The following is a 138,868-nucleotide window of genomic DNA, read 5'->3' as shown; positions in this document are numbered from 1 at the left end:
GAATTTATTAGTACACAAACTGCTTTTAACAAATCATTGAAGAAAATCTTGGGAAAATTGATATACTTGCTTCTAAAGTCGATAGTCTTGCTGCTGATGTTGATCTTTTGAAATTGAAAGTTATGCCTAATGAGAATCATCATAATAAAATTGTTACTACAGCAAATGCCATCCAAGTTAGAATTAATGAGAATATAAGATTAATGGCTGAACCGCGTGCTAGGTGGGATAGAGAAGAAAATGAAAAACTAGCTAAAGAGAAGAATGTAGCTAAAGTTTGGACTATTACCACCACTAGTAATGCTAATGATACACATGTTGCTGCACTTCCTACTATTAATAATAAAAGAATTGGTGTTAGCAATGTTTCCACTTCTAATGCAAAGCGCGAGAAACTGCACTGAAACTGCTAAAACGCTGAAACTGCTCGTGATAAAGCTGCTGAAATTTTTTCCAACATTGGGGATGATGATCCCATTGCTTTAGATTATAATGGTTTGAATTTTGATGATTGCCACATCTCTGAAGTTATAAAGTTCTTGCAAAAACTTGCTAAAAGTCCTAATGCTAGTGCTATAAATTTGGCTTTCACGCAACATATTACAAATGCTCTCATAAAAGCTAGAGAAGAGAAACTAGAGCGCGAAGCCTCTATTCCTAAAAAACTAGAGGATGGTTGGAAGCCCATCATTAAGATGAAGGTTAAAGATTTTGATTGTAATGCTTTATGTGATCTTGGTGCAAGTATTTCTGTTATGCCTAAGAAAATTTATAATATGCTTGACTTGCCACCGTCGAAAAATTGTTATTTGGATGTTAATCTTGCTGATCATTCTACAAAGAAACCTTTGGGAAAAGTTGATAATGTTCGCATTACCGTTAACAATAACCTTGTCCCCGTTGATTTTGTTGTCTTGGATATTGAATGCAATGCATCTTGTCCCATTATATTGGGAAGACCTTTTCTTCGAACCGTTGGTGCTACTATTGATATGAAGGAAGGTAATATAAAATATCAATTTCCTCTCAAGAAAGGTATGGAACACTTCCCTAGAAAGAGAATGAAGTTACCTTTTGATTCTATTATTAGAACAAATTATGATGTTGACACATCGTCTCTTGATAATACTTGATACACACTTTCTGCGCCTAGCTGAAAGGCGTTAAAGAAAAGCGCTTATGGGAGACAACCCATGTTTTTACCTACAGTACTTTGTTTTTATTTTGTGTCTTGAAAGTTGTTTACTACTGTAGCAACCTCTCCTTATCTTAGTTTTGTGTTTTGTTGTGCCAAGTAAAGTCTTTGATAGTAAAGTTCATACTAGATTTGGATTACTGCACAGTTTCAGATTTCTTTGCTGTCACGAATTCCGACCTGCCTCTCTGTAGGTAGCTCAGAAAAATATACCAATTTAGGTGCGTGATCCTCAGATATGTACGCAACTTTCATTCAATTTGGGCATTTTCATTTGAGCAAGTCTGGTGCCATTTTAAAATTCGTCAATACGAACTGTTCTGTATTGACAGATTCTGCCTTTTATTTCGTATTGCCTCTTTTGCTATGTTGGATGAATTTCTTTGATCCACTAATGTCCAGTAGCTTTATGCAATGTCCAGAAGTGTTAAGAATGATTGTGTCACCTCTGAACATGTTAATTTTTATTGTGCACTAACCCTCTAATGAGTTGTTTCGAGTTTGGTGTGGAGGAAGTTTTCAAGGATCAAGAGAGGAGTATGATGCAACATGATCAAGGAGAGTGAAAGCTCTAAGCTTGGGGATGCCCCGGTGGTTCACCCTGCATATATCAAGAAGACTCAAGCGTCTAAGCTTGGGGATGCCCAAGGCATCCCCTTCTTCATCGACAACATTATCAGGTTCCTCCCCTGAAACTATATTTTTATTCCATCACATCTTATGTGCTTTGCTTGGAGCGTCGGTTTTTTTTGTTTGTTTTTGTTTTGTTTGAATAAAATGGATCCTAGCATTCACTTTATGGGAGAGAGACACGCTCCGCTGTAGCATATGGACAAGTTATGTCCTTAGGCTCTACTCATAGTATTCATGGCGAAGTTTCTTCTTCGTTAAATTGTTATATGGTTGGAATTGGAAAATGATACATGTAGTAATTGCTATAAATGTCTTGGGTAATGTGATACTTGGCAATTGTTGTGCTCATGTTTAAGCTCTTGCATCATATACTTTGCACCCATTAATGAAGAAATACATAGAGCATGCTAAAATTTGGTTTGCATATTTGGTCTCTCTAAGGTCTAGATAATTTCTAGTATTGAGTTTGAACAACAAGGAAGATGGTGTAGAGTCTTATAATGTTTACAATTTGTCTTTTATGTGAGTTTTGCTGCACCGGTTCATCCTTGTGTTTGTTTCAAATAAGCCTTGCCAGCCTAAACCTTGTATCGAGAGGGAATACTTCTCATGCATCCAAAATACTTGAGCCAACCACTATGCCATTTGTGTCCACCATACCTACCTACTACATGGTATTTCTCCGCCATTCCAAAGTAAATTGCTTGAGTGCTACCTTTAAAATTCCATCATTCACCTTACAATATATAGCTCATGGGACAAATAGCTTAAAAACTATTGTGGTATTGAATATGTACTTATGCACTTTATCTCTTATTAAGTTGCTTGTTGTGCGATAACCATGTTTACGGGGACGCCATCAACTATTCTTTGTTGAATTTCATGTGAGTTGCTATGCATGTTCGTCTTGTCTGAAGCAAGAGAGATCTACCACCTTATGGTTAAGCATGCATATTGTTAGAGAAGAACATTGGGCCGCTAACTAAAGCAATGATCCATGGTGGAAGTTTCAGTTTTGGACAAAATCCTCAATCTCATATGAGAAAATTATTAATTGTTGTTACATGCTTATGCATAAAAGAGGAGTCCATTATCTCGTTGTCTATGTTGTCCCGGTATGGATGTCTAAGTTGAGAATAATCAATAGCGAGAAATCCAATGTGAGCTTTCTCCTTAGACCTTTGTACGAGGCGGCATAGAGGTACCCCATTGTGACACTTGGTTAAAACATGTGCATTGTGATGATCCAGGTAGTCCAAGCTAATTAGGACAAGGTGCGGGCACTATTAGTATACTATGCATGAGGCTTGCAACTTGTAAGATATAATTTACATGATACATATGCTTTATTACTACCGTTGACAAAATTGTTTCATGTTTTCAAAATCAAAGCTCTAGCACAAATATAGCAATCGATGCTTTTCCTCTATGGAGGACCATTCTTTTACTTTCATTGTTGAGTCAGTTCACCTATTTCTCTCTACCTCAAGAAGCAAACACTTGTGTGAACTGTGCATTGATTCCTACATATTTGCATATTGCACTTATTATATTACTCTATGTTGACAATATTCATGAGATATACATGTTACAAGTTGAAAGCAACCGCTGAAACTTAATCTTCTTTTGTGTTGCTTCAATGCCTTTACTATGAATTATTGCTTTATGAGTTAACTCTTATGCAAGACTTATTGATGCTTGTCTTGAAGTGCTATTCATGAAAAGTCTTTGCTATATGATTCACTTGTTTACTCATGTCATATACATTGTTTTGATCGCTGCATTCACTACATATGCTTTACAAATAGTATGATCAAGGTTATGATGGCATGTCACTCCGAAATTATCCGTGTTATCGTTTTACTCGCTCGGGACGAGCAGAACTAAGCTTGGGGATGCTGATACGTCTCCGACGTATCGATAATTTCTTATGTTCCATGCCACATTATTGATGTTACCTACATGTTTTATGCACACTTTATGTCATATTCGTGCATTTTCTGGAACTAACCTATTAACAAGATGCCGAAGTGCCGATTGTTCGTTTTCTGCTGTTTTTGGTTTCAGAAATCCTAGTAACGAAATATTCTCGGAATTGGACGAAATCAACGCCCAGGGTCCTATTTTGCCACGAAGCTTCCAGAAGACCGAAGAGGAGACGAAGTGGGGCCACGAGGTGGCCAAACCCTAGGGCGGCGCCCCCCCCCTTGGCCGCACGGCCCTATGGTGTGGGCCCCTCGTGCCGCCTCCTGACTTGCCCTTCCGCCTACTTAAAGCCTCCGTCGCGAAACCCCCAGTACAGAGAGCCACGATACGGAAAACCTTACTGAGACGCCGCCGCCACCAATCCCATCTCGGGGATTCAGGAGATCGCCTCCGGCACCCTGCCGGAGAGGGGATTCATCTCCCGGAGGACTCTACGCCGCCATGGTCGCCTCCGGAGTGATGAGTGAGTAGTCTACCCCTGGACTATGGGTCCATAGCTGTAGCTAGATGGTTGTCTTCTCCCCATTGTGCTTCATTGTCGGATCTTGTGAGCTGCCTAACATGATCAAGATCATCTATCTGTAATTCTATATGTTGCGTTTGTTGGGATCCGATGAATAGAGAATACTTGTTATGTTTATTATCAAAGTTATGTCTATGTGTTGTTTATGATCTTGCATGCTCTCCGTTACTAGTAGATGCTCTGGCCAAGTAGATGCTTGTAACTCCAAGAGGGAGTATTTATGCTCGATAGTGGGTTCATGCCTCCATTGATATCTGGGACAGTGACAGAAATTTCTAAGGTTGTGGATGTGCTGTTGCCACCAGAGATAAAACATTGGTGCTATGTTCAAGGATGTCGTTACTGATTACATTACGCGCAATACTTAATGCAATTGTCTGTTGTTAGCAACTTAATACTGGAGGGGGTTCGGATGATAACCTCGAAGGTGGACTTTTTAGGCATAGATGCATGCTGGATGGCGGTCTATGTACTTTGTCATAATGCCGAATTAAATCTCACTATACTCATCATAATATGTATGTGCATGGTCATGCCCTCTTTATTTGTCAATTGCCCAACTGTAATTTGTTCACCCAACATGCTATTTATCTTATGGGAGAGACACCTCTAGTGAATTGTGGACCCCGGTCCAATTCTCTATACTGAAATACAATCTCATTGCAATACTTGTTCTACTGTTTTCTACGCAAACAATCATCTTCCACACAATACGGTTAATCCTTTGTTACAGCAAGCCGGTGAGATTGACAACCTCACTGTTTCGTTGGGGCAAAGTACTTTGGTTGTGTTGTGCGGGTTCCACGTTGGCGCCGGAATCTCTCGGTGTTGCGCCGCACTACATCCCGCCGCCATCAACCTTCAACGTGCTTCTTGACTCCTACTGGTTCGATTAAACCTTGGTTTCTTACTGAGGGAAACTTACCGCTGTGCGCATCACACCTTCCTCTTGGGGTTCCCAACGGACGTGTCAACCACACGCATCAACGAGTAGGAACTAAGCTTGGGGATGCTGATACGTCTCCAACGTATCTATAATTTCTGATGTTCCATGCTTGTTTTATGACAATACCTACATGTTTTGTTCACACTTTATGATGATTTTATGCGTTTTCCGGAACTAACCTATTGACGAGATGCCGAAGTGCCAGTTCCTGTTTCCTGCTGTTTTTGGTTTCAGAAATCCTAGTAAGGAAATATTCTCGGAATTGGATGAAATCAACGCCCACAATCTTATATTTCAAGGAAGCTTCCAGAGCACCGAAGAGGGACCAGAGGGGAGGCCCAGGGCCACCACACATGGTGGCGGCGCGACCAAGAGGGGGGCCGCGCCCCCCTGGTGTGTGGAGCCCCCGTGGCCCTTCCGACTCCGAATCTTCGCCTATATAAGCCTCCCTGACCTAAATCTTCGATACGAATAAGCCACGGTACGAGAAACCTTCCAGAGCCGCCGCCATCGCGAAGCCAAGATTCGGGGGACAGAAGTCTCTGTTCCGGCACGCCGCCGGGACGGGGAAGTGCCCCCGGAAGGCATCTCCATCGACACCACCGCTATCATCTTCACCGCCATCGCTGTCTCCATGATGAGGAGGGAGTAGTTCTCCCCCGAGGCTGAGGGCTCTCCCGTAGCTATGTGGTTCATCTCTCTCTTTGTGATCTAGTTGAATATCATCTATGTGTTACTCTGGTGATGTTATTAAAGTAGTCTATTCCTCCTGCATGATGTAATGTTGACAGTGTGTGCATCATGTAGTACTTGGTATAAGCTATGATTGTGATCTCTTGTAGATTATGAAGTTAACTATTACTATGATAGTATTGATGTGATCTATTCCCCCTTTCATAGTCTGTCGGTGACGGTGTGCATGCTATGTTAGTACTCGGTATAATTGCGTTGGTCTATCATGAACTCTAAGGTTATTTAAATATGAACATCGAATGTTGTGGAGCTTGTTAACTCCGGCATTGAGGTGCTCTTGTAGCCCTACACAATTAATGGTGTTTGTCATCCAACAAGAGAGTGTAGAGTAGTTTCAGTTATGTGATCAATGTTGAGAGTGTCCACTAGTGAAAGTATGATCCCTAGGCCTTGTTTCCGAATATCGAATCTCCGTTTATTTACACGTTCATTTGCATGTTTACTCGCTGCCATATTTTATTCAGATTGCTATTACCACTCATATACATCCATACTACTTGTATTTCACTATCTCTTCGCCGAACTAGTGCACCTATACATCTGACAAGTGTATTAGGTATGTTGGGGACACAAGAGACTTCTTGTATTGTGATTGCAGGGTTGCTTGAGAGGGATATCTTTGACCTCTTCCTCCCTGAGTTCGATAAACCTTGGGTGATCCACTTAAGGGAAAACTTGCTGTTGTTCTACAAACCTCTGCTCTTGGAGGTCCAACACTGTCTACAGGAAAAGAAGCGTGAGTAGACATCACCGTCCTGCCTACCCGTGCATCGGAAGGATGTGCGAGTGCCCCGTGGTAGAGGACATCCAGTACGAGGGGGGCGAGGTGAAAGTGCATGGAGCCCCTATGTGTGGTTTTGGTAATTAATGACAATCCCTATGGACTAATGTTTGCATTGAGTTATATTTGTAGGAGTTGTCTATAGGCAATGCTTGAACCATATGTTGGCTTCAAGATTGCAATACGAAGCAAATGAATACGATCAAGTGTCAAGTATGTCTTGAAGATGAAGACGAAGTGAACCCTCAAGTTACTTCAAGACATCAACGATGAAGAATGAAGAAATGTGAAGATGCAAGTTCAAGCCGAGCCATCCCGAGATATCATTTTATTAAAGCTTGTCATCCATATGGTGATCATGGATATGTGAAGATGCACCGAAGAAGAAAGCTCTCCCATAGTGGAGTATGGGGGAGCATTTTCACATGACTTCATCAAACAAGCTGAAAGGACGAGATGTCGCCTAGAGGGGGGGGTGAATAGGCGTTTAAAAACTCTTGCGGATTTGGCTTGTAAGAATGCGGAATTAAACTAACGTTTAGTTTACAAGCACAACTCCTAAATATGCTAGTCTCAACTAAGTGCAACAATAACAACTAGAGCTAAGCAAGATAGGCACAAGATATATGAAGCACAAGTGATAGCAAGATATATGTACTTCAAGCACGATGGCTATCACAAGGAAATTAAGCTCGGGTATAGAAATAACCGAGGCACGTGAAGATGAGGATGTATTCCCGTGTTCCATTCCTTTGCAAGAAGGTACGTCGCGTTTGGAGGAGTGGATGTCCCATGAAGGATTCCCCAATGCCACGAAGTCTCACCCTATTCTCCGAGCCACACCCACGAAGGATAATGGCACTTTTCTTATGGTTAGCTTTTCCTCCACTCCGGAGATGGAAAGCTCCACAACCACTTCACAAGCTCCACGAAGGAGAAGCCCGGGCCTCTTCACAATCTTACTTGAAGAGATCACCGGAGCACCAACCACCAAGCCAACTAGGAGGTCTCCCTGAAAGAGTAACAAGCTCACGGTCTCTCACTCGAACTAATCGTGGTGGAGAGCTCAACACTATGCAAAGCAAGAACACTAGAGGTGTTCAAATCCTTCACACTCAAATCCCACCAAAGCAACAAATGCTAGGACGAGATTAGAGAGGAAGAACAAAGAGGAAATCAACAAATGACTCCAAGATCTAGATCTAAAGAGTTCCCCTCACTTAGAGGAGATATGGATTGGTGGGGATTGTAGATCTAGATCTCCTCTCTTAGATCCCTCAAGAATGAGCAAGAATCATGGGGGGAATCAAGAGAGAGGGCAAGTTCTTCAAAGTCAACAATGGAGGAGAGAGAGTGGAAGAACTTATCCAGCCCAAGGTAGAAGAAGGCCTATTTATAGTATAGGGAGAAATATAACCGTTGGGTGAGTTTCAACTCAGCACAGTCGAGGAGGCCGGTCAACCGGGCCAGGGGCCGGTCAGACCAGGCCACCGGCCGGCCCAAACCGGACCACAGGCCGGACCAGCACCGAGCGAAGCTGGAAGACTTACTGGATAGTGCCCGGTTGGCACCAGTCCAGGGGACGGTTTAAATCGGGCCATCCGGTGGGACGGCCGGTCACGCCGGGCGAGAAACCGGGCCAGCAGGAAAACATGTTATATAAAAACTGTGATAAGTTTTGTGTCCGGACCCCGATTGACATGAAACCAATTTTGTTGGAAAGATAACGACGAATAGAACCCCAACAAAAACTTGTGGTTCGAGGTGGAGCACGATGCGCGTCGGCGCATGTGCTTCACGTCGGTGATGGCGCTGCCTCGCGCGCAGCCGCGCACGCCTGCTAGGCGGGCTGGCTGCCGCCCCGACGGCCTCTACATCGACGAGGCCACGGCGGCGCCACAGCCCCAGCCCCAGCCCCAACCGCAGCCCGAGCCGCAGCCCGAGCCCGAGCCCGAGCCCCAGGAGGAGGATGACCCCAAGCTGCAGGCGGCGCTCGCGGCGTCCCACGAGCTCAGCGACCTCAAGGAGCTGGCCAAATGGCCACACCTCGCCGAGACGATGCGTGCCTCCGCGCTGGAGGAGATGGCCAGGAAGGCCCAGGAGGACGCCCAGGCAGAGGCGTGGGCCTTCCTCGAGATGGCTCGCCGGGAGGAGGAGGCCACGCGCCAGGCGGCGCTCCGGGAGGAGGAGGAGCGCCGGGCCGCGCTCCGGGCGGAGGCGGAGTGTCGGGCCACGCTCCGGCAGGAGGCGGAGCTGCAGGCCGCAGCGGCGGAGCAGCTCCGGAAGGAGTTCGCGCGGAGGGGACAATTGCGCAGACCGACGAGCCCTCCGGACCCGCACTCCGCCTGGGAAAGGGCACCGTGGTCGCCCTGGCCAGAGTCCCCGGCGCCCTCTGGCGTGTCCAGCCGGAACAGCGCAGCGCCGCCGGGGGGCGTCGTCCTCATCGACGGCGACGACGACGACGAGTACTACTGGGAGTAGTACGGCCGGCGGCCACCATGCTCCCAAACCCTGGCTACGGTTTGCTTCTTTTTTGGGCTTTCTTTTGTGTAAAAATTGCCAAAAATGGGGCTAAGTTTAATGAACCACTAGTTTAAATTTACCTTTTTGTTGTTTTCCTTTTTCATTTTCATTTTCTTTTATTTTGTTATATTTGTGCTGCGTCCGCGCGTTGGACGCAGCGTGCGACCCAAACGGACACGCAGACGTGGACCGCTGTCGTGGTGTCCGCGCGGCCACCGAAATAGTCCAAAACGGCCGGCTCAGTGCGTCCGTTTGGATCGCATGGTTGGAGATGCCCTAATATGTCTCCTTTTGCAACTTCCAGCGGATGTTCTAGCACTGCAACCAGAAGGTTGTTGTTATGTCAGTTGATGCCGCGCGCTGGCCATGTGCTGCCACATCATTCCTTCTCTGTGCCATCGTTCGAGTCATTGCCAACGGAATGGCGAGTCGTCATCTGCCTGCACGACACCTCCAGCGGCGCGTGATGTCGTTCGGCCTCGAGGAATCGTTGTCACAGTCTCCTTGATTGCCGATGGTCGGGGCAGTAGCCTAGGTCGACTAGTGATAGGTCAGCACGGCATAGCTCTACCTGCTAGTTCCAAGTTGAGCATAGTGGCGGATCCAGAAATTTTGGTTTGCCGGGGCGAACATTTTTTGGGAAGTTTTTGCCGCACAAATGCATAGAAATTATAGGGTAAATAGTACACAAAATATTCAAATTTCATGATCAATGAAAGACAACTATGAGGAATATGAAAACCCACAAAATACTTAAAACCTAGTAGCATGGACTTTTGCTGCGTGAGACGCCATTGGCAACAAAAAAATAGTATCCCCAAAGTCCAAACTGAGTCATACTACATGTGAATAAAGGAAAAAATATGTGTAAATCGTAACACAATTGTAAAAAGTAGCTATAAGATTGCATTGTAATACTAAATTGTAGTAGTAGAAGCAGCACAAACTTGTCGAGGTGGATGTCCTCGACGATTCTTCAAGGCATAAAAGTAACATATATAATCTGTCTGTGGAAGGTCTGCTTGTAAATCGGGATCCTCATCCGAGTTCATCGGCGGCGGCCAGATCAGAGCTCAGGCGCTCAGCATCTCAAAGCATCGCCCCGGTCGGCGGCATGTGCAGCGGTGCAGAGCGATTTGAGGGCGAACGTGTGTGTACAATACGATTGGAAACGATGGAGCCAAGGTCGACTGGTTGCGTGTGTTTCAGAAGTATTTTTTTTGTAAACGGCCCTTTCAGCCCAATAGTCCAACAGCTAACTAGCCCACCAGTTTCCTTTCTTCTCCTTTGCACCTACCGCTTCGACGGAAAAAAAAAAAATCACAGGGCAGTTAATCTTCGTCAATGGCGGCCGTCATAGACTCATAGTCTATGTGCTGACCAATGGGGCGCCCTGCTCGGCGCCTGGAGACCCGGGGCGGCCGCCCCTGCTCGCCCCCCCTGTAGGTCCGCCACTGGTTGAGCATGGTGGTGGTTGCACGACACAAGTCTCACCCGTCCGCAGATGGTTCCGTTATGCCGATGTAGGCGCGAAAATCGGTTGTCCCCGTCAGCGCGCTGCCCCGCGCGGTGTGCTCAGATTGATTTCCTCCTTTGTTTACATAGGTGGGCTCTACCACGTATTATATGCATGTCGCATCTGTTTGTGCCAAGATAGGAGTACTAGCTAGGAATAGGATTGACGGTACTACTCCGTAGCATGCATTCAACCTTTGATGACCAACTGCAGCTATGTTTATTTTTGGGCGATTTACACAAAAATAACCCAAAACTGAAAGAAAAACACAGACTGACCCTCTGGCGAAACTATTTCACGAATCTAACCCTTTTGTGTGGCGCCCCTCTCAAGGGCGCCACACGTGCCCATGTGGCGCCTCTAGCTCTGGCGTCACACACCCATCCGACGTGGCCCGTCGACGCTGAGCTGGTGACCCCGATCCGACGTGGCAGCACGAGTGGCGCCGCTACAGCCGGCGCCACAGTTTGAAAGTGTGGCGCCCCTGGGAAGGACGCCACACATTGACTTAAGTTTGGGCGCCGCGCGCCCAGTCCGACCCTTCTTCTTTCTTTCTCTTCTTCTCTTCCTCCTCCCCAACCCGGTTCTCTCTCTCCTCCCTCTCCCCCCACCAAATCCACCACCAAATCGTCAGATCTGTCCGTGGAGATCGTTCCCCATCCATTTGTCAAGGTAATCTCCTTCAAATCTTCTCCATTCATCCACTAATTTCATAGATCGGGCTAGATTTGGACATGAACCCTAGACATGTTTTTTTTCTTTTGTGCACTCTATATTGTATTGTTTGTGTTGGAGATGGTAGCCTCATGTATGCATGTGTTTCAACCATAGATGTGTAGAAATCTACATAAGAAATTTCACATGTATGTGTATGAACTCTATGTATGTATGTGTATGTATGTGTATGAACCCACATGTATGCCTAGTATTTGTGATGGAGTAACTCATATTTGTTAGTTGAATGGATCGTAATATGGTTCAAAAATGTAAACATGTAGGATGGCCGGTGCCGGTGGACGGGGAAGGGGCGGCCGCCGCGGTCCTGGGCGCCCCGGGCCGGGGAAGGGGCCGCCGCGGTGGAGCAACAAGGGCCCCACGATCACCGTCACCCGCATCCTCCTCATCTTCGCATGACGAACGCCGCTCCGAGTTCCTCCTCCGCATCGACGACGACCCACTCGGCATCAAGCGGCTACCGGACAAGTTCGCCGAGTTCGTCGACGGCGTCGAGCCGGCGCACTTGCGGCTACGGGAGGCTAGCCGCAACCTCGCCGCTGGCCCGTGGAGGTCCTGTTCGACGGGCGGGGCAAGATGTACCGCACACGGGGTGGGACAAGTTCGCCCGTGACCTCCACCTCGAGCCCGGCCGCCACTCACCTTCCTCTACGAGGGGGACGGCGAGATGATCGTCAAGGTGTTCGACGACACCGCCTGCCGTGTGCACTACCCCCACACCGGCGAATCCGGCTCCGACACCGATAGTTAGAACGTCGAGTGTTGTCAACTCTATCTTCGTTGCTTCGTGTTGTTTGAATTCTATCTTAAATTGTATGAAACTATGTGCTACGATGTTAGGTATGATGATGTTATGTCGATGATGTGTGTACGAAATGGCTGTTGATATGATGTGTGTATGACATAGCTTTTGACATGATGGGAGTTTTGTTGGAATATGGTAGGATTTTCGATGGTTTTAACACATGTCAATGAGTGGCGCCCTTCCCACTGGCGCCACATTGCACAGTGTGGCGCCCGTGGCATCGGCGCCACACATGCATGTCTAATTGCCCAAAACATCTCGTAAGACAAACCGTCGGGACTTAGCCGTTTTGGCGACCCTCTTTGTGTGGCGCCCGTGGCATCGGCGCCACACATGCTTCTGTGGCGCCCGTGCCACGAGCGCCACACAGAGAGGGTCGCCAAAACGGCTAAGTCCCAGACGATTTGTCTTACAGTATGTTTTGGGTCCAATAGGTCACATAAGTTGGCATGTGTGGCGCCGAGGCCACGGGCGCCACACGAGCTTGTGTGGCGCTGATGGCACGGGCGCCACACAAAGAGGGTCGCCAAAACGGCTAAGGACTTATCGTCCGGAGCCCCTGGATGTTTTCGACCAAATAGCTCATATAAGTTGGCATGTGTGGCGCCGATGCCACGGGCGCCACACAAGCACTTGTGGCGCCAGTGGGAAGGGCGCCACACATGGACTTGTGATAAAACCATGAAAAATCCTACCATATTCCAACAGTTTTGACAACAAGAACATTGCACTGAATATGTACCATACATAGACACAGCATAATGGTTCAAATGACAAATAAGGTTCGACGACATCAAGGTTTCAATTACAATAAGGTTCAACGAAATCTAACATCCCTAACATCCAACCAAATCCATCTCCACCCTCAAATCAACCAAATCCACATCTAGGGTTTCACATATAGATTGGAGCAAATACACAAAATCAATGGATGAAAAGAGGGGAAACGGAGGAGATTACCTCAAGCAACGAGTTGGGAACGATCTCCACGGACAGATCTGACGATTTGGTGGTTGATTTGGTGGGAGGGAGATAGGGGGAGAGAGAAAACCGGGCGCCTTTGGAGGAGAGAAGAGGAACAGAGGAAGAAAGAAAGAAGAGGGTCGGGCTGGGCGCGCGCGGCGCCCAAACTTAAGTCAATGTGTGGCGCCCTTCCTAGGGGCGCCACACTTTCAAAGTGTGGCGCCGGCCGGAGCGGCGCCACTCGTGCTGCCACGTCGGATCGGGGTCACCAGCTCGGCGTCGACGGGCCACGTCGGATGGGTGTGTGGCGCGTAGCTAGAGGCGCCACATGGGCACGTGTGGCGCCCTTGAGAGGGGCGCCACACAAAAGGGTTAGATCCGTGAAATAGTTTCGCCAGAGGGTCAGTCTGTGCTTTTCTTTCAGTTTTGGGTTATTTTTGTGTAAATCGCCTTATTTTTGCGGCCGCAACAAAAATAACCATAGAAAACGGCTAAACGGCTAGATTCTAGACTGATCGGTGACTCAACGGCATGTCACCACAGGATTTGGCCCCGCAGCTCTTCAAGATTGCTATCAGGAAAAATAGGATTGTCAATAAAGCCCTATCAAACGGAAGATGGCTGCAGGACTTGCGCTTCTCTCTTGACGAAAGCCATTCCACGGAACTTCTCCGCCTTGAAGAACTCGTCAATGATATTCAACTCTCTGTTGATAGTGATGAGATCGCATGGGCCTTTGGGAGCAAGAACTACTACACCGCAAGATCTGCCTATCAATTGCAGTTCATCGGCGCGGTTGGAACGGACCTTCAGAAGATTGTTTGGAAGGGATGGGCGCCGGCCAGATGCAAATTTTTCATTTGGATTATAATGCTGGATAGTGTCCTCACGGCTGACAAGTTGCTGCTACGACACTGCGAAAACGATTATTTTTGCCCCCTGTGTCGCAGAAATCTTGAAACAATTGATCATCTCCTAATTGAATGCCCCTTCAGCCTGTAGGTCTGGTCACACGTGGCTGCCCGCCTAAATCAACAAGTGCTGTCTCCGGAGGCCTGGCAAATGGAGCAACTCAACATCAAATCTTGGTACAGGAAGGTGGTCGGTAACCAAACCAAAGAAACTAGGAGAATCACATTCCCCTTGGCTAACATGATTTGTTGGGAGATCTGGAACGAGCGAAACCGCCGTATTTTCAACAAAAAGGATCTGCCGGTTCAGGTGTTCATTTCTAAAATTATGGACGAAATAGATGTATGGAGGTTAGCAGGAGCACCACTACCTCTTGTAGCACAGACTAGTGGGGCACCCTTTGACCCAGGCTGATTTTCATGTCTCTTCTTTTACAGAAGTGCCACCTTCTGGCCTTTTTTCCTGTAACTTCCGACTCCTTCTAATGAAATGAACACATCAGCTCTCCTGCTGTTATTCAAAAAAAAAGCTATGTTTATTTTTCTAATTTAATCTGTAATAAATTAATTGTTGCTTGACCACTTTGCATTGTTTTGTAAATACATGGATTTTTGTTGTAATTATTTGTGATTTTTGTAAAAATACATGATGATTTTTGTTGTAATTCAATCTATAGCAGATTAATTGTTGCTTGACCACTTTTGCATTTTTTGGAAACATATTTTTTTTTGTTGTAATTACATTTGATTTTTGTAAAAATAGATGGTTTTTGTTGTAATTCAATCATAACAAATTAATTATTGCTTGACAACTTTTCAATTGTTTGCAAATATATGAATTTTTTGTTGTAATTGGATGTGTCATTTTGTAAAATAGTTTGTGATTTGTGTTGTAATTCAATCTATAGAAAATTATTTATTGATTAACCACCTTGCATTGTTCTTAAACATATGGATTTTTTTGATGTAATAGTCTGCAGTTTTTGTTGTATTCGTTTTCGATTTTTCTATAATTGCAGGCAAAAAATTGTTGTTTACCAACTTTTATTCTTTTGCTTCAAACAATCAATCTCTGGCAAAGGAAAATGTTGTTTAACATTTTTTTTTGTAAAATTAAGAAGTTTTTACTCAGCTGCCACAACAAGTAGCTCATGGACATAGGTAGATATAGTAGCTGTAGAACGATAGAGAGGGAGAGAGATTGGCGGAATATGTTGGATGTATTATTGAGCCTCATGGGCGAGTATATATAGGCGTACAGGGATCATCTTGGAGTGCAAGGCAAGACACGAGAGTCCTATCTCTATCCTAGACTATCCGTTTATACGTACACGGAAGTCTCGCTTATCAAATGTGATTGATGAGTTTGAGGCTGTTGCGGAGATTAGACCCCTGTCTACACATGAGATTGAGCTTAAAAGTCAATCCAATGAACAGATGGCGGGTCTTCTTCGCGAAGAGGAGCTCAAATGGTATCAACGATCCAAAGCTCAATTCATCTTGGAAGGAGACTCGAATACGCGGTATTTCCATGGCTTGGCTAATGGGAGACACCGGAAAAAACGTATTCACTCTCTTATTCAAGAAGAAGGGTTGATTGAAGGCCATGAGCAACTCAAGTCTTACATTACTAATTATTATAAGGGTCTGTTTGGTCCTCCGGAGGAAAGTACTTTCTCTCTTAACGAGGACTTAACGGATGATATACCCCAAGTTTCTTTGGAAGAAAACGGCTTGCTAACCGCACCTTATACCGAGGAAGAGGTTAAGAAGGCGGTTTTCCAAATGTAATGCAACAAAGCGCCGGGTCCGAGATGGGTTTCCAGCAGAGTTTTATCAAACCTTCCGGGATACTATTAAGTCGGACCTTCTAGATTTGTTCGATGATTTACACATTGGACAACTAGAATTATTTCGTCTAAATTTTGGTGAAGTTATCTTGTTACCGAAAATTAATGAGGCGGAAAGGATCCAACAATATAGACCCATTTGCCTATTAAATGTAAGTTTCAAGATTTTCATGAAAGTGGCCACCATTAGACTTAATACGGTTGCGGATCATGTTGTTTTACCATCGCGAGCATAACCTTTATGCAAGGATGGAATATCCTTGATGGAGTAGCGGTTTTGCATGAGACGGTACATGAGATGCATTCTAAGAAATTAAATGGGGTTATTTTAAAGCTTGATTTTGAGAAGGCGTATGATAAAGTTAAATGGTCTTTCCTTCAACAGACACTCAGGATGAAAGGCTTTTCGCCTGAGTGGCGAGCTCTAATTCATGATTTCGTGTATGGAGGTAGTGTTGCAATCCGGGTTAATGATGACACCGGACACTACTTCCAAACACGAAAAGGGTTACGCCAAGGAGATGTGCTATCTCCGATGTTATTTAACATCGTAGCGAATATGTTGGCGGTACTCATAGAGAGAGCCAAGTCTGATGGTCAGATTGAAGGTGTGATTCCACATCTGGTTGATGGTGGCTTATCTATCCTTCAATACGCTGATGACACAATTCTTTTTATGGATCATGATCTTGAAAAAGCTCGAAATCTGAAATTAATTTTAGCAGCTTTTGAGCAATTATCAGGATTGAAAATTAACTTCCATAAAAGTGAATTGTTCTGCTTCGGTGATGCCTAAGACGATGTAGCTCTGTATACAGAGTTATTTGGTTGTGGGCAAGACCAATTTCCGATTCGCTATTTGGGTATTCCGATTCACTATCGGAGACTGACAATTGCGGAATGGAAATTAGTGGAAGAAAGATTACAAAAACGCCTCAGTAGTTGGAAAGGTAAATTGTTGTCCCTGGGTGGAAGATTGGTACTCATTAATTCAGTACTAACTAATATGGTACTGTATATGCTATCATTCTTCATCCTACCAAAAGGAATTCTGCATAACACTACAAGAAATGTGTTGACTCATGACCTTCTCTCCGTGACCCTCGGGAAAATCGTCATGATTCAATGACGATTCCACACTTGATGGTCGTTAGCTATTTGGGGTGGTCAAAACAACAGAAAATTACGACGATTTAAGTAAAAAAACGTCATTATTTCCTAGCCTAAAATCGTCATAGTCAGATCCATGTGATATATAGCGTTATTTTTAGCCTATTACGACGAATTAGGATCATCATAACTGCATATAAGATTTTATTTTATGATTAAAAAAGATGATTGGACTAGCACATAAGAATTTTGCATGGACAAGTGAAAGCTTCCCATGGGACTACATAGATACAAACATGCGGGCTAGGTGGGGCTGCAATGAAGGATACAATATTTTTAACCATGCCATAAATCTTTGCATATATATGTGTGTGTCGTATATGATAATTATTCGTATATACAATGGTACAATTCAACTTATTGTGTCCAAAAATTAGAGACCAAGCTTCAACAAACCTATTGCTATATGGGACCCCGAAACTTAGGGCCCGATGACAGTCACCTCTTTATCCAGTCCAGAGTGAAACTCATGAGCGAAAACATGCGCGCGGAATCGGAAATTGGGCGCGCGCGCCCCCGCCCACTTTCCCGGCACTGCCAAACGAAAAAATAGGGTGATGAAGTACCGTCCGTCCACTGCCACCGCAACACATCTCCTGAACCCTAAACATCTCCTCCTCCTCCTCCTCCGCCGCCACCCCTCTTCTCCCCCCACACCATGTCCGCTCTCCTCACCGAGCCGCACTCAACACCCTCCCATCTCCCATCTGCTCCTCTCGCCCTTGCCATTCCATCACTCTACGCCCCCGATGCCTCGCTGATTCTAGACTGGACACGGATCTGATCTGGCCACTCGGAGCTCGTCCACCACCACAGAAACTAGCAAGACGTGCAACTCATTGAGATTCATCTTGATTCCGTGGTGTGTGCATCTATGGCGTTCTAATGGAAATTTCGGTGTGATTTCAGGACCCATCCCTCTCGACCCAGGCGGCGCGCATCTTGTCCCACGCTGCTCTCGCTTCCACCTCCTTCGCAAGTGAAGCGCCTCCTCCAGCCGAGGAGGAGCACAACGACTGGGTCATCGCAGATCGCCTCTGCCCACTCCCGTGATGGTAATCCCCATCCCATCCCCTTCCGTTCCCTCCCATCCCCAGATCCTCACTCCCTCTGACTATTTGTTCTATCCACCACAGGGACGGCCACTAAGGTATCGACCATGCCTCCTCCGACAAGAACGATCACAAATTGATTTGGTATGGATAAGGATCTAGCTTTACTTCAGATCTTGCATCGCATGTATTCTTGATCATCAGATCTTGGCTCACATGTATTCTTGAACGGACTACATGATTTGTTCTGTCTTTTAGTATTCTTGTAGAATCACAGCTGCATTATATTTGGAGAAATGTTGATTACAACATGCTTGTTAATTTCCTATCTTGTTTGTTGCTGGGGATGATCGAGTATTTGTGCTTTAGCTTGTTCTGTGATCTACAAATGAAAACTTTCGAGATATATTCTCTCCTTTATGAGACAATGATGCTGTGAACAACAAAATGCTATTCTGGTAGTCCAGATTTCGGTGTCTTGCATGCTTAGCTTTGAGAAAATGCTCTTATTTTTTTCACACAATGAAAATGCCCTTATTGGTCCAGTAGTCCTGGGAATATGACCCTCTAGTAGCTAGATTAGGATGAATTATTCAGCAAGATAATAATCATATGCCAATCTGCTTTTTAGATACTTAGCTATATTAGAATGAATTATGTTGAAGACAAGTTTTGATAAATTGCATTGTCTATCATGATAGGGGTGGGCATAATGAACCGAAACCAACACCGAATTAATCGGAACGAAAACCAAATTATTTGAGATTAATTTCGGTGCGTAAGTGTGGTAAACTGATTTATTAATTACTAAATTCGGTTTTAACACTTCGTTAACCGAAATTCAGAGGTTAAATGTAGTACGTCCTTACTAGTTTCTCTGTCTCAAAAGGCAAAATCCCATCAGGCCATCCCCATGAATGCATGGTATACATCATGTTTGCTGATTAGTGACTCATGGCCACCCACACACCCGTACACCACCATGGATTTATTTGCTACACGTCGTTGTCATGTTACTTCAGCTAGACATGTACTACTTAATTAGTGCATGGACGTATAGTTTCAAGATTCCAACACACTAGGTGCATGACTGCGTGATCACTAGTCCTGCTGTGGGAATGGCTGTAGCCTGCAAGCATGCCGTTGTACATACAAGATGTTTACTTGTCAGTCTTGTCACACTTGGTCATATATGTTGCTTAAAAATGAACTCCGAACCGAATTATCACTTAACCGAATTACTGGCTAACAAGAAAACTGATATAATTTCGGTTACCATTTCTTATTACCTAAATTAAGAGTAATCATTATAGGTTTTCCATACTCTGTGATTACCTTTTGATGGTGGTAGACCTGAGCCTTCCAGGACCTAGTGGGTCATATGTAGTTATGCTTCTGCTTTGATGTCTCATTTTATTATGAACTTTCTGTTTGAGTAAAGAAAGAAACACAGTAACTGAGACTTGATGCTTATTGCAAGCTTTTATTTATTTGCAAACAAAGAGACAACATGCTTACCTGTGCGCTGGAGCACATCAACCATGGCCATGCCACTGCATTTGCAGCGTGGAGTTCACTTTGTATGACCTAGCTATTCTATTCATTATTAGGTTGACAGGCCATGTTGTTGTGACATTGTTCTGTGATATGGAAGCTATGTTTAATAGCTTTCTATGAGCACCTGGTCCAGTCTTTGTGATGTTCCTTTATTGTCACCACTGTTCATGTTCCTTTCTGTTTAGAGTCTGATATAAGTGATTATGATCTCTATGTAAAATTAGTAATGTCCACGTCATGCATTCCTGAACTAGTACATGATTATATTTGAGTGAAAGTTTTTAACCAATGCAGTAGACTAGCAGTCCTATGCAATGGATTACGTTTATTCTCGTATTATTTGTTGTATACATTGGGGATGTGATATACATTATATTTTCCTCTAGTAGAAGTAGTATTATTACTGGTTTATGTATAGCCATATAGGTATACCACTTGTATAACAGTTTTCGTTTCTACGATCAATTTGACAGTCCAGTTCATCTAGTACTTATTTTTAATACATCATGAGCTTTTCTAATTGGTTTAAATGCTTACTATCACTACAGACTCCAAAGATTTCTGATGTGTACCTTCTGTCCGGTTCCTCTTCCTCTAGCTCTTCTGAGTGTAGGGCAGAGTTGAGTGTAGGGCAGAGTTCTGCATGGACGGGTACCTGCAACGGCCAGGGTCAACAATGATGCAGAGTTCTGCATGGACAAGTACCTGCAACGGCCAGGGTCAACAATGATGCAGATCAAATGTTCAACTACAGCCCCATCTAGCCAAAGTCAGGTATTTACTTGTCTTGTCGAATAGACGTGGGCTAATGCTTGATGGTCAAGTGCTTTGATGTGTATCGTGTGGCAAACACATTAGTGAACTGATTTGACTTCGACATGGTTGCCCTGTTATAATCATGCACTGGATTAACTTGGTTAATATTTTTGCCATAGTCCCAAGTCTCTGTTGGTTTTTCCAACTGGTTCATTGATATTGTTCTGGTTTTTATGTATGGAACATCTTAAATGACTATCTAAATTTTTTCAAGCTAGTCGGATGTCATTCCTGCTCAGCTTAATAAACCTTTATAGTTTGGGTTTCTAGGAAACACAAAAAGAAAGTAAATCTACTATATCCTAGCGTTACTAGAAGAAGTAATACTATTTTTCCTTTTAATTGCAAGTGCAAACACAACTTTTACTATCTAGGTACAGCTACCCTGATATGGGCATTCTGTTTCCAGGATCTTGCACTAGCACATATTCATTAATTGTTCTACTATTATGTATGTGCCGATGCTTTCTAGAAATTAGCATGTTGTAGTTGCCTTTTATTTTATCCCCAACTAATCTGAATGTTAACTCTCAGATGTCGGTTCCAAGAAGGGGCTCTGTAGGTTGCAAGAGCTTCTGGTGATGCAACAACAAGAATCGACCTGGAGGTCTAGCCGTCTGGAAGTTAACGACTGATATTGTCCTGCTTGGGTTCATTCTGGGCTTGATTTTGCTGTATATATGTGATTTAAGCCGTGGAAGTATTGTAATAGACTTAATTGTTGCTGTTGTGAAAACATGTTCATGCATTCTTCGGTTCTGATTATTTGTTATTCAATTAATGCCAAATCATGGGAAAATAAAATCTGAGAAGAGAAAACGGTAACTGATAACTAAAAGGGCCAAGACCCAAGAAAGAAAATGGTTTTAATAAGCTAAGGCCTAAAAATCAAATGGACCAAGAAAGACTGTTAAAAGGCTGAGGCCCAAGAGGTGAACAGATTAAAAAAAGGCTAGAGCTTAGAATGTAAGTGGACCAAAAAAGGCTGGTATTAATGGGCTTGGCCCATGTAGACCATTAAAGTGGACTGGGCTGATTTTGGGTTATGACAATTTGATTTTGTCACAATTTTGCCACGTCGGACTAGCCACGTCGGATCTGATGTGGCATGGGCTGATTGCCCGTGACGATATTAGATCGTCATTGATGTTATGACGATGAAGTATCGTCATAGACGATCATGACGATTACAAGTAGAAGGTCATGTTGGTTGATTTCTGACGCTCCGTTTTTGACAATTTATTTTTTGTCATAAAAACGTCATAGATTAAAAATAGTGACGATTCTATGACGAAAATGGAGTGTCGCAAGTCAACATATTTCTTGTAGTGTAAACTCGATTATTATCGATCCAGATTCTTTTGGCAAGGGGACAACGAGAAAAAGAAATATCGACTGGTTAAATGGAGTATAGTTTGTAGTCCCAAAGATCAAGGAGGGCTTGGAGTTCATGACCTGGAGGTCAAGAATTCAGCTCTTACCGGGTAAATGGCTTTTTAAGCTACTTACGGAGGATGGGATTTGGCAAACTATACTTCGGAGAAAGTACATCGGCTCGAAAACATTATCTCGGGTGGTTTGAAAACACAGGGATTCACACTTCGGGTCTGGTCTTATGGCGACAAAAAATGTCTTTTTTCGACATGGGACTTTCTCCATTAAGAATGGAGCACGGATACGGTTACGGGAAGATGTTTGGCTCGACAATGCTCCCTAAGTGAACGAGTATCCCGCTTTGTATAGAATTGCGCGTCGCCAAGGTGATACCATTGCAACCGTAATGGCTACTTCACCCCGAATGTGACGTTCGAGACGGGTTTTACTAGGACAAAGGCTTGTGGCATGGAACAATCTAATTCGGCGGCTTGGAGATATTCGGTTATCGCGAGCCGGATGAATTTCGATGGAACCTCCATGTAGATGGTACTTTTTCTGTAAAATCTTTATACAATGCGATCCTGCTTTCTGATTTACCAGTTGATAATAAAAAAAAATTGGAAGATGAAGATACCATTAAAAACTAAATTTTTTGGATGGTATCTTCGTCACGGGGTTATCCTCACCAAAGACAATCTTGTTAAGCGGAATTGGCACGGAAGTACACGATGTGTCTTTTGTCATCATGATGAAACCATCAAACATTTATTCTTCCAAGTGCCGCTTGCGAGATCTATATGGTCGATCATCCAAGTAGCGTCTACCTTGTATCCGCCGACTAGTGTCGGTAATGTCTTTGGCAATTGGCTTCATGGTATTAACTCAAGGTTTAAAATGCTTCTTAGGATGGGAGCGCTAGCAGTTATCCGGGCGCTCGGCTATGTAGAAATGACAAGATCTTTAATGACAAAAATTGCTCTTTGTTGCAAGTCATCTACGGATGCACGGTATTCTCCGTTCGTGGTTACCTCTTCAGCGTGTGGAGAACCGAGACCTATTTACGGAGGTCTCGTACACGGTTGGAGGATACGGCGAGGGATACTTTTTCCCTACATGGGTGGCAGCATAGTCTACGGATAGTAGCTCCTCCCACATCTTAGGCGTCATATGATTCATCGCTCCGATATGTATTTCGCCTTTTTTTTTTGTAACTCTGGACTCTTGAGACAACAAACGGCTGTGTGCATCCTGGTTATGCAGAGGCTGGATGTAATTGCTTCTTGAAGTAATAAAGCATCCTTTATCGAAAAAACGTACACGCAATATATCTCTAACACTCCCCCGCAGTCGTAGCGGGAGCGTCGTGAACAACATGAACGACGTGGACGGTCAGACTGGAGATAAACCGAAGTGGACCCCAGAAGGACCCTAGAAGGCTGACACCCCCCGCAGTCGTAGCGGGAGCGTCGTGGACGATGTCGCGTCGCGGATGCTTGGACCGTAGAGGAAGCCGGTGAGGCGCAGGCGAGGTGGTAGCCCTTGTGCCGATGTCGAGGGAGCCGAGAGCGTGGGTGTTGCAACCTTGGTCGGGGTAGCCGCGCGAGGAGATGCCGTGGTCGATGTCGTGGTCGGGTGCCGGTGTCGAGGTAGCCGCACATGAAGCCGCAAGCGCATAGTGCGCGAGGAGAGTGACGGAGACGCGTCGAGGCGGTCGTGGAGATGGTCGATGCCGAAGTCGATGCGCTCGAGCCGTCGAGGACGAGGTGCTGCCCTAGTTTTGCCGTAACTAGGCGCACGTCGGGGACGAAGGCATACTCCGGTTTTGCCAGAACCGAGTACGCAAAGACGAAGTCGATGAAGGCGAGGCGTCGATCCGAGCTTGCCAGGCTCGGGAACGCGTCGGGGACGAAGGCATGGGCCGGTGTTGCCAATACCGGGCGTGCGAGGGCAGGGACCATCATGGACCATGCGCCAGTGTCAGGGGGACCAGCAGAGGAGGCCTCCAGAGAGGTGGCAAGACGCAGAGCGGCGAAGAGGGAGAGGTGCCGATGCAGTCTGCGGTTGTCGATGACGCTGGCGACGAGGTCACGGAGACGTAGAAGGCGGCGAAACCAGCGGCGGCAAGGAGTGGCCATGCTGGATGCCTAGACTGTAGAGGTGGTCGGCGAGGCCTGCAACGACCAGAAGTGGTCATGCAGGTTACCTGTGGAGGTGCGGTGGCGGTACTCGTAGTAGGCGAGGAAGAACCCGGCGGCTTGACATAGACCTTGCGCTGACGGTGGTGACCTGCGCCGATGGGGCGGCGCGGTAGTAGCCTGGAACGTCGGTGCGCGGGGTAGACTGCGTGCGGCGACGTCTCGGCCCGAGGGGCCGGCGTAGCTACAGGGCGCGAGTCGATGCAGCGGCGGGAGGCCACCGACGAACGTACACGCCTTGGAAGGCGCGTCGGAGGCCGGTAGCATGGACCAAAGGCGGCGGCGCTCGCGGCCCGAAGGGGCGACACGCCGGCAGCCCGTAGCTCGATCGGTGGTAGGTGCGTGCTCGGGGACGTGCTTGGCGGAGACGTGCGCGCGGTCGGCTGATCGCACCGACGGCGGCGTTGTACGCGCCATGGCGTGGACGACGTGCCGCGATTGGAGTCGTTGGCGACGTTCTCGGTGATGTCCCGGCGATGACGGCGAAGACGGACCAGCGATGGAGACCGCGCGGGCGAGACAGCCTGCTGCGTCGCACGTAGGTGTCCCGTGTGTGACGTGTGCGGCCGTGCCGCGCAGTTGATGAAGATGGCCGGTGCAGTCGATGCCGAGGTTGGAGTAGAGGCTCATGATGACGACGGCGGTGGGCGACTCAATCCGATCTATGATCGGCAAAACCAAAAAAGAAAACATCGGTCGAGCGACCGGCGGAGCAAAAAGAAAACCAATCTACAGATTGGAAAAAAAAGGACTCGAGGGCAGCGGATCAACAGATCGGCGAACGAACCCTCCTACGGGTTGCGCGGTCCCCGGAGTAGGCCATGGAGAAACCTCCCGGGGGCGGCGCGGCGCGGAAGCTGTGCGGCGGCTAGGTCAGGAACTTGCGGCTGATACCATGTAGAACGATAGAGAGGAAGAGAGATTGGCGAAATATGTTGGATGTATTATTGAGCCTCACGGACGAAGTATATATAGGCGTACGAGTGATAATCTCGCAGTGCAAGACACAGGCAGCGAAGTCCTATCTCTATCCTAGACTATCCGTTTATACGTACACGGAATATATCTCTAACAGTAGCAAATACAGTCTGTGGCCCAGGAATGAAAGCACGACAAGGACCAAGCCGCATGTGCGCATGGGACACCTACGACCTACAGGCTATAGCTGGCATGCGCGGCGAGGGACGCGAAGACGCACGTTACGCGCCGGACTGCTCGCAGATGACGCATCATACAGCTGCAGAGCGGGGCCCACGACCGATTTTTGCCCCTAAAATCAGGCGACCGACGCGTAGGGCTCACCTTCCGTTATCATGCTCGTGTATGCGGCCCCATGACATGAAGAAATTCCCAGTGCAGCACCTAATGGCCGTGTTGCCCATGGCTCCAGGCTGTACCGAAGCATGATGAATTTTTTCTAAATAATATGATTTTTTTTATAATTTTCAGAAATATCATGCGTTTTGAATCATTTTCGGATATGTGACTTGGTCGGTTTCTAGTCGACCGATCAGCCTATCGGCCGGGTAGTTCTCGTGCGCAGTGTCAGAAATTGGCTAGCTCCGGGCCGATCGGCGAGCAGCATACCCATCGGTCAGCTAGGTGCCGATCGGCCAGCTAGCAGCCGACCACCTCTAATTTGTATTACGGTCCGGGCGTCCGGCTAATTAGCACACATTTACGTCACTACGGGAATGGCGCGATGCGCCGACGGCCGTGGCGTACGCCGACGGCCAAATGTCGGGGCCGTCGGCGTACGTCCGGTCCAGGGCAGCGGCCCAAAGAGCCCCTCGGCGTAGACATCTCCTCGGCGTAGAGAAGGATACGCCGACGACCACCCTCGGCGTACCCAAGGCCGTCGGCGTAGCACGAGCATCTGCTCCGGTCCCGCTCCGGCCGTGACGGCCCGGTCACGGCGTCAGCGAGGCGCCGAGGGCCACCCTCGGCATAGGGCATCACCCGCCTATGCCGACGGCCACCCTCGGCATACATTTTTTTTTATTTTTTTCTTTTTGGTCATTAACTTTATATTATGTTTGTTTTATTTATGTACTAGTATGAATTATGTAAAAATAGTTACTTTTTTAAAGAAAAAAATGGTAGATGGCTTATGTAGATCCCACGAGTGACGCTCTTCGTAGACGGGTCGACGGGATCCAGATGGGCCCAACATCCGCTATCGATGTACATATGTCCTAAAACAAAGGAAAAAAGTCCATTGCTAACCCTAACTCTAACCCTAACCCTAACCCTAGGGGTAGATTTGCGGGGTCCCCGCCCCCTAGGGTTTCCCTAGATACAAACCACCGGAGCGTCCGAATCGCCGGAAACTCCCGCTACGGCTCATCCGGGGCCTATTTCATTCCAAACCTATGGTTTCCATGTGCATATGTCCTAAACAAAGCAAAGAAATTAAAAAAATCCATTGGTGAACCCTCGCACGAAAAAAGCTATAGGGGTAGATCCGCAAGGTCCCCGGCCTAGGGTTTCCCAAGATACGGATCACCGGAGCGTCGGAATCGCTTGAAAACTTGCATTTGTCCCTAACATATGTGTACAAGTGTGATGTAAGGTTTGTCTAACCTTGCATGTACCCCGCGTTGACGATTTCCGCATACATGGGCCGACACTTGGTAAAATCCAGGATTTGTATGTGGAAACTCCTGCTACGGCTCATCCGGGGCCTATTTCATTCCAAACCTATGGTTTCCATGTGCATATGTCCTAAAAAAAGAAAAGCAAATAAAAAAATCCATTGGTAAACCCTCGCACGGAGAAAGCTATAGGGGTAGATCTCGCGGGTCCCCGCCCTAGGGTTTCCCAAGATACAGATCACCGGAGCGTCGGAATCGCTTGAAAACTTGCATTTGTCCCTAACATATGTGTACAAGTGTGATGTAAGGTTTGTCTAACCTTGCATGTACCCGGCGTTGACGATTTCCGCATACATGGGCCCACACTTGGTAAAATTCAGGATATGTATGTGGAAACTCCTGCTACGGCTCATCCGGGGCCTATTTCATTCCAAACCTATGGTTTCCATGTGCATATGTCCTAAACAAAGCAAAGCAAATAAAAAAATCCATTGGTAAACCCTCGCACGGAGAAAGCTATAGGGGTAGATCCGCAGGGTCCCCGCCCTAGGGTTTCCCAAGATACGGATCACCGGAGCGTCGGAATCGCTTGAAAACTTGCATTTGTCCCTAACATATGTGTACAAGTGTGATGTAAGGTTTGTCTAACCTTGCATGTACCCGGCGTTGACGATTTCCGCATACATGGGCTAGCACTTGGTGAAATGCAGGATCTGTATGTGGAAACTCCTGCCACGGCTCAAACAGAGCCTATTTTATGGTGGCCGCTCATCAAGAATATCAGGTGGCCTTCAACCAGCACCAGCAGCACTTCATGGAGTACATGGCATATATACATGTAAGTTCCAACCTTTGTTTTCGCAAATGATGACAAGTCCCACTTTCCCCTAGTTTGATGCTTCATTTCTCGCAAAGACCGACATGTAAACTATCTTGCGAGCGTCGATGGTGGCCAATCAAACCGGACGGACAGCGGATTTAGGGCCGATGCCTCCCTTTCCGGGGCCGGCGCCAAACATGCCATCGAAGGAAAATTTCGCTGCGGAGTACTATGGGAGAACAACGGTAAGTTCTTCGCCAAACCGAATACTACGGCTTTCCTTTGCCTCGCAAATTGCTAACATCTCGAGAACATGTGTGTAGGGAACGGGATGTTCCGGAAATCAGGGTGGTGGGAGGGAGATCACACCGGTTCATCATGGTGGTCCTTCTCCCGGTGCTACACCCGGTACTTCTCCCGGTACTTCTCCCGGTCCTTCTCCCGGTGGTTCTTCCGCAGCTTCTACCGGAAGGAATCGGCCGGTGTTTAGCGGCGACGAGCTCCTCTAGTAGTCCCATGTATCTTATGCACACTATGGCACCATGCATGTATGCACACTATGGCACTATGTATGCATCCCATGTCACTATGACACTATGTATGCAACCTATGGTACTATGACACTATGTATGCACTTGATGTTATATGTATTTGCACTTCATGCCTATGAATTTCATGTGAATTATATGTGCTTGTGTATCCTGTCAAATCTGGAAAACGCGCGAAACAGCAAAAAACGAAAAAAATGAACCAAATGGCACCCTCTACGCCGACGGGTCTACCCTCGGGGTAGCTCCCAGGTTCCACCAGGGCGCGCCACGTGTCCAGAAATGGACCAAATGGTCGCCTCTACCCCGACGGGAAGCCCTCGGCGTAGCGTCCGTCGCCCAGGGACGCCCAGGCCGCGCCACGTGTGGCTGTACCCCGACGGGGAGGCCCTCGGCGTACCGTCGCCCAGGGACGCCCAGGCCGCGCCACGTGTGGAGGTACCCCGACGGGGAGGCCCTCGGCGTACCGTCGCCCAGGGACGCCCAGGCCGCGCCACGTGTGGAGGTACCCCGACGGGGAGGCCCTCGGCGTACCGTCGCCCAGGGACGCCCAGGTCCTGCCACGTGTGGACGTATGCCGACGGTGCGCCCCTCGGCGTAGCTGTAACGGCCGTCACCTTGACGGTGCTCGTTAGCGAGCTGCGCCGACGGCCGCGATGCGCCGACGGGTGGGGCCTGCCGTCGGCCCTCTCCGTCTACGCCGACGGGCGGCGCTACGCCGAGGGCCACGTGGCCTCCGCCGAGGCCCACCTTCCCCGAGGAGCTACGCCGAGGGTCCCCGTCGGCGTATCGTACGCCGAGGGCAAGTCTGTCCTACGCCGAGGGCCGTAGGCCGTCGGCATATTGCCGGATTCCTGTAGTGCGTAGCTAGCGAGACTGGCTCGGAACAGCTGATCCCATTATTTCTACGTGGTGCAGTGCAGCGGCAGCATAGAAGTTACTAATTTCAGCGCTGTATACATGCACATCATTGATCCTATTCTATTTTCTTTTTCCTCAACTAAACCAGCTAGCTAGCTCTACCTAGGTGCATGATCCATGTGAATCTCCATTGTTCCGCTACGGCACTAAGGGCATCTCCAATGGGGGCGACCCAAACCGCGCCCGCGCGTCCGGATGGTTCGAGCCGGACAAAAACGCGGCCCAGCGCGCGGACCCATCCCTAAAACGGATGGCCACGGCGTCCGGGATGACCCAAACCCGGCCCAAATCTAGGGCGAGTTTGCGTGGCCGCGGACACTGAATGCTGGTCGCTCGCGTCCACCCCTTGTCCGCCCCTGGCCCGCCTGTCTATCTCCCAAAACAGAAACACCCCACTCCACTCCCAAAACCTAGAGATGGCCGACGAAGCGACTGCCGCCGCCACCGCCTGCACCGCCACCATCGGAGACGAGGCACTGCTCGAGGACGTTGCCGCTCCTCCCGTGTCGGAGGCTCCTGAACTGGACGCTCCGGTGGTGGTGGAGGCCGGGCAGGCAACGAAGAAGGCGAAGCCCGACCTCACCGCGGAGCAGAGGAAGATCGAGAGCAAGAAGCGGGGCGAGCGCCGCAGGGCGCTCGAGCAACGGAAGAGGGATGTCGCTGCCGCGGAGGAGCGGCAACGGGCGGCGGAGCAGCTCCTCCAACTCAAGACGGAGGCGAAGGCGAACGTCATGCAAGAGCATGCCATGCTCTTTTACGGCCACGCAGCACTCGCTCAGCACTTGATCCTCCCGGGCGCCGGCACGGCCTCGGGGGAGCTCGGCCTCGTCCGTGACCCGGCCCCTTCCTCCAAGGTCGACATCCCCGCCGACCGCCCCGTTTGGGTACACGCCCGTCGCGCAGGAATTGGGGGCGCAGTCGGCGCGGTACGCGTACCCGTCACGGGATGGGTCACCGGAGGTGGGCGAGTCCTTCACGGGGCCGTCTCCTTTGTCCATTGACCTGAACCGTGCGCCGGCGAACTCCAAAGGCCCCAAGCACATGGGATCAGCAGCGATGGCCAGAGCACGCAACCTGCTCGACGATTTGTCGGCCGAGCGCGCGCCGCCTCCGATGCCGGCATCTTCCACCATGCAGGCCCCTCCGTCGTACACGCAGACAATGCCGACGACCATGCCCTATGCTTCAACCGAGCAGGCTCCCCAGCCACCTCCCATTGACACACAGCAGGACAGCACTGCTTGTCCCGGCAGCATTAACATCGAGGACGAGCCGTTGTTCGGCCAGGAGCTCACGCAAGCCGCAGCTGCACAAGCTCGAGGTCGCCGCGTAAGCAAAAGAACCAGCAACTACACGGAGAAGGAGGACAAGGTGCTCGTCGATGGATGGTTGACCGTCGGGTGACAAGGGATTAACTTATCAATGCCTATGGATTGTAGGCTAGGGTTTAGTTAGAAGTAGAGGGCAAGTAGATCTCGAAGGTTTCAGCCGAAAAGTACTCGACGAATATGAAAACTAGGGTTTGCAGACAATGATTCGATGATCTCCTCGTCCCTCGACTCCCCTTTATATAAGAGGTGGAGCCGAGGATTTTGTTTTGTACAAGTTACGTAGTCCGGACGGTTTCTAACTCATCCCGCCGGATTACAAATAACACTTCCTATTACAACTCTATCTTTTCCTTAAATACATCTTGGGCTTCCGAATCTTCTTATTCTTCGGGTAGTGGGCCTTCAATAAACCCCGGGTACTATATTCGGCAGGCCCATTCGGGATGCCTATGTCAGTAGCCCCCGAGATTTTGCTTGAATCACAGAGTCAGGGAAAATCTCCACTGTTTATTTTTACTCGAAAGCTCTAACTTTTATATTTGTTCTCATAAAATTCTATATTGTACAGGGATATTGGTAATTGGGGCTAGTTCATCTGACGGATCGGGTACTAGTTAACCGCTCTAGTGGCAATCCGCAAAAACCTACTTCAAAATCACGTCCCCGGACATGATCTCGGGATACCGGTGTAAACTTCGACAGTGCCGCTTAAGGTCTTACCATTCCGTCGAGTCCCAGCCAAATTTATCGAGTACCTAACGCGTCCGTTAGGATTTTTCTTCGTATCCGTTGATACGGATAAAAGTAGCAGAGCGCAGTCTTTGGCGATGCCACGCCCAGCGGAATGGATCTGGGTCTTACCTTCGCAAATTTGCGGCATTCGAAATTGATCGCAACTTTGGCGTTCGAGAATATATTGTCGAGTGCTTTTCCGGCTGTTGGAATGGCACATTTTATCGAGTCAAATATGACTTATATTGCTCTCCCGATGGGAGTATATGTAGAGTTAATTATAACTCGAAATATACTCTCTTGTCGTTCTATTTTTCCTTTGTTAATTTCATCGGGCACGCGAACAGCGTTCCCGATGGGAGTAGCCCCCGAGGCTACAGCCAAGAACTTGTGCTTGGTTGTAGGCTCAACATTTTAATCCACCTTGTCACTATATTGTCATTACTTCTGAATATGAACTCTTTTCTCTTCTTCTTCTTCTCTCTCTTTTTTTATCTCTCGGGTGCGCGAACAGCGCTCCCGATGGGAGTAGCCCCCGAGGCTACAGCCAAGAACTTGTGCTTGACTGTAGGCTCAACATTTTCTATATTGTCATACTCGAAATTTTGACTTTTTGTAAAAGTAGCCCCCGAGCCTAACTAAGCGAAGATTGCACTATTTTTCCTTCCTTGAAATCTATTTGTTCTGCTGGGATAAAACATCCTTGTTTGTCCTTTGGGTAGATTGCCCATTTTTGAGTATCTTTGATGTCGAAGTTCTATATTTGCATGGCGAGGTTTTTAAACCAAGGCACTTATGTTTTTTGATGTGTACACTATATTTATGATTGCTGTCTCCCGATTTTGTTATATTTGGCGAGGTATTAATGTACCAAGGCGAAATATTTCAGTGAATCTATATTGTATGTATTTTGAGACTTGGGCGTTTGAGCCCCCGAGCGTGTCGAAAAATAAGAAGTATATCTCCACTATCTTTATTATATTGCAGCACCACGAGCCCGCCTCATTAAAAACCTTTCCCGGCCCCACTCGGTGCCCCGAAAAAGGAAAAGAGTGCGTCCGAAAACTCGTGGGCGTTTCAAGTACATTGAAGTTTTTACAAGGACTATATTTTAGCTCTAGGCGTAGAACCGCCCGAGTTGCGCCACGTTCCGTGGGTTTTGCTCCTCCACCCTCGTCTTCTTGTCCTTTATTCTGTATGCTCCTCCTCCAATTACTTCCGTGACGATATAGGGACCAAGCCATGGTGACTCGAGTTTTTCATGACTTTTTTGCGTAAGCCGAAGAACTAAATCCCCCACTTGAAAAGATCTTGGCCGCAAACGTCGACTGTGATAATTTTTCAAGTCCCGTTGATATTTGGTGACCCTTGATAATACTTCGTCTCGAGCTTCGTCGAGTGCATCTACATCGTCTTCCAATGCTGTCTTTGACGCTTCTTCATCATATGCTCGTGACTCTAGGGGAGTCGTGCTCTATTTCTATTGGAAGTATCGCTTCCGCGCCATGGACTAGAAAAAACGGGGTTTCTTGTGTCGCCGTATTTGGTGTTGTTCGGATGCTCCACAAGCACACTTGGTAGTTCTTCAGGCCAGGTATGTCGAGCTTTTTCTAAAGGTCCCAACAGACGTTTCTTGATGCCATTGCAGATGATACCATTGGCTTTCTCGACTTGCCCATTGGTTTGAGGATGTGCGACTGACGCAAAGTTCAGCTTGATACCCACCTCTTTGCAATAGTCTTTGAATTCATTGGATGTGAAATTGCTGCCGTTGTCTGTGACGATGCTGTGGGGCACTCCAAATCTGAAGACGAGGCCTTTTATGAATTTTACTGGCAGATGCTCCGTCCGGTGAATTTATCGGCTTCGCTTCTATCCACTTTGTAAATTTGTCGACAGACTACTAGCATGTATTCCTTTCCTCCCGGCCACGATTTGTGTAACTTGCCCACCATATCGAGTCCCCATTGTGCAAAGGGCCACGACAAAGGTATTGGTGCTAGCTCGCCGTCCGGAGAGTGAGGTTTTGCGGCAAACCTTTGACACGCGTCGCAAGTTCGTACTATGTCCTTAGCATCCTCAATTGCCGTTAACCGAGAGAATCCTGCCCGAAAAACTTTGGCTGCGATAGCTCGACTACTTGCGTGGTGGCCACATATTCCTTCGTGTACATCCTTCGAATTATTCTTCCTTCTTCGAGTGTGACGCACCTTTGCAAGACGCCTGAAATACTTCTCTTATATAATTCTCCCTTAACCACCGTGAAAGCTTTGGAGCGTCGAATTACTCGCCTTGCCTCGACCGGGATCGTCGGGTATTTCTTTCCCGAGTATATATGATATGTATGGCTGCATCCACGGTATCCGTATTACCATGACCAGGTCTTGCTCTTCTTCTTCTTCCTCTTGCTTCTCCTTGGTAGCCCCCGAGGGTTTCTTCTCCTTCTTTTTTGATTTTGTCGACTCGGTGGATCTCTCTCGTTATCTCTTCCCAAAATACACCTGGTGGGACTGCAAGGCACTCGCGACCCGATGTTTGCCGTAACGTCGGCTTCGTCGTTGCTCAATCTACTAATATGATTTACTTCGCATCCATCGAACAACTTCTCGAGCTCATTGTACACCTCCTTGTATGCCATCATGCTATCATTGATCGCGTCACATTGGTTCATAACTTGCCGAGCTACCAACCGTGAATCGCCAAAGATTTTTAATCGAGTTGCTCCGCGAGCTTTCGCCATCTTCATCCCGTGTATGAGAGCCTCATATTCTGCTTCATTGTTAGATGCGTTAGGGAACGTCATCCGAAGGATGTACTTCAACTTGTCGCCTTCGTGTGATATGAGTACTACTCCTGCGCCAGCCCCTTCTAGTCTCTTGGACCCATCAAAGTTCATAGTCCAGGTTCTCGATAAATCTGGGGGTCCTCGTATTTTGCAACTCCATCCACTCGCGATGAAGTCCGGTAGTATTTGCGACTTTATTGCTTTTCTTTTTCGTACGTGATGTCCCGAGGGGAAAGTTCTATTCCCCAAAGGGAGACACGACCCGTAGCTTCCGGGTTGTTCAAGTATATTTGACAAAGGAGCTTCATTGACCACTATGATCGGGTGTGCCGAAAAATAGTGGCGCAATTTTCGTGTCTGTCGTGAACACTCCATATGCTAGCTTTTGGTACTGAGGGTACCTTTGTTTTGAGGGCGACAAGACTTCGCTCACGAAGTATACTGGTCGCTGCACTCCATGGATTTTCCCTTCTTCTTCTCTTTCGACAACTAACACCGTGCTAACCACTTGGGGTGTGGCTGCAATATACAGCAGGAGAGGTTCCTTTTCCTTTGGAGCCACCAGGATTGGTGGTGTCGAGATTTTTCGCTTCCGATCCTCGAAAGCTCTATCGGCTTCTTCGTTCCACTCGGAATTTATCTCCTTGTTTTATCAGCGCATAAAATGGTAACGCTTTTTCTCCTAACCCGGCGACGAATCCGCTCAAAGCTGCGACTCGCCCGGCTAGTCTGCTGTATTTCTTTCAACTTCGTTGGCTTCCTCATTGTTACTATGGCTTGTATTTTGTCGGGATTTGCTTCAATCCCTCTTGCTGAAACTAGAAACCCCGAAGTTCTCCCGCTCGGGACGCCAAAAGAACACTTCGTCGGGTTCAGCTTGAGGCAGAATTTGTCGAGGTTGTCAAAAGTTTCTTTGAGGTCCTCAATCAACGTTGTCCCCTTTTTTGATGTTATGACGACATCATCGATGTATACTTGCACGTTTTTCCCGATCTGTGTTGCTAAACACTTCTGCATCATCCTCTGATATGTTGCTCCCGCATTTTTTAGACCGAAGGGCATTGTCTTGTAACAAAACACGCCGTAAGGTGTAATAAACGCTGTTTTGGCTTCATCATCTTCTTTTAATCTGATCTGGTTATAACCAGAGTATGCATCCAAAAAGGAAAGACGTTCACAACCTGCCGTGGAGTCGATAATTTGATCGATCCTTGGGAGGGGAAAGTGATCCTTAGGGCAATGTTTGTTGAGACACGTGAAGTCGACGCACATGCGAAGGACTCGTCGTGTTTTTCTTCGGCACCATCACCGGGTTAGCTACCCATGTGGCTTCGTAGATATCTCTCCGATAAAACCAGCTTCCTCTAGTCGATTTATTTCGAAAGCATGGCTTTGCGGTTTGGTTCCGAAAACGCCGCAAAGGTTGTCCGATCGGTTTCGCTGTTGGATCCAAATTTAGGTGGTGCTCGGCAAGTTCCCTGGGTACTCCTGGCATGTCGGCCTGGACACCATGCGAAGATTTTCCAGTTCTCACGGAGGAACTCGACGAGCGCGCTTTCCTATGCGATATCCATGTTGTTTGCAATGGATGTCGTCTTTTTTGGATCTGTCGGGTGAATCCGCACCTCCTTAGAATTTTTCTCTCGTGTTGAAAGTTGATTCTTTGTTTGGCCTTCCAACGTCCGGCAATACGTCGTAATCGGTCATGCTTTTCGACGCCAAGTATTCAGCTTGCATCCCGAAGGTTTCTGATAACCGATGGAAATCCTTGTCGCACTTATCAGCTAAGGCGAAACTCCCTTTGACCGTGATTGGTCCCTTGGGTCCAGGCAATCTCCATAACAGGTATGTATAGTGTGGTACTGCCATAAATCTAGCATATGCTGGTCGTCCCAACAAAGCGTGGTATTGCGATGGAAAATCCACGACTTCAAACTCCGGTTTCTCGATTCTATAATTTTCTCGGGTTCCAAACTCGAACGTCGAGGTTGATCTTTCCCAATGGGTAACTTGGTTTTTCCGGTGTGATGCCGTGGAACCTTGTGTCTGTTGGCTTCAGGTTTGCTAAGGATATGTTCATCTTCCTCAATGTATCTGCATACATAAGGTTTAAGCTGCTGCCACCATCTATGAATACTCGAGAAACATCAAAGCCCGCAATAACTGCTGGCAGAATAAGTGCTCGACCGCCCTGGTCGAGGAACTTGCTGCGGATGATCTGCTATTGTGAAGCCGATATCTTGTCCCGACCAATTAAGGTACTCAACTCGTTGGTGGAGGCATTTTCTCTGCCATAAACACCTGTCGTGAGATTACTTTTTGAGCTCTATTGGACGGCCTTCCCTTCGAATCATCGACACTCGCTCCGTTGGAGTTAGGATCAACATAGGGTGGTGGTGCAGATGCTGCCGCTATTCCGAGCTGGTGTCGATTGTCCTCTCGTAATCGCGGGAGGTGGCGGTAGATGAACTTCGCTCCTAGGCTCCCGAGGGTTTCTCCGTGCTGCTCGAGCGTGAGCATTTTCTCGCACATCCGAACATTGCTTGGAAATTTCGACGGTCTTTCTGCAGGTGCCCCGACCGTCTTTTCCCGTTGCTCGTCGAGGAATAAGTGCATTTGGCACGGTCCGTTCAGCATTTCTTCGGGGGACACGAAAGGTCTTGGAAACCTCGGCCCACTATTTTGTCTATTGCGGGAATCGTCTCTATTGTCGCTTCTCTGTTCATTACTTCTCTGATAATCATCTCTATTATTTCCTCCTGCGCTGGCTCGGAATCCAACCGAAATTTGCCCTGGAGCGTCGTAGTTCTGATACTGCCGAGGAAATCGTCGCCTCGATTGATAATTTCGACCACGGTCCTCCTCTGGCGACTCGTGTCGTTTATTGTGGACGGCGTCTTCTCCGTCTGCCCATCTATTTGCTATTTCCATCAACGCGGATACTGTTTTTGGATTGGTCCTTCCCAAATCCTCGACAAAATCTCCACGCCTAATTCCTGCGACAAACGCATCTATTGCTCTCTCGTCAGATATATTTTCTCGCCGAGTTTTTTATGATGTTCCACCTTTGGATATATTTTCTCATTGACTCATCCGGCTTTTGTCGACATGCCCTCAGCTCTTCTAACGACGCGGGTTTTTTGCACGTGGACCTGAAGTTCTTGACGAATACGTCCTCGAAACTTTCCCGAGTTGTCGATGGATCCCGGCGGAAGTTTTTTGATCCAAGATCGTGCGGCTCCACTTAAGTGCACCTGAATACTTTGCATGGCTGTTGCTCTAGTTCCTCCAGTTAGCTTCACCGTCTCGAGGTAATCAATTAGCCAGTCCTCTGGATCTTGCGGGCCGTCGAACTTTTTGAAGTGATCGGGTAACTTGAATCCCGAGGGGACTCGAGTTTTTCGGACTCTTCTCGTGAAGCACGGTAGACCGCACATATCCTCGTCATTAAGCTCCGGGACTGCCGATGATCTCTTCTGCTTTGCCTCGCTCTATCGACCCTTGCTTGTGCTCCTGTATCTCTTGCTCCACTTGGTCCTTCCGGAGCTGCCGCCGTTGCTGCCGCAGGTCGTGGACTATTTTGCCTTGCCGCTCCTTCGGGAGGCGTTGCTACGAATGCTGTCCCCATAGCTCCAACCCCTGCTAACGCCATATTATATAATGTTTCCCTTGGATCTCCTGGGGGTGGCCTGGATGCGAGGATGTAAGCTTGTGTCGCCATATACCCAGCTTACGGTGTCTTAGGGATAATATTTCCTCTTGTATCTATCGACATAAAAGACATGTCGAGGTTTTGAACCAAGTACTCTCTTTCGCTTCGGGTATGTGTTGTAACCTTGATCTTCCTCTCGTTCCGAGCCTCCCCGTGGCTATCACCCGAAACTCTAGATTGTCCACTTAGATCTGCCCTTCTCCCTGCCGGATGCGAAGCTGCCTCCTTTCTCCCGTTCAACTCAGCCGTCTCGTTTTTCTATTTCTCGGGCAGTTCGTGCGAGCCTATATTGATAAGCTTGCGGTTCTTGAGCTGTAGCTGTCGTCGTCATTGGTTCTCGAACCATCTAGGGCTTTTGCCGCTCTATCCCGAGCTGCTCGTGGAAGTTGAACTCGACGCGTGGTGTGGGCCCGACATATTTAGTGCCCATACCTCTCCTTAGATCTGAGGGATCGACAAAAGGATTTCCCAACTCGTCGAAAGCCTCCGATGTTTCCTCTTGATTTTCGATAGCATAAATCTGATGATATTTTGTACTCAGACCTATGTTGGGTTTGGTGACATCATTGTTGAGATTGATGAAGACCTTGCCCACTGTGAGAGATTTGTCGATGAAGTCGTAATCGTCGACATCGCTTGAGCCATCGCTTATATATGAGTCCGCAGATGACTCAAACGATGCGTTGTCGAAGATCTTGGCGAGTTTCTCTCTTGCTCGATGCTGACGTAACGTGTTGCCGAAGTTTCTTCTTCTGACTCAGTTGACGATGCATAGCTTGAAAAATCAGAATCGACCGTCGACGATCCCGACGAAATCGGAATTTCGACACGATACGATCCTTCCTTCTCGACGCGAAAGTGGAACCTTCCGAACGTCATCTCCAAGGGCTCCGCCAGATACGCATATGCATCCAAACGGGAGGGTGGGTGAGGAACAAAATCAACAAGACCAGGCAGCCGATCTGTTTACCTCGATCCATAGTGTTGCTTCCGGTTGATGATGTCGAAGATCTTGAACGTGCCATCGAGATCGGATCCTTACGCCTCTAATTCCCACGGACGGCGCCAATTGACAAGGGATTAACTTATCAATGCCTATGGATTGTAGGCTAGGGTTTAGTTAGAAGTAGAGGGCAAGTAGATCTCGAAGGTTTCAGCCGAAAAGTACTCGACGAATATGAAAACTAGGGTTTGCGGACAATGATTCGATGATCTCCTCGTCCCTCGACTCCCCCTTTATATAAGAGGTGGAGCCGAGGATTTCGTTTTGTACAAGTTACGGAGTCCGGGACGGTTTCTAACTCATCCCGCCGGATTACAAATAACACTTCCTATTACAACTCTATCTTTTCCTTAAATACATCTTGGGCTTCCGAATCTTCTTATTCTTCGGGTAGTGGGCCTTCAATAAACCCCGGGTACTATATTCGGCAGGCCCATTCGGGATGCCTATGTCATCGGGCAAGATGCATTGACGGGTGCCGAGCAGAAGGGGACCGCATTCTGGCGCCGGATCTTCGAGTACTTCCATGAACATCGCAAATACGGACAGGAGCCATTTGAGAGCGACCGCAGCGAGACATCGCTCCAAAGGAGGTGGGGAGCAATTCAAACGGAATGCAACAAGTTCCAGGCGGCGTATGAACACGTGAAGCGGATCCCAGTTAGTGGCATGGGACTTAGTCATCCAATGTTTGCACCTATGTTTATCATTGTTTTCTTGCTTTGCTCTAGGTGTGGCAAGCTTTGGAATGATACAAAGGCAACAATGGCGATAAGACCTTTGCCTTTATCATTGTTTTCTTCGAACTATGTCACATTTCATTTCTTCATCATGCAACACTTTATTTGATATTATTCTATAATTTCAACGTATGATTCTATATTTGTTATAACTATGGGTGGCCAGATGGACTATTTCTCAAAGAAATATGCCAAATGGCCAAATGGGTGGCCGCTGCGTTGGGCGCAGGGCGCGACCCAAACGGACGCGCGGACGTGGGGCTCCGTCCGCGCGTCCGTGCGGCCACCCAAACGGCCCAAAACGGACGGTCCAGCGCGTCCGTTTGGGTCGCGCGGTTGGAGATGCCCTAAGGGAGCGACTTATTTGGACGTTCAAAACTGGATACCGATGGCGACACCCAGACCACCACCTCCTGACTGGGCAGGAGGTTCGTCGTGGCAGCACCACACTCCTTCCATCGACGACTTTCAGTACCAGCACCATGGATCACGGCCACATCTCACACCGACGCCGAGACCACCACCTCCTGACCAGGCAGGAGGTTTTTCGTGGCAACAGCGGCACACTCCTTCCGTCGACGACTTTCAGTACGAGCAGCACGGTTTGTTCGACGACTATCAACAGCAAGCTGCTTTCGACCAGTGGCAGCAGCAGCATGCCCCTTTCATGGAAGGAGCAGGATACACACAGGGTATGTACTATTATATATATTGTGTTCCATATAGACTATACTCCATTTGACATCACTTATGTTTCGTGGCACGGGATACACGCAGCTCACTGCGTCCAATCCTTCATGGGGAGCTAGTGATCAGGATCCTGAGCACATGGAGTATTACAACACGCAACAGAACTATGTCAGTATGCAGACTCCTCCACCAGAGCCCACACAGGAGACACAGTACGACCCCGAGTCTAGGTCCTGGATCCCTGCTCGCATAACCAGGGCCCTGGACAGGTTCGGTTGGACACCTCATGCTACGCCGCCCCCACGAAACACCAGACGCAGTCCATAGTCTCAAACATTTATGTATCTATGTATCAGACATTTATGTATGCATCACATATGTATCAGACATTATGTATGAACTATGTATCAGTATGTTGTACCGTTTAAAAATAGCGCCATAAGTGCCTTCAGCTATACCCCTGCTAACCCTAAGCGTCATGCAAACGAAGCAAAATACATCCATGCAAATAATTGGTATTGTAGCAGGCCAGTTGGTTTGTAGCAGGCTAATTGGTGTAGGTTTGCTGTTGTCCGATCGGCCTACTGCGGGCCGACCGAGTCACACTATTGGAAATTTTTGAAAACGCGTGATAGTCCTAGAATTAAATAATTATTTCGTATTATTTTAAAAAAAATCGCCGGAAGCATGTAGGAAGTGAGAAGGACCAACAATAGAAGCAAAACATGATTGGTAAGGGAAGCATATATGTATGCATGGAGAGAAAAAATTCTGGTAGATACGAGCGAGTTTTCTTATCGAAGCTATTCCCTATTTTATTAGGAGCGCGTTTAGTTGGAGGGAAATCAGACTAGGGAATGGGAATAAAAGTGAACGAGACTTACAGGCCCCTGTTTGTTTGGAGGATATGGGAGTTTAGAAGGGAAGAGGAGAGGGAATTAGAGAGGTGAACTCCCGCATATCTCTTCCCTGGGGTCCCCCTGGTAATTCAACTAGGGAATGGGAATTGATGAAAAAAATTGAAACGTTTAGTTTCACACGCACCATAATCGGTGGAAACATAACGAGATATATCAGCGTTTTTCATTCCCTAGACCAAACCTACGAAGCAAACGAGGGCAAGTGGCTGCCTCCTAAACTACCGCTCCTAATTCCCATCCCCACACCAATCAAGGGAATGGGACTACAAATCAACTTCCCACGTCTAATCCTCCAGTAAACTCCCATAAAAAACTCCCATTCCCCCTCCCTACATCTGCCAAACACGTTGTAGAAGCATATGTTCATATTCATTGTCGAAGGAGATTGAGACAATCCGGACCGTCTAATCTAATCTCACGGTCACGATTTCGCCCGGCCTAATTTCATTCCAAGTTGCCCCTCCTTCCCTCTGTCAGCTCTAACATCATCAATCACGATAGAAGTTAATTTGAAAACAATCTCAATCGCGGTTTGAATCAAGAACTGTAGAACATAAGAGCATCTCCAGTCGCGTCCCCCAAACGGCGTTTGGGGGACGGCGGACAAGAAATGGAGAAAATTGCGTCCCAGTCGCGTCCCCCAAAGCTAAATAGCGCCTCATTTTGTGTCCGGCGTCCCCGGTAGAGACTCTATGTATAGAGTCTCTACCGGGGACGCCGGACACAAAATGAGAGCCCATATGCATGCATGCAGCCCCTAGTCCCCACATGCCATTCTCTTTCCCCACACTTTCTCTCACCTACTTTTCCCACATGGGGTGGTCCCTTCTATTAAAATGCATGCATCCGGACGCTGTTTGAGGGACGCGGCTGGAAAGGGTCTCTTTTCTGTACAGATTTTTGATCTCTTTTTGTCCGGCGCGGTCCTAAACGTGCCCCAAATCATTTGTGCCGGACGCTTTTTGAGGGACGCGACTGGAGATGCTCTAATTAGGAAAGAAGCGCTTCCTTACCCGAAGATGGAAATCTCTAAGGCTGGTGCAGTGGTGCTGCTATCGCTGTAGCACCGCTCTAGGCCGCCCCCGCTTGTGCCCAATCTCGTTCTTGTTTCCTAAAGCTATGAAATCAAATCTTTTTTTACTTCCTGTTGTCAAAGTCGGACCATAATTGCTAGAGCTTTTCTTTTAGCTTGCGCGCGATCTAACAAGACAAATAATCGTTCCACTCCCTCATGCTAATTAGGTATTGTCTTATAGGAAAGCAATCATGCAACATTAGGGAAGCAATCGGTTTTTTTGTTATCCCGCTTGTGTAGCTCCAGATGCCATCACCAACATCTTCAACTCAAATGGTGAGACATGTATAGCAGAAGAGACCTGCGCTCGAGCTCACACCACGCTTCGCTCTGGACGGCGATATGTAGCTAGTCTTGCGCTCCATCAACCAGACAACCAAAGGCTTCTGATGCTCTTCATGAAGATGAAGGATGAGATATGCATGTATGTAAGTCCACGTGACTTCTCCCCTGTGCTCAACGAGCCAATGATCTTTACGGAGACAATTTCTTAATCTTCCTATTAGGTATCTCCAACGTACGTACTATTATTTTTTATTTTACAACACGTCCTGTAATTGTTTTCTCGCTGGGTTGCCGTATTTGGAGTTGTAGATCTCTTTACTATTATATTGGAGTTGGTCGTACGTCATACAACGCGTTTGGTGAAGGAGATTGAGAACATCCTATCCGTCCAATATAATGTCACCTCCTCCGCTCAACATCCGTCCGTCAGATCCACTCCTTGATGTGTTACGATAGGGTCGCTGGAATCACGGCAAAACAAAACGACCAGATCTGAGAACCACCGCACAAACAAGTCAAAATAAGAAAAGAAAAACATACCAAACAGAGTTATAAGATTTAAATGTCAAATTAATTATATTTCCAAAATACTTCCACATGCCACGGGGCATTGAATGTCATCCTCCCTGCTCTCTCTACGCTCATTTCCCTGGTCATCCTCTCCCTTGTTTCTCCAATCGTCGGCGCGGCGGCGACAGGTACCAGACTTGGACGCCTCGTCGGCGAGAACGAGGGCCGGCGGCTGTGGCTCTCATGCGAATAAGCAAGGCCGGGGCGGAGGGGACCAGGGGCGGACGAGCGGGTGCAGCAGCTCGTAGGGTCAGGGGCGGGTGTGGCGGCTCGCAAGCGCGACGGCGCTGGGAAACCGGGGCAGGTGCTGCGGTGACGGCTCGCAGGCCGGCGCGGCGGCGAGAATCAGGAAGGGTGGTGGCGGAAATCAGGTAGCCGGTCCATGTCCACTCCGATTTAGCTTCCTTCCCCATCCGATTTGGCCTCCTTCCTCTCCAATTTTGCAAGGTGAGAAGAACTGTGCTGCATATGCTCATGTTTACTCCAATTTGACCAGGGGATCTGCTGTTCATTTAATATGATTAGAGAAGAGCACACATACACGAGAGATGTACATATATTATCATGAATTAGTAGTTATTACTTTAGGTGAATCATGTCTTGCCTTTTCTGATTCTAGCCTGAATTAAGTGTGATATACGGGTCGCTGTCACCGTCTCCCCATTCCAGGACTGCCGCACCGTCACCCCAAGGCTCAAAGCTGCACTAGCGAGATGGTGTTGGTTGGCTCATCCGCTGCTACCACATCGGCGTCGATACCTACTCCTTCCAATATGGCCGTGGTTTTCGTCTGCATTCTCTCTAATATATCCTACATATATTGTTTAGATTGATTCATGGGTTAATTAAATTCAATCATGCCTTGTTCTGTTCGTTTGCAGGCGATGAGGTGAGCCTACCATTTTCTTCCTGCTGCTCTTCCATACACGAATATTTGGGATGGTATAACATAGCTCCAATTCAATATACAGTAATTTTGATGATATTTATGTCTGACCATATGGGAGTATGAAGACTCTAAAATAGTTTTTCCTGCTGAGCTACTTGAAGACCAAAGCAATTGCACATGGAACATTTCGTATATGTACTTAACCTTGTCTAATTTCATTTGTCACAATAGACTGTACTGTTCTAGAATTTCCATTTTATATCACATGGGTGGGGTTCTTTCAGCAGTATCATGCCCTCTTAAGTGCGTCAGATGTCTGGCTACTGGAATAATGTATATTTTGCCTTACCAGGTTATCCTGTATGTCGGTGATAAGGTGCATCATCATCCTCTCTGGAGAATGGTGCATGAAGATATCTACAAATCTTCCTGCATGATCTGATTCAAATTTATGTTTATTTAAGTTTGCATACTTTATTTTCGAATCTCCCTCAATCGGGTAGCGCATGCTAGCTATTACATATGTTGTTCTTACATTTCTCGGAATAGCTTTGTTTTACTTGCCTTAGATCATTATTTATTATAGTACTTTTATAGTTATTTTTGTGCACGGTCTATAACTTCCTTTATTTTTTAATCAATGCAGCTATGAATTACCATTTTATGTGATCCTGACAAGTTATGACACAGCCTTAATAAATCAAGACTTATCTTTCAGAAATTCTCTGGCTCCATGGTGATTTATGAGGCCAAGGGTCTTAAAAAGCCATCAATTGTATGTAAAACTGCTGCTTTGTTTCTAAAATGACTCACTTCTTAACCGGGGAATAGCATGGCTCTGATTAAAACACTTATTCTGCATTTTTTCAGGTATTATATAGTGTCCTCAAAGGCAATTTTACGATGACAAGGTGTCTACCACTAGAAGGCATTCCTATGCGGAACAAACTTTCTGAACTATGGGTGTAGATGCCCTTCTACATGATATGAGTTTCCGGGCCACTAGATGAGCTTCTTTCTATTTGCAAGGGAGCGGGTGATTTGCGAGCAAGTATGTACCTTCATAATATTATAGATGGATCCATCTATAGCTCTAATCAGTTTCTTGGGTGACATTCTTTTTGTGCCGTCACGAACATATTTAACTTCCACTTGTGAAAACTGCGTATTGTGTGCTTTGTAGGTGGTTGATGTCCCGAGCATAGTTAACTAGAAATTGCCACATATATTTTCATAACCATCTGCTTCTTTGGCTCTTGGGGTCCTATGTTAGCATTCTTATATATTCTTATAGTTTATCTCGTAGATCATGTCCAAACCTAATGGGTGATATTCTAGATGTGTTGTGCATATCATGTATGTTTTACTAACAAAATTCTGAACTTAAAAAATGGTCTTAATTAAAAAATCAATTTCTTGAAATATTGTTTCCTATTTTAAATAAAAGGTTATTATTTTTTGAAGGTAGGTTGTTCAGTGTGGTGATGATTGCGAGCAAAGAGGAAGGGGACGAGGAGGTGAAGATGAGGGTGGTGGGTGCTCGTCGATTGTGCCTACCTGTCACCGGTTGGTCTGAGTGGAACTACTGCTGCAATATGCAAGCAACAAAGGTGTGTCTATGTCCCTCTACATTTTCATTTATGCTCGCCTTGATGTATGCATTGATTCATGTCATTTCTTAGCCATGCATATGATTGAAATCATATTAAGATAAAGCAAGGAAGGCTAGAAGATGCTCTTCGACAACACTGCGCCCTTCTTGGTCACGAGGTGGAGGCGGTGAAGCTGCTCATACGGGGCGCGTTAGAGCCCTGGTTGCGGCCAAGCATGGCGAAGAGGGCCTCGGGCGTAGATGCAGAGCTCATAATGGTTGGCCATGTATAGAGTGCGAGGTAGGCCATGTGCATGCCTTATGTTCGTGTGAAAGACATATATTTGTCACAAATTATTTCAATACATCCCATGTTTAGTGCTTCTGACTTACCTATTTTACACATGTATAAATAATGTACCTCTACAAGTAGGACCTCACTCCTCACTTTACTTATTTCTCCTATTGATAGTACATGAATAGTTTCTTGATGCTAACTAGCTCAAATTGGAATTTGTGACGTACATTTTGAAGGGATGCATAAGTGTTGTCGGGTCTACCCAAGTTAACACCAAACGCAGGCTTTTCACACAACGAATGGAATAGGTTGTTCTAATCCTAGAATTCTTGTCTGCCGATTTCCTGTGATCCTATCCTAAACTTTCTTATTGACATGTTGTATGTTAATTTCTCTTTAATTAAAATTTTAAAACTGGTGTAATGCTATATATGCTATCATATTGCAGGAAAGCTCTTCCGGATGGTGATTTATTCATGTGCCTTCCTCTTGTAATTGGTCAACACATCCAAGATTTTTGTCATGGCAATTCCTACATATGTATGGCATCTTCTAATAAATTATCTAAATTCAGAGCCTAACAAATATCCATACCCTTTGTATGCATGTGTCTAATAGAGTACTACATATTACAAGAATAGGAGGCAGTACACGACTTGTGTAATCATGTTCATGTCTATTGTCTTATTAAATTCGAATTCCAAGGTTTCTTTGTAGTTTCAAAGAACAAGGACCATCGATATGAACTCTCTTTATCTGCATATACTCTTTATTGATGTGTTCTTCCATGAAGGTTATCATGTGAACAAGAGCAATACCAAGAGCTGCTCCATTTGGTATGACTAGAAGTCAAAATTGATCTCTATTAAGTTTTCAAAATTTTCATATGAAGGTAATAATAAAAACTAGAATGATTCAACGCTTGATTGTGGACTTGTAAATCTGCCACATTATGGCTTTTGATATTTTATCTTCTGTACAGCAAACGTACACTATGTAATCTTGGTTGACGGTTAAATGTTTGTAAATCATGTAATATGTTGTTGGACGCATGGAATGTCAGGTGGTCGTACTTCACTTTAAGTCGAGGCTAGCTGAAGAGTAATGCTGTAGAAACACGTCACATTACATGCTTCACTATAAACCCGTCAAGAACGAAGAGCATGACGATTGTTGAAAAAATAAAATAGGTGAAAATGTGTCAGTGTGAGGTTAATGCTTTGATTTTTATTTCCATAGAGAAGTTTAGGATAGTGCCTAGATGAAACCAATGACGCCGCATGCGGTGCAAAGATAACGATGCTACATGTGAAGGAAATGTGTTAAAGGAACACATGCGGCATGCGGTGCAAAGATAACGATGCTACATGTCAACGAAAACTGTTAAACGTAGGAACACACGAGCATTTAGTTTTACTCTTGCTCAACAGCTTCAGATGGGACTGCCAGCATATATAATCTTAGTACTCAGTGATAAATATTGGTCGGTTGTTGCTTTCTATGTATAAGATATCCGATTATACACTTGTTACGGATTACGTCTAACTATTTTTTTTGTTATATAATTTTGGGTATTACATTACATGTGTCACAAGATACTTCTTAAAAAAATCCGTAGCAACGCACGGGCATTCAACTAGTCTTTACTATTATATTCCAGTTGGTCGTACGTCATACAACGCGTTTGGTGAAGGAGATTCGAAGCATCTGAACCAATCAATCTACATCTGATGGTCACGATAGGTCGTAGTAATCTTAGTTTAGCTAATTACGCTTCTCTGCCACCGACAAGTGAAAATACCGGCTGAAACACCACACCCAACGCTCGACCCATCATCCCCCGACGGCCCGACCTCCTTCAATGAAAAAAATCCCCCAACCTCCCTCCCATGAAACCCTAGCACACAATCCCGCCGCCTCTCCCGTCTCCCTAATCCTACCCGCCCCAGCCACCCTCCCTCCGCCATGACGCCGATGCTGGGATCTTCGCCAACTTCTCCTCTACGGTAGTATCGCACTAGGAGGAAGACGATGGCAGAAACAAGAAGGGTCGGCGCGGGCTCAAAGCGCCGCCGATGCGCACCTCTTCCTCTAACCTCCTCCCGTTTCTCCAGCCTTCTCACAGCGCACCACCAGGAGCCTCTCTTCTTCGTTGTCCTTCAGGTCGTGCGATCTCGCAGCGAAGCCACCGGAATCGACGCGTTACCGCCGAAATCGAGCCCGCATTTGTCCGAATTGAGGTCCCAGCCGGTCTCACCCTGGCTGCCGCCTCGAGGGCAAGCCGTACCTCTCTGCCACGAACGGGACCTGCGCAGGAGCTCCTCCCGATACCCTGCGGCCGACTGCGTTCGCAGCCGCCGACTTGACGTCGCGGCATACCCTCCGCCACGAACATGACTTGATGAGCTCATCCCGCAGTAACAAGTTCAGGTTGAGCTTGATTTCTCACATCAAGGGATGTCCCCGCTGTGTACTTTACCATGTCTACATATACAAACTGCGATTTTAATTTTGTTCAGTGTCAATAACTTCAGTGTTCTACACTACTTTTTTGAGTATTAGGTGCTATGTCTACGTGAGGCTTGACAAACAAACCTGTAAGCTTTATGGGATGAGATCACTAATCATGATCATGATGCAGGTGATTCAAGTTGTAGAAAAGGATGCACACCCATTTCCTGAATATATGTGAGCCTCTTGGTTCTTCTATCTATGCTCACTATCTAAGCTTGCATTTTTACCAATTCAGATCAAAGATATCTTGCTAAAAGTACATAGATTTAGTTTAACTACAGGAAAATGTTCTAAAATTGACATGCTATTTAGCTCTTAATGCTGCATGTGTTTTCCAATGGCAGATGACACTTGCTGTGAGCACACTGTAATTACAAACATTGATATTTAATAATTTCAGATGGTGCATGGTTGCAGATTCTGACCATTGTGAACAGCTATAGAAGAATGACTTTACGGAGGTAAAACTTTTATCTGTATCTCCAAAGTGAGACCATATCTTCGGTTTGGTACCCCATAAGAATCGGGTAACTCCTCTTGACTAGCTCAAACAGGGTTTTTAGCTTCCTTTTATCATGGTACGAACTTGGAACTATTGTTCACGAGGCGCAGCAGCTAATGGTGAATCAGTTTGCGAGTCCTTCATGAAGATGGTCCTCCAACAAAAGGGCAGAGATAGATAGATAGCCAAGGACGCAATGAGACTGTATGTATGTCCAACTTTGGAAGAGAAGAAATTGTTCTTGTCAATTAATACAATGGCTTTTCAGGAAATGATTTGATGCAACAAAGTTATGAAAAATTATATTTTCCTCTTTGTAGGGATGACTGATCAGATGACTATGGATACCAACTTTAAAGGGCTTTCATAGTTATTATTATGCATGTTAAGGTGTGCTTCTGAAAGCTGGCCCTGATCAGCAAGCTGATGAGAAAATCATAACGTAAGTATGCTAAGATGCTCTATCAATGTTTGGCTTTCATATTCAATGATTTTCTCATTGTTCATTGTTGTTTGATAAAAACCTCCCATGGCTTGTTATAGTGACAATGTTGTTGAAGAGCCTAGCAAACAGGGGGCCAAGACAAAGTGAAAACAAGCCATAGGCTGATGTTTTCGTTGGGAAAACTAGGCGGTAAAAAGGTTGTCCCTGGGAAAAAGGTAAACAATTTCGAGGTTGTGCCGTTTAGGAGACTTTCTTATGCTCTGATTATATGTACATTTTGGACTGTTACTGAAAACTGAATCCATCCCTTGGTTTCTTATTGATTGATCTGGTTGCACAAATGCATGTGATTATTCAAGTCAGGTCTGCCATGTTCTCTCTTTGATACCAGTGTTAAGTGCCTTTTTTCCCTCAACTTCTAGACCAACCATGAAAATATGCCTTACTATATTTCTCACGATCAATGGAGACGCATGATGGCTCAACCAGGGCAGCACATCTGTTTGCGCGAGGTGTAGAAATATTGGCTCATATTTTAAACCTAATGGTTCTCCTTTTCAATATGTTGTGAGTAATATGTGTTTACTTAATTATGATTATAATAGCGAGAAACGATAAATAATTGGAGGTGGAGGCTAATTTGTGACTTTGATTCACATGTGTGATGTCCCTTCATTCAACATGAATATATATTTTCAGGAGCTAAAAATTTGGCAAAGGATGATGACAATCCCCACAGCAGGTGTTCTGAACTTTTCTTCTTAGAATCAAGAATAGATAACGTGGTCTTGGTTTATGCTTACTACTTGCCAAACTTATTGCTCAATATTCCTTTTAAGAACCTGCCCTTCTGCACATTGTCCAATCTCTAACCTTAGCTGAAAGGAAATGACTACAAGCAGCGCACTTGGGTAACCTGTAGCTGAATGGAAATAAATACAAGAGTAATTGTCGATCCTGATTATTATTTTTTGACCAGGCACCAAATGTTATATCTAAAGGACTCAGTGAGTTCAATACTTGAGATGCTCAAACTTGAACTATGTGAGATTAAAACAAGCAAAAATAGGGAAACAATGATTCATAAATCAATCAGACATGAAATTTCTAAAGTGGTAATCCTTTGCTTGCTTGGTTGATAAAATCTGTGGCATCCTTCATAAGTGGGTTCTTGAATTGGCAGCAACAATAATTAATATAGTGTCATATGGCAAATTATATATAATGTTCATAAGTTCAATATTGTCTTAGGTGAAGTGAATAGATAACATGTCTTTGCTTGATTTGATCTTACTGTTCTTGGAATGCAACTGCAATCTATGCCAGTAGGATAACCAGAAGTGTTGGTACTGAAGAACATCAATTTACCTGTAAGATATATTCAAAATTTTGGAGGGGTATGGCATGTTTTGAAACATTGTTGGAAATAAGGATAAATGTCATAGAGGATCTACAAATTAATGTGTAGAGGATCTTTTTAACATATTATTTCTTTCTAAGGCCGCATCCAAGTGATGAGATGAATTATGGAAGACTGGAGTGGAGATGAATTGCCAGTGTTTGTGTATTGAGTCAGTCTTGGCTAGAGTGAATTGATGAATTGATTCATCGAATCGTTAGTTAATGTTTCCTAATGAGCATTTTCTCGTGTTAACTTGACTCTGTGATTGTGACAATGTAGTATGGCATACATAATTTTCTTTAATGAAGGTGCTCTGTAAGGGTGATTTGGTGCTTGTTTAGTTCCCGCAGTTAGTAGTGTCCTTTTTTCTTCAATTAGGAAAATATCCCAGGAACTATTAGTTCCATGTCACCCTTCCCTGCATTACTCTGACATGAAGTTTCTCTTTTACCTTATCCTGGTGGTCCAGATTTTTGTAGAGTTCGACCATGTTACACTTGCAAGTTCTTCTCTTGCGAAACTTCACGCTGCCACAACACATGATGGGATTTTTTTTTTGTTATGGTAGCAATAGTTATAAGAAAATACTGAAGTTCGTGTCGAATTTACTTATGTTTACTTTGAACTTCTACATTATGACAACACCGTTCATACTCTTTTACTATTTGACCGCTGCCTTGACTTACATGTTCAACATGACCACTTGATAAATACCTCCATATTAGATATCAACACTGTGGATTTTATTTGTGAATGAGTTTTTTTAACATACCACCTCAAAATCATGTTGTCTGATACTCTTGGTCGACTTAGTTACGATAGAGAAACCTTCTCAGAAATCATTTGCTAGGTCAAGCAGCATACTGATGTTTCCATCTTGTTTAATTGCACATGTTTCCTGTGTATACTTAGCACTAAGGAGCTCGACACCGCCATCATAGGGAAAGAAGATTAATAAGAGGAGCTACTTCATCACCCAGTCCGGGTACAAGCAGGAAGACATCGTTGAGATCCTGGCCTTTAGTGAGTGTTAGTTTCATATTTCGGGGTTAGCTTTGATAGGGTTGCATATCGAAGTGCATGTGAAGCGTCCATCGGACACTATTGGAGAATGATTAGAAATGTCATATTACATTGCAAGTTTGTTTAAATTTAGATGTATCTAGAGTTCTAAACACTCTTTAGTGTATTGATAGATCTGAATTTAAACAAATCTATGTATCCTTGTATAAATAGGATAGGATGTCTTTTCCAATATTCTGATGTGGCTGCACCAATCTTAAAGCATTAATGTATGTCCAGGAGGTATGGAGTGTGGGATGCGGTAAAAGATAATGAGGAGCATTTATCTACAGGAATGTGTTTGGTTATTTTTACTTTTTTTACATTATGATCATGTGGAACGGTAAAAAGTGGTTTATCTAATATGCACGGTGGGTATCTACGTTGCACTTCTTCTATTTTTTCCACGAGAAGTAAATGCTGATGACAAGTATTGCACTTTTTCTATTTTTTCCACGAGAAGTAAATGCTGATGACAAGTATTGTTGTGCAAGATGGTTTCGAGCTCAGGATTTTTCCTCTTTTAGTACGCTTGCAGAAAAATATTCCTAATATTGTATGATGGTATCTAAGAAGCATCAAAGAGTAGTCGAGTGCTTATTTCATATTTAAATGTCAATTATAGTGGTTGTCAAAACATTCTCCAGATCAGTAGAATTTGATGAGCTTTTAGAATATCTTGTGGCTATCCTTTTTATGCATATAATTTTCTGCATCTACTGTATTGATATATTGCGTGAAAAAAGTAGAAACCGTAGCAACGCACGGGCATTCAACTAGTATACTATTATATTGAAGTTGGTCGTAGGTCGTACAACACGTTTGGTGAAGGAGATTGAGACAATCTGGACCGCATAATCTAATCTCACGATCACGATTTCGCCCGGCCTAATTTCATTCCAAGTTGCCCCTCCTTCCCTCTGTCAGCTCTGACGACATCAATCACGATAGAAGTTAATTTAAAAACAATCTCAATCGCGGTATGAATCAGGTATGAATCAAGAACTGTAGAATGTAATTAGGAAAGAAGCCCTTCCTTACCCGAAGATGGAAATCTCTGAGGCTGGTGCAGTGGTGCCGCTGTCCAGCTGTAGCACCGCTCTAGCCCGCCCCCGCTTGTGCCCAATCTCGTTGCCTTGTTTCCTAAAGCTATGCAATTAAATCTTCTTTTACTTCCTTGTTGTCTAAGTTGGACCATAATTGCTAGAGCTTTCCTTTTAGCTTGTGCGCGACCTAACAAGACAAATAATCATTCCACTCCCTCACGCTAATTAGGTGTTGTTTATAGGAAAGCAAGCAGGCAACATTAGGGAAGCAATCTGTTTTTTGTTGTCCCGCTTGTGTAGCTCCAGAGATGCCATCACCGACATCTTCAGCTCAAATGGTGAGACATGTATAGCAGAAGACGCCCGCGCTCGAGCTCACACCACGCTCCGCTCTAGACGGCGATATGTAGCTGGTCTCGCGCTCCATCAACCAGACAACCGAAGGCTTCTGATGCTCTTCATAAAGATGACGGACGAGATATGGATGAATGTAAGTCCACGTGACTTCTCCCGTGTTCTCAACGAGCCAATGATCTTTATGGAGAATTGGTTACAGATGGAGCAATTTCTTAATCTTCCTATCAGGTATCTCCAACGTACGTATTATTTTTTATTTTACAACACGTCATGTAATTGTTTTCTCGCTGGGTTGCCGTACTTGGAGTTGTAGATCGATTTAGTCTTGCAATCAAGTTGTAACAGAAAAGATAGAATGTAGTACGTTGATGTGGTGCCAACGTCGGTAGACAAGCGATGAGGCGGCCTCCGATCGCGCGGGCCATTGATGTTGGCGTGACGCTGTGCAGTGTCGCCTCGTCGCGGACACCATAACAGAAGTTCAGTGCTTGGGTGAGCCCGATGCAGCTCTAGCACCTTGTCGCACGTCGATCGGATTGGCTACTACGCCATGACTACCCCCTGACGGAGATCTGGTCCCAACATGGTGACATAATCTTGTGTCTGACATATGTAGTTGTTTCCTAAATCACGTATATAATTTTCTCTTGTTTCATAATTGCCGTAGTGAAAATGGATGGGAGCACTAGAGGCGGGTATTCTGATGACTTGAAAAACTACAATCTGGGCACAATATTAGTGGCACACTTGGAAAAAGGAAGATTGCAGAGCACAAGCGCATACAGGACACAAAGTTGCTATAAATATCCAAATGAGAACTATGGAAATGTAAGAGAAGGGTATGTCTCCTCGTTTCAAATAGATCACACTATTTTCTAAATTTTGCTTTTCATCATTTGCTTGCTCAGACTTGTGAGTGTGTTCCAGATTCCGAACTAATCCATTAGTCGATATAAATAGCATTTAGTCTATGGCACATTCAGTTTTGGTTAAGTAGAAAGTTCACCTTCTTTTGATGCCTTGAGTTGGTAATATTAGCAGCTGGGATTGTATTATAAGCTGATTGGCTAATGTTGTTGTTATTTTCCTATATATTAATTTCAGCAAAGAAAGAAATCAAGATATTGAGGATGTTCATTCACCCCAAAATCATCTGTCTTTATGAAGTCATTTACCCACCTAGAGATATATTACTTGTGATGGAATATTGCAAGTACCGTGAGCTATTCGACAACAGTATTGAGAAAGGCAGGTTACAGGAAGATGATACTCATCTTCCAGCAGGTCCTCCTTATTCTCTTCTTGGCATGTTCCAACACCTTTTTGATGGCATAAGTATAAGTATTCATTAATAAACTTTGCTGCACTGCTTATTTTGACCAATCAAAATGTATGGACATGCCGTCCAATGTTCAAATTTGTCCACGGTCTTCATGTCATTGTCAATTGGCTCTGTTTTCTTTTTATTTTGACTATATTTTAGTTGTTGATGTTTTGAACATCATTTTTTTAGTTGAGTTGGTATTTTTTTTGGCGTCTTCTTGATGCCTTGATTGTCTTAATATCAAAATGCCGTGATTTTCTTGATGCATCGATGGTATTAGTGCCACTACTTAAACCAATCTGCATTATAAATGATGTTCGTCCTCTTGATACCATTGCTGCTTCATCAAAATTTGAATTAAACCATAGCCAGAAATGATATATTCGTTGGAAGACAAATGATTGGTATTGATTCTTTTTTCTGATCTTTTGAATGCATATTCATGATTTGTCTCATTATTTTTTATTAAACATTTCTTGAACAGATTATATCTGGTGTTGAATATTGGCACATAAATATGTTTGTTCATCGCGATCTAAAGCCAGAAAACCTGTTACTTGATTCCAAATATAATGTCAAGCTCGCTGACTTTGGGTTGAGTAATGTCATGCACGATGGAAATTTTTTGAAGCCTAGGTGCGGGAGTCAAAATTATGCTGCTATAGAGCTATTATTGTATTTGTATACCTGAGTCTGTATCACCATGCTTATTTACACACACTTCCTACGTTAATTAATAGCTTAGTGTGATAAGGGGTAGCCCGATCTTCTCAGTAAGCAACAGTGGTGATGATGATCACGGGATGAACACAGCGGATATAACTTGATGAAGAGTGGATGATAACTTGTATGACGCAACGAGATCTCTCGATTGGTCCATGTCGCCACATACTTGCTCACGTAGCCGCCGACCACGAAGTGGTAAGTTGCAACCGTCTAATTCCCAATGGAACATCACACAAGACTTTTTCAGGGTTTACACCAAATCAATGCAATATGGTGTAGGGATTCAATAGAGTTGCAAAGCAATCAACTATGAACTAGGGTTTATCTTAAACGTGGTCTAAACCTAATTTGGGGGCGTCATGGGCACTTATATAGGGGTTCAGGACGACCTCAGGTCGAAAAATTACAAGAATAACCGCCCTAGATCGGGATCTGGTCGAGACAGACTCGGACACGGCCGGTCTGGGGACCGGTCGACCGGGCCTGGGATCGGGTTAGACCGGTTGAAACCGGGCCTGGCGCCGGGTGGTGACCGGGCTACGGTTCCGGGCTTACTGGATGTTGCCCGACTGGCACAAGCATGGTGTCCGGTTTGGACCGGACGGATCCGGCGTGGAAGCCGGTCGAACCGGGGCTGGGACCGGGTGGCCCGGCGGCACGGCCGGTCTGACCGGTCCTGGTGCCGGCCTGAACTGCATCTCCTCCTCTCGCGCATGCCTCCCGCTCCTCCCTCGCGCATCCATGTCATGTCTTCATGTGCAGCTCCACGTCCAGCTTCACATCCAGCTTATGGTCCAACTGCTCCTCTCCTCCGCGTGTGCGATGCTTGTTTCCTCTTCATACCTGATCATACATAAGTAATATGACTTAGGCAGTATAAAGTTCACATCGATCAAAGTATCACATAGGAACAAGTTCACCTGTTGCTTAAGTAGCTTCGCACAAGCTTGTGTCATTGGTCCAATCCTGACTTCATTGGACTTGAGTTTCACAGCAGCATCATCTTCATCTTGCAATGAAGGAGGTAGTAGTGTAGTAGGGATGTCCTCATCATCTCCCCCCCTTCAAAAGGCGTCGACCTCGACGCTCCAAGGTCTTCTCCATCATATGGTGTCAAATCAGCAACATTGAAATAATTACTGACACCAAACTCATCAATTGGAAGATCTATAGAGTATGCATTATCATTGATCTTGGCAAGCACTTTGTATGGACCAACACCACGAGGAAGCAACTTGGACTTCCGCAGCTTCGGGAACCTATCCTTGCGAAAATGTACCCAGACCATATCACCAGGCTTGAACAACATCTTCTTGCGCTTCTTATTCATCCTTGCAGCATTGCTCTTGACTTTCTTCTCTATCAACTCTTTAGTCTTCACATGAATCTTTCGCAAAAAATCTGCCCTCTTGGATGCCTCCATATTGACTCTCTCATTTATGGGTAGAGGCAACAAATCAAGCGGAGTAATGGGTCTGAAACCATACACCACCTCAAAGGACACAACTCTGTGGTAGAATGTACCGCCCTGTTGTAAGCAAACTCCACATGTGGCAAACAATCTTCCCACTCCTTCAGGTTCTTCTTGATCATGGATCTCAACAGTTGTGACAATGTTCTATTCACCACTTCAGTTTGACCATCAGTTTGGGGATGACAAGTGGTACTGAAAAGTAGCTTCGTCCCCAGCTTTCTCCAAAGCGTCTTCCAGAAGTAGCTCATAAAGTTCACGTCACGATCAGAAACAATAGTCTTCGGGACTCCATGAAGACGTACAATCTCGCTGAAAAATAGGTTAGCAATATGCGACGCATTGTCGCTCTTGTGGCAGGAAATAAAATGTGACATCTTAGAGAATCTATCCACTATCACAAATATAGAATCATGGCCTCTCTTAGTATGCGGCAAACCCAACACAAAATTCATACTAATATCTTCCCAAAGTGTAGTAGGTGCCAGTAACGGAGTATACAAACCGTGAGGTTTCAGCTTGGACTTCGACTTGTTGCAAGTAATGCACCTCTTCACATATCTGTCCACATCCCGCCTCATCTTTGGCCAATAGAAGTGGTCATCTAGCATGAGTAGCGTCTTCTAACGCCCAAAGTGACCCATCAAACCTCCAGCATGAGATTCCTGCAATAAGAGCAAACGCACAGATGATTCTGGAACAGATAGTTTGTTAGCTCTAAACAAGAATCCATCATGTATGTGATATTTTTTCCATGCTTTACCAATAGCACACAAGCGACATGGTTCAGAAAAATCATGATCAGTAGCATACAAATCACATAGTATCTCTAAATGTCGTCGCGGCGAACAGACAGATGCCATGGGATGGCTTATCTTGGGACCAAATGGACGCTAGAGGATTCGGGGGAGGGTTTTTGGTTTAGATGGAGAGGTTTCCGGATGGATTCCTCAAGAACTTGGCCTTGGCCGAAGGAAGAAGATGGTGAACTCAAGAACAAGAACAACACTAGATCTCTCTATTTCCTCATCTCAAGTGCTTACAAGTTTCTGTGTACAAGTCTCGTAACCTAGAATCACGTCGTCTCGTCCCCGCGAAGGGTTGTGCCCCCTCTCCTTATATAGGGGAGAGGGTGACTTACAGGGGAAGGAACCCTAGAAACCCTAATGGGATCTTTGACTAGACAAACTACTTTACAAAGCTACTTTAGCTACCGGTATGCCTTTAATCAGAAGCCGTGACATCCTCCGGCACCTTTTACGTCATCCTTTGCCTTTGGCGTCATGGATTCGATTAAAGCTGAAGTGCTTCGCTCATCTTTGTCTTCTAGCTCTGGAGAGCATCTTTGACTGGTCTTTGCCGACGTGCTACAGTTTAGCCTGTTCCGGTATTCCGGTACGCTCTTAGCTAGTTCCGGTATCCCCCTCCTTGGGATACCGGTACGATTCTCTGAATCAACTTTCGATATCCGGAATAACCTTTAAACCGGTACTTTGATGGCCTAAACCATCCGGTTTGGCAATGCCTTTGGCATACCGGGGGTCATCCCCCCAACATTAGTCCCCGAAGCTGGTATAGTCCGGTGGATCCTATCCAACGGACCATGCCAGGTTTTCCCTTCTCAAGGTACCGGTTTAACCCTTCCGGAATCCGGATCAAACTCTTCGGCGTCCTTGCCGAACTTATGTCTCTGTACCGGTTTTCTCCGGCATCTCTTGTCATTAAACCTCTCCTCGACGAAGTCGAGAATATCTCGGGTACCGTGCCTGTCAGTGACATGCGCACTGTGCCTGGCGCGCGACAGTGTCAGTGGTCACTTCGGTTCGTCTTCTATGCAAGCATTTATGGCGCCACACCGGATCCGTGCGTCCGTTCCGGATCCGTATGGCCTTCCTGTGTCTTTGTATTTTTGGCGCGTGTATCTGTGCGCCACGTGGCAGCCCATGAACTGAACCGCCGCGGCCCAACGGTTATCGGCCCATTACCGGCTCTCCCTATTTAAGGGGGGCGGTTCCTTCTTCTTCCTCTTCTCGCATTTTCCCCCTTCTTCTCGCGCTCAGAGCCTCTTGCCCCCTACTTGTAACATCCCAAAAATTCAAAACAAAACAAATGAATTTCCCTTTTTCCAAATTTTGGAACCAACAAAAACTTTTATTAAATTAAGTTTGATACATAGTGATCTTGCTTAATTCTTGTGCTATTGCCATGATTTCTTGTTATAGTAGTTTGAAATAATCTTAAACCCTAAACCTCACCCCCTCTTTTCACCACCCTAGCTAAAATAAAATAAAAGGAAAATAAATAAGAAAAATGCATATGTGCCTATGGCTATGTTTATAAACCTTACCCTAATCTTTTCTACTTTGCTTAGAGGTTTGGAAAACCTTCATACACCTTACCTAGTACTTATCAAACCAAATCCAAGTTGTTTCCAAAGAAAATAAAAAGAAACTAAAAATGCCATAGAGGCATATGAGAGTAAAATAGCAAATTTGTGAATTTAAGAATCTTGACCCTAATACATGTTGTGAATGGAGGGATCAATTCTATATACCATTTCAACACTCAACAACACCAATTGGGTCAAGCCAAGTCAAATTAAAACTCAAATGCAACATATGCATAGGGGCATATGTGACACATAGCCATTTCACCAAACCTTGACCTATGACTTTAAACCTTGACCAAATGATGTGAAACCATCTCTCAACCTAATATAACACTAAATTGACCCTAACCCATGTCCAAGTAAAGCAAGATGAACAATTTACAAGTATAGTGAAATTTGACACATCACCTCTTATGTGTTATGGCCATTTTTGCAAATCTTTGAACAAGACCATTTGAAATGGTTTCAATGGTCTTAAAATGTTTCTAAACTAATAAGAATCACATTAGAGTCAAGAAAAGTCAAATCAAATGGAGAGAAATCAAATGGTGAGATAATTCCATTTTCACTCACATACACATAAGGCCAATTTTGCAAATCTTCATCAAAGGCCACCATTGCTTGATCTATTGCTTGTATAATACTTATATATGATAAAAAAAACACAAATGCATCAAAGAAACAAGAATCAAATCAAAGGAAATCTCAAATTCAACTTACATGTGATAATGGTCATATGTCCCCTTTTTATTTTCTTCACCACTTTGCACCCATTTATCTTCTGATTCCTCAACCAACCTTGGTCAACCAAAGCCATGTCATCCAAGACCAGGTCAAGGTGAGTAACTTTCATGTTGACCACCATGGCTAGAGTTGACTAGGTTGACCAGTATGAATGTGACAAATAGTGTATGTGAAGCAAAGTGAAGATCAACCTCAAATTTGAAACTTTGCAAAACAACTCCAAATTGAACCCAACCACCACCATTCCAACTCTTTAATTATATGATTGAGCTCCACCAAAAAGAATTGCAAAATTTCACAAAAAGTTTCTTGCGGCCATTAATACAAACACCTTGCAGGCACAATTCTAAAAATGCAATACATGCTATTACCCTCTGGATTCTTGCCTAAACCCCTTTTTACTTGTGATCATTAGACTCCCCTGCAACCCCTGCAGCACTACTTGTCCTTGCCCTGGTCGATTAAAGTGAAGAAAAGGGAGAGAAAGCTCATGCCAAGTCCCATGCCGGCCACACATGCACTTGATCGACCTGAGCCCCTCTTCTCCCCTACACCATGTCTACAAGCATCCCTGGAGCACGAGGACGAAGCCCATTCCCTGCCCAAACGCGCCAAGCCACGGCATTGGCCAGCCCAAGCACGCCCAACACCATGCCAGGACGTGCCAGGCACGCGGTGAGCGTGCACCGAGCGCGCCAGAGCGCCACGCGACCCATCGCCCTCGTCCTCCCCCTGCATGCCTACCTCTGCATCGCGCGTCGCCAACATCTCCTCTACGCCGTAGACATGCTCCAGAGCTCGCGCGTGCACCGTCGCCATCGCCATGATCGCAAGTCCGCCGCCCCGTACTGTCCTTGTCGCGGAAGCAACCCGAGCCATCCCGTCGTCCCCTGGATGCGCCAGCTACACCCAGAGCCTCGCCTAGACGTAGCCTATATGATGCGCTCCATAGCTTGCCCCTTCGCAGCTCCAGACGCCATCGCCACCGTCGACCTCCACGGGCATCCGCAGCACCCCTCCATCCGCTATAAATAGGGAAGCCCTGAGCCTCGATTCTTCACAACATCTGCTCCCCTCTCATCCTTGCCCCTTCTCCACCCACCAATTTTACACTACCTCACCGGAGAAGCGTCAATCGCAAGCTCATTCCCGCCGGAGCCCGCAGAGCATCTGCATCGCCTGGAGCCGCCCCGAGCCTCGCCGCTGTACCAGGGGCCTCTACACCGTCGACAACGTCGCCTCGCCCCTCTCCCTCGATCGCCGGCGGCCTGGAACTCCCTCCGACCCCCTACCTCGCCGGCGCAGCAAGCCCTCCTTCCCCGTCGAGGAAGACGAACCACGGCCGTTCGATCCATCGCTAATCCAACGGACGATGTTGCCAGGTACCGTTTCGCTCTTTAAGAGCCACTGACTGGTGGAGCCCACGCCGTTAGGTGGCCCGCGTGTGCAAGTCACACTGCTGGGCCGGCCCAGTCCGTTTTGCCTGTGTAGCCCATCTAGTCTTCCCGCCAAGCCCAATAATTCAAAAACCAAAATTCTGTTTAATTCCAAATTCCCTGCTGATGCTTTATTCAAATTTGAATAACTTTCAAACTACTGAACCATTTTGGACAAAAGTTATATGGTTGGAAATCCTAAGAAATTATCTAGCGAATCCCACTGGTTTCAACCTCGTATCTTGTGTAGTTTTTTAATAGAAAAATAACAAAACAGAGACTTTTCAGTATTCAAATAAATCTTAAAAATCAACCATTTGGAATTTTGAAGTGAATCCAATTGCAATAATTCACATTTAACAAACTCTAATTTACTCTGTAAAAATATGATATGGGTTCTGTACATGATCATGGGCTAGAATCAAAATTTTGGCTATGTAGTCAATACTAGTCCATTTATACTATCTCAAATTTTAGAAATTTAAATCTATGAGGTGTAGCACCTCATTTAAATCATTTTCTCAAGTGATATGAAGTAATGTGTTGACCTTTTATTGCTTAGGCTCATACTTGCTCACTTGTAGAATTTAAATCTAAATAGTATTTAATTTTGGAAATGGTTATTTAAATCACATGAGATGATGAATCTCATTAAAGCACTTTACTCAAATACTAAGTATGAAGTGTTGACCTTGGTCAACATGGGATCATCCCTGGTTATTTGAGAAGATTAAATCTTAAGAAGATTCAATGAGAGGAAATTATTTCTCCAAACCAAAGAGAAACTCTAATTTCAACATTCAATGAGAGGAAATTATTTTCCTAATATTAAATAAGGAAACCCTAGCTTAATTTGTGAATAAATGTTAAGTAGTTATACTAGATCATTTGTGTGAGCCAATAAGGCTAATTAAGAATACTTAAGTTTTGTTTGGTGATTGTATCCTCGTATTCGTTTATAGACGTACCAGAGACTATCAAGAGGAAGAGGTCTTCTACCAAGAGGAAGAGCAAGAAAACTTTGATCACATCACCAATCAAGGCAAGCTATTACCAATGCAAGCTAGACTAATGCAAACTATTTTGGTTGCAAGTTTATATTCTTGCAAAGTGCCAAGCTCTACAAGAGCAAGGCACCATTACATTTTACTTTATGAACCTATCCCAAGTTTTTTACTTTACAAGCTTTACTTGATTTTATTTATCAAAGTTACTTTTTGATTTATGATTCACTTGGTTGAATTATAGAGTAGTACAAGAGAATCACACTTAGCCTAGCAAGCTCCAAGATACTTAGCACCCCTCATAACTAGTGACTAGTGCTCAATATTAAAAGTGACTACTCTAGTTGGGAACTTGTGAATTGAAATGACTTTGAAAACCTTGGAATGATGAGTCATTCTATTGAAAGATTTTGAAGGTGAATATGACTGGTGAATGACTTGGTGAAATTGTACAAAAACACTGATGGTTGGGTTCGGATGCGATACCATTCCAATTTTACAAGTACCCCCACAATACCTGAATCTGGGTAAGGCTTAGCTGGAAACTTATGTATTTTAGTATGGGTTCCCTCTGAACAAGCGTCATCGGGATTATGCTGGAGGCTGCCTCTACAAAAGGAATGATGTGAAATGACGTGAAATGAGGTGAATGTCCGGCCCAAGCCCTGTGCAGTTCCCAGGCTGACCGCGTGTCTTCAGTGGGAGGCCAAGCTCATGGGGAGAGGTGCCTATACTAGAGTATGTAAATGAAAGGTTAGGATTGGTAGTTCGCGTACTGCGTACGATAAATTAGGGCTAGTTACCCCTGACGAACTATTGCAATTGTTGTGGCACAAGTGTACACCCTCTGCAGAGTTAAACCTATTCGAATAGCCGCGTCCGCGGTTAAGGATAGTTCGAAAGGCCATACTGTTCCGTCATCAGAATTTTTCTAAAAATATGAATGGTGACTTGTGATTTGAATTGAAAGGTGACTTTGACTTTGAATCACAACTGAGTTGTGGGAATGACACTAATGTTCCCACTTGAGTTAGTTAAGCAAATGAAGAGTTTTTGATTATTAAAGTGTTTTATGAAATAAAACTTGCTTTATGCAAATGAAACTAGAGCTTAGAATCCCCTTACTATAGTTGATAGTATTTTACCTTAGTATTAGTTTGCGAGTACTTTAAAGTACTCATGGCTATGTCCCTGGCTATTCAAATGGCCAGACTATGAAGACGAGTACCAAAACCCGGAAGAAGGACAGCAGGACGTCTACGACAACTAGGATCACTCCTGACGTCAACGAGTTGCTCGTGGAATAGATGGACTACTACTACGCTACTTTTGCTTCCACTATGTGTTATGTAATGAATAAATAGAACTTCTATTATTGTAATGAGACTGGATCATGTGATCCTTTATTTGTAAGACGATTATGGTATGTAATGAATGATGTGTTGTGATATCAATCTATTATGTCTCGCAAAAACAATATTCCTGGGATTGCGATGAATGGCATAATAGGCATCTGGACTTAAAAATCCGGGTGTTGACACTACTCTCCCGCTGCCGCCGTTCTCCGCCGAAGTGTTACTCCGACGAAGTCCAGCCGTTCCTCACGCTGCACAGGGACTCTCCGCCGCGCAGAGAATCTTCGAAGCTCCTCGTCTGCTGTAGCATCGGGTTCCCGCAGGCACCCTCTGCTCGCCTACGCCGTCGGCCTTCTCCGTCGACCGCAAGCCCGTCGCTCCTCCAGCGACCTTCTTCGTCAGCGCCTCCGCCGCCTCACGTTAGCTTCCATTCCCGTTTGCCTCTTTCCCTTTAGTCTTTCAGTTCTTGGGCCGGTAGGGTATTTATCTCTGCTTTTTTCTTGCTTTTTCCCCCTTTCGTAGATCTTCGTACGAGGCTAGAACTTGGGAAAGTTGTTTGCGGGTAGCATCCGGCATCCTTAATCAGATGTCAACCGAACTCTATCTTACCGAGTCTTCCGGCAGCAGCCGCCACAGTCAGTCTTCCGGTAGGCTTGAAGCTGAGCCGGACCGGATGGTAGCTTCCTCATCCGTTCCGGATTCTAGCTCTAAGAAGGGCCAAGAAGCCAGCAGCTCCCGCCAAGGTTCCGGTGTGGACCTGACCAACATCACTCGGGGAGCTTGGAAAGGCTCCGACGTGACCCAAAAAGACATCGACTGGCTGTACCGCTCCCAGAGGATACCGGCACAGGTATCTTGCCGGATTCCACATTACGAGGTGGAACCCAAGCCCGAGCCGGGAGAGTTTGTTATTTTCGTCTCTCATTTTGAGCGCGGCTTCGGCCGTCCTGCCTCTGATTTCTTTCGTCGGTTCCTTGACTTTTATAAACTCCAACCCCATCATCTTCCTGGTAACGCCATCTTCTACCTCTCCTGCTATGTTTCTTTTATGGAGGCCTACGTTGGCCTCCTTCCTACCAAAGAAGCTTTCGCTCGCTTCTTCGGCCTTCGGATCAACTCGGTCCAAGGCAAAGACATCCCCAAGCCAAAGCCTCCGGTGCAGTGCGGGTCCGGCATCGTGGGTTCCCGCCAAGGGAGCCCCTTTTTCAAGTTCTCCAGCCTGGATTCTTGCCGGGGCTGGCAGGAGACTTTCTTCTATGTGAGGAACACATATTCCTCAGACTTCATCAACTTGCCGGCTTATAATCCGGCGACGCCCACAAAGACCAACTGGTGCTACCATCCGGGGACCAATCATATCGAGACTAACCGGATAGTCCGGTTCCTGGAGAGCCTCGAGAAGGACACGAAGATCTGCTCCGACGATATCATCCGTGCGTTTATCTCACACTGGGTGCTTCCTCTCCAGCGCCGAGCTCATAAGATGAGCCAGATGTGCGGCCCCCGTGATCCCACGAAAATCACCGGCTTGACCTTGAGCACAGAGGATGTAGCGCTCAAGGCCAGGAAAATCTGTAATACGGACATGCCCTTGGATTGGAAATGGGGCCTCCTTCCTCTTAGCGCCATGAACCCTCCAACAGCTGATGTAAGAACTCGAGTAATCCGGGTTGTTTTCCGGTAACTTTTCAACGCATAACTAACCGATTCTTCTCTTTTTCAGGCCTGCGAGCGCTTCCCTCGCATCGCTGAGGAGGTGCGTGCTCCTTTCCGGAGGCGCGATCTGGACAAGGTTGATCCGGATCCTTACGTGCCCTGGACCAAGAGCAAAATGAGCCTCTCCCAGACTTCGCGTCCCGGTAACTTTTCTAGCAAGGACTCTGGTTCCGATGATGAGGTTACTATACTGGAGGTATCTTTCTTTTTCCGTTTTCTCATGCATCACATCTTTCTGTAGCCGCTCCTTCAGCCAACGCCAACCCACAGGTTGTGGAGTGCGCTACTCCGCTTCAGGCCGAGTGCGGGGCTGAGTTCCTGGAGAAGCTCGCCTCCGAGGGCCGCAAGAAGAAGGCGCCCATGCCTGAGGCCGGCTCCAGCGAGATCCCTCCGGCCAAACGCTCCCGGATTGAGATCGCCGGGAGGACGGTGACCACCAAGCGCTAACGGAAAGGGGAGATGCCGGTGGCTACCGGGTGAGTTTCCGCTTTTACTTTTTGTCTCAAGTCTTTTTGCTTCCAGATTTTCTTTTGTTTCCGGATTCTCTTTTTCCGGTTGCCTCTCGGAACTTTCTTTTTCTATCTTTCCAGTCCTCCCTTGAAGATCTCCAAGAGCGCCTCTGGCATGAAGCCGGAGACTTCTGGGGACGCCGCTAGGGGCTCCCCTCCTCCTCAGCCAAGCCCGGTACCATCTGGTGTCGGCAACCTTTTTGCCTCCCTCCTGGGGGGCAACACAAGTTCGGGGCGCGCGGCCCCAAAACATTCTGATCATCACGCGGAGGGGGACTTTGTCTCCCCTCCAGAAACCCAAGACACCGGCGCCAGCAACACCGGCGCCGACACCGAAGACGCCGAGCAGGCGGAACCTCTGGTTCCTCCTGCCCAGAAGAAGAACAAGAAGACCTCTTCCTCCCCCTCCAAGGCCGTGCCGGATTCTTCCGGGCCGGCCAGCTCCTCTCCGGCGAGGGACGCTCCAGAAACTCCTGAGCCGCCCAAGACTACGCCAACTCCTCCTCCGGCAACCTCCATCGGGAAGCCGGCTCCTACCAAGCCCACGCCGCCAGAGACTGCAGCCACGGATCCCTCTTCCGGTTCGCGGACGATGGTCCTGCATACCGGGCGTGCCGCCGTGGTGGCCTCCGAGGCGGCCTCCGCGCAGATTGGCCGGATTACGGAGTTTCAACGCCAAGGAGCCGAGCTGGGCCATCTGCTCGATTACGTTGAGAATTGGAATCGGGCGGATCTGACGCCGGCGACGCGGGGCCTTGGCAAGGACAAGCTTCCTGTGGTCGACCCCTCCGGTCCTGTCGTCGTGGCGAACGAGCAGATGCCATGGGATGGCTTAAGTTGGGGCCGAATGGGCGCTAGAGGATTCGGGGGAGGGTTTGCGACTAGATGGGATGAACTTCCGGATGCTTTCCTCAAGAACTCAACCAAAGGCCGGTATGCAAGAAGAGAGACAAGAGGAAGAACTGTGCTCTAGATCGCTAGCTTCATTGATCTTAACATGGTTACATGTTCTTGGATACAAGGTTCCTCGTCTAATCTCCTCTATCAACACGCCCCTTTTCTACCTGCCCGTAAGAGGCCATGCCCCCTCTCCTTATATAGGGGAGAGGGTGGCTTACAGAACAAGAAAACCTAATGGCATCTTTGACTGGACAAACTACTTTACAAAGCTACTTTAATCATGGATGACGCCGGGGTCTTCTTTAATCAGGGACGCTGACGTCCTCTGGCTTCTCTCAGTGTCACCCCTCTCTTTGGCGCCAGGGCTCCGATTAAAGTCACTTTGCTTAGCTCATCCTTGTCTTCTAGCTCTGAAGAGAATCTTTGACCAGTCTTACCGACCAGCCCTTCTTTCCGGTATCTTCTTTATCCGGTTCCGGTATACCCCTCTTGGGGATACCGGCTTAGCTTGACTTAGCCAAACTTTTATCTCTATGCTCCGGTAAGAATATTAAACCGGTATCTTGATGGCTCAAACCATCCGGTTTGGCATGCCTTTGGCATACCGGGGGTCATCCCCCCAACATTAGTCCCCGAAGCTGGTATAGTCTGTCGGATTCTATCCTACAGACCATGCCAGGTTCTTGTTTCACAGGATACCGGTTTAACCACTCCAGCGTTTAGCTTGGATCCGACATCTTTGCCTGGACTCATCTTTTATCTCTTTGCAAGGTATCCTCCGGCATCTTTCTGTCCGGTATCTTTAGCATTTACTCTTTCCTCGGCGAAGTCGAGAATTTCTCGGGTCCCGCGCCTGTCAGTGACATGCGCACTGTTAACTGTCGCGCCAGTGTCAGGGGTCACTTCGCTTCGACTCCCGCGCGCGCATTAAATGTTCCATAGCGGATCCCACTCGCCACTCCGGATCTGTATGAGCTTCCTTGTGTCTTCCCATTTACTCGCGTGTACCTCCTCGCCACGTGGCGGCCCGTGGTGCGAACCGTCGCGGCCCGGCGGTTTTTGGCCCACCTTCTCCCTTCTTTATAAGGCAGAACCGTCGCCTCTTCTTCCTCTTCTCGCATTCCCCACTCTTCGCGCACAGTGTTCCTCGCTCTTTGCGCCTCCGCCGTTCTCCGTCCGCCGCCGTTCGCTCGAGCCCTGCCGCCCGGCGAACTCACGCCGCTTCTCCGCCGGACCTCGCCGTGCGGAAATCCCTCGCAGCGCCTCCGTTGCGACCGCTGCATTCACGCTCCTTCGCGCCCTTCACCGCTTCGCCGTCGATGGTGCTCGTCGGCGACCGCAGGCCCGCTGCTTCGCCGGTGAACTTCTTCCCCAGCGACCGCGCTGCCTCAGGTTAGTTCCAATCTCAGTTTGCTTGCCCTTTGCTCGTTTTCCAGATCTTGGGTCGACAGTGTTTTTATTTCCTCTTTTTCTTTGATTTTCTTCTTACTCATAGATCTTCGTGCGGGGGAAAACGGTGGGATTTCTGTTTTTCCGCGTCCAAACCGATGTCTAGCGAGGAATCTTCCTCTGCTTCCTCCTCTGCCTCTTCTTCCGGTAGCCGGCGTAGGCAATCTTCCGATAGATCCGCCAATTCCGCTTCGATGGATACCGATTCCGGTAGCCACGAAGAATCCGGTAGCTCTAGCCAAGCTTCCGGTGTAAATCCTTCCCCTGTCACTCGTGGAGCCTGGATGGGCTCCAACGTCACTGAATACGAGATCGACTGGCTTTACCGGTCGCGGAGGATTCCGGAAGGGGTATCCTGCCGGCTTCCTGGTGACGAGATCGAACCGGTGCTTCAGCCCGGTGAACATGTTGTTTTCCTTGCTCACTTTGAGCGCGGCTTCGGCCTTCCTGCTTCGCCGTTTTTCCGGGAGTTCTTAGATTTCTATGAACTTCAACCTCATCACCTCCCTGGCAACGCCATTTTTTATCTTTCCTGCTTTGCCACCTTCATGGAGGCCTACATTGGTATTTGTCCCACTCGTGAGACGTTTGCCCGCTTCTTTGCTCTGCGGATCAATTCCGTTCAGGGCAAGGACATTCCTAAGCCCAAACCCCCCGTGCAGTGCGGGTCTTGCATCATCGGCTCCCGCCAAGGGAGCCCTTTCTTCAAATTCTCCGGCCTCGAGTCCTGCCGCTTATGGCAAGGGACCTTCTTCTACGTGAAGAACAACGGCCCCGCGAACCTCATTGATCTGCTGCCATTCAACGCGGGGCCGCCCAGCAGAGCCAACTGGAGCTATAACCCGAAGACGGATCACATCGAAACCAACCGGGTGGTACGCTTCATGGCGAACCTGGTGAAGGAGACTAACATCTGATCGGATGATATTATCCGCACTTTTATCTCGCGCCGGGTGCTTCCTCTTAAGCGCCGGCAGCATAGGATGAGCGAGATGTATGGTCCTGGCGATCCCACCAAGATCACCGGCTGTCCTCTTAGCAAGAAGGACGTCGTCCGCAAGGCTAGGCAGATCTGCCAAACTGCCATGCCGTTTGACTGGGAATGGGGCCTCCTTCCCCTCAGCACTACTAACCCTCCGACCCAAGAAGTAAGAGATTACGCAATTCGGGTCGGCTTACCGGTAACTTTCTTGCTGTTGTTAACCTTCTTTTTTCTTGTTTCAGGCCAAGGACCGCTTCCCCACCATTCATGCAGAGCTGCGAGGCCCTTGCGCGAAGCGTGCGCTTGATTCCGTCGACCCGGATCCTTACATCTATTGGCGGGATCTGAAGATGGGCAAGACCCAAGCTCCGCGCCTTGGCAGATCTCCGCCGAAACCAACCGGTTCCTCTAATGATCTGACCTTGCTCGAGGTACCTTTCTTTTCCGGTTTCTTTTACCTCTTTCATTATTGTTCTTTTGCGAATCCTTTCTTAGCTATCTTGAACTCATAGATCCACGAGCACGCGCCGCCCTTGCGAGCCGAGGCCGGCTCCGAGTTCGTGGAGAAGCTGATGGCCCAGGGCCAAAAGAACAAGGTTCCGGCCTCCGATGCCGGTTCCAGCCAGGCCCCTCCCTCGAAGCGCTTCCGGACGGAGCCCTTGGGGGAGAAGGAAGTGGGCATGCGGCGCTACGGGCGCAAGCAGATGCCGACCGCCTCCGGGTAAGCTTCTCGTTTTCTTGCTTGCCTCTTTTTTCCAAGTTCTTTTTCCGGTTTCTTTTTTCCAACTGTTTCTTTTTCTTTTTCTCAGCCCTGCGCTCAAGGCCAGCGGGCTCTGAAGGTTCCGCAAGGACCTCAACCCCTCCTCCTCACTCAAGCTCGGCACCTTCTGGTGCCGGCAACATCTCTGCCTCCCCTCTGGGGGGCACTACAAGTTCGGGGCGTGCGGCCCCTACACCGCCATAACACCGCACGGAGGAGGATTTTTTCTTCTCTCCAGAAAACCAAGATACCGGCGCCAGCAACATCGGCGCCGAGGAAGAAGCTGCCGGGCGGGCGGAACCTTTGGTTCCTCCCGTCCTTGGGAAGAAGAAGACTTCCGCGCCGGAAAGTTCCAACCTGGGTGATGCGCCTAGCGCTCCCCTTTCTCCAAGAACTGCTCCAACGCCACCGCCGGATGCTCCTCGCACCAAGCCATCCGGGGCTGCTCCAACTACGCCGCCGCCCAAGACCTCCAAGCTCATCAAGGGGAAGGCGACGGCCTCCAACGCCCCTTCCAGCGGTCCGCAGCCCTTGGTGCTGCATGTCTCCAAGGCCGCCAGCGCTGCCAGCGAAAAGGCCACCGGCCTCCTCGGCCGGATCACTGAGTTCCAGCGCGAGGGCCGGGAGCTGGGGCATCTTCTGCCCTATGCTGAGAAGTGGAACGCCGCGGACATGACCCCGGTGACCCGCGGTATCGGCAAGGACAGGCTGCCGGCACCTAACCCTGTTGGGGATCGGTCTTCCGAGGAGCACTTCATGCGGCTTCGCCGCGCCGTGAAGGAGCTCGACAGCGCGTGGTACGATGCCACGAACAATCTGATGGTAAGTTTCCAGCAACTCTTTTCAATTTTTACCGGTTTCCTTGCTTCCGGATCTTCTCTATCCTTTCTGTGAGTTAATGCCGGTTTCTCTTTTTTCTATTGAATCTTGTCTATCTTCCCAGTCCCAGAGTTTTGTGTTGAGAGCGTAGCTCTTAGCACGAAACTTAACTTAAAAACGCACGAAACCGGCATTGCCAGTCCCCGAGTTTCGGGTTAAGAACTTTGTTCTTAGCGCAAAACTTAGCTGAAAACGCGCGAAACTAGCACTGCCAGTCCACGAGTTTCGGGTTAAGAACTTTGTTCTTAGCGCAAAACTTAGCTGAAAACGCGCGAAACTAGCACTGCCAGTCCTCGAGTTTCGGGTTAAGAACTTTGTTCTTAGCGCAAAATTTAGCTGAAAATGCGCGAAACTAGCACTGCCAGTCCCCGAGTTTCGGGTTAAGAACTTTGTTCTTAGTGCAAAACTTTAACTAATCTCTTTTTCTTGAACAGCTCACGGCTGACGCTCGGAAGGTCCTCTTTGAGGAGCTTCTATGGGAGCACCGGGATCTTGCTGAGGCACATGATAAGTGCCAAGGTAAGTTTTTGCACCACCAGCATCTTTTTACCGGAAATCTTTCTTTCTCCTAACATTTACTATCTTTTACAGTTATCCCGGAAGCTTCCATTGAGGCCCTCAAGGAGCAGCTCGCCGCCGCCCAACGTACGACTTTCCTGTTTTCCAGTTGGCTTGCTTTTCTTTTCATCTTAATATTACAACTTTGTTAACATCTTCTTTTCCGGGTTTTCAGGGGAGAAGGACCAGCTCATCCGGCAGCATCAGGAGGAGTTGAGCGCCCAGAAGACCAGCTACCAGGAGCTCAAGGCTCAGCTCATCCAGCTGGGCCTTGATCATGCCAAGGCGCTAAAGGCTGCTGAAGCCGACGCAGCGGCCAAGATGCATGAAGCTCTTGAGGATGCCGGCAACTCCAATATGGTGTTGCAGGCTGAGCTGGAGGAGCTGGCCAAGGCGCGGAAAGCTGCCGAGGAGAAGGCCGCACGGCTGAAGGCGGAGCAGAAGGAGTACGACCGGCTGGTCGTGCAAACTGATGCACATGCCTACCGTAAGTTTTTCCCTTTTCCGATTTCTGCTTACAAGCTTTTTTCTTCCGGTTGCATTTTCTTTCGGTTGTCTTTCCTTCCGGTTGCATTTTCTTCTGGCTGCCTTTTCTTAGCCTCTTTCTTTCTTTGCGCAGGCCTCTTCCCGGACTCTCAGGCGTTTGCCATAAAGAGGGTTGAGGAGCATCGCGTTGACCAGGCCCAGGAGAATCTTGGCGTGCCATGGACCCCCTATGACCATTTGGTTGCGCTAAACGCGCTGGTGTCTCATATGCGCGCCATTGATCGCAATCTCTCTGATATTCCTGATGTAGCTACCCAGCTCTTCAGGACTCTCTGGCCTGGCGAAGTGGTGCCAGATACCTTCTCCTTGATCAGCGACCGCCTCAAGGGTGCCGGCAGGAGGATCCGCGAATGGCAGTGCTCCGCTGCCCGCGCTGGGGCAGACTCTGCACTCCGCGTCGCCTGCTCTTGGTATCCGGAGCTGAACCTGGACGCCCTCACCGGAGTGCGCGAAGGCGCGGAAACCGATCTGGACCCGATCCTCACCGCTAAGCGGCAAGATCGCGCGTACCACATCGCGGAGTACGCCGACATGCGCACCTTCATCCCTCCCCCTCCTGACGTCAAGGACTATCTCGACGAGGAGGAGGATGAAGAAGATGAGGAGCCTCTGGACGATGCTGGTGCTGGCGATGCTCCTCCGGAAGCCCCTGCTGCCTGATGATCTTCTATTAAATGTTTGCCTGTGATATGTCCATTGGTCCTGTTTGTCTTAAAACAATGCCCGTTAAATTCTACCCCGGTATGCCGGGGTTTATGATGTAAAAACTCTAAGTTTCCTTTTGGTTGCTGCACAACAGTTTATGCCGGTATGTTATACCGGTAGTTAATTATCTTATGTTTGCCTTAGCATATTTGCTCATGGTTTTGCTTTTATCCTGCACTGCAAAGATTTCAAAATTGTTTCCGCATCCAATTCGATGCACACTTGGTTCTTTTGCCTTGGCTCTGCCTGCCTTCTCTGGGCGTTCTTTGGCGTATGAGCACCAGGTTCTTTCACCAAACAAGCATTTTCTTGAACTTAGAAATAACTTCAAAATTTTGCAAAAAACCGGGGTTAGTTAAATTTTTCCGGATTGCTTGTTCCCACTCTCTCTTTTCGTAGTTCGCGTGCTTAGTTGCTACCGGTTTATCTTGCTTGCCATGAAGCCGGTTTGCGGACAGCAGCAGAGTCGAAGACTTCGGTAGGTTTAGCACGCTACTAAACCGGAAAGAAAAAATGTTCACTGAACAACCGGTGAACTGAAAAAAAATAAACATGTTGCATGCAACTTAGGTTGGGGTAGTCCCCGAGATTCATTTGAGGTTCCGACATCTTTTTATTCATAGCATATAAGGTACAAAAAGGAACTTCTTACTCCACAACTTCAAGAGTAGAAGGGACGCAACAGGGCTACGTTCCATGGACGCTTGCCCTCCTCTCCGGACCTGTCCGCCTTTCCTTTTTTCCACTCCTGTGCATCGATCAAGTAATACGCATCATTGTGGAGAGCTTTGCTCACAATGAAGGGACCTTCCCATGGTGGTGAGAGCTTATGCCGGCCTTCAGTGCGCTGCACTAGGCGTAGCACTAGATCTCCTTCCCGGAATACTCTCGGGTTAACCTTCCGGCTATGATAGCGTCTGAGGTTCTGTTGGTAAATGGCTGTTCTTGCCAATGCCAACTCTCTTGCTTCTTCTAGCAAGTCCACATCATTTTCTCTGGCCTCTTTGACCTCTTGTTCAGTATAGAGCTGTACCCTTGGTGAGTCATGGATGATATCGGTTGGTATGATTGCTTCTGCTCCGTATACCATGAAGAATGGAGTGTATCCGGTGGACCGGTTTGGAGTCGTTCTTATGCTCCACAACACTGATGGTAGCTCATCAAGCGAACACCCTGGTGACTTTTCTACCGCTTCGATGAGCCTTGGTTTGATATCGGAAAGTACCAAAGCATTCATTCTTTCCACTTGGCCATTGCCTTGTGGGTGTGCTACTGAGCACAAATCCAACCGGATGTTGTTGTCCTCACAAAACCTTTTGAACTCACCTTGAGCAAAGTTGGTTCCATTGTCAGTGATGATGCTGTGCGGGTATCCATACCGCAAAATGACATCCTTTAAGAACTTCACCGATGTGTGCCCATCGCACTTTGCGATAGGTTTCACTTCCAGCCACTTGGTGAATTTATCCACCATAACCAAGATGTGGGTCATGCTGCTCCTTGCAGTCTTGTATGGGCCCACCATATCAAGGCACCAAACAGCAAATGGCCATGTTAACGGTATTGTCTTTAAACCGGACGTTGGGGTATGATTTTGCTTGGCGTACCTCTGGCACCCATTGCATTTTCTTACTAAATCCTCAGCGTTTTCCAAAGCAGTAGGCCAGTAGAACCCATGCAGGAACACCTTTGCTACCAATGCCCTTGATGAAGCGTGGTGCCCACATTCTCCTTGGTGTATTTCTTCAAGCATTTCCTTTCCTTCTTCCGGCTCCACACATCTTTGAAGGACACCGGTAACACTTCTCTTGTACACCTCGCCATTGATGAATGTATATGCCTTGGACCTTCTTTGGATTCTTCTTGACTCATTTTCGTCATCCGGCAAGGTGCCGTTGATCAGGAATTCCTTAATAGGTTTAACCCACAACGGTGTCTCTCGAACCAGAAACACTGGTGCGTCTATCTCCATGCTATCCACCAGCATTGTTTCTTCCGGTATGGCTGCAGCAGTCCCTGAGCTCGTCGGTGCAGTCCTCGAGCTTACCGGTGCAGTCCCCGGGTTCCCTTCATCGATGTCCATAGGTACCACATGCGATTCCGGTACGAAACTTGATTCCGATTCCGGGCTTGGTTTGATTGATGGCTCTCTTAAGTGTGCCAAGGCTATTCCGGGAGGAATTTCCTGCCTAGATGAGCCCAGCTTGGACAAAGCATCCGTGGCTTCGTTTTCTGCCCTTGGCACATGGTGAAACTCACAACCCTCAAAGAAGCCGGCAATCTTTTGCACGTGAAACCGATACAAAGCCATGTTAGCATCCTTTGCGTCCCAATCTCCGGAACACTGCTGCACCACAAGATCTGAATCTCCATAGCAAATGATCCGGTGTGCACCGATTTCTTTTGCGACCTTTAACCCATGGATCAAGGCCTCATATTCAGCGACATTGTTTGATGCCCTGAAATGCACTTGCAAAATATGTCGGAGATGATCTCCTTTTGGCAAGGTAAGCACCACACCAGCACCTAGACCCTCTTTGAGTTTGGATCCATCAAAGTGCATTTTCCAGTACTCTATCTTTTGATCCGGCGGCTTGTATTGCATTTCCGCCCAATCAACAAGGAAATCAGCCAAAGCCTGTGATTTTATGGCATCTCTCCTTTCGTATACCGGTACATATGGTGATATCTGGATTGCCCACTTTGCAATCCTTCCGCTAGCGTCCTTGTTGCACATGATATCGAAAATGGGTGCTTCACTTACCACTTTCATGGGATGCTCTTCAAAGTAATGCTTGAGCTTGGTGGTGGCCATGTACACGCCATAAGTCATCTTTTGGAAGTGAGGGTAGTTTTGTTTTGAGAGGGAGAGCACCTCGCTCAGGTAGTATACCGGCCTCTGGACGGGTTTTTCCTTCCTCTTCTCTTTCAACTACAATGACTACGCTCACAACTCGGTTTGTTGCTGCTATGTATAATAGCATAGGCTCCCTTTCCAGAGGCGAAGCCAGTATAGGCGCTGTAGCCAACATTGTTTTCAGCTCTTTAAACGCTGCGTCTGCCTGAGGGGTCCAGACGAACGTGTCAGATTTTTTCATGAGAGCATAGAGTGGCAGAGCTTTTTCTCCCAACCTGCTTATGAACCGGCTTAGCGATGCTAAGCTTCCGGTAAACTTTTGCACGTCTTTGAGATCGCGCGGTATAGTCATTCTTTCGATTGCCCGGATTTTTATCGGATTGACCTCAATGCCCCGGCTTGATACGAGAAAGCCAAGCAACTTGCCGGCTGGGACACCGAAGGTACATTTTGCCGGATTGAGCTTCATCCGGAATCTTCTCAAGTTATCAAATGTTTGCCGGAGGTCATCGATTAAGGTTTCTTTTACCTTAGTTTTTACCACAACATCGTCCACATAGACTTGCACATTCTTTCCGATTTGATCAAACAAGCATTTTTGCATACAGCGCTGGTACGTTGCACCAGCGTTGCGCAAACCAAAAGGCATAGTGACATAGCAATAAGCCCCGTGCGGGGTAATGAACGCAGTTTTTATTTGATCTTCCTTTTTCAAGGGGATTTGGTGGAAACCGGAATAAGCATCCAAGAAAGACAACAGCTCACATCCTGCAGTGGAATCAATCACTTGATCGATCCTAGGTAAAGGGAAAGGGTCTTTTGGGCAAGCTTTGTTCAAGTTGGTGTAGTCGATGCACATGCGCCACACCTTGGGAGCTTTTGCCTCCATGTTTTCTTCCTTCTTCTTCTCGACCAGCACCGGATTGGCTAGCCACTCAGTGTGCAATACTTCCACAATGAAACCGGCAACCAGCAACTTTGTCACCTCTTCTCCAATGATCTTTCTCCTGTCTTCAGCAAACCGGCGCAGCGGCTGCCTTACCGGCTTTGCATCTTTCCGGACATTTAATGAGTGCTCAGCCAGCTCCTCGGAACACCTACCAAGTCATCGATAGACCAGTGCAAAGATATTCCGATTCTCACGGAGGAAGCTGACGAGCGCGCTTTCCTATGCCTCATTCATGCCGGCACCGATACGAACGGTGCGCTCAGGGTAAGCCGGGTCCAACACAATGTCCTTTGTTTCTTTTGTCGGCTTGAATGCCGGTGTGCCCAGGTTTGCACTCATTGCCGCTAAACTCAGTTGTGAGGACTGAGCCAGCGCAACCGCAGTTTGCATCCTTCTTTTTTCTTCAGCGATCACCAGCGACTCTGCTAGGTTTGATCCGGCGGAAGCTGTTTCCAGTGAGACCTTGTAGTTTCCCACCACAGTCAAGGGTCCACGAGGTGCCGGCATCTTCATCTTGAGATATGCCGTGTGAGTTGAGGCCATGAAAGCAGCCAATGCCGGTCTCCCCAGCAAAGCATGGTAAGGACTATCTAAGTCCACCACCTCAAACTCCAAGTTTTCAACCCGACAGTTGTCACGTCCTCCGAACGACACATCCACCCGGACTTTTCCAACCGGTGCACAGGACAATCCTGGAACGATTCCATGGAACGTTGTGCGCGTTGGCTGAAGCATGTTTTCTGTTATGCCCAGCATGTTCATGGTGTGCCGGTACATGATGTTTATGCTGCTCCCATTGTCTATCAGCACCTTGCTGAACTTGACTCGAGCGTTTGGCCCTTGCATGATTGGGTCCAAGACGAGAGCATAGCCTCCCGGGTTAGGCATGATCTTGGGGTGATCCTTGAACGACCACGAGATCTCTTGATCAGACCACAGCATGTATTTTGGTACCGCTGGCATCACTGCGTTCACTTCCATAGAACGGCGATGCAGGCTCTGTCTGTCGGTTGGCTCAGTTACGAACACAACGCAGCACATATCTGGGTCATGGTAAACATTCCGGTCCCAAAGGTGCCGGTGGAGGCGGTTGGCCATTGCCTTCTCCCACCTGGTTAACTTGCTGGTATTGCTGCCGGTTTGGCTGTACCGGTAAGGCGTTTGCCCCGGTAAGCAGTGGTGGTGGTGGTAGCTTTTGCTGCCGCGGCATGTCTTGTGGTGGTTGCGCATCCTTTACCGTTCCTTTTTGCATCAAGTACTTGGTCCAGGTACAATCCTTTGTCAGATGGTTTGACGGATGTGCCGGATTTGGTGTGTGCCACCGGCAAGGTTGGTCCATGGCAGCTTCTATGGTCTACTTTGCGGGTTCTTGCCAGTTCTTTTTCTGGACCCAGGGTTTCTTTTCTACCCACTGTTTCTTAGGACCCACCCACGGCTGCGATCCGGTTCTCTGCCTCTGACTGCCGCTGGCCTCAGAGTTTTCTTGTACAGCAGCAACTTGCTGCGGACCGTACCTTCGATCCGGAAAATCTTCCCTTCTTTTGTTGTTCCGGTTATCCCGGTGTTGCTCTTGGCGTTGCTGTTCCGGCTCAGGTTGTACCGCCGGCTGCGTTGGGTCTCCCAACGCATAGCTATCCGCCACACGTATCATCTCTGACAACGTTGTCGGCATGTTCCGCTGCAGCTTTTGCCACAACGGCGAACCTCTTCTGCATCCACTGCTAAACCAAGCAATGGCTTGCGCCTCTATCACCCCTTCACAGGAGTTCCTTGTAGTGTTCCACCGGGCCAGATAATCCCGGTCTGTTTCATTTGCGCGTTGTATGCACAAAGCAAGTTGTTGCGGCCTGTTTGGCCTTTGATAGGTGCTGCTGAAGTTGCTCACGAAAGCTTCCTCAAAGTCCAACGAGCCATTTATGCTTCCTGCCGGCAAGTTGTTTAGCCAGATTCTTGCCGGTCCTACCAAGAATGACGGTATGATTCTCACGGCCCAACGCCGGTTTCCTCCTCCTGCTACGGTTCCTCCGCCGCCTGCGACGTATACCGCAGTCACGTAATCCGCGAGCCAATCTTCCGGCTTTGTGGTGCCATCGTATGTTTTTGTGTCACGGGGCAACACAAAGTTGCGAACTGGTGGTTTTTCTTTCATGATTCTTGGGCCTTTGGGCCCGGGGGACCTTCTTCCTCGATCATTTCTGACAAGTATACTCTATCCAGACGGTGCCTCGCATCCCGTTCCGGTAGGTACCTTTCTCCCAAGCGTTCTCCCAACGGGTTCCGGTATGCTGCCGGTCTTGCGGAATCAGCCTCATCATAACATTCCGGTACCGCGGCCCTTGCCTGCCGGTACCTTGGGGGATCTATTTCCTCCTCATCGTACGCTGCCCTTGCAGCCCGATAATTTTGCCCGGTTTCTTGTCTACCGGCATGATTGTTTCCGGCATAGCCTTCTTTGGCGTAGCCTCTGTTTGCCCCTTGGCCTTTTCTACCGGCATCATATTGCCCGGCTTATTGTTTTCCGGCAAGAACCGGATCATACACAGTCATCTGCTGCGCATTCACCTCCTTTTCTCTTCTTCTGTCCGGATGGGGGGACGAAGCCTGCCCATGGGACTTGCTACCGGCATTCTTTGTTGAACGCGCGGATTTTGAAGCCACAGCCTTGTTTAGCTTAACAAGTTGTTCAGCGTTTTGCTGCTCGATAGTTTCAAGAAGTTCCCGGACACGCTCTTGTTGCTTTGCTAGAGCGTCCCCGGAAAGCGAGTCACACAGCGCTACAGCAGCTTTAGCAGCTTTTATAGTTTTATCCGGGCTACTGTACTTAGGTTTTTCTACTATGCTCACAGATGCAGATGTGCTTTTGCCGGCAGCAATTTCTTTGCGCAGATCCTGATCTAGATTGCGAGCCTTAAGCCGGTTTTCCGGTATCCTAGCATCATGAGCGCTAACAGAAGCAAAGCCATGGGCAGCGTTATACTCACGTACGGTTAGGTTCAGCTCGCGCTGCGCCCTGACGATATCTTTGCCGCTCTCGAGTATCTTCTGGCGCTGCGCCTCCAGCTCCGCCTGAGCCGCTGTTGGGTCGATGTTCTGCGCGATGGGGGTGGCGAGGACGTTCATCGCCGCTTGGAGCGGTGTTTCCGGTGGTGCAGATGATGCTCCCGCAACGCCTGCTCCGCGTTCTAGCGGTGGCTTGGCCGCACGGGTCGAAACCGCACGACCAGCTCCTTCTTCCGCAGCTTCTTTGCCGGCGTCGACCGCGCCTGCCATCATCACCTCCACGCTGCCAGGAGCGCGGCCTGCATGTAGCCATCTTGGCGGATCCGGCGCCACCAGCACCGGCGAGAGGCACTGGCGCACAGGGACGGTGCCGAAGTAGATGCGGTGGCTGCCGAACTCGATGATGCGGCCGTTCTTGGGGAAGATGCCGCCGTTGGCGAAGCAGCCTGCGTTGTCGTTGATGAAGTCCATGGCGTAGATGCGCTGCACCAACGCGGAGACCGTACGCTGGCCGGCGACGTCGAGGATGCCCGCCCGAATGTGAACTCTAGCAAGCGCCACTTCATGCCCCACGGTGGGCGCCAACTGTCGTCGTGGCGAATGAGCAGATGCCATGGGATGGCTTAAGTTGGGGCCGAATGGGCGCTAGAGGATTCGGGGGAGGGTTTGCGACTAGATGGGATGAACTTCCGGATGCTTTCCTCAAGAACTCAACCAAAGGCCGGTATGCAAGAAGAGAGACAAGAGGAAGAACTCTGCTCTAGATCGCTAGCTTCATTGATCTTAACATGGTTACAGGTTCTTGGATACAAGGTTCCTTGTCTAATCTCCTCTATCAACACGCCCCTTTTCTACCTGCCCGTAAGAGGCCATGCCCCCTCTCCTTATATAGGGGAGAGGGTGGCTTACAGAACAAGAAACCCTAATGGCATCTTTGACTGGACAAACTACTTTACAAAGCTACTTTAATCATGGATGACGCCGGGGTCTTCTTTAATCAGGGACGCTGACGTCCTCCGGCTTCTTTCAGCGTCACCCCTCTCTTTGGCGCCAGGGCTCCGATTAAAGTCACTTTGCTTAGCTCATCCTTGTCTTCTAGCTCTGAAGAGAATCTTTGACCAGTCTTACCGACCAGCCCTTCTTTTCGGTATCTTCTTTATCCGGTTCCGGTATACCCCTCTTGGGGATACCGGCTTAGCTTGACTTAGCCTAACTTTTATCTCTATGTTCCGGTAAGAATATTAAACCGGTATCTTGATGGCTCAAACCATCCAACAGGTCCCCGCAGCACCGTTCAACACTTTAGCCGGCTACGGCGCGCGGTCAAGGAGTTTGACAACGCCTGGCACGATGCTAGCAGCAACGTGACAGTAAGCCACACAATATCAATCCTTTTTACATCCTTGCCGGTTTTCTTTACAAGTTTTGAAGATTATGTATATCCTCCCAGTCCCCGAGTTTCGGGTTGAGAACGTAGTTCTTAGCGCGAAACTTTGTTAGAAACTGAAAAAATCGGCATAGCCAGTCCCCGAGTTTCGGGTTGAGAGCGCAGTACTTAGCGCGAAACTTTTCTCCTTGCCGGCATCTTTCTTACCGAAAACCTTTTCAACTTGAACAGAGCGCGGCGGACACCCGGAAGCAGCTCTTTGAGGAGCTGTTGTGGGAGCACCGGGAGATTTCGGAAGCCCACAGCAAATGCCAAGGTTTGCTTCTTGTCTCCGGCTTCTTTTTAGCGGTTGCTTTTGCTTTCCAGCACTTGCTTAACTTTTTGCATTTCAGCGCTTCCAGAAGTCTCCTTCGAGGATCTTTCCGCCGATCTCGCCGCCCTCAAAGGTACTATCTCTTCTTTGTTTGTACTCGTCTTGCATGTTCCATCGTACCGGTTTTCCGTTTGTTAACAAAACTTTTCCGGATTCAGCTGAAAAGGAGCAGCTCACCTCCGCGCACCGCGAGTTGAAGGAGCAGGCCATGCAGGCTGAGCTCCGGCATGCGCGTGAGCTCAAGGAGGCCAAAGCCGCAGCAGAGGCCAAACTTGACGAAACTCTGAAGGAGTATACCGACTCCACTGCTGGGCTGCGGAAGGAGCTGGAGGAGGAGGCTGCCGCGCGGAAGGCTGCGCAGGACAAGATCGCCCAGCTCACCGCTGATCAAGCTGACTATGATCAGATGGTGATGCAGATCGACTCCCTCGCCTGCAGTAAGTGATTCCTCCCTTTTTCTCTTGCTTAGAATCTTTTAGTTTATGCCGGCATGTTCTCACACCGGTTGCTCTTTCTTCTCTTTTTCTTTGTAGGGATCTTCCCGGACTCCCAAAGGCATGCAGGTGGTAAGGTCACGGAGCACATGGCCAAGCAAACTTTGCCAAGCCCGGATGCGCCCTGGGATGGCTACGACTATCTGGTCGCGCTCTCCGCCCGGATCCAGCACATGCGCTCCGTCGACCGGCACATGAACGATCTTCCGGATGCTGCGCTCCAAATCTTCAAAGTGATGTGGCCTGGGGAGCCGGTGCCTGACAACGTCACGCTGGTTGTTGAGCGCCTGAAGGATGCAGGCCGGAGGGTCCGCGAGTGGAGGTGCTCAGCTGCTCGTGCCGGAGCGGATGCGGCGCTGCGCATCGCATGCTCCAGGTATGATGACCTGGACCTGGATGCCTTCCACGCCCTCTATGGCGACTCGCCTGCTGACAAAGATCCGGTTCGCGTCGCCAAGCGCTAGGACCGTGCCTACCGCATTGTCGAGTTCGCTCACGTGCGCACCTTCATCCCTTCTCCTCCCGACGTCAAGGATGCAATTTCCGATGACGAAAGAACCGTCGAGGACGAGGAGGATGAGGATGCCAAAGAGGACGCGGCGGATCCGGAAGAAGGCGACGCTCCTCTGGAAGCTCCTGCGGCTGGCGAGAAGCCTCCCATTGCCTGAACCTGTTATCTTGTGCCCCTTTATATCTGTTGCTTCAAAAACTTAAGTTCGTTAAATTTCACCCCGGTATGCCGGGGTTCATGGTGTAAGATAAAACTCAGCATTTCGTTTGCTTGTGCTACTCATTCTTATGCCGGAATACTATACCGGTAAGTTATCAAATTAAGTTCGTATGCTACTTTAGCACTTTGCTCATAGTTTGCTTTGAGCTTGCACTGTGAAGATTCCGGAATTGTTTCGGCATCCAATCCGATGCACACTTGGTTCTTTTGCTTTGCCTCTGCCTACCTCTCTGGGTTTTTTGGTGTATGAGTCACAAAGTTCTTTTGCCAAGCGAGCATTTTCTTGAACTTAGAAAAAATTCGAAATTTTTGACAAAAAACCGGTATAACCGGGGTTAATTAAACTTTTCCGGATTGATTGCTCCCATTCATCCTCTTCGTGTTTCACGTGCTTAGTTCCTACCGGTTTATCTTGCTTGCCATGAAGCCGGTCTGAGGACAACAGCATAGTCGAACACTCCGGTAGGTTTAGCATGTTACTAAACCGGAAAGAAAAAATGTTCACCAGGCAACCGGTAAACTGAAAAAATAAACACATTACATGCAATTTTCGGTAGAGGCGGTCCCCGAGGTTCGAGGTGCCAACATCTTTATTAATAGCATTTAAGGTACAAAAAGGAACCTCTTACATCACAACTTCAGGAATAGAAAGAACGCAGTAGTGCTCTGTTCCATGGGCGCTTGGTTTCTTCTCCGGACCTGTCCGCCTTGCCTTTCTTCGATTCCTGTGCATCGATTAAGTAGTAGGCATCATTGTGCAGAGCTTTGCTCACAATGAAAGGTCCTTCCCACGGGGGTGAGAGTTTGTGGCGTCCCTCAGTGCGCTGCACTAGGCGTAACACCAGATCTCCCTCCCGGAAAACTCTCGGGTTAACCTTCCGGCTATGATAGTGTCTGAGGTTCTCCTGGTATATGGCTGTTCTTTCCAAAGCCAGCTCTCTTGCTTCTTCTAGCAACTCCACATCGTTTTCTCGGGCCTCTTTTACCTCTTCTTCGGTATAGAGTTGAACCCTTGGTGAATCATGAATGATATCGATTGGGATTACGTCTTCCGCCCCATAAACCATGAAAAACGGAGTGTATCCGGTAGACCGGTTCGGTGTCGTTCGGATGCTCCACAGCACGGATGGTAGCTCATCTAGCCAACATCCTGGTGACTTTTCAAGTGGTTCAATCAGCCTTGGCTTGATACCGGAAAGCACCAGAGCATTTGTCCTTTCAACCTGGCCATTGCCTTGCGGGTGTGCGACGGAGCACAAATCCAACCGGATATTGTTATCCTCACAAAACCTTTTGAACTCACCTTGAGCAAAGTTTGTGCCATTGTCAGTGATGATACTATGCGGGTATCCATACCGCAAGATCACATCTTTTAAGAATTTCACAGCCGTATGCCCATCACACTTTGCGATAGGCTTCACTTCCAACCATTTGGTGAACTTATCCACCATTACCAGTACATGTGTCATGTTGCCCCTTGCGGTTTTAAATGGACCAACCATATCAAGGCACCAAACAGCAAATGGCCATGTCAATGGTATAGTTTTGAGGCCGGACGCTGGGATATGATTTTGCTTGGCGTACCGCTGGCAACCGTTGCACTTTCGTACAAAGTCCTCAGCGTTTTCCAGAGCTGTGGGCCAATAGAACCCACGCCAGAACACTTTTGCCACCAGAGCCCTAGATGAAGCATGGTGCCCACATTCTCCTTGGTGAATTTCTACCAGCATTTCTTTTCCCTCTTCCGGCTCCACACATCTCTGGAGGACTCCGGTAACACTTCTTTTGTATATCTCGCCATTGATGATAGTGTAGGCCTTGGACCTTCTCTGGATCCTTCTCGATTCGTTTTCGTCAACCGGCAAGGTGTCGTTTATCAGGAATTCCTTAATAGGTTCAACCCAAGCTGGTGCTTCACGGACCAGGAATACCGGTACGTCTATCTCCATACTGTCCACCAGCATAGCTTCTTCCGGTTTTGACACTGCAGTCCCCGGGTTTCCTTCATCAATGTCCATTGGCACAACGTGTGACTCCGGTACAAAAATTGACTCTGATTCCGGACTCGGTTTGATCGATGGAGTCCTTAGGTGAGCCAAAGCCACTCCGGGAGGAATTTCCTGCCGGGAGGAACCTAGCTTAGAGAGAGTATTCGCGGCTTCGTTTTCCGCGCGCGGCTGATACGTCCAATTTGCATCACTATTTTATATCATAATTTGCTGTTATTCATTGATTTATTTCATATTTGGACATAATACTTATGTTATTTCATCTATTTTGTATATTTCATGATTATTGGAGGATCAAGCACCGGAGCCAGGATTCTGCTGGAAAAAGCACCGTCAGAATGCAATATTTCGGAAGATCAACTGTTGAAGGAAATTATACCAAAAATCCTATTTTTCCAGATGACGAAGGAAGCCAGAAGGGGGAGCCGAGGGGACCCAAGGTGGGCCCAGACCACAGGCCGGCGCGGCCCATGGCCTAGCCGCGCCACCTGGTGAGGAGGGGGCCCCACAGCCCCTCTCGCCTCCTTTTCTTCACGAAATCCTTCGTTCCGAAGACCTAAGCCACAGAGGGTACCTCGCGAAGAGTTACAGCCGCCTCTGCGGGGCGGAGAACACCAGAGAGAAAAGAGCTCTCCGGTGGCTGAAATCCGCCGGGGAAATTCCCTCCCGGAGGGGGAAATCGACGCCATCGTCACCGTCATCGAGCTGGACATCATCTCCATCGCCATCACCATCATCTCCACCATCATCACCGCCGTCTCCACCGCTGGACATCGTCACCACCGTAGCAATTTGGGTTTCATCTTGATTGTTTGATAGGGGAAACTCTCCCGGTATTGATCTCTACTTGTTATTGATGCTATTGAGTGAAACCATTGAACCAAGGTTTATGTTCAAATTGTTATTCATCATCATATCACCTCTGATCATGTTCCATATGATGTCTTGTGAGTAGTTCGTTTAGTTCTTGAGGACATGGGTGAAGTCTAAATGTTAGTAGTGAAGCATGATTGAGTAATATTCAATGTTATGATATTTAAGTTGTGGTGTTATTCTTCTAGTGGTGTCGTGTGAACGTCGACTACACGACACTTCACCTTTATGGGCCTAGGGGAATGCATCTTGTACTCGTTTGCTAATTGCGGGGTTGCCGGAGTGACAGAAACCTAAACCCCCGTTGGTATATCGATGCAGGAGGGATAGCAGGATCTCAGAGTTTAAGGCTGTGGTTAGATTTATTTTTAATTACTTTCTTGTAGTTGCGGATGCTTGCAAGGGGTATAATCACAAGTATGTATTAGTCCTAGGAAGGGCGGTACATTAGCATAGGTTCACCCACACAACACTTATCAAAACAATGAAGATTAATTAACCGTATGTAGCGAAAGCACTAGACTAAAATCCCGTGTGTCCTCGAAAACGTTTGGTCATTATAATTAAACAACCCGGCTTGTCCTTTGTGCTAAAAAGGATTGGGCCACTCGCTGCACTTGTTACTCTCGCACTTTATTTACTCGTACTTTATTCATCTATTACATCAAAACCCCCTGAATACTTGTTTGTGAGCATTTACAGTGAATCCTTCATCGAAACTGCTTGTCAACACCTTCCGCTCCTCGTTGGGATCGACATTCTTACTTATCGAAGATACTACGATACACCCCCTATACTTGTGGGTCATCAAGACTATTTTCTGGCGCCGTTGCCGGGGAGTGAAGCGCTATTGGTAAGTGGAATTGGTAAGGGAAATATCTACTGTTTGTGCTGATTTTATTTCTGTCTGCTACCATAATTCATTATGGAGAGATCTCCTTTTGAATGCTTATTTGGGAAATCCGCTACTACTGCAAAGGTAGTGGATGAGGCGCCAGGAGAGGAAGAAATACCATACAAAATACCTATGAAAATTATTGAACGCGTAGTGAATAACCGTTATACAGGGGATGGAACTGTCCACCCTGGAGATCATTTATTGTTCTTGCATGAATTATGCGGTTTATTCAAGTGTGCAGGTATTGCTATGGATGAAGTGAGGAAGAAACTATTCTCTATATCGTTGTCTGGTAAAGCGGCGCATTGGTATAAATTACTGGATAATGGGGATTCTCTTGAATGGAATGATATCGTGCCCCGGTTTTATTCTAAGTTCTATCCTCCAAGTGAAATTCACAAGGATCGGAATCGCATATATAATTTTTGGCCTCATGATGGAGAGAGTATTGCCCAAGCGTGGGGGAGATTGAAGTCTTTAATGCTCAAATGCCCCATTCATGAGCTTCCGGTAATGTTATTATTGATAATTTCTATGCAAGACTTTCTTTTGAAGACAAGACCTTGCTTGGATACTTCTTGTTCTGGATCATTCACGCGTAATAAGGAAGAGTTTAAAAGGGACCTTCTTAATCGGATCCAAGAAAATACTGAAGGATGGGAGATCGACAAAGATAGAGAATCAGGTATAAATTATGATTATAAATGCATTGAAGCTTTTATGGATACTGATAAATTTTGTAATATGAGTGCTACTTATGGTCTTGATTCTCAAGTTGCTGCAAATCTTTATAAAGCTTTTGCCTCTCATTATGAATTGCCTAAGAAGAATTTTGATAAGTATCATGAACCGTATAAAGATAAAATTGATTCATCTATTAATAAATGCGTTGTAGTTGAAACTGTTGATCATGTTATTCCTGAAGCTTATATTGAAAAAACTCCTTTCCCCTGCTGAAATGAAGGAGTACTCTGTTATAAATAGTGCGGTTCATAAAAGTGAAAAGAAACCTATAGAACCCGAAGAACATATAAAAGTTGAACCTCGTCGTTGCAATAGTTAAAGATCTTGTGACTCGAAAATGTGGAGGATGGTCATATTATTTTCTCGTGAAGATGCTTCTAATATTGTTTCACATCCTAATAAACCCAAACAAGTTAGTGTTCATATGCTATCTCGTTAGAATTGGTGATCATTGTTATTATGGTTTATGTGATATTGGTGCAAGTGTTAGTGCTATTCCTTATGAGCTTTACACGGAGATTATGCACGAAATTGATTCTTGTGAACTTGAAGATATTGATGTGGTTATTCAGCTGGCTAATAGAGAAACTATTTCTCCAATTGGTATTGTTCGAGATGTGGAAGTTCTATGTGGTAAGATTAAATATCCTGCCGACTTTTTGGTACTTGGTTCTGCTGCTAGTGATTATTGTCCTATCATTTTTGGTAGACCTTTTCTAAATACTTGTGGAGCTATAATAGATTGCAAGAAAGAGAAAATTTTGACTAAATTTGCTGGTGAATCTTATGAGTTTAACTTCTCTAAATTTACCAAAACTCCTTATAAAGCTGATTTGCCTAATAATGATTTTAAAATGGAACAGTGTGCATCTATTGTTCTTGTTCCTAATAATCCTTTGCAGCAACATTTGGAGAATAGCGAGAGTGAAGTTTTTAGGAAAGAAAGAGATGAGCTTGAGGAATTTTTTCTTCGCCAACCTATTCTCAAGCATGATTTACCGGTGGAAGATCTGGGTACAACACCGCCACCAAAGGAAGATCCTATCTTTGATTTAAAACCTTTGCCTGATAATCTAAAATATGCTCATATTGATGATAAGAAAATATATCCTGTTATTATTAGTTCTAAACTTACAGAGTTTGAAGAAGATAGGCTATTGGAAATATTGAAGAAACACCGAGGTGCTATTGGCTACACTCTTGATGACTTGAAGGGGATTTCTCCCTCTATTTGCCAACACGCCATTAATATGGAAGATGATGCGAAGCCTGTTGTTGAACCTCAGCGTTTTCTAATTCCTAAGATGAAGGATGTGGTAAGAAATGAGGTATTACGACTTCTTGAAGCTGGTATTATATATCCTATTGCTGATAGTAGATGGGTTAGTCCTGTGCATTGTGTTCCTAAGAAAGGAGGAATGACTGTTGTGCCTAATGATAATGATGAGCTCATACCTCAAAGAGTAGTTGTAGGGTATAGAATGTGCATTGATTATCGAAAAGTTAATAAGGTTACTAAGAAAGATCATTACCCTTTGCCTTTTATTGATCAAATGTTAGAAAGGTTATCTAAAAATACTCATTTTTTGCTTTCTTGATGGTTATTCTGGGTTTTCACAAATTGCTGTTAAAACTAAGGATCAAGAGAAAACCACTTTCACTTGTCCCTATGGAACTTATGCTTATAGATGTATGCATTTTGGTTTATGTAATGCTCCTGCTACTTTTCAAAGATGCATGTCTACTATTTGTCACGGTTTTTGCGAGAGTATTGTAGAGGTATTCATGGATGATTTTTCTGTCTATGGGAATTCTTTCGATAATTGCTTGCGGAACCTTGATAAAGTTTTGCAGAGATGTGAAGAAACTAAGCTTGTTCTTAATTGGGAGAAATGCCACTTTATGGTTAATGAAGGAATTGTATTGGGACATAAAATTTCCGAGAGAGGTATTGAAGTTGATAGAGCTAAAGTTGAAGCAATTGAGAAGATGCCCTATCCTAGAGATGTTAAAGGTATTCGTAGTGTTCTTGGTCATGCTGGGTTTTATAGGAGGTTTATTAAAGATTTCTCCAAGATTTCAAAGCCTCTTACTAATCTTCTTCAAAAAGATGTACCTTTTGTTTTTGATGATGATTGTAAGGAAGCTTTTGAAACTCTAAAGAAAGCCTTAACAACTGCTCCTATAGTTGAACCACCTGATTGGAACTTACCATTTGAAATTATGTGTGATGCTAGTGATTTTGCTGTAGGCGCTGTTCTTGGACAGCGAGTAGATAAAAAATTGAATGTAATTCATTATGCTAGTAAAACTCTTGATGCTGCTCAAAGAAATTATGCTACTACTGAAAAGGAATTGTTAGCTGTAGTCTTTGCTTGTGATAAGTTTAGATCTTATATTGTTGATTCAAAAGTTACTATACATACTGATCATGCTGCAATCAGATACCTTATGCAAAAGAAAGAAGCTAAGCCAAGGCTTATTAGATGGGTACTTCTGTTGCAAGAATTTGATTTACATATTGTAGATGGGAAAGGTGCTGATAATCCTGTTGCTGATAATTTGTCTAGATTGGAAAATATTGCTTATGATCCTGTTCCTGTTAATGATAGTTTTCCAAATGAACAATTGGCTGCAATAAAGGTGAGTTCGCGAGACAGATCCTTGGTATGCTGATTATGCTAACTTTATTGTTTCCAAGTACTTGCCTCCAACCTTTTCAGCTCAGACAAAGGAGGAAATTCTTTTATGACTTGAGGCATTATTTTTGGGATGACCCACACTTATATAAAGAAGGAGTGGATGGTATTCTGCGAAGATGTGTTCCCGAATATGAACAACAGGACATATTGAGTAAATGTCATGGTAGTGCTTATGGAGGACATCACGCCGGAGAAAGAACCGCGCAAAAGGTTCTACAATCAGGTTTTTATTGGCCAACTCTCTTCAAAGATGCAAGGAAGTTTATTTTATCTTGTGATGAATGCCAAAGGGTTGGTAATATCTCTAGACGCAATGAAATGCCGATGAATTATACTCTTGTTATTGAACCGTTTGATTGTTGGGGATTTGACTTCATGGGACCTTTTCCCTCTTCGAAGGTAACACTCATATACTTGTTGCTGTTGATTATGTTACTAAATGGGTGGAAGCCATACCTACAAAAAGTGCTGATGGTGAGACCTCTTTAAGAATGCTTTTAGATATTATTTTTCCTAGATTTGGAGTTCCTAGATATATTATGACAGATGGAGGTTCTCATTTTATTCATGGTGGTTTTAGAAAAACTCTTGCTAGATATGGTATTAATCATAGAATTGCTTCCGCTTATCATCCTCAAACTAGTGGGCAAGTAGAATTATCAAATAGAGAGATTAAATCTATCTTGGAAAAGACTCGTTAATAAAACTAGAAAGAATTGGGCTAGTAAATTGAAGGATGCACTATGGGCTTATAGAACTGCTTATAAAAATCCCATGGGAATGTCACCTTATAAAATGGTTTATGGGAAAGCTTGTCATTTACCTTTAGAACTAGAGCACAAAGCTTATTGGGCAGTTAGAGAATTAAATAAAGATCCTAAACTTGCCGGTGATAAGAGGTTGTTGCAATTGAGTTCTCTAGATGAATGGAGAAGTGAAGCTTATGAGAATGCTAAACTCTTTAAAGAGAAAGTTAAGAAATGGCATGATAGAAGGATTATCAAAAGAGAATTTAATATTGGGGATAAAGTCCTATTGTATCGGTCTCGTCTCAGATTCTTTGCAGGGAAATTACTCTCAAAATGGGAAGGACCATATGATGTTGAGGAGGTGTATCGTTCAGGAGCAATTAAAATTAGCTCTCTGCAAGGCAATGCCACACAAGTGGTGAATGGACAAAGACTCAAGCATTATATCTCAGGTGATTCTTATAATGTTGATGTTGATATTATTCGAGTGGAAACACCGGAGGCTTTCATCAAAGAGCAAATTGACAGTCCGCCAGAACTCGACTTTGAATAGGTAACAGTACTGGTAATGAAAAGTTCGCAATTTACTTTCCGAACAATATTTTTGCTGTTTTTGGAAAATATGAAAAATTACGAGATCGAAACGGAGTGGAGGAGACGCACGAGGGCGTGCCGCCATAGGCCGGCGCGGGCCCCAGCCAGGCCGCGCCGCCCTATGAGCTGGCCGCCTCGTCGCCCCTTTCCGACTCTGGTTCGACCTGGTACTTTCCTTTTGTCGTGAATTTTTTTGCTATATAATCCCCTGGACCCCTGGAGGTCCGTATATAGTTTTCTCGACGTGTTTTGTTTCGAGTTGTTTCTGCCAGGATTTGTTTTCAATCTATGAGCACCATGGCCTCCAACAACAAGGGCAAGGGGCTTCCGGAGGAGGAAGTGAGAAGGGTGTCGTCAAAACAAGAGCAGCAAGCCGTTGGGAGTAAGCAAATCTTGGTGGGATCTGTTGACACTCGACGTTCTTTCTCTCATAACTTGCAGGGATCCTTACCACCTGCCCTTAGCCTCGACTCTTTCCCCGTGTTGGAAGAAGCTCTGCGGACTACCGATGAGTTTTGTGATCGATACCGAGCTCTAAGAAGAGAAGTGGAGATACTCCAGGAAGAAAATTACCGTCTCCGTAGGATGCTGGAATACTACCCGATTCCCATCACAAGGTCACTATCGTCAACTTCAGATAACAATGAACATCTTCGAGTCTTAGTGCAGAATTGCCAAGCTGAGAAACTGAAGCTGAAGGAGATCTGTAAGAAGCGCGGGAGGAGTTCATCACCACCATCACCGAAGGAGTAATTCATCATCGGTATTGGCATCCCCTTGGTTTGTTCCAAGCTTGGGGGAGTGCCGCGGTATCACATCATCACTACCTTTTAATTTTTACTATCAAGTAGTGTCATATCATGAGTAGGGAAGTTATCATATAAGATAGGTTGCAGTTTGGAAGTATCTCTCCTTTAGTTAGTCGTCTATGTATCCCTTGGTGTGAGTTATCGTTATGGAATATTAATGAGAAGTCTTATCATTTACATATTGCACATCTTATTTTAGTTTGCAATCTCTATTATATAATTTACCTTGTTGTTAGTATTGGTATCACTTTGGGAGCATTGAATAAATCTATTTGGTTTTGGCAAACTTAGCATTGGTCAATAGCAACAACACTTTGAGGTTTAAGTAGAAAAGAGAAATACATGTAGTTGTTTCATTGTGTTTCTTTCTTGTTAGCTCATAGCTTATTATTCTGAAGTTAAAATTGTTTGTGCTTACAAGGAAGATGCATGATTGTTTCTATCACATGTATATTTGTTTGTTTCCTTCAACTCTTATGCTTCCTAATTAACCTTGCTAGCCAAAGACCTGTACTGAGAGGGAATACTTCTTGTGCATCCAAACCATAACCCAAACCTATGTCATTTGTGTCCACCATATCTACCTACTACATGGTATTTTCTGCCATTCCAAGTAAATACTTCGTGTGCTACCTTTAAACAATTCAAAATTTATTATCTCTTATTTGTGTCAATGTTTTATAGCTCATGAGGAAGTATGTGGTGTTTTATCTTTCAATCTTGTTGGGCAACTTTCACCAATGGACTAGTGGCTTCATCCACTTATCCAATAATTTTGCAAAAAGAGCTGGCAATGGGATTCCCAGTCCCAAACTAATTAAACTAATTAGACACTCCTCCATGGTATGTGATTGATGGACGGCACCCGAAGGATTCGGTTAGCCATGGCTTGTGTAAGCAAAGGTTGGGGGGAGTGTCATCATAATAAAACTAAAATAAAAAGGCACTCCTTCATGGTATGAGATTGTTGGCAGGCACCCGAGGACTCGGTTAGCCATGGTTTGTGAAAGAAGGTTGGAAGGAGTGCCACACAAAATAAAAATAAAATGGGAGCCGCTCTTTGAAGGTTTGTTTGGCAAGGGGGTTAGAGTACCCGCTACCAGTCGTTGACAACAACAAACACCTCTCAAAATATTACTTTCATTCTCTTTATATGATTTCAAAACTGAAAAAGCTCTAGCACATGATTTAATCCCTGCTTCCCTCTGCGAAGGGCCTATCTTTTACTTTATGTTGAGTCAGTAAACCTATTTCCCTCCATCTCAAGCAAGCATTTGAGTAGTTGTGATCAAACCATTATATTGTGATTTGCTTCATCATGTCTTTTACTTTTCCTTGTTTAGTACAAGTTTTATCTGAATGAATATAGCCTTGCAAGTTATCAATGATCATGAGGAGACTATTATGATTGAGTATGCAAGTTGTGCAATATAAACTTTAACATGAGGGCATTGCTCGATAGACAAGTATAACCTGTTAATTGTTCTCTGACCAAGAACGAAGTTTGCCATCACCAACTATGATTTCTTATGCACCTTTATTTGTGATTACCTTATACTTGTTTCAAGTTGAGTTATATGAGGAAGTTGTTTACTAGAATGTCTTGTGTGAATGAATATGATGCTTCTTGTCCGTATTTTATTTATCGACTCTTCACTCCATAAACATGTGGTCCTGTTCTACGAGTTCGCTTCGCTTGGGGACAAGCGAAGTCTAAACTTGGGGGGAGTTGATACGTCCAATTTGCATCACTATTTTATATCATAATTTGATGTTATTCATTGATATATTTCATATTTGGACATAATACTTATGTTATTTCATCTATTTTGTATAATTCATGATTATTGGAGGATCAAGCACCGGAGCCAGGATTCTGCTGGAAAAAGCACCGTCAGAACGCAATATTTCGGAAGATCAACTGTTGAAGGAAATTATACCAAAAATCCTATTTTTCCAGATGATGAAGGAAGCCAGAAGGGGAGCCGAGGGGACCCAAGGTGGGCCCAGACCACAGGCCGGCGCGGCCCATGGCCTGGCCGCGCCACCTGGTGAGGAGGGGGCCCCACAGCCCCTCTCGCCTCCTTTTCTTCACGAAATCCTTCGTTCCGAAGATCTAAGCCACAGAGGGTACCTCGCGAAGAGTTACAGCCGCCTCTGCGGGGCGGAGAACACGAGAGAGAAAAGAGCTCTCCGGCGGCTGAAATCCGCCGGGGAAATTCCCTCCTGGAGGGGGAAATCGACGCCATCGTCACCGTCATCGAGCTGGACATCATCTCCATCGCCATCACCATCATCTCCACCATCATCACCGCCGTCTCCACCGCTGGACATCGTCACCACCGTAGCAATTTGGGTTTGATCTTGATTGTTTGATAGGGGAAACTCTCCCGGTATTGATCTCTACTTGTTATTGATGCTATTGAGTGAAACCATTGAACCAAGGTTTATGTTCAGATTGTTATTCATCATCATATCACCTCTGATCATGTTCCATATGATGTCTTGTGAGTAGTTCGTTTAGTTCTTGAGGACATGGGTGAAGTCTAAATGTTAGTAGTGAAGCATGGTTGAGTAATATTCAATGTTATGATATTTAAGTTGTGGTGTTATTCTTCTAGTGGTGTCGTGTGAACGTCGACTACATGACACTTCACCTTTATGGGCCTAGGGGAATGCATCTTGTACTCGTTTGCTAATTGCGGGGTTGCCGGAGTGACAGAAACCTAAACCCCCGTTGGTATATCGATGCAGGAGGGATAGCAGGATCTCAGAGTTTAAGGCTGTGGTTAGATTTATTCTTAATTACTTTCTTGTAGTTGTGGATGCTTGCAAGGGGTATAATCACAAGTATGTATTAGTCCTAGGAAGGGCGGTACATTAGCATAGGTTCACCCACACAACACTTATCAAAACAATGAAGATTAATTAACCGTATGTAGCGAAAGCACTAGACTAAAATCCCGTGTGTCCTCGAGAACGTTTGGTCATTATAAGTAAACAACCCGGCTTGTCCTTTGTGCTAAAAAGGATTGGGCCACTCGCTGCAATTGTTACTCTCGCACTTTATTTACTCGTACTTTATTCATCTGTTACATCAAAACCCCCCGAATACTTGTCTCGTGAGCATTTACAGTGAATCCTTCATCGAAACTGCTTGTCAACACCTTCTGCTCCTCGTTGGGATCGACATTCTTACTTATCGAAGATACTACGATACACCCCCTATACTTGTGGGTCATCAGCGGCACATGGTGAAACTCACAACCTTCAAAGAAGCCTGCAATCTTTTGCACGTGAAACCGGTATGAGGCCATGTTGGCATCTTTTGCGTCCCAATCTCCGGAACACTGCTGCACCACAAGATCTGAATCTCCATAGCAAATGATTTGGTGCGCACCGATTTCTTTTGCGACTTTGAGCCCATGGATCAGAGCCTTGTACTCGGCAACATTGTTTGATGCTCGGAAGTGCACTTGTAAAACATACCGGAGATGATCTCCCTTAGGAGGAGTAAGCACCACACAGCCGCCCAGACCATCCTTGAGTTTGGATCCATCAAAGTGCATCTTCCAGTACTCTACCTTGTGTTCTGGCGGTTTGTATTGCATTTCCACCCAATCAACCAAAAAATCAGCTAAAGCTTGTGATTTTATGGCGTCCCTTCTTTCGTACTCCGGTACATATGGTGATACCTGAATTGCCCACTTGGCAATCCTGCCGCTAGCATCCTTGTTTCCCATGATATCAGAAATTGGTGCCTCGCTCACTACCTTCATTGATGCTCTTCAAAGTAGTGCTTGAGCTTTGTGGCGGCCATGAACACGCCATAAGTCATTTTCTGGAAGTGAGGGTAGTTTTGTTTTGAGAGGGAGAGCACCTCGCTCAGGTAGTATACCGGTCTCTGCACGGTTTTTCCTTCCTCTTCTCTTTCAACCACAACCACCACATTCACAACCCGGTTTGTTGCTGCTATGTACAACAGCATGGGCTCTCTTTCTAGAGGCGAAGCCAATATCGGTGCAGTGGCTAGCATTGTTTTTAGCTCTTTGAACGTTGCGTCTGCCTGAGGGGTCCAGACAAAGGTATCGGACTTTTTCATCAAAGCATAGAGCGGTAGGGACTTTTCCCCCAACCTTCTTATGAACCGGCTTAACGATGCCAAGCTTCCGGTAAACTTCTGCACATCTTTGAGCTCTTGCGGTATTGCCATTCTTTCTATGGCCCGGATCTTTACCGGATTAACCTCAATGCCCCGAATAGACACGAGAAAACCAAGCAACTTGCCGGCTGGCACACCGAAGGTGCATTTTGCCGGATTGAGTTTCATCCGGAACCTTCTTAGGTTATCAAACGTTTGCCTCAAATCATCGATCAAGGTTTCCTTGACCTTCTTTTTTATCACAATGTCATCCACATAGACTTGCACATTCTTACCGATTTGATCAAACAAACACTTTTGCATGCAGCGCTGGTACGTTGCACCAGCGTTGCGCAAACCGAAAGGCATAGTAACATAGCAATAAGCCCCGTGCGGGGTGATAAACGCAGTTTTTATTTGATCTTCCTTTTTCAAGGGAATTTGGTGGAAACCGGAATAGGCATCCATGAACGATAACAGTTCACATCCTGCAGTGGAATCAATCACTTGATCGATCCGGGGTAAAGGGAAAGTATCTTTCGGACAAGCCTTGTTCAGGTTGGTGTAGTCGATGCACATGCGCCACACCTTTGGAGTTTTTTCTTCAAGGTTCTCTTCTTTTTTCTTCTCGACCAGCACCGGATTGGCTAGCCAGTTAGTATGCAGTACTTCCACGATGAAACCGGCAACTAACAACTTTGTCACCTCTTCTCCGATAATCTTTCTCCTGTCTTCAGCAAACCGGCGCAGCGGCTGTCTTACCGGCTTCGCATCCTTCCGGACATTCAGAGAGTGCTCAGCCAACTCCCTCGGAACACCTACCAAGTCATCAGTAGACCAGGAAAAGATATTCCAATCCTCACGGAGGAAGTTGACGAGCACGCTTTCCTATGCCTCACTGAGACCGGCACCAATACGAACGGTGCGCTCAGGGTAAGCTGGGTCCAGCACGATTTTCGTTTCCTTGGTTGGCTTGAATGCCAGTGCGCCAAGGTTGCCACTCATTGCAGCTAAGCTCAACTGGGAGGACTGAGCCAGCGCAACCGCAGTTTGCATTCTCCTTTTTTCTTCTGCGATTACTAGCGATTCGGCCAGATTTGATCCGGCGGAAGCGGTTTCCAGCGAGATCTTGTAGTTTCCCACTACGGTCAAGGGTCCAGATGGTGCTGGCATCTTCATCTTGAGATACGCCGTATGAGTTGAGGCCATAAATGATGCCAACGCCGGTCTCCCCAGCAGCGCATGGTAAGGACTGTCTAAGTCCACCACTTCGAACAGAACATTTTCCACCCGGCAATTGTCGTGTCCTCCAAACGACACATCCACCCGGACTTTTCCCATGGGGGAGCAGGACAAACCCGGAACGATCCCATGGAACGTAGTGTGAGTTGGTTGCAGCATGTTTTCAGTGATTCCCAACGTACGCATGGTGTGCCGGTGTTATCACCGGAATTTGACCGAGTCAAAGGTGGGCCGCGATCAAGATGGACTGGAAGAATATATATATAGAAGAAATACGTGAATCGGCCTTACATGCAAAGTTTGGGCTAGTTTGCCCTTGTATCTGTAACATATTAGATTGCGTGTTGGTTAGTTAGAGTTTTACCCGTGCACGGTTAGGTGCACGCCTGAATTAGAAAGTCCCTTGGACTATAAATATGTATCTAGGGTTTATGGAATAAACAACAACCAACGTTCAACACAAACAAATCTCGGCGCATCGCCAACTCCTTCGTCTCGAGGGTTTCTCCGGTAAGCACCATGCTGCCTAGATCGCATCTTGCGATCTAGGCAGCACGAGCATGCCCACGTTGTTCATGCGTTGCTCGTGCTGAAGCCTTTTTGATGGCGAGCAACGTAGTTATCTTAGATGTGTTAGGGTTAGCATTGTTCTTCGAATTACATGCTTTCGTTATGCAACCCTCGCACATCTAGCCGCCCTTACACCTGTCTCAGGTGTAGGGGCGGCACCCCGCTTGATCATAGTTTAGTGGATCTGATCCGTTACGGTTGCTCCTTGTTCATCAAGGATTAGTTTAACATCCACAATAGTTAGGCCTTACAAAGGGTTGGAGGATCCAGCGGCGTGTAGGGTGACGTTTGCTAGCCCTAGAAAGGATGTTCCGGGGATCAACCTCGTGTTGGTTTTTAGGCCTCGTCTAGGATCGGCTTACGGTCACCGTGCGCGAGCGCGAGGCCCAATCGTGAGTAGGATGATCCGATTATGCGGTGAAAACCCTAAATCGTCGTAGATCTCATTAGCTTTATCTTGATCAAGCAGGACCACCATATATTCGGACACCTCGTTCGAATCATGGGTGGATCGGCTCTTTGAGCCGATTCACAGGATAACCTGAGAGCCGATCGAGGCTCGTATTTAATGTTTACGTGTATGCCATGCAGGAAACTAAGCGAGGCATCATCCACACCTTCCTGACCAGGTATAGGTCAGGTGGCACGCCCTTGCGATTGCATCGGACGTGCGACCAGGAGGCTTTGCGGGCCGTCGCTCTGAGGGACTGGGGCCAGCCGCAGCCCTAGTTGTTCCCGGCTCTATACCGTGTTGCCCGTCTCCGCCCGCCGGGGGGTTTCCGACGTCAACACATTCGGCACGCCCGGTGGGACCACCTTCGACATCCACGACATCGCCATCTACATCCGAGATGGCGGAAGGCACTCCGGTCAAGTACGAGGATCCGCCCGATGAGCTCAAGAAGAAACATGACGAGATCAAGGCAACCCTCGAGGCCGAACTCATCGGCTCTTTCCACCGAACCCGCTCCCCATGGCGTCGGGTGGAAGGGTTTCACACCCGAAGGCGCACTCGATGGAGTGGACCTGTCCGCCCCGTCGAAGAACGCACCAGGTCGCTGCGGCAGGAAATCAACTACATGGTGGCTCATTCGCCGCACCGCCACTCGAGAGCCTCGGTGAACACTTTGGAGCGTGTCGCTCGCGCGTGGTCCAGAAATCATGAGCCACCGGTATTCTCCGTCGGGACCAGCTCGGGGACGTTCAAAGGAGAGATGCCACTCCAGCCCCAGCCGTTCGCATGGGCAGCACCGGAACTGCCGAACTCATCGGCATACGTCGTCTACAAGATTGGTGGTGATCCTAGTGACTACCAATTCCTACATGAGGCACCCAAGGAGATCCCGCACGGATACGCGTGCGCATACGTGCCAGACTGCAACACCTGGGCACTCTCGAACCAGGCTGCGACGGCAGGGGCCTCTGGGACGACAGGAGGAACGTCGGGAGCCGATCCTGAGAAGCAAACGTGGCTAGCTAAGTACGCCACTCCGACAAACCTCCAGAGCCCAGCTCCTGCAGTTGGCTTAGAACCAGAAAAGCAAGCATGGCTGGTTAAGTATGCCACCCCGGCGAATCTTCAGGGTTCGACACCTTCAGCCATCACCGCGGATCAGATTTGTGCGATCCTGAAAGATCAGTTCGGCATGATGCCGAAAAGGAAGACGTTCGGCTATACCAAGCCGTACCCCAACAACTACGAACTGATCCCGCTACCACCCAAATATCGGCTCCCGGACTTCACAAAGTTTAGTGGATCAGATGGTTCCAGCTCCATCGAGCATGTGAGCCGATATTTGGCACAGCTGGGCACGATCTCAGCATCAGACGAGTTGCGCGTGAGGTTCTTTGCACAGTCCCTCACAGGATCGGCTTTCGGGTGGTACACATCGCTGCCACTCAACTCCATCCGGACTTGGAAGCAGTTGGAAGAGCAGTTCCATGAGCAGTATCACTCCGAGGCTTCCGATGTCGGCATTGCCGATCTAGCACAAGTACGACAGAAGCGCGGAGAAACAGTGTCAGAATACGTCCAGCGCTTCAGGACCATTAGGAACCGATGCTTTTCGGCTCATGTAAGTGAAAAAGAAGCAGTCGAGTTGGCGGTGGTGGGTCTCTCATCATCGATTAAGGACGTGGCCTCCCAAGCAGCACCACCCTTCATTGGCGCACATGGTGCGAAGCTCGTCAGCATATGAGCAGCGCCACCCGGATGTTTACCGAGGACAAATTCAAGCGTGCGGTGACCCTGGTTGAGGCAGACGAGGATGAAGGTGCTGCGGGAGATCGAGAGGTAGCAGTGGCTGAATGGACTCGAGCGACGGGCCCCGTGACCTGCAAATGGGTGAAGCCACAAGGCCCTCCAAAAGGGTTCGACTTCGACGTGACCAAGACCGAGCAGATTTTTGATCTCTTACTCACGGAGAAGCATATAAAGGTACCCGAAGGCCACAAGATCCCCACGGTGCAAGAGCTGAACGGAAAGCCATACTGCAAGTGGCATAACACGTTCACCCACACCACCAACGATTGCAGGGTGTGGCGGCAGCAGATCCAAATGGCGATAGAAAACGGACGGTTGATTTTCAACCAATACGCCATGAAGGTCGACACACACCCCTTCCCCGCCGTAAACATGGTGGAGTATACTTACCATGGAGGGTGCCAGCCGGATTTCTCGTGCAATATCAACATGGTAGGACCGGGACACCACTCGGTAAGGACGGAGATGAGGGCAGCTGCTCTCATAGCAAAGATACGAGAGGAAGCCGCTCCACGCGATCGGCTCCGCCAAGACGGCAAGTGCTACGTCACAGAGGGAGAGGTGAAAAACATAAGGTATCAACGACCTCTCTCTGATCACCTCCTCAACAAGTATGTGAGTCAGTATGACCAACGACGATGATGAAGAAGATCGTCTGGCTAGGGACGACAGGAGACGTCGTCGGTATGATCGTGATGAGGAGGAGCACGAGCGCCGTGCCAAGGAAAAGTTGGGGGAGCGAGCCGACGAGGATAGGCACTGGGACTGTCCCTTCTTCAGACACTGCTGGGATTCAGGAATGAGCCGATTGCCCACAATCGGCAACTGCCCAGAATGCAACCAGAAGAAGAAGGAGACAGCCAGCGTGTCCGTGTTCAAGCGCCTAGGGCCTCTCCCGCCACAAAGTAAACGCGTTGAGTCCCCTCGGTTGAAAGATCCCGAAGATTCAGAAGACGAGGGAGAAGAAGAAGACAGGTACCACCGGCCAAGGCGGTGCCCTGATGGACTCAGCCGTTCCCAGAAACGTAGGGTTCAACGATTGCGCGGCCTGGAGGAAGCAGAGAGGTTATACTTGCATACATTAAGGAAGGCAAGGCCTGATCTGGCTGCAAAGGTTCAGCGAACCCTGGATGAAGAGGGTCGTCCATGGAAAATGGAGTGGCGCCCCAAGCAAAGGAAAGCCGATGATGAAACATCGGCTGGCACGAACATGGTGCTCGTTCTTCCGACGAAGCTTAGTGCTCCACGATTACACGATGCACTCAAGGTGGACGACAGCAAGCGCACCAACATGATAAAGTCAGAGATTGGGCTGGTTTTATCTACCGGCCTGAACGAGTAGCAAGAGCACGTCAATGAGCAAACGTGGCGAGGCTGATCCTTGTGATCGGCCCCAAAAAATTTTTTTTTTTGAAGGGACATTACAAAACCTTCACCGAGCAAGCAACGTGGAGGCCGGTTCCAGCAATCGGCCAAAATTATCCTCACCATCCATTCTGCCTGGGTTCAACATGTAATCCAACAGAGCCGATACTATCAATTCTCTTGACAGAATCGGCTCGGGGGGGCACCCAGGTGGAGAAAACACGAGGATATGCAGTAGAAGTGCCTCATCCGTTGGTTATGAGTATTAAAGTATGGCGGCCGATGCATAAATCGGTCGTAAAAATTCAAAAAATTCGAAATTTTTTGAGCACAACCGATGCAGCAGACATCGACTTAAGGATATAAAAGCCGATGCATGGCCATCGACTCAAGAGGTATAAATGGCAGAGGGTCAATGGAGCAGGAAGTGGACCACGAAGAGAGACTATGATGGGAGAACTCCTCAATGGAGTGGTTCAATGGTTCAATGGCTCGGATCCTCTCTTCAAGACACAATGCCAAGAACAGCCTGGACGTGCAGATCAGGTTGAAGGGGGGTTGCATCAGATCCACCGAAGGAAAGGAGCCAATCTGACCTGCAAAGGCAAAGAAGTGGATTGAAGAAGCTTGGGGGGCAGCTCACCCTGAAGTTTCTCTGCTCTGGGAAGCCGATTTTGTTGAAATCGGCTGGCTCTGCGTTATGATTTGAGGCCAATGGCGGCATATTGGGCTGACTCACTACCTTTCCCGCCTCGACTAAGGCTCGGGGGGCAGCTTGCCCCATAGGACCCTTTGCTACAGGGAGCCGATTTTGTTGAAATCGGTTGGTTTTACATCTCAGCTTGAGTTAGCAATGGTCTCAGAGAGCCCCTGAAAGTGAAGGGGATTTGGAAAAGGAAGGGTCTGATACGTTGCTATCGGCCTTGGTGTGATAGTTGAAGGATTGAAATTGAACTAATTGAAAGATAAATCGGGAGAACAATTATCATTAGTTCAAAGGAGCAGCTTTACAAGAAGAGCCGATGGCTCTCAAAAGAGGGATCTGGTGCCTAGTGCACTGCTACTACTAGTCCTGCTCTACTAGTCGTCGCTGTCCTCATCATCGCCGTCGTCGAGGTCGTCGGCGCTGCTCCCAGGAAGCTCCTCGTCGCTGTTGCCCCAGCCTTTGGATGGAGCTTCGTCGTCCTCGTCATCATCATCATCCTCGCTGTCCGCCCAAAAGCGGAAGCGTTTCGTCGGCGGGCACCCAGCAGAAGAGGAGGAATCATCTTCCTCCTCCTCCTCTCCTTCCTCGTCATCATCTTCGTCCTCGCTGTCCGCCCACATGCGGGAGCGCTTCTTCAGAGGGAGCTTGGTGGAAGGGGAGGCCCTGGTCTTCTCTACTTCTCCTTATTTCTCCTCCTTGTCGGAGGAGGTGGGGTTCGCCCCGGAGTGGAGGGCATCCTCATTCTTGTGCTTCGGCGACGGTTGGAGGGGGAGGCCTGAGGGGGAAGAGGAAGAGGAAGACATTGCTGCAGGGAAGAGGGTTTTTTGGTGCCGATGGCTAGAACAGAGGAAGAGGATGAAGAGGGTTAATCGGTCGGCACGGTTAAATAAAGAAGAAGCCCAGTGGAAATTTAATGCTGTTGCAATTTTCGAGGGAGTGATGCTGAGGCTGTCGAAGATTTTTGCAGAGAAGCCCAGGAGGCGAGGCGAAATGATGGAAGATTCTGTGGCGGTCTTGCTCTACCACGACATGACCCGACGAAAGAAAGCTTAATGATTTTGGAAATCTCATTTCCAAAACCAGGGGGGCATGTGTTATCACCGGAATTTGACCGAGTCAAAGGTGGGCCGCGATCAAGATGGACTGGAAGAATATATATATAGAAGAAATACGTGAATCGGCTTTACATGCAAAGTTTGGGCTAGTTTGCCCTTGTATCTGTAACATATTAAATTGCGTGTCGGTTAGTTAGAGTTTTACCCGTGCACGGTTAGGTGCACGCCTGAATTAGAAAGTCCCTTGGACAATAAATATGTATCTAGGGTTTATGGAATAAACAACAACCAACGTTCAACACAAACAAATCTCGGCGCATCGCCAACTCCTTCGTCTCGAGGGTTTCTCCGGTAAGCACCATGTCTGCCTAGATCGCATCTTGCGATCTAGGCAGACGAGCCTGCCCACGTTGTTCATGCGTTGCCGGTGCTCGAAGCCTTTTTGATGGCGAGCAACGTAGTTATCTTAGATGTGTTAGGGTTAGCATTGTTCTTCGAATTACATGCTTTCGTTATGCAACCCTCGCACATCTAGCCGCCCTTACACTGTCTCGGGTGTAGGGGCGGCACCCCGCTTGATCATAGTTTAGTGGATCCGATCCGTTACGGTTGCTCCTTGTTCATCAAGGATTAGTTTAACATCCGCAATAGTTAGGCCTTACAAAGGGTTGGAGGATCCAGCGGCGTGTAGGGTGACGTTTGCTAGCCCTAGAAAGGATGTTACGGGGATCAACCTCGTGTTGGTTTTTAGGCCCTGTCTAGGATCGGCTTACGGTCACCGTGCGCGAGCGCGAGGCCCAATCGTGAGTAGGATGATCCGATTATGCGGTGAAAACCCTAAATCGTTGTAGATCTCATTAGCTTTATCTTGATCAAGCAGGACCACCATATATTCGGACACCTCGTTCGAATCATGGGTGGATCGGCTCTTTGAGCCGATTCACAGGATATCCTGAGAGCCGATCGAGGCTCGTATTTAATGTTTACGTGTATGCCATGCAGGAAACTAAGCGAGGCATCATCCACACCTTCCTGACCAGGTATAGGTCAGGTGGCACGCCCTTGCGATTGCATCGGACGTGCGACCATGAGGCTTTGCGGGCCGTCGCTCTGAGGGACTGGGGCCAGCCGCAGCCGTAGTTGTTCCCGGCTCTACTGTGTTGCCCGTCTCTGCCCGCCAGGGGGTTTCTGACGTCAACAGCCGGTACATAATGTTTATGCTACTTCCATTGTCAATCAGCACCTTGCTGAACCACACTCGACTCGTTGGCCCATGCATGATAGGGTCCACAACAAGAGCATAACCACCCGGATTAGGCATGATTTTCGGATGATCTTTGAACGACCAGGTGATTTCCTGATCTGACCGCAGCATGTACCTTGGTACTGCCGGCATCACTGCGTTTACTTCCATGGAACGGCGGTACAAGCTTTGTTTGTCAGTTGGTTCAGTAACGAACACAACACAGCACATGTCCGGATCCTGGTAGACATTCCTGCCCAAAGGTGCCAGTGGTGGTGGTTGGTCATTGCCATCACCCACCTGATGAACGTGCTGGTGTTGCTGCCGGTTTCGCTAAGGTTGTACCGGTAGAGCATTCGCTCCGGTAAGCGGTGGTGGTGGTGGTAAGGGGTGCTGATGCAGCATATCTTGTGACGGTGGTAGCATCGTGGTACAGCCTTGTGCTTGCGCATCTTTTACCGCACCTTTTAGCATCAGGTACTTAGTCCAAGAACAATCCTTGGTCAAATGGTTAGACGGATTAGCCGGATTCGGTGTGTGCCATCGGCAAGGTTGGTCCATAGCTTCTTCCATGGTATATTTTGCATGTTCCTGCCAGTTCTTTTTCTGACCCCAGGGTTTCTTTTCAACCCATTGCTTCTTAGGACCCGCCCATGGCTGCGATCCGGTTTTCTGCCTCTGGCTGCCGCTGGCACCAGAATTTTCTTGCACAGCAGCAACTTGCTGCGGACCGTACCTCCGATCCAGGAATTCTTCCCTTCTTTTGTTGTGCCGGTTATCCGGTACTGATCTTGACGTGGTTGGCTCGTTTGTGCTAGCTCTGCCTGCACTACCGGTTGCATTGGGTCTCCCAATGCGTAGCTATCCGCCACACGTATCATTTCTGCCAAAGTTGTTGGCATGTTCCTCTGCAGCTTTTGCCACAAAGGTGAACCTCTTCTGCACCTGTTGCAAAACCAAGCTATGGCTTGCGCCTTGATTACCCCTTCACAGGAGTTCCTTGTGGAGTTCCACCGGGTCAGGTAATCCCGGTCTGTTTCGTTCGAACGCTACGTGCATAGAGCAAGCTGTTGCGGCCTCCGGTAGATGCTGCTGAAGTTGCTTACAAAAGCCTCCTCAAAGTCCAACCAGCCGTTTATACTTCATGCCGGCAAGTTGTTCAGCCAGATGCGCGCTGGCCCTACCAGGAAGGACGGCACGATTCTCACGGCCAAACGCCGGTTTCCTCCACCAACGACAGTTCCTCCGCCGCCGGCAACGTAAACTACGGTCACGTAGTCCGCGAGCCAATCTTCCGGTTTAGTGCTACCATCGTACGTTTTCGTGTCACGGGGCAACGTGAAGTTGCGAACTGGTGGTTCCTCTTTCATGATCCGCGGGCCAAAACACTTGGGACCCGGAGGACCTTCTGTCTCAACCATCTCAGACAAATACATCCTATCCAGCCTGTGCCTCGCATCCCGGTCTGGTAGGCATCTTTCTCCCAACCTTTCTCCCAAAGGGTTCCGGTAGGTGCTGACTCTTTCGGTAGCTGAATCAGCTTCATCATATCTTTCCGGTACCGCGGCCCTTGCCTGCCGGTACCTTGGCGGAGGCATTTCCTCCTCTGCATAAGCAGCTCTTGGTGCACAATAATTTTGCCCGGTTTCACCTCTACCGGCATACTAATCTCTGGCATAGCCGTATCTGGCATAGCCACAATCTGCCCCTTGGCTTTTTCTACCGGCCTCATGTCGCCCGGCTTGTTGTTTTCTGGCAAGAACCGGATCGTACACAGTCATCTGCTGCGCATTCACCTCCTTTTCTTTTCTCTTGTCCGGATGGGGGGACGATGCCTGCCCATGGGACTTGCTTTCGGCATTCTTTGTCGAATGCACGGATTTCGAAGCCGCAGCCTTGTTCAACTTGGCCAGCTGCTCTGCATTTTGCTGCTCGATGGTATCAAGGAGCTCCCTGACACGTTCTTGCGGTTTTGCCAAAGCATCTCCGGAAAGAGATTCACACAGCTCTACTGCAGCCTTAGCAACTTTTATGGTTTTATCCGGACTGCTATACTTAGGTTTCTCTACCATGCTCAACGATGCAGAAGTGCTCTTTCCGGTAAGAATCTCCTTACGCAGATCCTGATCTAGGTTGCGAGCTCTAAGCCGGTTTTCCGGTATCCTTGCAGCCTGAGCGGTAACAGAAGCAAAGCCATGGGCAGCATTATACTCACGTAGGGTTAGGTTCAGCTCGCGCTGCGCCCGGACGATGTCGGCGCCGTTCGCGAGCAGATTATGGCGTTGCGCCTCCAGCTCCGCCTGAGCCACTGCCGGGTCGATGTTCTGCGCGATGGGCGTAGTGAGGACACTCATGGCCGCTTGGAGTGGAGTCTCCGGTGGTGGTGCGGAAGCTCCCGCGGCTTCCTGGTCGCGCTCGGTCGGCGGCTTGGCCGTGCGCGTGGACTTCGTCCGGCCAGCGCCTTCCGCCGCAGCTCCCTTGTCGGCGTCGCCCGCGCCAACGACCAGCACCTCGACGCTGTCAGCGGCGTGGTCGCTGCGAAGCGCAGATCTTGGCGGGTCCGGAGCCACCAGCACCAGCGAGGGGCACTAGCGCTCAGGGACAGTGCCGTAGTAGACGAGGATGCTCCCGAACTCGATGACGCGGCCGTTCTTGGGGAACTTACCTCCGTTGGAGAAGCAGCCCGTGTTGTCGTTGATGAAGTGCATGTCGCGGATGCGGTTGACGAGCGCGATGACGACACGCTCGCCGCCGATGGTGAGGAGGCCCGCCCGAATATGAACTCCAGCAAGCGCCGCTGCTGGCCCCATGGTGGGCGCCAACTGTCGTCGTGGTGAACAGACAAATGCCATGGGATGACTTATCTTGGGGCCAAATGGACGCTAGAGGATTCGGGGGAGGGTTTTTGGTTTAGATGGAGAGGTTTCCGGATGGATTCCTCAAGAACTTGGCCTTGGCCGAAGGAAGAAGAAGATGAACTCAAGAACAAGAACAGCACTAGATCTCTTTATTTCCTCATCTCAAGTGCTTACAAGTTTCTGTGTACAAGTCTCGTAACCTAGAATCACGTTGTCTCGTCCCCGCGAAGGGCTGTGCCCCCTCTCCTTATATAGGGGAGAGGGTGGCTTACATGGGAAGGAACCCTAGAAACCCTAATGGGATCTTTGACTAGACAAACTACTTTACAAAGCTACTTTAGCTACCGGTGATGCCGGTATGCCTTTAATCAGAAGCCGTGACATCCTCCGGCACCTTTTACGTCATCCTTTGCCTTTGGCGTCATGGCTTCGATTAAAGCTGAAGTGCTTCGCTCATCTTTGTCTTCTAGCTCTGGAGAGCATCTTTGACTGGTCTTTGCCGACGTGCTACAGTATAGCCTGTTCCGGTATTCCGGTACGCTCTTAGCTAGTTCCGGTATCCCCCTCCTTGGGATACCGGTACGATTCTCTGAATCAACTTTCGATATCCGGAACAACCTTTAAACCGGTACTTTGATGGCCTAAACCATCCGGTTTGGCATGCCTTTGGCATACCGGGGGTCATCCCCCCAACACTAAACCAGGAATTTTAACATCAAGTTGAGTTAATAGCATATTATTCCTAGATAGAGCATCATCAACAATATTATATTTTCCCTTCTTATGCTTAATAATGTATGGAAAAGACTCAATGAACTCAACCCACTTAGCAAGACGCTTATGCAAAGTAGATTGAGCTTTCAGATATTTTAAAGCTTCATGATTAGAATGTATGATAAATTATTTTGGCCACAAGTAATGTTGCCAAACCTCAAGAACTCTAATTAAAGCATACAATTCTTTATCATAGATAGGTTAGTTCAACTTAGTACCAGAATGTTTCTCAAAAAAATATGCAATCGGGCGACCCTCTTGCATCAACACACCACCAATTCCAATACCACTAGTATCACATTCAATCTCAAATTGCTTATTGAAATCAGGAAGTGCAAATAACGGTGCAGAAGTTAACAATCTTTTCTATTCATCAAAAGCATGATCTTGGGTTGCGCCCCACTCAAAGACAACACCCTTTTTAGTCAAATCATTCAAAGGTGCAACAATAGTACTAAAGTTGGGCACAAATCTTCTATAAAACCCAGCTAGACCATGAAAACTTCTTACTTGACTCACATTCATGGGAGTAGGCCAATTTTGAATTGCTTCAATTTTAGACACATCTACTTCTACTCCATGCTTAGAGACAACATAACCCAGAAATATGACCTAATCTTAGCAAAATGTGCACTTCTCAAGATTACCATAGAGTTTATTATCACGCAACACTTGCAAAACATATCGAATATGTATAGTATGATTAGATTCATTGCAGCTGTAGATTAATATGTCATCAAAATACACAACCACAAACTTGCCAATAAAATCACGCAAAACATGGTTCATCAGTCTCATGAAAGTGCTAGGTGCATTAGTTAAACCAAAAGGCATTACTAACCACTCATATAAACCAAATTTTGTTTTAAAGGCTGTTTTCCATTCATCCCCCTCTTTCATCCTAATTTGATGATAACCACTACGCAAATCAATTTTAGAGAAAATAGCAACACCACTCAATTCATCTAGCATATCCTCTAAACGGGGAATAGGATGAAGATATCGAATAGTAATGTTGTTTATCGCTCTACAATCTACACACATGCGCCATGTACCATCTTTCTTAGGAACTATAATAACAGGAACAACACAAGGACTAAGGCTTATGCGGATATAACCTTTGTCGAGTAGCGTTTGTACTTGCTTCTGTATCTCCTTCGTCTCTTCGGGGTTCGTTCTATATGGCGCCCTATTGGGCAGCGAAGCTCCGGGGATCAAGTCAATTTGATGCTCAATACCACGCAATGGTGGTAGTCCTGCGGGCACCTCCTCCGGAAACACGTCGCTGAATTCCTGCAACACATTAGAAACACCAAGAGGAATAGGGTCATGTCGTTAGAAACCAAAACCGTACCCCTGTACAGGAGCACAAGAGGCATGGATGTAGGATCCTCACTAAATTCTCTCATATCGTCTTTGGTGGCTAATAAGACTAAGGAATTCACTCTCTCACTTTTTGTTATATCACTCACGACATTACAATTCTCTCGCCTATCTATAGGTGCATCTTCCAAATTTACTTCAATTTTCTGACGAGATTCATTAACAATTTGTTGTGGTGACATAGGCTGCAAGTTGATTTTCTTGCCCTTGAACTCCAAGTGATATGTATTGGCATGGCCATTGTGTTGCACAGAACGGTCATAGAGCCAAGGCCGACCCTATAGTATGTGACATACCGTCATAGGAACCACATCAAAATCAATGGAATCCTTATACGGTCCAATCTCAAATTCAACATGCACCATGTGGTTTACCTTCATCTCCCCATTGTCGCTCAACCACTGAATATAGTATGGATGCGGGTGCGGTAGATACTTCAACTTCAGCTTGGTACACAACTCCTCGCTTGCTAAATTGCGGCAACTCCCGCCATCAATAATGACCTTGCAAGCCTTGTCAGGACCAACTAAAGCCTTTGTTTGGAACAAATTGCAGCGCTGAGTAGATGCACTTGGCAACACATTAAGAGCACGCTGAGACACAACAATAGTGCGAGCTTCAGACGGATAAGCATCTACACCATCACTGTCATAGTCATCATCTTCTGGAGCATATGGATCAACATCATCTCCAGTCTCATACTCATTGTCCTCATTGATAATCATGACCTTGCGGTTAGGACAATCTCTCTTGAAGTGACCCTTTCCAAAACATGTATGGCAATTCATATCGCGGTTACGCGCAGTAGACATGCTAGAACCACTCGTACTTGCAGCAGGTTCGGGCTTCTTTGTGTTGGAAACATTGGAGATCGGCTTGCTAGACGGAGTCGAATAAGGTACGGATCGCGAAGATGGCGCCGGCGCCGTAGATGGAGGCGCCCTAGGCGTGTAGCGCCCAGCTCCCGTAGCACGACCTTTAACTTTTGCTTCTTCAGCCAACTGTGATTCAGCTTCTCTTGCATGATGTAGCAACTCATTCATAGTGGTGTAACTGTAATGATGAACAATGCCTTTGATATCATACTTCAAACCATTGAGAAAACGATGCATTTTCATCTCAAGTGACTCACGGGCACGGCCACGCTGCATAAGCATCTCCATCTCCATGAAATATTCATCAACAGTCTTCACACCTTGTCTCAATAGGGTCAACTTATCATAAATAGTACGCAAATAATTAATGGGCACGAAACGAGCTTGCATTGCCACCTTCATAGCACGCCATGTGATAATAGGCAGCTCACCATCTTCTTCGCGAGCACGAACAAGTCCATCCCACCAACGCAATGCATAACCATCAAATTTGGAAGAAGGAAGCTTGATCTTCCTATCTTCAGTGTAATTATGTAAGCACCATAACTTCTCAATCTTCAGCTCCCAAGAGAGATATTCTTCAACATCAGCACCTCCTTCAAATTTGGGTATTGAGAACTTTGGCTTACCCAATCCATCTTCTTCCTCAAACCCACGACCATGGCGTCCGAGTTCAACGAAACCACGACCGCGGTTACCACATCCAGCACCACGACCAACACCAGTTGCTTCATCCTGAAGATCAGGGTCTTCTGATTCTTGTTGCTGTTGTTGTGTAAGATTGTCAACAGCCAGTTGCAAAACTTGAAGACTACGCTGGATATCCATCATTTGATCTTTCATTGTAGTGACGGTCTCACTAGTAGCATCCAGCTTCTGGGAGATCCCCTGAACAGTCCCCCTAAGTTCATCGTCCTGAGTGCGGAATTCACGTCGCATCTCATTACGAAGAGCTTCATACTCCCTCCATGTCATCACATTAGAAAAATTCTTGTTTTTCGGGTTAACAATTTTCTCATCACTAGAAGACATGGTTAGTAGGTTAGTGCACTAAAACAAATATATGTGGTGGTACTCTCACAACTCACTCAAAACTGATGAGAAAAGGAAATCTTACTACTCCAAAGTGAATTAGTATTGCTTACCACTTGTAGTAATGACTAGTGCACGGATGTAGCGAAGCGAATATCAAGGGTATAAGAACAATCACATGACAAAGCAGGGTATATGTGGGGCTGTAGGTGGGCTACCTATTTGCACCAATAACAAGCTCTAGCGCTGACCTTAGACAACCAATGATACTCACACAAGGCGATAAATGTGGCAACGCAACTATATGGATGAAAGGTTGCAATGCACTCGAGAGACGGTAACAAAGCTCAACGGGACAGGCACACGATTGCTCAACTACGGGTGCAGTTAAAGAAAACTTAGGCCTTCACTTGATTCTACTAGCACTTCACTTTTTCTTTTTGGAATTTTCTTTTTATCACACGCAGCTATGTAGCTCTTTTTGCTTCTTTTCAATTTTCTCTTGTTTTTTGATGTTATGACTCAACTCCTTGATAACACAACCAACAAATAATGCAAAGCACCAAAACCCTAATGAGCAGCCTATCGAGCGGTAAAACTAGTCTCTTCTAGGGAAGTTCCTAGTCACTTATATCGAAAGGCTGTGGCTATGGTTTGGACAAACACACTGTATGCTATGTGGACTCGGAGCAACAAAAACGGACTCTAGATGATAGCGGAAACTCAAACCCTAATAATACTAGATGGAAGAAAAAGATACGCAAAAACAACTACGAAAAGCAACTAAAACTCGAAATTAGTGCAATCTAATGCTATGGCAAACCCTAACCCTAATTGTTTTCGACTTTTTCTGGATAGGAAACACTCACAACTCAACTATGGGGTGGATTATGGATGGCTTACCGAGGAAACATTCAAATCTGATACCAAGATGATAAGGGGTTGCCCAATCTTCTCAGTAAGCAACGGTGGTGATGATGATCACGGGATTAACACAGCGGAGATAACTTGATGAAGAGTGGATGATAACTTGTATGACGCAACGAGATCCCTCAATTGGTCCTTATCGCCAATGCAACAGCTCTCAACCCTGCAAGATATTCGCAACTCCACACACTTGCGCATGTAGCCGCCGACCACGAAGCGGTAAGTTGCAACCATCTAATTCCCAATGAAACAGCAGATCACACAAGACTTTTCAGGGTTTACACCAAATCAATGCAATATGGTGTAGGGATTCAATAGAGTTGCAAATCAATCAACTATGGACTAGGATTTATCTTAAACATGGTCTAAACCTAATTTTGGGGGCGTCCTGGGCACTTATATAGGGGTTCAGGATGACCTCAGGTCGAAAAATTACAAGAATAACCGACCCAGATCGGGATCTGGTCGAGACAGACTCGGACACGGCCGGTTTGGGGGCCGGTCGACCGGTCCTGGGACCGGGTCAGTCCGGTTGAAACCGGGCCTGGCATCGGGTGGTGACCGGGCTACGGTTCCGGGCTTACTGGATGTTGCCCGGCTGGCACAAGCATGGCGTCCGGTTTGGACCGGACGGATCCGGCGTGGAAGCCGGTCGGACCGGGGCTGGGACCGGGTGGCCCGGCGGCACGGCCGGTCTGACCGGGCCTGGCGCCGGCCTGAACTGCATCTCCTCCTCTCGCGCATGCCTCTCGCTCCTCCCTCGCACGTCCATGGGATGTCTTCATGTCCAGCTCCATGTCCAACTTCTGGTCCATTTGCTCCTCTCCTCCTCGTGCGATGCTTGTTTCCTCTTCATACCTGATCATACATAAGTAATATGACTTAGGCAGTATAAAGTTCTCATCGATCAAAGTATCACATAGGAACAAGTTCACATGTTGCTTAAGTAGCTTCGCACGAGCTCGTGTCATTGGTCTAATCCTGACTTCATTGGACTTGAGCTTCACAACAACATCATCTTCATCTTGCAATGACGGAGGTAGTAGTGTAGTAGAGATGTCCTCATCATAGTGTGTCCTACTGCGCAGGTTATCTGAGGTAAATTGTATGCTGGACCTGAGGTTGATGCTTGGAGCTATGAGTTATCCCTTATGCTCGTGCTGGCGGTACTCTTCCATTTGATGATGACAAAATTCCCAACGTCATTAAAAAGAGAAAGGTGAGGCATTACATACTATACTATATAGACTAAGTTGGATGTTGGTTAGACTGTGAAATAATCTTTTGATCTTGAGATTTTTTTGAGCAAGGATTGGGCCCGAAGGACCTAGAAACTACTCATTATCAGCGGGATCTGGAGATTTGAATCCCACATCTGTTTGGTATTCCAGGGAGGATGCACATGAAAACGGCAATTGGGCTCCTACTATGATATGCTTTCAATAATTAATGATATTAGGTCTATATGATCGAGATAGGAGCAGGAGGGGTCTTTGGAAAATTTGTTTCCTGATTCAAATGAAATTTTCTTTCCAATAGCTATTGTTGGTCTTTCTTAGCCCAATTTCTATTAGATGCCAGGGCACCACGTTGTCTTTCAGAGTGCTCCCCTCTCCCTATCATTGGATGGCCATCGTACGGCTGGCTCGAGGAATAACAGGACAGATGCTAACAGACCTTTCATCGTGAATCTCCCTTTCCCTTGGTCTCTCGTCCACTCCTTTCTTATCCCCTCCCCACAAACTACTCCTCCACAACCAGGCCCCATCAGGCCTCATCGAGAGGATCCCGACGCCGGCGGAGGAGAGACGAGAGGCGTGGCGGTGCGGATCGAACAACATCGCGCTCCGGAGGCGAAGGGCGTCGGTCATGGTGGTTGGGGAGGTTGGAATCCAAGGGCTCTCGCGCTCCCATGGCAAAGGGGCGGCGGCCATGGAGTTGGTGGCGGCTCGGGGGTGTGGGGCGAGGCTGAAGTGCAGGTCCTCCGTGCTCTCGAGGCTAAGGGCAGCGCAGCTGACGCTCATCTCCACCACGAGTTGAAGGCCTCGTCGCCATGGCACGCCGCCGGAAGGACCTTGCCCCCATCGTGGTCTCTCACATGTTCTAGCGCGCCGCCGGGCAACGCCGCCGGAAAGGGCCTCGCCCCCACCGACCGCCGCCGGGCCTACCAACGGATCCAGTCCTCTTCCCCTGGCTCCCCTAGTTCTATATGTAGAAACATCAAAACATGTAACAAAATTATGTTTCTTCCAGTTCTGGTTGCAATTTTTTTGATGCTGGATGTATTTTTCGACTACTTTTTACATCCACGATCTTGAAATAATAGTTTCCCCTAAGATCTGGATGTATAATAATAGGTCCCCCATATTTCTGGATGTAATTTCTTTATTTTTTCTACATCTCCTGCTACTTTTTTACATTCTCGATTGGAATCAAAAACACTGCAGATTTTCTGGGATGTAATTTTGTGTAGTTAAACTTCAATTTTTTACATGCCAATACTTGTTCTAAACTTGACGCAGAAAAGTAGCAGATGACACATGCGTTTTTTTGGCGTGAATTTGAGACAGATGTATTTATTTTACACGATTGTTCTTTGTAATTTTTTCTCAACGAGCCGCGAAATGAGACGCTCTGATTTGCAGATCCCATGTTTCATGTTTTTTGTGCAGCGACCATCCCAAACGGAAAGAAGACGTGTGGGATTAGAACTTTCTACTTTTAGACTGTGAGGGATGTCCGGACTAATCTATTTCTATTTTTGGATGGGGCACTCTTTAAGACTAACCGGTGCTAGGGCACTGTGTAGCAAGCTATGATCTGTCAGCTGCTTCTGATACTCAACTCTTAAGTTATAGGATCTCTAGAAAAAAATGCAGGTGATAGGTTAACACCTAGAACCTCCGGTTCAAACCTTGTTTTTTTTCATATTGCAGTACCAATTTTACTACATCGACCGTTTGCTCGTGCCAACTACTGATAATCTAAAGTTTTCCAATAAGTTCATGTCATGTGGTCTTGGATCCCAAATTTCCATTTTTTAATAACCACATTAGTGTGTTGTATTATGGTTTATGTTTTAATATTGGAAAAAGCTAATGAGAAGCGCCGCACTACATGCAAGTTTGTGCGGCGGCAGATTTTTGGTGCTCTCCCCCTATAGGAGTGCTCACATGCATGTACCAATGTGCCAGCTCACAATGACATCATTGCATTACTACTAGTAGAATTTGAAAATTAAAAATGATTTTTCTTCCAAACCGTTTACCTAATTTATCTAATTTATGATCCGTTTGCACTATTGCGTTCGTCTCGGCGAGAGCTTCAAAACTAGATCCGTTGTTGCTATGTTTGGATGATTTTTTTTCACCGCATCAGTTACAAGATTAATATCAAACAACTATCACAATAATTATTCATGGCTGCCGGAAAAGTGTTTACATGTCTTTTAAACATTGCATTAATATGCACAACTACACTATGTTTGTGACATTATTTTCTGTAACACCAATTTCAGGTTATAGTAATATGATTTACCAGATTAGCAACGGACATACTATGATAATTGTACATGGTTATCGGATAAAAGTGTACTCGTCTATAAATATTGCAATGATATGTACAGCTAATGAACAGTGTTAAAGTGTCTCTAAGAGCTAAGAGCTAAGGGATGATATCATTTCACATAAATTAGGTGTCCTAAAGCTTTACATTGGTGTACAATGACATACATGAGCTGAACAACCAACTTATTACAATGTGGCAACTAACTAGTGAATAATCTGGTAAGTAAGTTATAACAATCTGGCAATTACTGGCAGATTTTTTTTTGTCAAAACATACCAACATGGGATCTAGTTTTGAAGATCTCGTTGTAACTAAGCCTACAGTGAAAACGGATTTTCTAATGGATTAACGGTTTGAGAGATAAAGGTTTTAAAATTTAAAAATTAGAGGGAATCTTGATGACGTAATTGCATATGTCACTGCATGCATGCATGTATATTAGATACGTAAAATCCGCCGCACGGAACAACCTTTGGTGCGGCGCCGCCCTGTAGTACCGTCCTTTAATATTATGTTGAGGAGTTCATATATGAACTTCACGCTTAAGTACATTATGTTTTAACAATTAATATTATTTGTTCTACCATTAGTGACATTTCATCTGTTGCGGAAACAATTGTTCACAATTCTTAGTTATTACAATAACTAAAAGCATCGTTTTGCCTATACACGTAGAGTGGGCATACCTACTTCTGTAGAAGAGTTTGGTCTTGGTTTTACGGATATTTATTATTTTTTGTGATCACTCAACATGTATATGTACTATCAAAGTTTCAAATGAAAATTGTTCGTTAAGTGCAATAGCTTCATTTGTTCGTTTCATACATAGATTTTCTTAGCACTGACGATGTAATTGTACGATCATAATGCACGGACATTCAACTAGTCATGTTATTATAAGTATTTATGTAGTCAAAAACATTTTTTCCCGAAAGCATTTCTCTAATAAATGTGAAAACAAATATTTGTTTCGTTGAAGCATTCTCTAGTTGATGAAAACAGATCAGTATATATTTGGAAGCTTTTTTCCGGTATGTGGAAACACAATTTGGAAACAATTCCTACGAATTAGACAGAAATTTCAATTATATTATAGCAAATTTCATTCATGGAGGAAGCAAATTGTTTAGGGTAAGGGGATATTATTTTTCTATGAAAACATAACTTCAGATGAGAAATAAATTTCTTTCATACCGAAGCAAATTTTGATTCATCCGAAGCATATTTGTAAATCATTGGAAAGAATTGGGTTCCTAAAATACGAGAATGAATATTTGGAAACTCCTGAAATATTTGGAAACTCCATGGTACACATGTTTGGGTCGGCCACTATATAATCCCTGCATTGAACTGACTCCGGAAATTACGGGATTAACCGTGATGGGAAAAGTTGAGTACTACTAATTACGGTATTCCTAAAATACTAATACTAGTAGTTGTAGTATTTGGGAAGTCAATCACGGTAACTGATTAATATCCTTGCATGTTCCCATGGTATCTGCTGGCATATAGTAACTCATCGTACAGCAGCAAAGGGGTCCGATGGTGGGCTAAAGATCGGCATCCGATCCAGCAAGGATTAAGTAAATTGCAAATCTGCATTAAGGTAGCCGATATTAAAAAACAATTAATACTTTCTTCTTTAATGAGATCATATTCCAGAAATAGGCAGCCTTAAATAAGAATTGAATGTCTCTAGATACGTTACGATTATAATTTAATTTATGCCTTGAGTGACACACGCTACCTTCGTATATAAATTGCCCTCCTTCGTTCCATGTATCTACCAGTTCATCACAACATAAACAACCCGAAGGTGTTTCTCCCAGTAGGTGTCCATGGCAAGACTTGCACAGGTGCTAATCACCGTTACTATCCTCCTCTACACCAGCCTCCAAGCTGAAGGTATGTTCTAATATGCATGGCAGCATTATAGTTATCTCGATCAAGAGACAAATTTGTTGCGGAGGCTTTGTTTGCACACAATTCACATTATACACATAAAAAATTGTTGCATTTAGATCATCTCCTTGCTTAAGATTATACGTATCTAAAATATGATCCCGTGCTAAGATTATCCATGACGATAACCTTAAGCAAGTAGTATGTTCCCATGTAGCCTGAAATTAAATTAATTTTTCGAAGTCATATTTTTTTTTGTCAATTTTGAACCATCTTGCAAAATGTGAATTTACTATTGCACGAAATAATAATAATATACATGTCGATCGAGCAGGAGCGATGGAAACCAACATCACCGAATCTATCCCCATACAATCCTTGAAGCTGGTGGGTAGTAGAAAGGAGGAAAGCCTCTTCAAGATATGTCGGCCATGCATAGAGGAGAAGTGCGCTGCATCAAAATGTTGCTATCAGCTGCATTGTAACACACCCGGACAACCACTTGGCAGTTGTGTTGCGACCAGGATCGGATGCGGCTGTGATGAATACTGCAAACCCTACATGATGGATTGAAGGAATGATGGCGGGTGGCACTATATCCTGTCAGTTTTCTATGGAAAAAAACGTATGCCATGTTTGAGGATAATATAAAATGAAACATTTGTTTGTCCTTGAGATTGCACTTTGTGGCTACAAAAAATGTACACATGATGTGATTTAGAATTGGAAATCCATAAAAAGCACATGAGAAAAATTAAATCGGCATGGAAAAAAGACTTCACATGAAGGTTGGCCGTCCATTGCATTGAAAAAGACTTCACCAACTGAGAAAAAAAAATCTTATTAAATACTATAATATCTCCCTCTAATTTACAAAGTTCCCACGCATACTTTCTTAATTCTAATCCGACCTCATTTCATTCTTGCCAAATGCTACGTATGCAAATCCAAATAACATGACTTTACAGTGAAAAAATTGCACATTGATCACTTTAGTGGATCAAAAAGATGACATAGGGCAAACTGAAATTCGCCGTGGAAAAAATGATAGGAAAAAACAGTCATCAATTGGTAGAATGACCGTGTTCCTTTTTGGGGCTCTTCCGTTTGACAGCCTCCAGAAGATTGGAAAATGAAACGAATGCTCTTTTTTCGGTGGAGTCATTAATACATTCTTTTTTCTAGGTGAGCGGATCATTAGTGATTGATTGATTGATTCCATTCACTTGCGTGGAGACATTCTCCTGACAAACAACAGATTTGTTAGCTGAAACAATGCAATAGGTCCGCGCCAATATCGTTGTGCTGGTGAAAAAAAATCCGGAAAATGCCTCCGTTAGTAGGAACTAGCACAGTGCCCGCGCGTTGCGGCGGAGAGCAAAAATTATAGACCATGTCGTAGACACGGTTCAATTAAGGTGAACATACTGAAAATAAAAAAATGTGCATATGTAAATTTCTAAAACATAACCCACACTCGAGTGGCGCATCAGGCATAGGAGAGCCGACAATTAATAAATAATTGTTCATATGCAAATATTTCAAAAACTGATCCCACGCTCTGTAGTTTGGTCCAGTTTAATCCATCGCGTTTAATTACAGCTTTCAAAGAATACATGCACCATGCATCACACACGCCCACACAATCTCGTTTATACGAGTCCTAGTCATCCTCTCTTCCATTCCATTATGAGAACCCCCCATGCAAGGAGTTTATTGCACCATCCTCAATCCCAGCGTGCAGGTCTTTCTTGTTTCCTTCCATATATCTAAGTGAGATTTCACTTCTGTTTTTTTTCCTCTCATGCTCGTCACGAGCACCACGAGTTAATTGTGATGCTTCTGTTTTCTTAGCAGGCTTGCAGATAACCAGAGAACTTAAGTATATAAATTGGCAAAGCTTCCTAGAAGGCAGCGAGGTGGGACTAATAGTTAACGTATGACACTTCGTTGTATGGTTGGTTTCCTGCGTGGGATTTCCTGCTGCAGGTAACTTGGGCCTTTCCATACACGGGCCAACCTAGCATGGAATGAAGCCCGCCCACAGTAATACGGAATGAGCATAACTCTAGCGAGAGACCTCCGGCAGCGATCGATCGATTGGAACAGATCGAAACGTTTTCTCTTAACCGGTGGCAGTACCCGTAATTTTCATTCAAACCTAGGGGCAAATTCAAAACGGACCAAAAAATTGGGGAGAAACCTTACTGCCTTTATTAGTAGGTAAAGATATATTTAGCGGGGTCATACAGTTAGTGGTGTAGTCTAATGGCGTAACGGCACTGTAAATAATGCCGGCATTGTGAAAATCGCAACGTCGCCGTTTCGTGCACATTGGTGGCAGGCCGCCACGGCCGCAACGCCATGCTTAAGTGGGCCCAACGTGCGCGGTGCATTAATGAAAGATTGCACATTTTGCAATGTCTGGCATGTAAGTTGGTGGCTTTGTGCGCTACCACGCCAGCATTTCCGATAACTATGGTGTCATGCGCAATTGCCCGTGCCACCGTCTATTGGGCGTGTCACATGTCACAACCGTCCAAAAAGCCTGGTGCATGGACAACGGCTTGGCAAATCGGTACGCATAATACTAAACAAATTGACCGGCTGGTGGGCAGCTTAGCTCTATCAAAATATATCTAGGTCTCCATCGTAATGGTGGTGTGCAAGGGCGGATCTTCAGTCACCGCCTCCGCGCGACGGTCGCTTCCAGGGTGGTGATAGTGGCGGTTTGCCCTCATATTTTTTATTTACCAAAAATGTATTTTTTATTATGTCTATTTAAATATATTATTAATTACATGCTCATATCTATGATTATGTTCGAACTTTGAAATGTCGAATCGGTAGAAATAGAACAAGAGAAGATGTCGCATGTATACACAGGATGAAGACAACGAATTGAAGGCCCCAATCGGTGGAATTCAATAGGCGGACATATGTTGGAATGAAATATATGAGAGCTTTAGCAAAAACGGGAAAAAAAAGTTGGGCAACAGAGAACAATCATCTCTCACACATTGGTGAATTCAGATTGTACAACGTATATAAACTAGATCTATTTGTACCGACCGGTCCTTCCCAACAGGTGGGGAAGGCGAGATGACCCGTGTCTACGCAAATGCAGAAACCGAGGGGCGGGGGGGGGGGGCATCCTTCCAAACGCAGCACAGCCATTCCAAATGCAAAGTATTGTTCTATGGTTTGACAGGGCACCAACTACGTTTTAGGGAGTCATGAATGAAGTCTTGACACCTAGTTTACAAAATTTGTGTTGGTATATATAAACGGTATTGTTGGGGTTCGCAGCAGAAAACAAAAAAAAAAAATTCTAACTAGCGTATCCCCGATTGCCCAGATCTAGTAATGCTGCAACAAACATAGTTTTGGTGACGTACCCTCGTAGACCTAAAGCGGCTAACGTTCCGTTAGAACGTTGATGACGTAGTCGTACTCGTCGCGGACCTCATGGTCGAGTTCAGTCTTCCTTGTATGACGTCCAATGCCGCAAGTGCATCACCTCTAGTTTCACAGACGTACGGTGCTCAACGACGACTCCTGGTTCTTAGATCTAGTAGAGGTTGCGGAAGTAGATCTTTTGGATCTAAATCCTAGCAGCACTCCCGCGTACTAGTTGGAGTTGACTCTCTCCATGCGCAGCTCTTCGAGGAACCGCACACGGGAGAGAGCTAGAGAAAGAGAGGGGCCTTGGGAATTGTGTTGTGATCTCCCCCCTCCACGTGTCCCCTCTATATATAGAGGGCAGGGGGAGTGATGTTGTGCAGTGCACACCGTTGTGGAACCCCAAGAGGAAGGTATGATAAGCACAGTAGCAAGTTTTTCCTCAGTAAAAAACCAAGGTTTAATCGACCAGTAGGAGAAAGAAATCACTTCTGAAGGTGTTGCTAGCTGACTTTTGGCAGGACGCACTACCGGCATCAGCAACAACATGGAACCTGCAAACAACACAACCAAAATACTTTGCCCCAACTTACAGTGAGGTTGTCATCTCACCGGTTTTGCTAAAAACAAAGGATTAACCTTATAGTGTGGAGAGAGATGTTTGTTTGCAGTGAAATAAAGAGAACAGTGCTTGAAGTAAGTAAACAGAACAGGTATTTGCAGTAGATGAATTTATCAGTGTAAAAGAAAGGACTGAGGTCCACAGTTCACTAGAGGTGTCTCCTTATAAAGATGAATAACATGCTGGGTGAACAAATTACAGTTGGGCAACTGACAGAATAAAGGCTAACTATGACAAGATGATTACTATGAGATTCATTTGGGCATTACAACATGATACATAGACCATAATCCAACTACGTCTATGATTAATAATCCATCTTCCGGTTAGCGTTTCCCCTTTCAGTATTAAATTGCAAGCAAAAGATTACTGCATTAAGCAAAGTGTATAAAGTAAACAATAGAATTATTCTTAGACAAAACATTGTTGTTTTCTCCCCAGTAGCAACAACACATCTATAACCTTAGAAGTTATTGTCACTCTCACATATTACTATAGGCATGAACACACTATCGAGCATAAATACTCCATCTTGGAGTCACAAGCAAATACTTGGCCAGAGCATCTACTAGCAACAGCGAGCATGCAAGATCACAAATAACATCTGACAAGTATACAATCAATCGCAACCATAGTATTCAATATTCATCGGAACCCAACAAACACAACATGTAGAATTACATAAAGATGATCTTGATCATGATAGGCAACTCACAAGATCTAAATATGAAGCATAAAGTGGAGAAGACAACCATCTAGCTACTGCTATGGACCCGTAGTCTAGAGATGAAATACTCACACATCACTTAGGAGGCGGGCATGGCGATATAGAGGCCTCCGGTGATGATCTCCCTCTCCGATAGGGTGCTGGGAAGAGCTTTAGAACCCTCCCGAGCTTGGGTCGGCGATGGCGGCCGCGACGAAACTTTTCGTGGATGGAGGCTCGGGTATCTAGGTTTTTCCCGATCATATGAATAAATAGGCTCAGGTATCAAATAGCTGAGAGTGCATAATGTGCTATTGAAAGAATCATGTGTTGTTTCCATCATATAAAGCATAATATTGTGGTATTCTGTGGTGACCTTGCATACCACTGCATGTTGTAGTAATTGCAGAAGCATAGAGTTGAAGAGGTATCTCGGTTTGATGGGAGATTTGAAGATGAATCTCAGTTTGATGCACCTGTGGATGATACTGATGACGATTCTTTCATAGACGGAGGTCCTGCACCTGAGATTATCCAGCCTACAGAAGGAGGCCGTGGACCGAGTACACATCTTTGCGTTGAAGTGGATGCACGCCCGGAGATCATCAGGGGTGTCCGGGTAGTCTCAAGACCACCCAGCCCTGATGCACCTGTGGATGGTACTGATGACGAGCCTTTCATAGACGAAGGTCCTGCACCTGTGATTATCCAGCCTACAGAAGGAGGCCGTGGACAGAGTACACAGCTTTGTGTTGAAGTGGATGCACGCCCGAAGATCATCAGGGCGTCCCGGTAGTCTCAGGACCACCCAGCCCTGATGCAAAATGTTGAGCTACTTTATGATTCGTACTCTTATATTCCGGTGCTGTAGTATGTACTATCTATATTATGATTTGTACGCCTTTGGCGCTAGAACTATAATTAAGCATTTAGTGGATGATCGCGTTGCAAAATTTGACACCCATACAATCAGTTCATCGTATGAGTAGTAGCACAATTATTTCTACAGCGAGTCCTGCCAGCGCATTAATTGGTAGCATGAAGCACTTTCAGGTACTCCCCTCTGATACGTCTCAAACGTATCTATAATTTCTTATGTTCCATGCTACTTTTATGATGATACTCACATGTTTTATACACACTTTACATCATTTATACGCATTTTCCGGCACTAACCTATTAACGAGATGCCGAAGAGCTAGTTGCCATTTTCTGCTATTTTTGGTTATAGAAATCCTACAAAGGAAGTATTCTCGGAATCGGACGAAATCAACGCCCAATATCTTATTTTTCCCGGAAGCTTCCAGAGCACCGAAGAGGGGCCAGAGGGGAGCCAAGGGGCCCCACCCCACAAGGCGGCGCGCCCCCTAGTGTGTGGGCCCCCCAGGACCCCTCCGAGGCTTCCCTTCCGCCTACTTAAAGCCTCCATCGCGAAAACCCAAAAATAATAAGCCACGAGACGGAAAACCTTCCAGAGCCGCCACCATCGCGAAGCCAAGATTCGGGGGACAGAAGTCTCTGTTCCGGCACGCCGCCGGGACGGGGAAGTGCCCCCGGAAGGCATCTCCATCAACACCACCGCCATCTTCATCGCCATCGCTGCTTCCATGATGAGGAGGGAGTAGTTCTCCCCCGAGGCTGAGGGCTCTACCGGTAGCTATGTGGTTCATCTCTCTCCCATGTACTTCAATACAATGATCTCATGAGCTGCCTTACATGATTGAGATCCATATGATGAGCTTTGTATCACTATTAATCTATGCGCTACTCTAGTGATGTTATTAAAGTAGTCTATTCCTCCTCCATGATGTAATGTTGGCAGTGTGTGCATCATGTAGTACTTGGCATAGGTTATGATTGTAATCTCTTGTAGATTATGGAGTTAACTATTACTATGATAGTATTGATGCGATCTACTCCCCCTTTCATAGCTGATGGTGACAGTGTGCATGCTATGTTAGTACTCTGTCTAAATTGCAATGGTCTATTATGCACTCTAGAGGTTACTTAAATATGAACTCCGGATGTTGTGGAGCTTGTTAACTCTGGCTTGAGGTGTGCTCTTGTAGCCCTACACAATTAATGTTGTTTGTTATCCAACAAGAGAGTGTAGAGTAGTTTTATTATGTGATCATTGTTGAGAGTGTCCACTAGTGAAAGTACGATCCCTAGGCCTTGTTTCCAAACATCGAATCTCCGTTTATTTACTGTTCTACTACATGTTTGCTTGCTGCCATCTTTATTTCAGATTGCAATTACTACTTACAATCATCCATATTACTTGTATTTCACTATCTCTTCGCCGAACTAGTGCACCTATACATCTGACAAGTGTATTAGGTGTGTTGGGGACACAAGAGACTTCTTGTATCGTAATTGCAGGGTTGCTTGAGAGGGATAACTTTGACCTCTACCTCCCTGAGTTCGATAAACCTTGGGTGATTCACTTAAGGGAAACTTGTTGCTGCTCTACAAACCTCTGCTCTTGGAGGCCCAACACTGTCTACAGGAATAGAAGCGTGCGTAGACATCAAGCTATTTTTTGGCGCCGTTGCCGGGGAACGAAGAAAAGTTACACCACAGAGATTTCTACCTCCCACGTCAACTGCGCCAGCAGTAGACAGCAAGCTATTTTCTGGCGCCGTTGCCGAGGAGGTAAGGTAAAAGGTATTCACATCCTCCGACTACTAAGCTATTTCCTAGCACTGTTGCCGGTGTGTGAGTGCTCGAAGCTATTTCCTTTACATCCTGCGATTGCATCTTTTTGTTTCTTGTTTTTATTTTCAACAGTTAGGCTTAATGGAAAACAACAAAAAAAATTAGAGATCTTTATGAACTTTATATTGAATTAGGACATGATGTGTTTGAAGAGAGAATTTAAAAACCCATGGAACTTTGTTTGCAAAATAGTTGTAGCAATGTTATTAGGGCTTTCTATTTTCGTGCCCTCAGGTCCTTAGTTGTACTCAGTTTTCCCCAGCTCCTTAGTTTTTCCTCAGTTTTCCCCAAGCCCTTGTTTGAAACCCGCAGAAGCAGCTCAGACGGCAGGATTCCCGTTTAGTTGACCGTTCTGTCACGTGTGGGGCCGCGTCGTGTGGGGCCGCGTCGTGTGGGCCCGTGTCGCGTGGGGCTAGTAGAAAGGGACCGCGTGGGACAGGACGAGAAGCGTTTGGTTGCACGTGAGCAGGAGCTGGGTTCTGTCTCTCTCGGCCCCAAATTGGCATTATTAAGTGCACCTTTTTCCCCTCTTTCTCTCTCGTCCTTTTCACCAAATTAGTATAAAATCTAGAGAAGCTTGCATTTCTGACTTTCTTCAATTATTTGTGCCTTTTGGCCCTCGTTGTTTGCCCAATATGGCAGCAAATCTAGTACTCCCTCCGGTCCATATGTATGTAGTTAAATCTAGAAGCAAATCTCCGGGATAATGTACGATAAATTCACAGTCAAAGTAAATCAAGAAAACTAAGTACGGCCAACAAAATATAGTAGACTAGGGATAGATAATCCCTAGATAATATGGATAGATAATAAGCTCGCATACACAGCAGCCAACATAGTAACGAGGTTCTTCACAAGCACCATCATACTAACATAACAACAAGGGATCCCTAGCTAACAACAAAGGGATCCCAACAACAAACTAGGAGGCAGCAGCAGCAGCACACGTCCGGGACTCCGCCTACCCCATCTGGCTCTGCCTCCACTTGTTGCTCTTGCTCCCCTTGGGAGCCTTGGGCTTGAGCGGAGGCATGCGCCCGGCGGAGATCTCCACCCGCTGCAAGCTGCGGAGGTGCATGCCGAGCGCCCTGTGCTTGGCGCGGAAGGAGTGGACGTTCACCGTCGTGCCGACCTTGGGGAAGGTGGTGCTGATGTTCTCAGCATGCGTGACGAGGCAGTTGAAGTCCGTGGCGCCGAGTCTCCCGGTGCGGAAGGGCACCCGTAGACCTCCTTGGCAAAGTAGGAGATGTATCGGCCGACTCGCAGCCTCCGCAGAGACCTCGACGAGTCTTGACGTCCTCCTCCTCCTCGTCGTTGCCGACGTCGCCGCCGTACATCCGATCCATATCAAACGGAAACTAGTGAATGAGTTGCAACGATGACTAACGTACATGATAACAAAGTTAAGAAAAACAGAGTCAGCCTCGGTTAGAGTGGACATGATTATATATCTACAGGGAAGGTGTAAGCGAACTAAAGCTCATGCACAACAGATTTGTACACGGCAATGGTTCGCTGAACCCTCCCCGTAAAAATTTGTGCCCAACCATTCATCATAGGCAAAGAAACAGATTCTAGATCTGAACTAGATCTGAACTTGAACACATTCGAGATTATTTGCAAAATTAAACGGTTGATATCTTTTGATTAGTGCATAAAATAACCGATTGAGATCCCATGATTACTTGCATAAATTAACCGATTGAGATCCAATATTACTTGCATAAATTAACCGAACAGCCGAACCCCAAATCTTAAACGAAATCAAGAAGTGATCAAAACAAAATGGAATAAAATCGGCGCAAATATTAGCCCAATACTCATCCATCTACGGATCCATCTACACCAGCAAAAATAGGGTTCAAAAAGGAATGGGGAACAAAAAAGGAAGCAAACCGTAGTTACCTCGTTCCATGGGTCCTCCAGGGAGGTGTCGTAGGGGTTCGGGGGCGGGACGTACGGCACGGGGTCGTAGGGGTCCCATCCCGCCGGGATCTGACTGCCACCGGCAGCAGCAGCCTCCGATGCACCGGCGACGGTGGCGGCGGCGGCGACGTCCGTAGAGGGGACGGCGCCGAAGATGGAGGCGTCGCGCTTCGAGCCTACCTCGACGATGGGATTGGCATTCTCCTTGTCCATCTCTCCGGCGGAGGAAGAGGAAGAGGGAGAGGGTTTTTTGCTTTGAAGAAGATGATGGGACGTGAGAGAGTTGGCGATGCGTGAGCGAGTGAGAGTGACAGAGAGAGTGCGAGGAGGCGTCTATAAAGGCGAGGGGTGGTTAATGCGACCCGCATCCTACGCGTGCACAGGTGCACGTCTGCACGTCTTGGACTTCACGCAACGCGACACGCGTCCACGATTGCACGTCTAGACTTCTCCACCGCGACCCGCGTCTACGCGTCAACAATTGCACGTGTCCTCGAGTCTAACCCCGGAAATTTAGATATACTCGGGTATACCCTCGAGTCTTATACTAGCATTTTTTGTGTGCTCAATTTTCCCCTCGAGTGCTAATATCGGCTAGTGCAATATACTCAGTTTTACCCTCAAGTGGCTGGTCAACGAGAGAGTCAACAAATGGGATTAACTAGTTAAATGAGTCATTTAATGTGCAAAAAAATCCGAAAAAGAGTGGCACTTACTCATGGAGTCTTTACCACAAATTGCCACTTCTCAAATCATAGATAAATCGTAGATAAATCAAGTTTTACCACAAATTGCCACTTCTCAAATCACCTAGTAGCTATGAAGGTGCATGGTTTTCCACAATAAGCCCTTCCCAAAACAAGCTTCCCCCAAATCATACTTTGTCTAAATGAGGCCACAATTTTCACACTGATGTATATTGGTATTGCAAATAGTTTGAGGTAGGCCAAGATGGGTTTCATTGTACAAAACACGCATTTTCCATTTTTAAAATCTCATATTTGAATCCCTTAGTCTATTTACTACTCAGGTGCCCTTGGTTTCTTGATAGTACTCAGTTTTGCCCTCTCTCTTCACAAATTCTCGCAGACGTGCAACATCGCCCCGATTGGTCTATCCCATGTCACGCGGATCGTGCCCGCCGACCGTTGATCGTATGATATAGGGAACGGGCAGGATAACCCCTCTCTCTCTCTCGTTGGCGGTTAATTAGCTTCCACCCTCTAAGTATGCTCGAAGGGCGGTTTTCTGTATTATTTTTCACGCGCTAAAAATTATAAACTCTTTTAGGCGTTATTTTTCACGCAAAAAATGATAAACCATCACCGATTTGTTGTTGCCATTACTTTTCACGCAAAAAAATGATAAACCATCACCGATTTGTTGTAGCCATTACTTTTCACGCAAAAAATCATAAACCATCAACAATTTGTTGTAGCCATTACTTTTCACGCAAAAAAAATGATAAACCATCACCGATTTGTTGTTGCCATTACTTTTCACGCAAAAAAAATGATAAACCATCACCGATTTGTTGTTGCCATTACTTTTCACGCAAAAAATCATAAACCATCAACAATTTTTTGTAGCCATTACTTTTCACGCAAAAAAAAATGATAAACCATCACCGATTTGTTGTTGCCATTACTTTTCACGCAAAAAAATGATAAACCATCACCGATTTGTTGTTGCCATTACTTTTCACGCAAAAAATGATAAACCATCACCGATTTGTTGTTGCCATTGCTTTTCACGCAAAAATGATAAACCATCAACAATTTGTTGTAGCCATTACTTTTCACGCAAAAAATCATAAACCATCTATCTTTGTATAGAATGATAAACCTATCACGTACGATTTTTGAGGTCATTTAGAGAAGGCAGAAAAAACCTAACTTGTTACAAAAGTTTGGCATACATGATGGCATACCTATAACAACAAGGGAAAGTTTCAGAAAATTTGAAATTTAGGGTGAAAATGATGCCATACATGATGCTGTTTTTCGAGGTTTTGACCTGAAAATCAATTGGTTATTATAAAGGGAAATAAAAAGTTCGAAAAATGTAAAAACGAAACAATCTATCTATCTATGTATAGAAGATCAGCTGTATGAAATTTGAGGTTATTTAGAGAAGGTAGAAATAATCACCTTGTTAGAAAAGCTGGTTTCAGCGAGACGAAACGGCATGCGCTTACGCAAAGTGATTTTTTCGAACATCTCCAAGTTACCCCAAATTTTCCATACATGATGCCATACGTGTAACAACAAGGAACCCTATCTAAAAAGTGTCAAAAAAGTTTGCCCAACCGTATAGCTCTATCAAAAAGAACCTCACCATGGCGCTAGTATAATTTTGGGATAGTTACAAACTTTCGTTACCTAACCTTCAACATGAAACTTGTTTCAAATTCATTTTGGCCTACAAGAAACAAATCCCAACTTGATTCGAGCACCACAGCCTCCAAACGATGCCGATGCCGATATCGGCATGGTCAGAATGGCTATGCTCGCCGCCATCTGCTAGGTCAACGTCGGGATGCACCCTCAATCCCGTCCCCTCATTCGATCACCGACACACCGGAGATACCGCCGAGGCCAATGCCGAACGTACATGCTGATGCCAATGCCGAACATGCATGCACGCCGCTGTGGGCACGGCCACGCCGACCCGCTATGCTGGACGCCACAGACCGTCGCGAGGTCTTTCCCTTCGCCACCACACTCTCCTAGCACCCACCTACACTAGTTTTCTCTACATTGCTCGCGTTTGTGTCCGACACGGTCAGTCAAAGTTTTGAGGTGGTCGTCGATGTCGTCGACCATTTCTTCTCTTCTTTGCATGGTTAAACGCGTCTAGTTCATATCTATCTAATGCGTCTGGTCTCGCCTCATGCAGTTCTTTGTGGAGGTCGATCTCATCTCGGCACCCCGCATGCCACCTCCTCCGTGCCATCGCTGTAGAGCTCCGTTTAAAAATCTAATCCTACCCGTGTATTGCCCCTTGTATCAGCGTCATGGCCCCACTTGTCATTTGATATACCGAAGCCCCACTCGTTCGCGTTTTGGTCGGGGATACGGCGATGCTTACGGTCAAACAAAGATGGATGGTCCGACGTGTCTTTGCAGGCTCTACGTGGCCCCACTAGTCGGAAGATAACGGTCAACCGTCGGGCAACCGGCCGTTACATCACGTGTGATGGTTTCAGACAAACGCTTGGGTAAAACTGAGGAAAAACTAAGGAGCTGGGGAAAACTGAGCACAACTAAGGACCCGAGGGCACGAAAATAGAAATCCCATGTTATTAGCATGAACTCTTTGAACACTATTATTGCTAATGCTATGGAAGAATTTAAGCTTGGGGAAGCTGGTTGTGATATTTCTAGTCCCCCAAGTTTTGAGGAGAAAATTTTCTTTGATGATAGTTTGCCTCCCATTTATGATGATTATAATGATAGTGGTATTTTGGTGCCACCTACTATGGAGGATAAAGTTTATTATGATTACAATATGCCTCCTACATTTGATGATTATGGTGATGAGAATAATAATGATAGCTACTTTGTTGAATTTGCTCCCACTACAATTAATAAGAATGACTATGCTTATGTTGGGAGTAGTAATTATTTTATGCATGAGACTCATGATAAGAATGCTTTATGTGATAGTTATATTGTTGAGTTTGTTCATGGTGCTACTGAAAGTTATTATGAGAGAGGGAAACATGGTTATATGCATCTTAATAATATTAAGTTTCCCCTCTTTATGTTGAGAATCTTGAAGTTACTCGTGTTTTACCTTCCTATGCTTGTCACTTTGTTCTTCATGAATTTGTTTATTTACAAGATTCCTTTTCATAGGAAGTGGGTTAGGCTTAAATTTGTTTTGATTTTGCTTTTTGATGCTCTCTTTTGCCTCAATTCTTATTTCTTGCGAGTGCATCATTAAAATTACAGAGCCCATCTTAATGGATATAAAGAAAGCACTTCTTGGGAGATAACCCATGTGTTTATTTTACTACGGCAATTTTTGTTTTATATTTGAGTCTTGGAAGTTGTTACTACTGTAGCAACCTCTCCTTATCATTATTTTATTGCATTGTTGTGCCAAGTAAAGTCTTTGATAGTAAGGTTGATACTAGATTTGGATTACTGCGCAGAAACAGATTTCTTGCTGTCACGAATTTGAGTAGGATTCTCTGTAGGCATACCTGGGCATGTGTCGGGCCGGGCCGGGCCTCGGGCCGGCCCGAGGTAGGCCCGATGCAAAAAAAAATCGGCCCAAGCCCGGCCCGGCCCGGCCAAAAACAAACCAAGCCCGCCGGGCCATCGGGCCGCGGGCCGGGCCGTAGGCTTAATCTCAGTTTTTGGGCTACCCAGGCCCGGCCCGGCCCGGGTGTCGGGCCAACATATCTCGGCGCAGGCCCGAGTTTTTCGGGCCGGGTCGGGCCGGGCTGCTCGGGCCGGGCTGCCCATGGACAGATCTATCTGTAGGTAACTCAGAAAAATCTGCCAATTTACGTGAGTGATCCTCAGATATGTACGCAACTTTCATTAAATTTGAGCTTTTTCATATGATCAAGTTTAGTGCCCCAGAAAAATTCGTCTTTACGGACTGTTCTGTTTTGACAGATTCTGCCTTTTATTTCGCATTGCCTCTTTTACTGTGTTTGATGGATTTCTTTGTTCCATTAACTTTCAGTAGCTTTGGGCAATGTCCAGAAGTGTTAAGAATGATTGTGTCACCTCTGAATATGTGAATTTTAGATTATGCACTAACCCTCTAATGAGTTTGTTTTGAGTTTGGTGTGGAGGAAGTTTTCAAGGGTCAAGAGAGGAGGATGATACAATAGGATCAAGAAGAGTGAAAACTCTAAGCTTGGGGATGCCCCAGTGGTTCATCCCTGCATATTTCAAGAAGACTCAAGAATCTAAGCTTGGGGATGCCCAAGACATCCCCTTCTTCATCGACAACTTATCAGGTCACCTCTAGTGAAACTATATTTTTATTCCGTCACATCTTATGTGCTTTACTTGGAGCGTCTGTGTGTTTTATTTTCGTTTTGTTATTTTCATTCTCTGAATAAACTCATGCTTGTGTGGGAGAGAGACACGCTCCAATGTTGCATATGAGCACATGTGTTCTTAGCTTTACATTTAATGTTCATGGCGAAGGTTGAAACTGCTTCGTTCAATGTTATATGGTTGGAAACAGAAAATGCTACATGTGGTAATTGGTATATGGTCTTGAATAATTTGATACTTGGCAACTGTTGTTCTCAAATAGATCATGTTTAAGCTCTTGCATCATGTACTTTGCACCTATTAATGAAGAAATACTGTAGAGCTTGTTGAAATTTGGTTTGCATGATTGGTCTCTCTAAAGTCTAGATATTTTCTGGTGAGGGTTTGAACAACAAGGAAGACAGTGTAGAGTCTTATAATGCTTGCAATATGTACTTATGTAAGTTTTGCTGTACCGGTTCATACTTGTGTTTGCTTCAAACAACCTTGCTAGCCTAAGCCTTGTATTGAGAGGAATTACTTCTCGTGCATCCAAAAACCTTGAGCCAAAAACTATGCCATTTGTGTCCACCATACCTACCTACTACATGGTATTTCTCTGCCATTCCAAACTAAATTGCTTGAGTGCTACCTTTAAAATTCCATTCTTTGTCTTTGCAATATATAGCTCATGGGAAAGATAGCTTAAAAACTATTGTGGTATTGAATATGTACTTATGTATCTTATTTCTTAATAAGTTGCTTGTTGAGCGATAACCATGTTCCTGGGGACGCCATCAACTATTTCACCTTTGTTGAATATCATGTGAGTTGCTATGCATGTTCGCCTTGTCTGAAGTAAGGGTGATTTATCATGATCAAATGGTTTGAGTATGCATATTGTTAGAGAAGAACATTGGGCCGCTAACTAAAGCCATGATCCATGGTGGAAGTTTCAGTTTGGACATCAATCCTCAATCTCATATGAGAATATTATCTGTTGTCGAATGCTTATGCATTAAAGAGGAGTCCACTATCTGTTGTCTATGTTGTCCCGGTATGGATGTCCAAGTTGAGAATAATCAAAAGCGAGAAATCCAATGCGAGCCTTCTCCTTAGACCTTTGTACAGGCGGCATAGAGGTACCCCTTTGTGACACTTGGTTGAAACATATGTTATGCAATGATAATCCATGAAAATCCAAGCTAATTAGGACAAGGTGCGAGCACTATTGGTAATCTATGCATGAGGCTTGCAACTTATAAGATATCTTATACATAACACATATGCTTTATTACTACCGTTGACAAAATTGTTTCTATGTTTTCAAAATAAAAGCTCTAGCACAAATATAGCAATCCATGCTTCCCTCTGCGAAGGGCCATTCTTTTACCTTTTATGTTGAGTCAGTTTACCTACTTCTTCTATCTTAGAAGCAAACACTTGTGTCAACTCTGCATTGATTCTTACATACTTGCTTATTTGCATTCATCATATTACTTTGTGTTGACCATTATCCATGAGATATGCATGTTGAAAGTTGAAAGCAACTGCTGAAACTTAAATCTTCCTTTGTGTTGCTTCGATGCCTTTACTTTGAATCTATTGCTTTACGAGTTAACTCCTATGCAAGTCTTATTGATGATTGTCTTGAAAGTACTATTCATGAAAAGTCTTTGCTATATGATTCAGTTGTTTAATCATTGTCTTTACCATTGCTTTGAATCACTTCATTCATCTCATATGCTTTACAATAGTATTGATCAAGATTATGATACCATGTCATTTCAGAAATTATCCTTGTTAACGTTTACCTACTCGAGGGCGAGTAGGAACTAAGCTTGGGGATGCTGATACGTCTCAAACGTATCTATAATTTCTTATGTTTCATGCTACTTTTATGATGATACTCACATGTTTTATACACACTTTACATCATTTATACGCATTTTCCGGCACTAACCTATTAACGAGATGCTGAAGAGCCAGTTGTTGTTTTCTGCTGTTTTTGGTTTCAGAAATCCTACAAAGGAAATATTCTCGGAATCGGACTAAATCAACGCCCAAAATCTTATTTTTCCCGGAAGCTTCCAGAGCACCGAAGAGGGGCCAGAGGGGAGCCAGGGGCCCACCCCACAAGGCGGCGCGGCCAAGGGGGGGCGCGCCCCCTAGTGTGTGGGCCCCCCAGGACCCCTCCGAGGCTTCCCTTCCGCCTACTTAAAGCCTCCGTCGCGAATACCCAAAAAGAATAAGCCACGAGACGGAAAATCTTCCAGAGCCGCCGCCATCGCGAAGCCAAGATTCGGGGGACAGAAGTCTCTATTCCGGCACGCCGCCGGGACGGGGAAGTGCCCCCGGAAGGCATCTCCATCAACACCACCGCCATCTTCATCGCCATTGCTGCTTCCATGATGAGGAGGGAGTATTTCTCCCCCGAGGCTGAGGGCTCTACCGGTAGCTATGTGGTTCATCTCTCTCACATGTACTTCAATACAATGATCTCATGAGATGCGTTACATGATTGAGATCCATATGATGAGCTTTGTATCACTATTAATCTATGCGCTACTCTAGTGATGTTATTAAAGTAGTCTATTCCTCCTCCATGATGTAATGTTGACAGTGTGTGCATCATGTAGTACTTGGCATAGGTTATGATTGTAATCTCTTGTAGATTATGGAGTTAATTATTAATATGATAGTATTGATGCAATCTATTCCCCCTTTCATAGCTGATGGTGACAGTGTGCATGCTATGTTAGTACTCGGTCTAAATTGCAATGGTCTATTATGCACTCTAGAGGTTACTTAAATATGAACTCCGGATGTTGTGGAGCTTGTTAACTCCGGCTTGAGGTGTGCTCTTTTAGCCCTACACAATTAATGTTGTTTGTTATCCAACAAGAGAGTGTAGAGTAGTTTTATTATGTGATCATTGTTGAGAGTGTCCACTAGTGAAAGTAGGATCCCTAGGCCTTGTTTCCAAACATCGAATCTCCGTTTATTTACTGTTCTACTACATGTTTGCTTGCTGCCATTTTTATTTCAGATTGCAATTACTACTTACAATCATCCATATTACTTGTATTTCACGATCTCTTCGCCGAACTAGTGCACATATACATCTGACAAGTGTATTAGGTGTGTTGGGGACACAAGATACTTCTTGTATCGTAATTGCAGGGTTGCTTGAGAGGGATAACTTTGACCTCTACCTCCCTGAGTTCGATAAACCTTGGGTGATTCACTTAAGGGAAACTTGCTCGCCGTTCTACAAACCTCTGCTCTTGGAGGCCCAACACTGTCTACAGGAATAGAAGCATGCGTAGACATCAAGCTATTTTCTGGCGCCGTTGCCGGGGAACGAAGAAAAGTTACACCACAGAGATTTCTACCTCCCACGTCAACTGCGCGCCAGCAGTAGACAGCACCCTCTGATTCATATTAATTGACTCAATTTTGTCTAGATATGGATGTATCTAGATGCAATTGTTAACTAGACTAACAAACTTGAGTCAGTTAATATGAATCGGTGTAAACCGCCCAAGTCCTTGAGCAGCTAGTTTATTGACTCTGGACTCCAAGCCTCTCGCGGCAAGCCATCGACGAAGTTTTGACTAGATCTTGGCCCGCAATTTTTTTTGCGAATAGCAAAGCTTTGACCAGTTCCTCTCGGGATACAACACGCCGGTGAGCTTGCATGGTTGCCATGAGCACTTTCCGGCAGAACTTCCTCTGCAGCACCCTCAAGCCGCTGCTGCGAGACATCATGCAGTGCCTCAAGGTGGACGGAACTCGGGATCTCAGGGCGGGGGGTCCGCCTCGTCCGGGAACGATCTCCAGCGGGTTAACGAGGACATGCATGGCGGCCAGGGGATTTGGGTTTTTTTTTGTTTGAGCTTGGGATTTGGGGTTTTTCGGATAGGGGAGGAGGAACCGAGGAAGAGGAAGGAACAACCCGCGTGCTTGGTGCGTGGCGGTGTGCTTGAATTTCAATTTTTTGTGAAATGTTTCATTTCCCCGCTACAATTCGGGGGTTTTCTTGACGCGCCAATGCGTCCCGCCGGACAGCTTCAACTGAATTTGGGGTACCATACTATGGGCCCCAGTTTCAGTGAGACATGTAATGACTAGTCACATCAGTAAGTTCACTATGCAATAAAATATGTTACCCCTTGATACGTCTCCGACGTATCGATAATTTCTTATGTTCCATGCCACATTATTGATGATATCTACATGTTATATGCACATTTTATGTCATATTTATGCGTTTTCTGGAACTAACCTATTGACGAGATGCCGAAGGGCCGCTTCTGTTTTCTGCTGTTTTTGGTTTCAGAAATCCTAGTAAGGAAATATTCTCGGAATCGGACGAAATCAACGCCAAAGATCTTAGAATCCCCGGAAGCATCCAGAACACCCGAGAGTCGCCAGAGGGGGCCACAGGGGCCCCAGATGATAGGCCGGCGCGGCCCAGGCCCTGGCCGCGCCGCCTTATGGTGTCGTCGCCTCGTTGACCTCCTGACGCCGCCTCTTCGCCTATTTAAGCCCCCTCGACCTAAAACCTCGATACGGAAAAGCCACGGTATGAGAAAACTTCCAGAGCCGCCGCCATCGCGAAGCCAAGATCTGGGGGACAGGAGTCTCTGTTCCGGCACGCCGCCGGGACGGGGAAGTGCCCCCGGAAGGCTCCTCCATTGACACCACCGCCATCTTCATCAACGCTGCTCGTCTCCCATGAGGAGGGAGTAGTTCTCCATCGAGGCTCGGGGCTGTACCGGTAGCTATGTGGTTCATCTCTCTCCCTATGTACTTCAATACAATAATCTCATGAGCTGCCTTACATGATTGAGATTCATAAGATGATGCTTGTAATCTAGATGTCGTTATGCTAGTCAAGTGAATTTTACTTATGTGATCTCCGGAGACTCCTTGTCCCACGTGTGTAAAGGTGACAGTGTGTGCACCGTGTGGGTCTCTTAGGCTATATTTCACAGAATACTTATTCACTATTATGAATGGCATAGTGAAGTGCTTATTTATATCTCTTTATGATTGCAATGTGTTTTGTATCACAATATATCTGCATGCTACTCTAGTGATGTTATTAAAGTAGTTTTATTCCTCCTGGACGGTGTAATGGTGACAGTGTGTGCATCCGTGTTAGTACTTGGCGTATGCTATGATCGTGATCTCTTGTAGATTGTGAAGTTAACTATTGCTATGATAGTATTAATGTGATCTATGCCTCCTTTCATAGCGTGAAGGTGACAGTGTGCATGCTACGTTAGTACTTGGTTTAGTTGTGTTGATCTGTCATGCACTCTAAGGTTATTTAAATATGAACATTGAATTGTGGAGCTTGTTAACTCCGGCATTGAGGGTTCGTGTAATCCTACGCAATGGTGTTCATCATCCAACAAGAGTGTAGAGTATGCATTTATCTATTCTATTTTGTGATCAATGTTGAGAGTGTCCACTAGTGAAAGTATGATCCCTAGGCCTTGTCCCTAAATACTGCTATCGCTGCTTGTTTACTGTTTTACTGCGTTACTACTGCTGTGTTACTACTGCTTGTTTACTTGTCCTGGGCAAAGCACTTTTACGGTGCCGTTGCTACTGCTTATATATATTCATACCACCTGTATTTCACTATCTCTTCGCCGAACTAGTGCACCTATTAGGTGTGTTGGGGACACAAGAGACTTCTTGCTTTGTGGTTGCATGGGTTGCTTGAGAGGGATATCTTTGACCTCTTCCTCCCTGAGTTCGATAAACCTTGGGTGATCCACTTAAGGGAAACTTGCTGCTGTTCTACAAACCTCTGCTCTTGGAGGCCCAACATTGTCTACAGGAAAAGGAGGGGGCGTAGACATCACCCCTCCCCTTTATGTAGCCCCCCTTCTCTCCCGATCGAGTGCCGACTGCCGACGGATGCAAGCCGCTAGCTCGATCCCCTCCTTTCGCCTCCACCGTCCAGGCATCCAGCTTGGAGGGGCAAGCCGCATCTAGACCAAAAGGATTAGGTAGTACTAGTAATGTTCTTTCCTTTCTCGAGATCGGTTCTTTTTTCCTCACCTCGATATCTTGCGCATCTCTTTCCTATTCTGGACGAAGGGTTTTCTTTCTGGTCACCCTCGCGCTGGGAGTGATTGATGGGGGTGGGGGGCGGGGGCTGCCTTTGCTTGGATTGGGGTGTTCTTCCTTTATTTGTCGACATTTGCAACCTTTGTAGTTTTCGCTGATCCTCACTATATCTTTTGTCAGCTTGTACAGGAAAAGAAAGACCTCGGTGGTGGTGGGATTGTCCGTGGTGGTGGGGGAAATGGAGCGTAAGGCCACCACGCATGTGGGCAGTTGGCTGAGCGTGAGTTGCGTCCCCAGCCCCGCAAAGAAGGTACTCTGTTTGCTTATCCACTGTCTGCATCCTCAATATGTTCCTGTTTTGGAAGATGCTTAAAGTAGCACATGTCTTCAGTTGTTTGTGTGTAAAGCCTCTGTGACACCATGCTCTATATTCTCTGTATCAGGTTGGTACCTCCAGGTTCCGTGCTGAGGCTATGGGGAACGAGAATAGCGCCCCACCTGCTGCAGGAGCATGGCCCGATCTGCAGCACAAGAAGCGAAATGCCACTGCCGAGCTGCGCATGGACCGCCCAGGGGTAATTTTTTAACCAACTTACCATTGTCGGGGGGAAGACCCCGGGTAGGGCAATGGACGCGGAGCAGCCGGCTGGCCACTGGCCGGCTCGCGGCAAAGGCCGGCTGAGGAGCAGCCGGCTGGCGCCGTGGCCGGCTGGTCCGGAAGCCGGCCGACTCTAGGTCCTAGTCGGCCCGGCTACGGC

The 138,868-nt window shown here is 46.4% G+C and overlaps 2 long non-coding RNA genes and 1 pseudogene across 6 annotated transcripts; all 3 read left to right on the top strand.

Moving 5' to 3' along the window:
* Window positions 1-17,943: 17,943 nt before the first annotated feature.
* Window positions 17,944-21,492, top strand: LOC124658266. 2 transcript variants are annotated; one of them, XR_006989098.1, is made up of 5 exons: window positions 17,944-18,119; window positions 18,200-18,345; window positions 18,427-18,486; window positions 20,498-20,673; window positions 21,250-21,492. It is a non-coding gene; the product is annotated as an uncharacterized LOC124658266 (long non-coding RNA). The 2 variants fall into 2 exon arrangements; XR_006989099.1 differs by having other exon boundaries at window positions 17,944-18,345; window positions 20,448-20,673.
* A 21,816-nt stretch (window positions 21,493-43,308) lies between these two features.
* On the top strand, window positions 43,309-46,841 carry LOC124654155. Of its 4 annotated transcripts, none has more exons than XR_006988232.1 (6): window positions 43,309-43,460; window positions 43,683-44,677; window positions 44,773-44,953; window positions 45,367-45,512; window positions 45,585-45,794; window positions 46,240-46,841. It is a non-coding gene; the product is annotated as an uncharacterized LOC124654155 (long non-coding RNA). The 4 variants fall into 4 exon arrangements; XR_006988233.1 differs by adding an exon at window positions 46,028-46,099 and having other exon boundaries at window positions 43,309-44,677; XR_006988234.1 differs by having other exon boundaries at window positions 43,309-44,677; window positions 45,613-45,794.
* Window positions 46,842-53,228: 6,387 nt separating this feature from the next.
* Window positions 53,229-114,214, top strand: LOC124656917 (annotated as a pseudogene).
* Window positions 114,215-138,868: the final 24,654 nt, after the last annotated feature.

The sequence above is a fragment of the Lolium rigidum genome, chromosome 5 (assembly GCF_022539505.1).
Source record: "Lolium rigidum isolate FL_2022 chromosome 5, APGP_CSIRO_Lrig_0.1, whole genome shotgun sequence".
NCBI classification, from domain to species: Eukaryota; Viridiplantae; Streptophyta; class Magnoliopsida; order Poales; family Poaceae; genus Lolium; species Lolium rigidum.
The sequence above is the reverse complement of the archived record's forward strand: the minus strand, read 5'-3'. Positions and strand labels throughout refer to the sequence as shown.